Here is a 144,179-nt window from a genome sequence, read left to right on the forward strand (position 1 = left end):
ATTGTCTTTTTCTAACTGTAAAATATCATCTACAGACCATAACTCCTCTGTAAAATACCCCACCAAAAATATAATGTAGACATATATTAATATATTGTCACTATTTTTACATGTATATAAGCATATTTAATATACATACAGAGGCTTATACTAAAAAGGGGCTCTACAGCTATTTTCTTCTGCAACTACTTGTTACACTTCATTGCATATGAAAATGGTTTTGGTGCTGGCAAAAATAAATACTGTTCCCACCATGTTCCTCCCAAAGAGCAGCAGCTGAATCCATACACGTACAGTGGCCAGAAGGCAAGGGTGAGTCCACAAGCAGGTGGTTTGGCTGCTAGAGGCCTGATTTGAGCAAGGGTCCATCAGGCAAAAATGCATTTTCAGCCACTTGTATGCCCTGGCACCAGCTTGCCAGACACCAAAGCCATGTTTCCAAGCACTTTCTGCCCTGTGGAATTCTCCAACATCAGGCCCTAAGAAGAACTGATGGAAAGAATAGTTCGGGTTTACACACCCAAAGAAGACTGAAGGAGTTGAATGTTATGGTATTGAGTACATGAAGACTCAATGGAATAGAAATATTTAGGCAGCAAATGAGGTGAAAACTTGCTGGCAGCAATGAAGAAGAGCTTGGCCATTTGGCCAAGTGATGTATGTGGTACCCTCAGCAGCTGCCAGGCAGAGGAAGGTAATAAGGAGGGTCTGGGACAAAATGAGAAAACAATGCCGTTTGGAGACAGATCCAAAGATGATCCTGACCAGCCTTTTTGACACTGTCAGTGCCTGCAAAGGAATCAGACTGCAGTGGGAGCCCAAAGCAGCAGCCCTAGGGGAGACCTGTACTTACCCCTGGATAAACCAATTTAGTTTCTGAAGATTGCACACAACCTGGAGCACAGACTCTGACGCTGCAATCAGGACTGTCTGTCTCCAAAATCCTGCAGCTGGAAGCCATGCTGAGCTTAAAACCAGTCAAGCAAGCTGTGCTAATCTCCACAGGTCAAGACAATATTACTACATAGAGGGGAGGAAAAAAAAAAAGACATACGATGGATTGCTTCATTTTTGGCAAACACATAGTGGACAGAAAAGATCACCTCAAGCACTGCTAGCTAAGGGGAACTGACAATCTGTCCACAGCCTGCTGCAAAGCACTCTGAAAAGCAAATGATATTATTAACTTTCAACAGGACACCATTATACAATTACAACACAGTTGCCAGAAACTACAGTATTAAATGGAAAAAGAAGTTCCAAGCTCTGAAAATTTGTCAAGAAGTCAGGGTTTATTGTGAAGAGTCTGTCCTGTGACAGGAGAAAGGAAACTTGATGCTGATGATTGAACCACCATCAATATTAATGAAGAAGAGAATATTTCTACAGTGCTCAGGAAAATAGTACCTTACCTTTACAGGATAAAAGATGGAAATACCTTCTCATTGCTACAGCAAGAAAAATCTCAACTGTCTAAATATATAAACCCTGAAGATCTGGTTATGACAATACAAAATTACATCTTACAAGGCTTCACCCTGCAAATACTTTCCTTCTAGAATGAACATTTCATTTGATTAAAATATAAGGAAGCACAAAAAAATCCCAACCAAAAATCAAAACAAAACCAAAAAAACCCACCACCATGCCACCACCACCACAAAAACCAAAAACAAACAAAAACAAACAAAAAAAAAAAAAAAAAAAAAAAAAAAAAACAAACAAAAAAAACAAACCCACAAACCGGCAAGTTTCATAACATGGGACCTGTATTAAATAATGAAGCAGCAACTGATAATGGATGTTAGGCTAAATTTAGATCTAAATAGATGTTAGATCTAAATTTAGAGTGGATCTACAATATAACAGATTTCTGGTAAAAAAAAGGTGTTTAATGCAAATAAGAGGATGGCTGTGATGCTGAAAGCTGGTATCAGAGCAGTTGGCTTTTTTTTGATATATAAGAGACAGATAAATCTTCATAGATAGGTCTACCAAAATCTTTGGTTCTAGGTCCCACCTCCACTTTTTGCAGCACAAGCCTACATCCTCTGGGGACACCAGGGACTTCAGGCAGCAGTCATGCCATGAGCTTGCCACTCAGAGGACTGTGCATTGGGAGATAACAGCCACCCTCAGTCTCAGGGCAGGAGGATGCCAAGTTCTGTCCTCATCCAGAAACTGCTCCCCCAAAAAGACCTCTGGCAGCAAGCAAAGCAGATTTAAAAAGTGCCTTGAGAGTGCTACAATAAACAGATAAGGCTGTTTGAGTTGCAAGCCCACGCAGACACCTGAAGCAACTTGCAAATTATGTGAACATCAATAGTAAAACCAGGTGCAATCTTGGGAGCTCAGATTGTATTGCAGCAGCCTGCAAAGTTTGGTTTAGCTGGGAAAAGATGGATGTGTTGTGGGGATCACCTCCCTCAGGAGCCTACCTACCATCCTTCAAAGCCCCAAGATAACAATTTTGTTTACACTTCACCTTCATATTGTGCAATGTTTTCTTCCTTGTAAGAAAAGAAAGGAGATAGGGCAAGGAGAGAAAAGAACTGAAAACATTCAGAGGCAGCACTGACATACTCCCTTGCCAAACCCCTCATGCAAAACCATCTGCAATATGATGAAAACGTTGCCTGACAGAGCTCAGGAGGCTCACAGGGAGCAAACTGCTGGTATCAGCACAATGCAGATAAATGGAGGAAAAGTCCATTGGAAGTACTGCTTAAACAGAGGAACAATAATGCAAGTTTATTTGGTAGCTGGTGGTCAGGCTTTCACCGAATATAGCTACGCTATGGGTGGCTTCTGAGAAGGAAATACTCCAAATACTATTGTAATCACTCTTTTTCTTTTTTGACAGAACTAGATGTATAAAGAAATAACAGAAATACATCCAAATAAGAACACAGCTATTGCACTCTGGATTATTTCCATACGAAGCCTGAATTTCAAACAGATGATGACCATTGTGTGACATGAACAAGAGAAAAAAATACTGAGTAACGGTCTCTGAAATGTAATTATTTTAAACAACCTATTTAAACCATAGCCAACACTTTAAATCCACATGTCCACATTTAAGAAAGTGGAAGCACGAAGAAGAAACTTGTGCTACTTGCGTGGCCCTGAATGCACTAGAGGCTGGTGGCACAGCCACATGCTCAGCACCTTCCCCCTCACTTTTCTGTTTTGAACTCTGCTGTGATCCAAACTCAGCTCAGGAACTTCCTGCAAATGCCTGATCTAAGTTTAAAAAAAGTCAAACTTGTCATCCGAAACAGTTTCTTCTTCTTAAGTCTTCAGCACATGGCACAGTTGCAGAGGGTGACATTTATAGCCCAGAGAAGCTTTTCTGGTAGAGCTGTACATCAGGAAATGAGTCCTGTTGTGTCATAGTAGAAAACCAAAGTACTTTTCAGAGGTTTTTCTTTAACCTTCACTTACAGGTTCAGAGCAGCACTGCTGTTTCTAAGTTAAAAGCAGGCCATGACACTTTATTCAAATCCTCTCCTCTTTCTTTTCGGCATTCTCAGTTTATTGGAAGTAATTGAAAACTTACTTGCCTACTTCAGCTGAATGACATTAAAGTTTAAGTCAATTCACCATCATTATTTTCATCCTTAAAATCAGAGTGAAAATGACATGAGTTCTGCAAATTTCTTATTTGGTTTTAAAACAAACAAGACTGAGAGTTAAAGCACAGTACTTGTATTTACCCTGATCTCCAAGACTGAAGTTCATCCCTATGTAGCAGCAGATTAGGGTTTTTTAAATCACAGGGAAATTCTTGCATTCCTAACCCTCAGCTGGAAAAAAAGAAAAAAAAAATCATAGATACTTTTAATTTACTTACCCAGTCAAGCGCAGGAGAGACCATTTATCAGCAGGGCAAATTAAAAACTGAAGCCACCTCTGGTCTTTAAATTAGGGCACTTGCTGTCTGTCAAAGTAAAAACTAAAAACCTAACAAAAATCATGCATAACTGTAGGGAAAATGTAAACCATTGTGCACTGAATCAAAATGTGGTGCCAGTGGCAGGTTAGGTTTACATGGGCTGCAAATATTTCAGTGACAGCTAGAAAGTTGTTTGATAGAAGTATGCAAGATTTGCTTTCTCATTCTTTGTATTCCTCAGCTTTTGGAAAGGCCCCAAAGCCTGCTTTGGGGAGGTGTAATTCCATGCTTCCCCCTGCATTTTAGGCCAGCTATGACAAAGTTTGACAGGACTGCTGATTATTACTGCTAACCCTAAAAGTCCCTAAAATTTCAGATCACAGAATTTACAGCAGTATTAGGCCAAGAAAAGAGCTTTTCATTTCTTTCCTATGATTTAGCAGCTGCCTGTGGCCTTGCACAGTTGTACTCATAGTAACTGATGCTTCTGGCTTTAAGAAGAAATAAGGAGGGTGCCAAAAAGTGGTCCAATACAAACACTTCAAATCTGTTTAAAACAATTGTTTAATGGTTTTCTCTAAGACTTAATCCCTTGCTGCTACACAAAAGATTTTGCTTGCAGTGCCCAGAAGTTTTCTGAAAGGTTTTCATTACATAGAGGAAAAAAAAAAAAAAATAAAAGACTGAACAACTTGGGAGAAACTCAAAATTCAGCTCAAGAGTGAGGAGGTTGCCATAGAAAGAGATGTAGTTTTGGCTGGCCAGTGTTCCCAGATTTTAAGTCAGCTTTTCATAGGTTCTTCTATTTCAACAAAAGCCTTGCTGACAGCCTCTGTCCAGATCCCAGGTACCCTTCACAGCACGGAACCAAAGAAGCAGCTGTTGGGTTTCTTGTTTTTACACCTTTAAAACATGGCCAAAAAATAATATGGAATTTATATGCCACATGGAACCAATCCTGGTACCAACCAATTTTACCTATGCCATGGCTTTAAGCTGCCACTTTGGAAAGGGCTGTGCCTTACAGGTAGGTGCAACAAAATCCATTCGTGCCAAGAGCAGTCAGGGGACCCAAGGCGATGTGTGTCACTTGAGGAAGGTGGCAAGGATAGCAGGAGCTGAGTGGCCAGTGGCAGCCACAGCAGCCCACGCTTTAGCTGTGCCTGCCACAGTGATTCAGTCAGCAAGGAAGTCAAATGAGGCCATGGACAGCAATTGTCAGGGCTCAGACTCCAGATGCAAAACACTTTTGCAACAGGAAGGGAAAGCAGAGAGGAAATAAAGTCTATGAGATACACACAGCGTAGGGAAGGTTCTGAAACTTGGGGCAGTCTTTTGTACCCGGTTTGAGTTCATAAAGAGAAAGGTGTGTGCTCTGATTTGGTGAGGGAAAAGCCACACAAAGTGACTGTAACAGTGGAAATGGCAGGAGGCACAACTGCAAGAATAATTACAACCCAGGAAAGCACAGAACAACCTAAGAGGAGCAAGACATCACACCTGCCTGTCTCCTGCTCTGCTCCAGCATTACATCTCAGATGTAACCACAGAGTTACATTTTTTACCTTCAGGAACAGGGTGAAGGGGAAAAACAAAGTGAAAATACATGGTGCAGTATTAACAAAATAGAGAATAGACCACCAAAAAGGCAAAAGTGAGCTCATTTAGCTGTCATCATCACAATATTTTGCCAATTCTTTTGCAAAATTATGTATTCTTCCTTAAGGGCAAAGATTTCAAAACTCTCAGCCATCTCAACACCAAAAGTGTTAGTTTGTTTGTTGAGTTTTTTTCCTTTTAAAAATTGCTTTATGTATTTTTTTTTCCTATGAACTAGATACTCATACTGAGAGTTGCAGAATCCTGACTAGCAGGACTTTCCACACAATTCATCAGAGACATTTAAGTCTAAACACATTATCTTAAGACTTTCTGCTTCCCCATACCTGCACCCTCACTTTTCATGAAAAGGGAATCCAACCAGATCCTTTGAATGTTAAGCAAGGCTTCCTTTTCTTTAAAAATAACCCTACTCTACACATGCACAGGAAAAGGGACAGGAAGACGAGCACAATCTTTTCAACGAGATGAGAAAGATGGCATTTGTGGGCTACCCCTTTTAGAATGAATATTGAACAGAGCATGGAGCAACTGCACTATTGTGCTTTACTGTTGTGCCCTGTCATCAAAATTCCAGTCCTGGAGCTGCTGGTGCTGCTTTGACCCTTAGAAACACACTGGCCCAGCCTCAGCATGCCCACCTCTTCCAGGATATCCAGAAATCCCTCCTGTGAAGCAGACACAAGTGATGCCATGCAAGTGACAAAGAGTCAGGATGAGAAAAATCTTCAGAGGGAGCCTCTTCAGTTCACAATGTTTCATGTTCATTTCCAGTTGTCATCACATCTTAATAGACCTCTTGTCTCTCAATAACCTGTCTCTGTGGCTACCACAAGACTGGGGAGTCTAAGTCTCTGGGCTGTGCTCTGCAGCCCAAAGCAGAAGTTCCCTGTGCATCTGCTATAAAACATGTCACTGAGCTGGTAGTTCCTCATAGAGGTGACAGGCATCAGTAACCTGTCTGTAAGAAACACGTGAGCTTGAGCCCGGCCACTTATTTCAGAGAAAGGATTATAAAATAATGGTTTAAGTTTGGCTCAATATTGTGAAGACATCTTTTTTTTCCACTGGGTATCAGATACACATTTTGGCTCTCCTAACTTTAAGAAAAATAATTTGTTTTTTTCCTAGGACTCAGCTATATGGATCTATTGTAAGTTACTTAAACCAACAGAATGATTCCTGGGAAAGCACAGCTTACCTCTGTGCTGACCCAAAACATTTCTCATTTGCAGTGGTTGCAGAGACAGCAAAAAGTAGTTAAGAAGATACAGCACACTGGACTTTAAAAGAGAAAATTCCTGCTTTCAGTAAGTGAAGAAGCATTATACATTAATCTTTCAGGAAATCAAAGAAGCACTGTAGTTCATTGAGGCTTTTTTTACTATCCCCATAACAGCCCAAACTTGAAACGTAATATTGCAACCAGCAGTGCTGCTGCTTTTTTGTCTTGTTTTTTTTTCTTCCATTTTTGTGTGCCAGTGAGCAACAAATCTGTTCCTACCCCATTACCCTTTAATCTGAACAATATCAGGTAGAATATGAGCTTCTACTTATGCTCTCCTTGATTATATACAGCTGTATTAAATCTATTTTAGCTAGTTAACATTCCTAGTCCAGGCACGTCCTAAAAAAATTGAGCTGAACTTTACAGTCATCAAGCTACATCCACAGGATGCAGGAACAATCACTTCATTAGCCTTTTGCAACAGCTTAGCTTTCAATAAGCTTCATGCTCTGAATAATCAAGACAGTCAGAAGTCAAAGCTCACTTCATCGGTTTAAAAGAAAACAACATAGAAAAGTTTGCATACAATGAGATTACCTCTAACTTGGTTTCTTCAAGCTGCAGTTTGCATCTTGGTTGCACATATACCACAATTCTTTGTTTCTAGTATCCATGATGGGAAAAGTAACTCTTCCTCTCCTTATATTTGGGGTACAATTGTGCCTAGCATCATCTAAGTTCCCTCTTAGCCACAAATTGTAAGGATTCTCATGGAATGGGAAAGGAGACAGGCAAATGAGCAAAGACATGTGGATTAATTCCACTTGTGGGTTTTAAACCACTCTATTTTCAAAATAAATATGTATGGAACCACCTATGGTGCTAATGTGAAGTGCCCAACACATCAACAGCTGCTTGTCAGGGGTTGCTTCTCACAAACACCTCACTGACATGTCAGCCCCAGGTCCTCGCAGCACCTGCTTGAGAAGGAGCAGGAAGAACAGCGTAAAAACCCAGCCATGATATAACTGCAGTGAAGAACACAACAAAGGTGGAGGACACTGAGGTGGCTGGTCCCTAGCTTTACTATAATACTTTACAGCTAATACTATAGACAACATTAGGTGGGTTAATGAAACTAAAGAAATTCACACCATTAACTAAAGCAAAACTGTCCATGGTAATACTTTCAAGTACAGCCTTGGTGGTGCAGGGTTTAATATAAAAAACCAGGCACCTTTATGTAACAATTAGAGTGGATGGACCTCAGATGACTACAGGAAGAAATTTACAATGAACTACCTCACTTCACATCTCAAAAAAAGCTTGGATAAAGGTTGGTGCAGGGCAGAGGAGTTGTTATCTCTACATGCTATTACCTTCTCTGTGTTTCTGGTAGAATTTGTGCTTCTGACATCTCCAGACAAGTTCCATCAGAGGATGCATAGGACTCATATAATTTCCTTATGGAGATGTAATACCGTGGAATGTTAACACAGCACAGTGTGACAATATACAGAAAATCCAAAACCCACAAAAAACCCCCACAAAATGAAACCAAAACTCCTTACATTAATGATATCTGCAAAGCAGGACAAACCACAGCCTCCTCCAATTCCTACTGCTCTAATCAGCAATATGAAGGACTGTTAGAGCAACCCACTAAAAATCATAAATATCTATAGGTGGTACAATTGTTTCTGCTGTTGAGAGAGTATTTTGCAGGGCAGAAGAGATGTTTGATCCCAAGAGTTGTCTCACATCCATGCCTGGAATAAAACACTGGAGAACTCTTTGGCACAGTGTTCCACAGCTCTCCAAAAAGAGGTCTGGGAGAGGGGACAACAGCACTGAACAACTTTGGGAGAGTGATAAAGGCATTCCCAACTAACACTAGACTTCACACCAAACCACACTGCCATCATTGCTATGGCTCTAGTTCTGTCATCTCTTTGAAAAATGAAGGAACCTTGTACATCAGCCTTTCCAGTCCTACAGCCAGAATCACATCTAATGGATGGCTAAATTTCCCATGCATCACTGACAGGATGAGAACAATTATTGTGTCTTGTTGATGTCCAAGTCAAACACACAATTAATGGGCAGACTCAAATAACCCTATGTCTGGAAGAAAGTCCATTACATATTCCTCTGATATTTCCCACACAAGATACAGTGACTTGAACTGGAATACTCAGAGTATGCAGTAAATGAGTCAGAAGTAAATCTGAGGCTCAGAGCACCAAGACAGCAGTGGTCATCTGCTTCTACACCAAAACACAAGGGCTTGCTGTGCTGTGGATATTACACCAGCTGGTTATGTTGTGCTGTCAAATGCACCATGCCAAAGGCCTGTTTACTGTCCAGAATACACTGACCTGTCCATGATGTCCACATTGGTGGTAGCACCATGCTGCCAGAGGCAGAGAGGTGCTCTCAGACAGGCGGCTTCCAAAACCAACCACAGAGCAGACCAGGTGTGCTGAACTGCAGTGACCCAGGAGCTCTAAAATGCCAATGGCTGAGCATTATTGAAGAGTCATCTCCAGTCATTGGCCTGGCAAAGGCAAAAAACCTCCTCTATGCTGACCAAGTGCTGAGGGGTGGGAATTTTGGGAACCTGAAGGAAACAATTTAACAATGTCAGTGATCATGTAAGATCACTCTAGATTTGTCATAAATCTGACCTCAGGAACCAACAGAGGTAATGGATTATACTTAAATGGCTTCTGAAGGCTGCATAAGGCTGGAAGAGCATTGATCCAATTGGACTGAAGTGTCCAGGAACAAAGCATATCTTAGGAGACTGACCTTTACCCGTTCTACCACTCTACCCGGGAGACCCAGCCCTGGCAAGTCCATAGCCAGAAAAAACCCAGACCTTATGGATCTGGTTTCTAAAAAAGCCATGACTCAGAAGATATAATTTCTTCCAAGTTACATTCCAGCACTGTTGCATAGGGTTGAAATGCATTTTTTCAAGGCAAAAGTACAACACAGAAAAGTGAAAACGGGCACATGATGCCTTGTGGCAGCCTAGAGTTGTGGAAAGGAATGAGAACAAAGAAGTGTTTCCTCACACCAGGGACCTGACTGAGCAGGGATGAGGTAGCACTGGCCAATTTCTGTACCAAACAAGACAGGCAGGGCTAAGCATGCCTACAACATTTAACAAAGTTGTGCAACGGGCTCTCGATGTAGACTGGGTGTACATGCTCCTGCCGTCGGGTTCAACTTCAGTTGTAATTGAAGTAGTTTAATGTGCTTTGTCTGAACTACTTCACATAAATACACACATATGCACAATCTGTAATTGAATAATTCTCTGTTTTCATTCAGTAATTCACATTCAAGATCACGAAAACCCAGGCCAGAGTAGAATAATGATGGCTTTGACTACAAAGCGTAATTCTGAGCGGTACTACATTCAAGTATGGGTAATACAGTTGGTTCCTGTGGTTTTCAGCATCTGGGAATGTGAGAGAGGATTTTGGGGTTTGAGATTTGTTTCCAGTTCATTCACCATGTAAGTACAGCCACATTTAAATGGAACTATATGTGCAACTTGATCTCACTGCCTCAAGCATACAGTTCTTTCATCATTTCACAGAGGGAGAGGTTCTTTACTCTGGGTAATGGAAATGACACTTTCCACTCCCAGCACTTCCCTGACTCAAAAGAGTACAGGAGAAAGCACAAGCAAAGGATCATTGCCATTCAACAAGCCATCACTTACTGTATTACAGTGACAGCTCTATAGTGACAGCTGTTATATCCCAAGATCCTGGAACACTTACCACCAGAACTGGTCATTTGAGCTATGTCTATCTAACTGGCCTAAACTGAAAATGCTATTTTGCTTATCTGGTTAGCTACCTGAAAACATTTTCAGACCACAAAGATCCACTAGAGACTCAGATACCCTGATTTAATCAATTCATGAACATCAAAACCAGGAGAGAAAACAGCAGCTAGAAAATTCTTCCTGTTTTCACTGAACATGAAACAAGGTTTTTGCTCTGAAACAATCCAGATCTCCTCATCGGGCAGCCAAGGCAACTACAAAACGTACTCGCAAGTTCTTTGGTCTGAATATTTCCAATGCTTAAGCTGCCACAGCAATAAAGGCTGGGCTTCTTTCCCACTTCCTGTGGACTGGACAGGGACCCAACAGTTTTTCTTGGACCACTTCACAGGATAGGTGCCTCTCTTTGCCAAAGTTAAGTTTGTAGGAAAGGCATATTTGTAGAATTTAGAGGAAGCAGTGGTGAAGTCTCTTGAAACACTGGTTTAACCTCTGTTTAATTGCAGTTCATTCTCAGTATATGAACTATACACAACTGGTTGTAGTCCCAGAAGCAGGAAAACGACAGAGCAGACAGTATCTGCAAAGTAAAGATTTATGATTACCTTTGAAATGCACAGTGAAAGGCACAGAAAAGTTGAAGGAAAGGAAATTTTAACTAGGTACTGGTGGGCAGGTGGGGAACTCTTCACCACGGGAGGTGTCAGACACAGACAGGTTGGCCAGAAGGTTGTATCCTTCAAGACATGGAGGAGCTGACTGGGCGAGGTCCTGAGCAACTTGATCTAACTTTGAAGTCAGCCCTCCTTTTGCAAAGGTTTAGACCAGATCACCTGCCAAGGTCTGTTCCAACCTAAGAGAAAAGCAAAAGTGGGAACATTCAAAATGTGTGACTGAATCAGTATCATTAAGTACTGAGGAAGAAATCTCAAGTTATTTAAGACAGCAAAATAACCAACCCTACATGACTAAACAGCACACATGGAAAGAAAGCAAAAATCTTTAAATTCGACTTAATGCAAAATGGAACAAAATACTCCTGTACAATAAGATAAATATTCAGAAGACTAAAATGCCACTGAGGATCACTTCCTCAAAACATCTACTTAATGCACTATTGGAATGCCTAACAGAAATAATGCACATCTCTAAGGCAATACATATGTTCTCATACCTATCCTAAAAACTACAATCCAACCTTTGGGGGAAAAAAAAATTTTAAAAAAAAAAATACTCGGAGAAAGGTGATGAAAATGAGACAACACTTAACAAGAGGTGAGACCAAAAGACTTGCTTTTCTGGAGAATGTAACAATAGAAAACATCAGAGTTATCAGAACTCCTAATGACATCCATCCACTGAAAGAAAGAAATAAGATACATTTTAAACTGAAGGAAGTTCTACGTGTCTTACAATTCCAGGGGTGAAAAAACCAGTCATGATCGTTTCAGAGGTAGGTTACTGTCTGTGCCCTGAACCAATGCTACAACAATTACTTGGTTTGTTGCCAGAAATAGCAGTTTGCTTTCATCTCAGAATTCAATTCTGATATGGAGCAGCATCACCAAGTTGAATGGCCTGGCAAAGTAAGGATTAGCTGACACTGCATGAAATGCAAGCAAAATGCTACAAAAACATCCTCCAAGATTCACAAAGAAAATAAGTGAACAACGTAGTGAATTAGTTGTCACGTCAATGTCGTAATTTCTAGTCTTTAGATAACTTACTAGTTATGTGCCAGTTTTGTTCTCTGCACTAGAAACTTACTACATAAAAGTACTATTTTGTTCAAAGTAGCGAACACTATGCTCACCACTCTCACATATCACAACTCTGCTTAGCTGAACAATTCTCAATCATCAGTGGTTAGTCTAAGATTCAAACCTGAGAACTATTTCCTTTAAAATGACTGTAAGAAATGCTATAAGAGAACTGAGAGCAAACAGCACTCTTACACTGTGCAAGTTTTAAACTTTTAAAATTCCTTTCTTACCCTAAATCTCTACTGTTTGCAATTTAGTTCAAATTAGATACAAGGCTCCTAAAGCTACCAAAAATTGACTCTGTAGCAAGCATTTTCCTACATTTCTTCATTTGAAAGCATGAAGGAGCAGTTAACGTAGTGAAGGAAAGCTTTGAGTTACTATTTCTTAGCTAATCTTCTGAAGCACATTTGCATCTGCTTACTTACCTTGAAGGAGAAATATAGCAGAATAAATCTGCCAGTTTTGTTCATCTCTCTGAACGTGCTACATTACTTGAACAAATACAAGCAAGAATTAAAAAGGATCACCTTAATTTTTTTTTCTAACTTGTAACAGAGATTCTCTCTTTTGCTTACAGTACATATCTCAGATGAGAACCATTATGATAAAATGAAAAGCGACTGCCAAGCCCCTTTGAATGCAACTACCAAAAAATAACACTACTAAAATACAACTTAATACTGATAAAACAAACTGACAGTTTGAGACAACAGTCAAAATCATATGTATACACAGATAACTTTTGTGACTTTCAGTATCTGAAGAGACTCAAGATGACCTAATCAGTCCTGGCACAGAGTAGTTATCTAAAGTTTGTATCATAATGTGTAATTTACTTCAACTCAGTTAAAAGACACTGGTGTTTCTCAATAAATGTCTTCAGACAGGCAAATGAAAAGAGATGGAGAACAGAACACTGCCTTTAGAGCACGCATAGGAAATTTATGCTAAATACACTGAGCCCAGGACAGACAAAGGACAAGAGAGCTTACCAATTATCTTCAAAATATAGCTACTGATTTTTTTTTCACTACTACGCAACTATTTGCTATCAAGGTCAAATAAGACAGCAGTAGTTGTTTTTTTCCCCCTCCTACATGTTATCTTAACAGCAATAAATGCTGAGGAACTAAAATGGGATTTCTACTGGAAAATATTCATACATCTCATAACACAGGTGTGTTACACAATAAGGAAAAGGCAATGCTTTGGGTTTTTTCAAAACGGGTTAAATAAATATACATACAGAGGTTCTTAAAATTCTATCTGAAGACTCAAGTACAAGAAAACAGATTAGATGGAAAGGAATTAAGTATGCCTGTAACTGGTAGAGCTAACTAATATTCCTACTCAAAGCTGGTATATAGAAGCACTACGCTTGTAAGTGGAGGACCACTGCGGGGTGACTACAGCTGAGCAGAGTTCTAAGGAAGCTGACTTTCAGTAGGGAGCTCTGGTGATATGAGCTTCTGTGGTAAGAGAAGCTCTAAGTCTGTGTGGGAAGCTGCTCTGTGGCCGTGTTTGAAAACTGCTTAATATGACAGAATACTGGAAATGCACATCGGTGCAGGGATTTTTTGCAGAAGTCCTGTGTGGTCCACCAACACAGCACAGCTGCTGGGCACACGCCATGGAGACATGGACAGGATAAACACAGTCCACTGCCCCAAACCAGCCACAGTCACCCACCATGGGACTGGCTGAGCTGAAGGGTTTGGAGCCAAAGACCTCGGGGCTGCAGCCACTCCTGGGTCTGCTGCTTCCCCTTCTCATACTCAGAAGATAAGAAATGGCAACGTATAGGCGGGAAATCTGATTGCTCCTTCAGCTTGCTGACAACTTGATACATGCATTTTAAGTTGTACAATTATTTGTACTGCAGTTTTATGTGATCAACATGTAAAATGATTTGTTGAATGAAGAAGGGTAGAATCACAGTAACACTGAAGGCCTGCTTGTAAGTTTAGTTACCTCCCAAACCACGGCACTTCAGTTTTGTTAACAGGATATCACAGCAGGGATCACAGAAGTTGAAAATACAACGTGAAAATGTGTTTTGTGTGTTCAGTGATGTGCTGTGTGCATATAAAATCTAAAACAAATTAGGAAATTTTTAAAACTTACAGGACTTTCACACTGCATTTCTGATGCTCCTGCTTCTCACTCCATGAAAGCTTACCCAACTCTGATTTAGAGCCTCTTTGCTGGAAATGTTTTTAAAAGGATATTTTGTGTAAGGGAAATTGTTTCTGAAGTAAAATATACCACATTCCTAGGCACCACCACACACATGCCCTAAAAAATGCTAGTTTTCTAAGACTGAAAAAAAAGAGATGAGACTGTTACCCACCTTGTCCTCTTCATTGACCATAAGAAAGGAATAAGTGTCTTCTCACATTTCTCACATAACCATTAAGATGGACATTTTCCTTTTTTTTAAGTCATCTTGGCACACTTCAATATATTTCTTATAAATAACTTTTATAAACCCACGTCAATTTCATAAGATTTGCAGGGCTATCCAAACAAAGGGGTCAACAGAAGATAGCTAGATATTTGGATATTTTGTCTATTATTAAACCCACATTGTCTCATCCTATGTATTTTTAAACTAGCAGTGTAATAGTGCAATTTGTTAACCTTTCCCCTGCTTTCTGTATGAATACTCCTGCGTAATGCTGCAGAAATAATGGAGATAACACTGACAACAGCAACTTGGGATAATAAATCTAAAATGGCCTTAACAGCCAAATATAATTTCACACAACTTTTGCATGAGTCTAGGTTTAATTTGCTTTACAGGACAGTTGGCCAAACAATGACATTTATCATAAAAATATCCTCTCCATTAAACAAATCTCATTTTTCTTTCCAAAAGAAAATTCAATGTATACTCTGAGCACTCAGTGGCTCATTTTCAAGATCAGCCCACACAGATTTTTCTTAACAAAACAAAGCAATTCAGTTAAAAAATGCAGACCAATGTAATGACATAGTCATATTGCTTTTGGCTATGTTAACTTTAAAAACCATGCCAATTTCACTATTTTTCTTTAGGTTTTATTAGAAAAAAAGCAGCAGATCAACATTACAATTCAGAGTCTAATCTAAATATGCACTTGACAATGAAGCACATCTGAATATGAAGTGAAAAAGGATTCCAGAAAACCTTCAGTTTTGCCAATCTTCTTTTACTCAAATCATCTTTTCTTCTGGCCTTCTGATGACTGAAATCAAACAAGGAACAAAAGATTTATTGCTATGAAAACAAAATTGTAGTACAGTAGTACAAGTCTTGGGTGCTAAAGCATACGGAAGTTAACTTAATTTCAAAGTGTACTTAAATCTTTTGTTTGGCCATGAAAGTCCATAAACTGACTGACCCAAGTATAAATTGAAATGGCAGGTCTGAGAAAAAAAAAAAAGTTAGACAGCATGTTAACCTCCAGTTTTCAGACAGTAATAAAAAGATACAATTCCAACAGCCAAAAAATTAAAAGAAAAGTGGATCTGACATTCAAGAGCTCAGTTTATTCTTATGCTCATTTTGTTTGCGCCCCAAATAATTTTAGACTCACCAGGAGAAAAAAAAAAGTATTTATGGACTATCACACAATTGAAAAGAGAAACAATCGCCTTTTGACCTGGTTATTTTCCCCCACTGAGGTATAAAATCTACATATAAATTTGATACTTCACTATAACAAATTGTACTTTTCATAGTTCTGATTTAGTTTCATTAAACCCTGTTTACTTTTTGCTTTTAAACCACAGAATTCTTATGTCATGATACTGAATCTGGTTTCCAGCTCTCTCTTTCATTTATTTGTGGACCTATATTTAGTAGTCTGGTTACCACTTCTAACCAGAAAAGAAAGAATTCTTGAAACTTTCTTCATTACAACAGCACTTTCAGCAGAGGTTACTGATGTGCAAGCAAACTAAAACGATATGTAGCTCTTCAGAGAGACTATTTCATTGATTATGTTTCCACTGTCCAAAGGTTCTCTAAATTATTTGCTGGAAGAAACTCTTTCGATCTTGTAAACATCAGTGGGCACAGTTTCACTGCTATGTGTGGTAGTTTCACATCCTCATACAGGAAGGCTGGTTCACAGATAGTGAGAAGCTGCAGGAGTTCTAACAGCTGAGGAACTGTGGACTCTGCCGAGCAGAAGTTTCTTCTGTTGCTACTTAACAGCGTAGCCAAAGTATCAGCCGAGGTAGCCCAGTCAATCTTTGCTTCTCTTCAGAACCTCTCAGAATATTTCTGGAAGGGTGACGTTGCGGAGCAGCCACTGCTGGGAGCGGCTGCCAGTGCAGTCTCTGATGCTGGGTACCTGGCTGTCCTCTTCAGTGGCTTTGTCCAGGCACTGGTTACTGTTCACATGCAACAGGGTTAATTTCTTCAAGACAAAATAAAAAGAAATTAGCTTTATCAAAATCACCAGGCTTAAGGTAACCAAAAAATTTCTAGTTGGCATCAAAACTTCTCCATGGTAAGTAGGAACTAGACAAGACCCTGTGGTTACTGACTGCAGATCCCAATCCTAAAAAACACTTACATATGCTATATGACACTATAAACACTAAAAGCAATGCTTTATGAAAAAGAAAACAGTCTTAACTTCTAAATAATGTTCTTTGTCAAGCAACATCCACCATTCTTTAAATAAGGCTATTCAGCTAGGGATCTTTGAAGAGTTAGAAATTACAGGTTGGTAAGATATACAGCTTCAGTTATTATTATAATAGTAGCTTTTATCAGATCAGAATGAACACACTGAATATGTTTTCAAAAGGACTTTTTTTTTCCTCAGCTGGGCACACAATACTGACCTTACACTATGTTCTTTCAGCAGTCTTTGGGTTCTTTTTTAAAAGTATGCACTTTTATTAGAAGTATGTGCAACTTCACACAAGCATATATCTGTTTGCAATACCTACTAATCTCACTTATGCAATCTTTGGTAAACCACTTCGCCAACACCTCAGCACTATCCTCACAGAGAAGAGATCTCAGAATCTGCATTTCCTGCCACTGTACTACAGATACTCCTCAGCACACCAGCTTGCCTAAGATACCACAGGCATTACTACCTGTATTTCTTGTCTCATTTAGCAGCTTGGCCAGGACACTGGAACGACTGAAAAGTCGTGGCCTTATGTGCACAAGCAGCAAAGGGTAACAAAAATAAAAAATCGAATTCAAAAATCTGAGCATGTCAATCTCCTGCACTCATAGAGGTGCTGAGGAATGAAGGAGGGAGTTGAACAGAGGCAGAAAAGAGAAAAAAAACAAACCAGAAAATATTTTAAAAATCTATGTGGGTGGGAGTTCTTTTAAGTGCCCTATAACTTTTTTTTGTGTTTTATTACCCAGCTTTCAGTTATGTTCTGAGGATTATGCCTAGATTTTCTACTGACAAAATAAAGGGAGAAAACGCATATAATGAAATTTACGGCTGAGGATCAACATTGAGGAAGTCTGTGACAATCACTGCAAGACAGATTATTGCAAATAAGTGTCTAAAGATGCATTTTGCTTATAACCGCTAAGGTAGAAAGCTTATAAAAAGCACTTGCTCTTTGGTAAATCACTGTAGGTAGTAATATTATTCATATTATTTGCATAAATCAGGTAAACTAACTACATTAAAACCAAGAATGAATGGTTCTCAAGACTAATTTAATCCTGCAAGTTTTCAGCTTTTTTCAGTGTCCTATCAACAGTTGCCAGCAATGTGCAGAAATCCTAGCAGAGATCCATTGTCTTCCACATTAACTGCTATCCTCACCACAAAATCTTCATTCACACATATTTGCACTTAGTCTAACAGGTTGCAGGCTTTGTTAACACCTCTGCTGCTCGAGTATATAGCAAGTGTATTTAGTCAGAAATAACCACCACTTTGCTATTTAATTAGTGAAATGATTTTTTAGTAGTTAAATATCTTAAAGTTCTTTTTAAAAATAGTCATTGCAAATACTGGCAAGATTCTTCATCCACAAATTGTCTCACAACTGTCTTTTGTAATAACTGATTTTAAATTAACAAGCTTGAAGACTGCTTTTTTTCTAACTATCCATGAAGTCAGAGTTCTTGACTGCATTACTCAATCACAAAATCATTTCTAGAGCTTGAAAATCGAATTAATGATAAATTGATCAATGGACAATGATTTCTAGATCTGGCAGTTCAACATATGAACTTCAAAGTAAATTTGAATATTATGTAGGAGAAAGAGCATGATTTAAATAAAAGTGTTTTAACCACCTATACCTTAGACATAACATGATTAGAAATGTAAAATCATCTTTATAAGTTTACAATTCTCATTTTTTAATTAGACAAGTATTTCCTTTTAACTTTGTGCAAGACAAGACTCCAAGTGCTAAATTTGTCACCACATCATTACTCCCATCTATTATTCATCCAACAGATACCTGGAATACTCCAGGTATCTCCATTTTTGACCTGATTCTAACACAAGACTACATTGTCAGACAATATTTCTCCAGAGGGTCCCAAAGCATATGCAAACCATTCTTCCAAAAGCTCCCCCAAAACTCACCAGGTAATTAAATCAACACAGATGTTCCCTGTGTGACTACACAGTGAATTAGTAACAGAGGGAATATGACCCTGACTTTGTTTCATGTTTTGTCTGTCCGATAGTGGTCCCACACTGGAATATGTTGCTTTGCAGACTCATGTAAAAGCCCAAGTTGTCCCATTTTACAGTCAAAAGTCATTAGAAGGCTTACCACTGGATCATATTCCCAAAGCTGATTTCCTTTTAGATGGTGGCACTTGAGCATCGTTACTGGGCCGTTAAGTTTGGATACATCTAAACACAAATCGTCTGTTCGAATTTCTTTGTTGGCAGTATATGAGAAAACCTAGACAGAAAAAGAATGAGAGGAACTGAAAAAAGAACTGCTTCAACCAAGAGATTCCCGGAGTGAGGGGAAAGGGAAACATTTGTGCATTTCTTCGTTTATTCCCACTACTTTTTTTTTCTTTTGCTTTCTGTTCTCTTCATAATAGTGAGGCATGGGAAGATTTTTTTAATTTGTTTTTTTGGGAATCAAGTATAAACACAATCACAAGCTCTTCAGTCAAAACAGACTTTTTTGAACTGAAGATTGCTTGCTGTGAAGGAACAGGAGAATCTCCAAATACAGGTAATCTCTCTTTATATGAAAACAATTAAAGAATCATTAAGCAACAAGAACAAAAAAACAGATGAAAAATAAATCCCACAAGTTACACCCAGAATAGGATATATTAAAAATATATTTCAGGCACAGGCATGTTTCTTTTCTTTTCTTTTTTTTCCTTTTTTTTTTTTTTTTTTTAAGGTAACAATGCCAATCAGGAGTTCTAACCAGAATGCATTTCCAAAGAATCTACAGGAGGTGAAGTCTAGCTCACAGCAGTATTTTCCTCTCATGATTTGTTTTTGACTTTAAAGTTGATCTAAAATGTATTGCAATCAGGCCTGAAAAACATACAAGCAGAAACCACCACCAAATCTTCTCATGCATTTCCTCTTACAGTCACTTTCTTTAATGAGGGTTTCCTAAGAATATTTTGAATATAACTACTGAAAACATCCAAGAATTATCCCTATGAGTAGTAGTACCTCAAATAATTCAATACATTAAGAAAATTCCTTTTTAAAAATTGTCACCTGATTGCCACCCATTCCATGGCAGTTAAAGATTCCAACTTTCTCATTTTCTTTTCTTGCCATGTTATCCAGACATTGATTTGTCTCCACATTTCTTATCTAGGAGGGAAAAAGAGCACATCACCAAAGGCTGATATTTTGAGAAGAGAATTAGGTCCACATCAAACCACAGTGGAACCAGTTCTCTCCATACACCAGAGGTTATGTGAAATAAATGACTCATATTAGCAATGAAGCATCACTGTACAAGACTCAAACTCTCAAGCAAATGTTCAAGCTACCAGGTTACAGAACCATGATTGTTTTTGCTTTCTTTGGGGGATCCTTCCATCCTGGGGACATTTTTTGCTCAAACACTCAGCCACAACAGAATGGACACAATTGAGTCTGAAGCCCAAAATCTTCAAAAGTATGAATCCCTATATCACTATATAGTAAGCAGGCATGAATATCAAGTCTCTTGATAGTCATGAAGAAGCACATTCTGCTGAAATATTTCTTTTAAAATCAACAGTAGAAAATCATTCTACAGAAAACTTGATATTTAGTTCAACATGAGTTGTAGAAGAGAGGGTGCCTACTTATTTAGGACAGAATCATCTGTACTATTTCTGCAGTTAAAAAGGTTGAAGAAGAAAGAGAAATGCCCAGCAAGGCTTAGGGGTCACTAGAATTTGCTGGCAACTGGTGAGGGTTCTGGGGTTAAAGTTCAGAACAGCTTTTAGGCAAAGACCTTGCCTGACCTAGTACAGCTTTCAAGCAAAACTTCACTCGTACTCTATGCAGAGAACGTAATACAGAAAGTTATGCACAACTACATTTCTGAAGCAATATTTCTAAAGCCATTTATGAGACAATTTGTAATGTAGCAGAAAAAAAGGAAAACATTCAAATTACAGTACTGTATCCCAAAGTTCATCTGTCTGCCCCACTGAGAAGCTAGATTTGTCATTCTACATCTGATAGAAACACAGCTGCAAGATACTTGGACTTTGCTGGAGACAACTTGCTTACACTACTCAGTTCAAAGCACACTTACTGCACAATGTACTTTACATAAGGAAGATGAATATGAAAGATAAAATCATACCTCTCCCAGAGAAAAGTAATGGCGTGGAATTTGGGAATCAGGATAAACATTCTCCAGGTACCAGGAGAAAGGCTTGCACTGGAGCTTGCGCCTCAGCCCAAGTCGTGATGATATGTCCCCATAATCAACTTTAGTAACTCCTGAAAAAGAAAGGAAGTTGTATTCAATTGCTGCCAATAAAAATAATTTAATTCCACTTCATAAGAAAACCCATCAGTATAATTTACTACTTCCCTGAAAGGCTTTCTCTTTAAAAATTCACCTCTATACAAAGGAGTTTTTTGCTTAGTATAGCATTATGTTGTTTATACTCAGAGAGAACAAGACCTGTCTGTCAAGACCTGTGACTTCTTTTTCCACAACAGATAGAATTGCTACATCTGGGCTGTGCATGACAATTTCTTACCTGTGGTTTGTGGAACAATTTGAATGTAGCTACTTACTAAGTTAATAGAGGAGAAAGGCTGAAACCTTTTTTAGCCACTAATGCCATTCTATCCCCAGTGGTAACTGGAGTGCATATCTATGTAGCATAACACAGCAGTCTCCTTCCATGGAGCAAGGAGAATTCCAATTTAATTTATTTCTGTAAGCCAGGTACCACCTGCTGGACTCTTCATCATCTATCTAACTGCACAAAAAAGCAGGCAGAAAGCAGCTTTCATACAGAGCACTAAACCTTAAATAATTCAGCATTTTGTTCAATATAACCGCAGCGTTTGCAGGAAGTATGTTCACCATTATGACTGTTATCATTTTTTGTGGTAGTTTGCTTGCCTTTTTATTCCTTTGCTCCTCATTTATCAAAGTGCTCCTTCTTCCTGTATCTTCCTACTTCTTTATGGTTGCTTTAATTCCTTCTGAAAATTAATTTGTGCAAGTCCCATCTGCAGATGGCTTGAGGATGATGTGCATGAACAGCAGATATTTTTGCTTCACCCAAATTCAGCACTATTTTATTTAATATTCCAATAATAATAATTCATAATAGTAGGATAATTTCTACTTTTCAAGCATCATGTCTTTTCTCTATTTCCCACACCACACTCTATATCACACAGGTCAAATGCAGTATGCTACCAAAAAACCCAATCCAAAGAAAAAGAACAAAAACTGGTCCCAGCAATTTAAATTCCCCAACAGACTACAAATATGGCTCAGCTGGCCACCACACTACTGATCTCCAGCTGCACACATTTTTCAGAAATCTCTCCACTTGGAGGACTACGAGTTACCTCTAAAATTCTTGACCTTGGAAAGAGTTTGAGACATTTCTAAGCTGGCACACCGTGTATTAAATGGACTTGCCAGCAGATGGTGTCTTTCTACTCAATTGAGACAGATAATTGGACCAAACTTTAGCTGTCTGTAAATGGCAATGAAAAACACAATCTCAATATTTCAGAAAGAAAAAATGTTAGACAGGTTTTAAGGCTTTTTTTTTATTTTTTTAATTAAGGACTTTATTTTAACAAATATATTGGAAAACTATACTGATAAGGGAATGAAAACAAAAGAAATATTGTTTGTATAGAATCCCAGAAAACTTCTGTCTGGGCTTTCAAGTCACAAAAGAAATTCCAGAACCAAGAAATACAAGACAAATTTAAACAAACAAACAAACAAAACCCACTGACAAACCAACCCAGCCACAGAAAGCTGTTCTATTTTCTTGTAATGCAAATATTTACTTTCATGAAAAGCAATTTTCTGTCAAAAGCTAATTTAAGAACAGAAAGGTTCTGACCACAGCTAAGTGCTGGATTCTTCATTTTTCAGTGATGAAAAAGCAGCTGATGGATGAAGCAGATATCATGTCACTCTCACAACAACCTTACAACACTCAAAACATACTCAGGTTGCTTCACTGAGTTCCCAAAAACAGCACTGTTAATGCTTTATCACATCACTGAATGGCAATAAGAATTAAAGTCACAGCCATAAATAATTAAATGTAAAGTGAGACTTAATAGCACACAAGAACACTGTTTCTTAAAGTAGTTTTAAATGTCAGCACACACACAAAAATGCCAGCTGATTTTACTCTGTTACACTGTATGCCATTAAACCATTTTTATTCAGAAAGGTATTTTTAAAAAATCCTCTCTGTAGTCAGGTCTGCACCAAACCATACACAAAGACTACAGGGAGCAGCAGGTTAGCAGGTGGACTGAAGAGCAGAACAGGTAAGAGCTGCCTTAGGGGTGTCCTCTAGTAAGGCTGAATTGTTCTGTTTCCAAGATTTCTGGTACCTTATTGATAGTACCTTGAGTATTTCAATTCAGTGCAGTGCCAGTTACTTATGGGGAATTTCTTTTGTGGGGGAAAAAGAATGGAAGAAAACAAGGAAACCTGCAGCAAAGTATAAAGTATACCAAAAATTAGGTACAGGTTTAGATCATTATTTCCTCCACAGATCAGTAAAATTTATATGTATACCTACAACAGTGACATACATATAAACCTCTAGGGGTTTTGGACATTTTTTCAAAGGCCCAGCTAAAAACAAAACAAAACAAAAACCAAACTGCAGAAATAAATTAGATCAGATTTCCTCCAAGGATGCAATTAAGCCACATTCCAAAGGTATGTGCATCGTGAGGATTGACAGTCATGTCCACTTATTTTTTCAAACTTTTGGTCAATTAAAAAAATAACCAAAAAACAAACCCCAAAAAAGGAAAGAGTCATATAACCACAGAAAGGTTTGGGTTATAAGGAACTTCAGGATCATCTCATTCCAACCCCTCTGCCATGGACAGGGACAGTCCTCTGTACCAGGCTGCTCAAAGGTGCGCCTAACATGACCTTGAACATTTTCAGGGATGGGGCATCCACATCACACAAATCAGAAATAGTATTTAATAAACATTGCTTCTATTGCCTTTATTTGACCATAACTATATTTTTCTTCAATCTCCCTGCCCCCAACCTTAATTACATTTAAAAGTTTGGCCTCCCTGATGATTCTATTTGTCATACAGCTTGCTGTTAGCTGTGGGACAATCACATGCTTTTTTTTCCATACACATGCTTAAAGACATACTCAAAATATAAATACTAGTAATACAAAAAACATCTATTTTAAATCATCCAGCCACACCAGCACCAGCCATGGTGCCAAAGTTCTGCCATCCTCAAAATTTTAGGAGCTGAAGATTTCCTTGCTCAAGTTTAATGTGTGGCAATATATTTATGCTAAACTCCTTTGAAGAAAAATAGCATGTTGTTATCATCATGATTATAAATTGCTCAGTCATTTTCAAAAGCAAGGTATGCAAACTATTTCATCTAAATCTAGCCTTCTGATAAAAATAATATAACTTGTTTTTATTTAGTATTATGAAACTCAATAAGCAATAATAATTTAAAACCAATTTGAGTAACTACATTCTTTGCATTCCCAATTAATGCTAATAGGGACTAGTAGCTGAACAGAAAAGCACATGGAAACATTTAGTATGTTCTTTGAACACAGGCTTAGCTACGCTGCAACATGTGGACTCAGTCCCTCCTCTGTCCTCCCTATCAACCACAAACAATGTTTTCCATTTCCAGGTTCTACATAGTGCACCTTGACTTACTGTGCCTGGCTAGAGACCAGGGCATGCCGTGATTAGGTATGAGGCCCATGGATCCAGTTTTCAGGATAACTCACCCCTGTCTCTGTCTAGATGATCCCTGCTTAGGTAATTTCACAGTGCTGTCTTTTCAGGCTTTCTGCCTGCCCACTTAGTCCCAGGGCAAAACACCTTTTGGGTATATACCAAAAAATATCTCAAAATATACCCTTTGGGGCAAAGCTGACCAGCCTAATGCTTGGCAGCTGCTGCCAAAGGGGCAGCTTTCCCTTGCTCACCTTCAGGTTCCTGCTGTACCTCCTGTGCTGGTTTCTAACTTAACCCCAGAGAGCCAGCCCACAGGAGAAATAACCCTGACAAATCCAGTAAGTCATGGAAGCAGTTGATGCAGGTGAAGGATCAGCAGGTGAGGGGAGGTGAAGCCCCATTACCTGACATGAAAAGCAAGGCACTCCCTTCACAGCAAGCTGTGATGGTGAGACAGGCATCACCAGCTTATGAGGCCTCCTCATCTTGGGCAATACTGTCCTAATCTTTTAGCCTGGAGAAACTGATGAACGACCAGCACTAGAAATAAAGAAGTGGCAGAGTCCAGAGAAAGAATGAGTGGAGTCAGGAAACAGATTATTCACATGCTGGATTTGTTTTCTGAAAGCCAAAGGGAAAATGGTCTGGGAAACAGAGCCCTGGTGGAACATAGGACTGTGAGGAAAGCTAGCTGCTAATGAGAAAGGCCAGCAGCTAGTGCCTCTGCTGCTGGGGAGGAGAGCTGCTGCCTGCAAAGAGACAGGCTTGATTCTGGCTGAGCAACAGCTGCAACAAGTTCCTGTCCAACCTCCATCTGTACCTAACCACTCCCAAGCAGAGGGATGGCTTCTCAAATGTACACAAGCTTAAAACAGACAAGTAGCAGTTTCCACTAGGCTATACTTAAAAAAGAAGCAAAGGATTACAGGCTTACTTTTCAAGAGGGCAGCTTTCCATTTAACTACATTACATCAATAGTAAAAATCTCTTGAGTTCCTATCATTCAAGCAGCAAGGCTTTTTTTCCCAGACAACACAGATTACATGAAGTGGGAAAGCTACCTGAGAATCTTACATTTGCTTCCCTGGATGAATCCCTCTGTGATTCACTATCTGAGGGGAACAGAAAGAAAATATAAAAGAGGAAACAAGTATCTTGTTAGCTAGGCTCAGTGATGCTTGTCAGTATATTATCTCCTTCAAAATCCAATTTTTTGCATCCATATCAACCAGTGAGAAAAATCCTGGGCGCACAGAGGATTGCTTGCTTTCCTCATTCATCTGCATCCAAGGCTTGCAAACCAGCATCAGCCTAAGAATCCTCACCTCGCTCCTTGCAAGGACTCGTAGCACTGCCACAGTAATACCGAAAGTACACATTTGTATAGTAAACAGTTTCACAGGCTGCACACTGTGTTCTGCCTGAGGATTACTACACCAGCATTCTGTAAGAACTATACATTTAATTTTTTATCTTAGAAGGATATCTAGAAAAGCTCAGTGAGCCAAGCTAGCAGAGATTCACTGAGTTCCTAAACAACTAATGCCCCCAAGAGACTTACTGAAACCTGTACTGATGCTAGTTGTTGTCAATGGGTAAAATCACAGTCTGCAACACCCAGCTAAGATTGGAGATAACAGAATTACAAGAATAAGGTGTTTGTGAACTTCCCAAAACACTAGTCCTTGAGCCCTTGTTAGTTAATATCTACTGGCTCTCACAACTTATGTGGATTTGGGGGGTGAGAGGCATGAGTGGCTCTGAGTACATTTGTGTGTTCATTTTCTGAACAACAGATTTTCATCAGAGCTAAAGAATGACCCACACTATTGGGTATTCTCCCTGCAGCCCCAGGCAACAAATCAATTTCAGAATAACCCAACTTATTCAGATACAATATTATCCTATTCTCGAGACACTTGAAAATGCTGGCATGGAACTTCAGTGCATGGTCAATACGGTCATGGGGACACAAACGAGAGCGTGTGACAGGCGGCAGGTGCAGATGCTCTAAGAGCAGCTTGGCTGGAGCACATCTCTATCCAACAATCACTCAGCCCATTAGCATAAAAATTATGTAGACATGCATCTTTTTAAAGGAAACAAAAATATACAATGCAGTTGTAGATGATTGTTTAAGTTACTTTTCACCATTTCAGAATTTTTAGTGTCTTTGGAGAATGCATGCTTATTCTACAATGCTATGAAAGTCCTACCAAAAAAACTCCAATCCTACAAAATTCACAGAGTGTAACTCCTTCTGTAGCTTATGTTTACTGCACAAAATGGAAGGAATATAGAGGTGATATAAAAAGTAACAGAGCCTTATCATGGCTTATCAGTAATTAACATTTTAAAAAAAAATTGGTTATTTTTTATAATTACATCTTCCTGCAACTTTGTACATTTTAAAATCTAGCTTGACATGGATGCATAACAGTAATCTTTACCAAAAAAGGCTGCACCTATTTATATACAACTTTTCTGAATATTTATAGATGTTCATATTTGAATTCATAATGCTGTATTAATTACACAACAGGGCAATAACAATAAGCTGTTACCTTCTGATTTCACCTAAAAAAGCTTTGAATAATAGAAAGACTTCTTTTTAATTAAAAGTCTTAGACAGTCTCATTTGACTAAAGCATTCTTTTAAGACAAAACCACCATAAATCTGCACTGTCAGTTGCTCTCACAAGCGTCTGTAAAACCCATAATCTAAAATTTGACACTGTTCAGACTCATATTACATTGCATTACAGCTTTTAAATGTCAATAGTAATGCAGGTTTAATAAGCAGGTCATAAGGAAATAATAGCTTTAAAGAAATTTCTTTGGAAAAGCAGATGTGGCATATAAAACTACCACTTAGTACCTAAAGTCTAATGTCTCGAGTATTTAGAAAGGTTGGCTGTCACTACCTGAAGTTTCTCTTTTTACATAACAATAAAAATAACCTGTAGTTGAAAGTAATAACTCAGTATTTCCCATGCTTCCTTTCTTCTCCTGAATTTTTTGCAGAAAATCTGAGTTCACGGGAAATTTTCGCTCATATTTTACATCCTCTTGTTTTGCTAACATCCACATAAAGAAACATAATAAATATCATCATAGTCAACTATACTGGAAACTTGCCCCTATACTCTAGATAGTGAAGTACAAATTCCATCAAGATAGAAGATATTCACTTTTGCCACTCCTACTTCTGGGTTTCACTTAAAACATTTCTGATGTATCCAATGTGGAATGCCTAAAACATGGAAGCCTGAGTCCAAAATTCAGCACATTCTGATATGACTAAGGATGGTTAATTTTCAGCACTACAGCTGAGCTCTTTGATGTTCCACTGAGCTTCAATTCTATTGCACAGGAAGCTCATTCATAAATCATGTTCATGTTAAAAAGCAAACAACAAAAAAAACCCCTTCAGGGCATATCTCTGGCTAACAAAATTATTTTTCAATTAAGACTTTACTTTTTGTACACCTAAAGTGAGTTCTGTCTTAGCAAACTTCAAAGTAATAACATATAAATATATTATTTCCCAGTAGTAATATTTTAATTCTTAATAAGTATTTCTCATAACCAAAGACCTGCTCACCTGGGGAAATAATGTAGAAAAAGTTTTTGAATTCATCCATCCAGACTTCTGCAAGACGCCTGTTATTTTTGTTGATTATCTGCCCTGTACCTCCTGGGAAAGTGTACGGTGTTGCTTTTCTGAACACGTGCCCAACATGTGAACAAGTTACAATTTCCAAAGTGCCACCACATTGCCAGATCTGGAAGCGATAGAACAATTATTGCATAGTTACAAGTTGTTAAAAAAAGTTCCAAAATATTAATCACTTGCTTCTGTTCCAAGGTGGGGAAACAACATTAGCTGAGGTCTAGAACAAATCCATACTGTATGGAAAAGAGCTGTATATTTTTTCCTGCTCAACAGCTAAAGAGGCACACAAGCCCAAGCAAGGCAGCATATGAAAATATTTCAGCCTCCACAGCAATACCTCATCAGCCAGAGATTACTTTAAAGAACTGGGTAAGCTGACCACAAAGGAAGGAAAGGGCTCTCATGAATCACAGGAACTAACAGGTGTCTAAAATAGTTCATTATAAAACGGAATCTCCACGTAAAAAACCCCATACATTTCCCAAGTCTCTGAAAATACTTTCAGTTTTATCTTGGACCTTAAAAAATGGCAGATTCAGAAAGCTGAAGTGCTTCAGAAGAATCTTCACTATTTACTTTTTGCTGACAAGAAAAATGAAATGAAATGGTGCTATTTGGTAGGAACAAAAATGAGAATAACACAGGTTAGGTCCAAAACCAAATGAACACATGAAATCATGAAGTCAGTAAAGAGCAAGAAGAGAGGGTTTGTAACAGAGGTGCTCACATTCCATTGACACATTTAACAATGCACTGATGACATCACCCTTAACTGATGCTCCCCCAACAGGTTTTCTACCTGAATTCCTTTTAACACACAAACACTCATTCTTCAGAATAACCATCTTAATCTTTTAATCACAAAGCTCCACCAACAATTCATCATGCACTTTTTACTGACAGACAGTCTTTGTGTATCTCTGCTGGAGGAACTTAATAGGGCAGGGAAGGGCCAGCTGCAACAGAATAGGATAATGGTGCAGGTGGAAGATCTGTGTTTTACAGAAATCCAGATGCACTGTTCTGATTAATTCATTAATGATTAATAGAGCACTGCAGAGTTTTACCTACCCTGAAGGAAATTTCTAAGTTTTCTCCACCCCAAATGTCCATTCCAGCATCATATGTTCCAATTTCCTGAAAGTAATCTCTGTCTATTGAAAAAAGGCCTCCTGCCATTGTAGGTGTCCTGAGGGAAGAAAAAAAACAAAAAAACCCCCCACATCAGTCACTATAAAAACATTCTTAGATAGATTTCACACTTACACTGACAAAATAGCTGTTTATTTCCCAAGTTTCTAACATACTCCTTCTCAGTAAGCTTCCCTTCAAACTCTGTTACCATTGATGTACTTGCTGGCTCAAATTTTTCCGGAGATGGAATTTAGTAGTGGCAGTTCTCCTTATTTTCTCACTTCAACCTGGTGTCTAGATAAACAGTCCCTAGAAATCTGCTGTCATTCCTGAGAAGGACTTCTGGCTCCAATGCTTGTAAACTCATAAAAAAGAAACCAGTTTCATACAGGAAAATTATACTTCAGGCTACTGCTCTTGAAACAGTTTTGGGAGGCCATTAAGCAGCCTGCTTGCTTTCACTTTTATTGCTTCATACAAGAAAATTGTACAGTCAGGGTTACATCCAGATTTTCCTTACAGATTCTTTATTGGTATACAAAAAAAAAAATAAAACTCTGCTAGTAGTTTCTCAGAGTTTTAAAAATGTCTCCCAAATTTAAACTTTTTTTAGATAACAAATATACAATAAGTAAATCACATGTTAGGTCTATGACATAACTTTGTACTTCAATTAATTACTTTTAGCTTATCTGATTTTATATCACTAGCTACTTTCCTGAATGTTTAGGACTTTTTCTGAAAGACACATAAAATACAAGCTAGGTGACGAGTTAACTAAAAACTCCTATGTCTTTTCCCCCACTAAAAGGAAACGGGGAAGAGAGAATTACAATTAGCCATATCCTGAGAAGACCTCTTAATTTCTTGAACTAAAGACAAAGAAAAACCAGCAAAGACCAGATCCTGAGCTTTACTGTAAGTAAATAATTCCCAATTTTCAGAAAAGTAAGGACAGAAAATGTACATTTCCAACTGTTAAAAGGTACACATTACCCCCAAACTATCTTTCTCATTACCTTTCTCATAAACCTACATGACATCCAAGTATAAATTCACCTCCCATCCCTCCTTTTAAGACTTAAGGTTTGCATATAAATGCACATACACAAATATACATGCATACACTAAAAAAAAAATCAATGCATAGTTACAAAATACAGTTTACTTTGTTATGGTAAAAGATAAAAATGAGGTTCAATTTAAAAAAAAAAAAAAAAGCTTTGTTAAAAACGTATGTATCATTATAAGTGCTATCTGAAACCTAGCAATTCTGCAGTAATTAGCAAAAATAAATGAAAAAATATTTCCAAAGTGACAAAGTGACTGATTCCTTTATTGCTACCAAAAGTTACCAACAACTGATCCATGCAAGAACTTTTATGTTGTTCCTTCAACCAGGCAAAAAAGATGCTACAATGTTTGACTACGTACTTAACAACATTAAGTACTTACTTTCAAGTTGATCATAAAAAGCAAATATCAGATAAAGATTTTAAACCAATTTAATAATTTTTCTTTACCTAACAGGGAGGGTTCGGTCTCCTTTCCGTCGATCCATCTCTCTCTGAGGAACAGGGTACCAACGAAAATTCAACTTCCAGTTGAAGCCACCATAGGTCATGTCAGAGCCTGCCATATATTCAAAGGTGTCATCACTGATTACATCAATGATGGGACACACTACTGTCCTCCTAGGAAAAGGAAAGAAGCAAAATTATTAGATTTTAAATTAGTAAAATCTATTAATCAAAAGGGTAAAGATGCTTTTTTTAAAATATTGTTTTTAACACATACAGTTGAAATTTTTATAATACCATCTCTTAATAACATTATTCAATAAATTATTAACAGGAAACTTACTAAAATTCTGTCCCACTAATTGTAAATCTGATACAATTTTGGCAATGGTAGATTTTTTTTAAAATCATATTTGCATTATTATCAGTAATAAATGTTCATCCCTCTGCAAACAGAAATAATGATCCCAACTTTCTTATTACTACATAGTGATTAGATAGAATACAAGAGGTTCTTGTATCTAGTTGGTCAAAGTAACTTGCGTATTTTGAAATTAAAACTTGGATATTAACTCTGGGTAAGTATTTTTATTCATCCTCAGGACTAGGAGATGATAGTAAATGTTAACAATGTACAACTACTGCATCATAGTCGATACAAAGTGGCCTTGTTGTCCCTTGCCCTGAGATTATTAATACTTATATTCACAGAAACCAATTCTAATTATCTTAAAGACACTTTAGTAACTATGCTCAAAGCAGGCTCCCTCTCATGGGAAGTTCTGCAAAAAGATTCAGAGGTTGCTTGCAACTGAATTCAAAGGACTTAAGATATTTGCACAAATTGTAACAATATGTATTGTAGTCTCACAAAACCTGATTAATGATAACAGTTTACTTTGTCTTTACACAGTACTAAACAAAGATTCTTCATTATTTGTGGCTTATTCATCATGTAACAATATTTTGTAACATCAAATTGTAAGTGTGATTTTTATCTATAACAATAAAAAACTAAGGATCTTTAGCACCGTAATTTATTCTATTTAATATGTTGTCTACTAACAGACTAGCGGACAACTGCAGCTACTGTTCAGATGTATGAATATTTTATAAAGCAGACAATTCTCTCCCTTTTGTCCCCAATACAATTCCCATCGTGCATATAAGTGTAGATCAGCATGATTCCAGTAATTGTTCTAACTTTAGAAAATACATCCCAGAAGACAAAGATACAGCCCAGATTTCCGCAATCAAAACCATTATGTGATAAAGAAATCAAAATGAGAGCCTGAAAACAGCTCTTGTTCACAATGTTGGTGCTACATGAATCAGGACTTGATTCCTTTCTCAAGAATATCATCCCAAATTCATGAAGTGATAGGCCAAGCTACAGACCAAAGACCTCAATTTCCCCTAATTCCTCAATTTCATTAATTGCTCCCACTATTTAATGCATTATTCCATGCATCCCAATATAAACTTCACTTGAAACAGAATTTTACTTTTAAAAGTTTAACTAAATTAGCCTTTTATCCTTATACCAACGAGAATTTATTCAGCTCTTCAGAAAGTAGATATTTGCTTGTAGGCTATTTTGTAATACTTAGACAATTCCTTAAAAACTGAAAAAACCCAACATGGGTGAATGGATGGATAATTACCTGTCAGCTTTGATCCTTGCCAGCAGAGGTTCAAGCCAGCCTACTGTACATTCACAATGAGCATCTAGGAAGGTGATGACTTGGCCTTTAGAAGCAGCAGCCCCCTTTAATCTCGCTCTAATCAATCCAGAACGCTGTTCCATTCGGATCACGTGAACAGGTACTTTTAATTTTTTCACATAACTCTCCAGTGGTCTTTTCAAGAAGTCTGTAAAGAATGATCAGAATAATCAAAACTTTGTTACGTAGCTCAGCTTCTTTTTTTTCAATGAAGAGTCTTGAATTAAGACACATTTCCCCTGTTCTTGTCTATCCTTTTTCTACTTTCTCGGCTAGTTTCCTCTACACTTCACAATACTCTTTTCCACATCTCCCAAGTGATTCACTCAATAGCACAGAAAGTTCTTCCTCCTATTTCTTCAATATGGAACACACAAAAAGGAAGAGAGGGTAGAACGCTTACACAAAACTCAGATGGGATTCTCAAGTTTTTACCGCAGAAAAGATGTGATATTATTTTCAAAAACACGCACAAGTGCTCTTGGACATAACACTTCTCTGCCAAGGAAATATAGATATGGTTTGGCTAGCTGAATACAATGAATTGCCTCCTACAGCACTGCAACTTACAGATAATTTCTTTGTGAGAAGTTTAAAGCACAATCAAACTGATTTTTCAAATGTGCCTTCTCTAGGGTTTTCTGGCTAATGTTTTTTCTATTAGATTATCACTATGACACCTAAAAGAAAAAAAAGATAATAAGTTATACATAAATGAGAATCTGTAACACCAAAAAATTCCAACATAGCATGAACTATAAAGAAAAAGTTATTTAAAATACAACAGCCAATTACCATACACTTAGAGACTCAAAATTACTTGCACTGCAAAGAGCTGTTGAGTTGTGATGATTGATATCAAAGGAAGAACAAAGAGATGAGGGAGAATGCAATGGACAGTCACAGAGACAGACTTCTGCAGTAACTTGCAGTTTCTAAATGTGTAAAAAAGGCAAAATAGTCTTCTTGCACAGCTATGGAATATTAGATTGCACACTCAAAGCACATGGGAGCTGAAAGTTGTACAACAGTGCATGGGCCTGTGGTCAGATTTCACATGAGGTAGAAGGTAACTCACACAAAAATAAGTGTGACACTGAAGGGGTGATGAGGGGAAGCTTGGTATGAACTTTTAGTGACTCTTTTGTAAACCTCAAGAGGCATGGCTGACTTGAAGGTGATTACCATTCCTTATCACTTCTCCAGATGAACGAGTTCTAATTGCCTTCTCACTTTTTTCTGTGCATTGTTAGACTGCCACTAGAACCCACAGAAATAAGTTCTGACATGTCTTAAAAGCTAAACTGTGCTAAAAGTACGGAAGAGTTTGACACATCTAAATATTTGTCTCCAGAGAAACTCAAAGCAAGTTAATTCTTATTTTGCATATGCAGAGAGACTCAAATTAATACATGTTTCTTAGTACAAACCAAGTGTACATGTCTGAACATTTTGCAAGGCTTTTGGGGTTGAGCACAGAGATCATGACTGAGTTTGTAGCAAATAGTCTCATCTCTTTACAGTGTAGCTTTCCAAAGCCACTAATTTACTAGTATCACTAGCCACTAAATTGCTAGTATCATGGCAATATTTATAGCTTTAATGTACACATGATATACACAGAGAGACTGTGCAGCATTTCTCTCTATGCTCACCATCTGACGAGCAAGTCACACAAATCAACATGCTTCTCTGCACATTTCAGGTGTAGTACTGATAAGCTTTTAAAGTAGTTTCATCCACTTTAAACTTAAATGAATGAATATGGGCTGTGACATTGGTTCTTGAATGTAGTTACATTAACAGGATGGTAAAATTCTGGCAGGAGGAAGAGAGAAAAATTACAAAAATACAACTGCAGCCAGTCAAGAAACACAATCTTACATTACAGAAAGTCATGCTCAGTGTATTTCATATGAAAATCTTGAGCTTACCTACATTTTCTTGGTAAAGTATTTAAAATTTCAATTTATCAAGTACTTTTAACTTTTTTTTCTCTAAGAAAGAATCAGAGATGTGCACAGTGTTTTCACTAAGTGAGAAAAAGGTTAAGAACAGTCCTTCTCTCATGTTTAAACATATCCATAAGAGCATTCTTATGAACTATCACTTTGTTCAAAGCTTCAGAAGGAATTATTTCCAGAAACAAAACATCGTGACAGAACTCCAGTAACTGTGTCCTTAAAATACCACTAGAGCTTCAGCAAAATATGCAGAAATGATTAAGCTTGATATCTCACCCCTATAAAAGCATAGGAAATAATTCAGGCATCAAGATTTCTGAAGTTCCTTTGCTATGAGCAGTCAGGGTAAAATGCTCAAATCTAAGCAGCTATTTTCCCTCCAGAACACCTTCTCTAAGAGCAATCTTACACATCCCTTACAAATTGCTCCCTTTGTTCCAGTAGCAGGAATCTAGCTATTTTGATTAGTCATGCAGCCAGAAACTAGTAACAGTTTCTTATAAGGTAAGACTTGATTTTTTCCCTTAATTTTTTTTCCCTTAAAGAAAAAAATGAATATTTAAATAGTCTTTTAATGAATGCAATACATTTTGGCCTACAAGAAACATCAGGATAAAGCCATGGAGATTATTTTTTTATACAAACCTACTGGTCATACTAAATTCTATATTGAACACTGAGATGTGAAGCTTTATGTGTTACAGAGTCAGCTGCTTATAAGAGACCCAGGATTAGAGCTGACTAATTTTTCAGCATTGCTTCATACACTTCCGACAGAGTGAGGTTTGATAATATTTTTTAAAAATCCAAACATCTCCACAATACTTCTGATTTGGAACAATAAGAATTCGTGTCGCTTCACAGGTGTAGCTATAACTCTTTGTGGTGGATATTCTTTTCAAGCCTTCTGTCTATCAAAAGGGTGTACAGTTTTACCAAGGACTGAGCATCTTCTGTGGAAGTAGCAGAACTAAGGAAACCAAAAAAGCAAATATATTCCGTTCAAGTCAACTAAGGGCACCAGCTGAAAAATACCTTGCCAATTCTACTACCAAGTTACACTGAAATAAATATAAATGAAAAATTAAGTTTCAAACTTTTTTAAAATTTAACTACAATAAAATACAGGTTAATAATATTTATAAAAATGCAAACTTTTTAAAACAAGTATGAATATTTTTTTAAGTATTGTTGGCAGGATTTAGTTGCAGTCACATTGCTTTGACCTGTATCTCTGTGGCTAAGTAATGTGGATGTAGTGTGTCCTGATGCAATCTGCCTACCACACTTGGGTGCTGACCTAGTTTGAGGTACCAGCTAATGGTGATTTCTCCTGTTAACTGTTTTGAACAGGAAAAGTAAAGATCAATACTTAAAACCTAAAGTTGCAGTTCCAATCAGTAACTAGAGAACGATGTTACAGATACAGTCTTGTTTCTCCAATGCTTTCCTTTTGGGTATAAAAAAAATGCATGCTATTATGCAAATTCATTATTCTAAGAGCATGACACTAGCAGGTACAAAGTGTGCTTCAGGCAGACTGAATGCTTACTTTATCCCAATTAAAATGACTCTGATGTTAGAATTCAATATACAATAATACTCAGGCTGAACATTGTCTTTTTCTGGAAAAGTATGCTGTTTTAATTCAACACAAACAGAATACTTAAGCAGCAAACACAAACCCTTCACATCTTCAGGCATCGTACCCTTCTGTTTTGTTTAATGTAAAAGCATGCTTGATGGAACCAAAACAAGTTCTTGGAAAACAGAACAAAAAAAAAAAAAACCCTCTAAATAATTGTTGAAAGTAACAACAAATAAAAGATGCCTAAGTGATCTGAAATGAAGATGGCAGGCTCCAAAATGAAATACTGGAACAGGTTCAGTAACACCACCAAAGAAAGTATGATATGCTCTCTAAGCCTGGAATTAAGTTAATTTGTTTTTATTACCAAACCCAGAAACAGAAAATTTATCTAGAGAAAGCCACACACTTTTTTAAGTGGACTATAATTCTATGATTCATAGTGAGGACACTTATTGCTATGTTGAAATTGATTTTTTCTAAAACAGAAATTGAAGAGGCAAAACATAAGTAATATGATGTCTACATATTCTAATATTAGCTAGCTCTTTATTTCTAGGTCATACTGAAAGCTGACTTGTCTCAAATAATAATTAGCACTGATTTGAATTAATTCCAAGAACTGTTTTGATAAATAAAATGTAAAATTTTTACATAAAGGTTAAAAAATTACAATAAACTAAGAAGGATAATTACAAATTACCTACAAGTGCAAAAAGCAAAAATTTGATGTTGTGCCTTTGTAAAAAACCAAAAGTCAATCATGCCTCTCATTTAATCTTGAACACGTTTCTGTGGCACTTTGCATAGGCATTTCTCCTCTGCTGCCAGAATGTAATTGTATTTATGCTTCTATTCTTTCTTCCAAATTGCAGTGGAATTAGCTGAAGCACTTAGAGTTGATGCCTTAAGTTTTAACTTTCATATTTTCCAGATTCTGTACTGCATTAGTATATAACTCTGAACTTCATATAAAGTGTTAGCAAGTCCTCTTCACAGTTTAGTCAGACAAAACAATCCTTTTCCAACCTGAGAACCAAGGATACTGTTGCAGCTTTAGGCTCAAGAAGTATAAACAACAGAAAATTGAGGAGAGCAATCTGTGAGGATGGGACTTTATAACCTGAAGCTGTAATTGGACAATTAACTCCAATATGTAAATGGACTAAAATTCATAAAAGTGTGAAAATCTGTGACCTTTTGTCCTTCTTGGGTATAGCCCTGGTCAGGCTCTTGTACTGCCCAAGGTGAACCCTTTGAAAGTGTTTTAAATAAATACCTATTTTATTCTTGTAACATTGTCTGGCCTCTGTTCCAGGAAGCCTCTCTAGGCATCAGAGTTCAGTAAAAAAGGAAAGGCAAAAGCAAGTGAGAGTGCCTAAGAGAGGAAAGGAGCAGAGGACAAGTGCAAACACAACCCAAGTGCTTCCTCAGGAAAGCAGAGCGGTGAGAGTGCAGTTCACTGATGGATCTGTCCTCAGCTACTCTGCAGGCAGCCATGCTCCACACCAAGCCAACCTGGGGCAGGCTAGCTAGGACACGCCAGGCATCATGCACACACACATAACCTGAGGGAGCAACTCAGCATATTTGCTACCACCTTAGTGCTGGAGCAAAAATCCATGTCTAATGGTCTTCAGCTACAAAAACTCCTGTTACCCAGTTCCTAACTATCCTAAAACCTCTCATTAGCCACTGCTACCCATGTACCATAGGGATACTTGGGGCAAATCCAGCACCTCTCTTTATACACATAGATCTTGTCATCTGGACAACAGTCAGACATCTTACTCTGAAGCTGGAATTGCCATAGGCAGCAAAACATGAATTTTGCATCACTGGAATGAGAAGTGACAGGCTGAGATGTCAGCAGGCTGTAAAACCCTTTGATGTCTGACACATGGGAATTCCTTCTGATACAGGCAACAGCCTACAACTGGTCACTGTCAAGACTTTTTTTCTAGTGGCCTACTAGCCATTGGTTCTAGTAGAAAACTTTCAAAATCAAAATGGAGGGGAAAAAAAGGTGGATCAATATAAAAATATAGATGTGTTTTATTTAGTAAACCTGTACTCTCCTCTCCCCTCCATTTGCCAACACAAGGAAAAAAAAGTACCTCATAACCCACACCATCAAGAAATATTAAGCAAAGAACAAGCCAAATATCAACTATTAACCAAAATTAAATGTTGATTATTATATAGAATATTATTTTTATTTCTAATATGCTGCAATTTAAAAATACTATGAACACTAAAATCTAAACAATATTATTATATTTTACAAAAAAATCAGCTTCAAGTTTTGCTTATTACACATGGCAAGTTTCATTCTGTAGCATGGGCTTTTCATCTGGAGCACTATTTATTAAGAAATGGAACCTCTTGCAGCACAGAAACTGAATTTTAACTTCCCATAAACTGAATAACCAAAATTGATCCCTCTGAACACCAAGCCTAATGGACAGTAAATTTAAATGCGTGCAACAGAGTCCCCTTTGCTATTACTCACCATGTGATTCAAGTATTAAGCACCCTCAAGCTGTACGAATGTGCTAAAATTCCAAATGCAAAACACTAAAACTGTAACAGAATAAACCCCCAAGCAAACACAAACTCCACGCTGTCAACGGAAGAGCAAACAGACAGATGAAGTTACATCATATTTCAGTGCAGAATGATCCATCTGTATTTCAAAATGGGCACTGTCTCCCCCTGCCCCAGGTACTGTGTTGTGCTAAGGAAGGCTAAGCCCACATCAAATCAGCTTCAGTTTTTGAAATTGTCTTGGGTTATGTAACCAAAAAAAATGTTTATTCTATTCCATCTGTTAAAACCAGTTGGGGAGGTGTAACTCCAGGGGAAGTATCTCCCCTTATCTCTTGTAACTCCAGGGGGAAGTGGGGCAGTTGCCTTCTTATAATGGGCCAGCTGTTAAAACTAGGTAGGGCATTGTTCCTTATCTCCTTCGACCCTCTGGGGCGGGGCAGATATCTTTTGGTAATGGGCCATTAAGGTTCACTAATGACATGACACATTACATCATCCCATTGTGAGATGCTCCACCCAGTGGGGGGAGCCAAACTGTTCCTACCTACCTAAAAACTGAGATGTAAGGACACCAGATTGTGGTTTTCCACTGGATTTCCAAAGGAAAACTGGACCCATCTCGCCATCACTAGACCCTTTCTACAAGGACCATCTCTACTCCAACAGAACTACATCTGCCACTCCAGAAGGGCTTACTTTGGACTGCTTCCAACACTCTGACCAACCGGGCGTCAGGTTGTATTTCTGACTCTGTCAGGGCTTCGAGAATTTTCTGTTTGTTTTGTTTGCTTGTTTTTTGTACTACTACATTTGTATTCTTAATATTTCTAGCAAAGAACTGTTATTCCTATTCCCAAATCTTTGCCTGAAAAGCCTTTAATTGCAAAATTTGGAAGGGGCGGGGGGGACGGTTTACATTTTCCATTCCCAGGGAAACTCCAGCTTTCCCTGGCAGATATCTGCCTTGCCAAACCAAGACATGAATATAAAGAGCAGCAAGCTAAGGTTTGAGGTTATCCTTACCTCTCTCACTGGCGTCATCGACGAGGACGATCTCCTCCAGCATGTGCCGCGGGGAGCGGTTGATGACGCTGTGCACGGTCCGCAGCAGCGTGCTCCAGGCCTCGTTGTGAAACACAATGACAACGCTCGTCGTGGGAAGGTTGTCTGCATACACCTTCGTTTTACACCTATGAGCCAAATTAGAGCAGGTGTTTGTAAAGGTCAAGACTTCAGTTAGAGCTCCAAGTGTGAGGTTTCTCTCTTGAGTTGATCGCTACTAACATCTCTGATATATTAATTTTATGCAGAGTGTGACAAAGGAGCACGCGGTGCACATTTTATACATGCTCAAAGTGCTGTAAAGTTCATCAAATTAAAAGAGAATTGTATTAACTTTCCAAAGTTAGCATAGAAAATCATAGGTTTAGCTCTCGTAACAGCATATATAGGGCATTTATGTAAACTATGACATACACTTGAAGTAACCCCAAATTGCAGCCAAAATTTTTACATTCTGCAAAGCTATTTTAAAACAAATGTTTTCGTTAACTTCTAGAAAAATCAATACACTGTACACAAAGTACTGATCACAATTCTGAAAAAATTCCAATTCTGCTCTAAAATATAACCACACAAACATAAGTGTTCTCTGCACAGATCTGCTCCTCCTGCACATTTAAAAATGACACAGTTACTTATGTAAGTTTTGATGTTATTAATCCTTTAAGAATCAAAATTAAAGAGATATATGCAGATCTCAAACAAAAGGAAAACTCTGAGGTGGAAAAAGAAATATATTCAATGGAGCTCCGTTCCAACAAAAAAGCTTTTATTAGATCTCAAATTGTTGAGTCAGTTCACTGTAATGTAACCTGATCTAAATGCTACAAAAATACATTAACGAGTATTCATGACTATCATCCTAACAGCAGCACTGTCCAAGGGCTTGAGAAGCACAGACTGCATATCCTCTACCCTAAATAGACAAAAGCAATGCTCAAGGAACAGCCTGCCAATACAACAGGATCACGGTGTCAGCATCCAATTCCATGCCAAACAGTGACACCAGGAATGTCAGCCAGAACTAGGCTCCCAACATCAATATTTTATTTGCTGGATAACTCATTTAGCCAGAGCTCTTCTCGGAGCAGCTCTCGCAGCAAACCAGCATTTTGGCTCTGAGGTGGTGACAAAAGCCCACCGTGCACAGACATCTCAGAAAGCATCAGTAAGTCCAGGTGCAAATAAAGAAATACCTGGAAGGGCTTCTGTGAAATCATTTCTGAGAATTGAAGCAGTTGGATGAAGTACTATCTGCCTTCAATATTATACCTACTTATTATACAACCATGCCAAATTTAATTATTCATCACACTGAACTGAACATCATAAAATCTTTATGGAAAGCTCCCATATATCCCTATGTTATCCTGATTTATTTCACACGTAAAAAACCAAAACAAAACAAAAAAACAACTTGCAAAGCATGCCAACTGAAAAAGCTACTTCTTTGGTATCCCTTGAAAAATAAAATAGCTTTTCACAAAAACACTATGAATTTCAGATAAAAAATTCAATCATAAGCCAAATAATTTTATCCCCATGTTTGCCACTTTTTCAGTGTACTTTGCTACTTTAAGACAAAAATGTTTTATTCCTCCTGCTGCACTGCTCCCTAGACCAGAAAAAAAGTCTCTGATTGTAGACCTTCAACTACAATAGTAATACAAATTCACCAATCACTTCTCTACTTTTTGGAAGAATATTTGTAAAAAGTCGAGAGAAGCCTGTTAGCAATTCTCTATGAAAAGCAGTAACAATGTGTCATTCAGCAGGAATATCATGCTGGGATAGCCACAGGATCTACTATTGTGGTATGAAATCTCTCATCTTCAGCCTTGCCTTTTATCATGGTTTTACAGAAGATTTTATTTTACTGAGCTCAAATCAATTAAGTGGTATAAACGTCAGCCAGGTGATCAGGGACTACAATGTTTATACAGCATTACACTGTCTTAGAGTATAAATATATCAAAACATTTGAGATCTGTCATTGAGGGAGAACTTTTTAGCGCTAACAGGAAGGCTTACAGGAATATTTTGTGGACTGCCCTCCCCACTGCAAGGCATTCCTCCTGCTCTGTCCTGCAGAAGGTGAATCTCCACTTTGCCATAATGAAACATGTCTATTCTCACCCCCAGAGATCGGCCCTTCCTGGGCTAACAGCTTAGGAGTGACCCTACACTGGCACTTGGTTGTTGGCTGGGTTTAACCCATAACACTTGCTTACCAATATGTAAAAAACTGGTTAAAAAACCCCACAAAAATATGTTACTGCCATGTGTAACACAGGGGTGGTTTCATAAGAAAACTGGCTTGACATTTTTGAATGCTATTCTTTATAAAATGTTTGGTATGAAATTATTCGGGAAAGAGTCACTGATGCAGGCAAGACAGATGAAAAGATTGAAAGTATGAGATCTGTTTTTTAGTATTTCTTTTACCTGCCCTTCTATACATATCTTTTAGCTCTATCTGTACAAATTGCTATGAATACATACAAATAAAACCTCCTGTTTTTAATTTTGAAAACACTGGTAACTCTGTCCCCCCAGAAATATATTGCTGCAGAACATAAGACAAATAAAATAGAACACTTGATGCCTGTGATTAGACATTAGCCTTCTAAGGAAAGCTCATGTTTTATTCTATTAACAAACATTTAAATTAAGAATTCTTTTTGTCTTTCATTTGAAAACAAATTACCCTAGAAAGGAGTACTATAGAATTTAAAATAAAGCATTAGCTTCAACCAAGTTATGCAACATTAGAAGCAGAATAAAACCATGAGGGGTATGACACACAGGCTATGAATTAAGGACAATTTGAATTTTAATGAGCTACTAATACATTATGTTCCTTTTGTTGGATCATGCCTCAAACAGTTTTAAAATTGAGTGCATAACATTAGGAAGGCATACCATCTCCAGTAATTTAATGAAGACTCCACACAGCAGCTGAGTGTCTACTCCTCATGGAATGCATCATCCATTCCTCAATCAACAGCATTCACTATGCAAACTCTCAGCTATGTGACTCCATATATTATTTAGATTGAGGAAACTCCCTAAGAAGATCACATATTTAAAAAAAAAAAAAAAACCAAAACAAAACACATAGACTTCTGTCCTATTACCTAAAGACACAGAAAAAGAACAGGCCAGATTGCTAAAATACAATCAGAGTGATGAAAAAAGAAAAAGGGGAAGTTTAGAGTGACAGCTTCTGTCTTCCTAAGTCCTTGTGATGGGTGATAAAGCCCTGCGAAACTGGAGATGGCTGAACATCTGCCTGCCTACAGGCAGGTGTGCATGGATTCCTTGCATGTGTGGCTTTTACTTTCCTTATAAGTTTTTTCACTTTTACTCTTCTGATTTTCTCCCCCAGCCCACTGTCAGGGCAGTGACCAAATGGCTGCATGGGGCTTAGTTGTCAGCTGCGGTCAAACCACAACAGAAATAAAGTGGAAAATTACATAGGAAATAGAATTAAAATTATCAAATATTTTTAATGCCCCATCAAAATCAGGTGTGAGGCATGACTCTGCTCTGACTTCTGTAAGATGTCCACAGTTACTCTTCACAGAATTTATCTTTTTGCAATGTTGCATCATATATTTAGAATATTGAGTATTGCATTCTGGTCTGGGGCCTTTAACATGAGAAGAACACACACTTGTTGGAGCAAGTCCAGAGGAAAGCCACAAAGATGATCTGAGGGCACCTCTCCTATGCAGACAGGCTGAGAGAGCTGGGGTTGTTCAGCCTAGAGAAGAGAAAGCTCTGGAGAGACTTTATAGCACCATCAGGACCTAAAGGGGGGACAAGTCAACTGGAGAGGGACTTTTTATAAGGGTCTGTAATGACATGACAAGGGAGAATGGCTTTGAAATAGGGCTAGTTTAGATTAGATAATAGGAATAAATCCTTTACTGTGAGGGTGATGAGACACTGGAACAGGTTGTCCAGGTTGTGGGTGACCCTGCAAGTGTTCACACCCAGACTGGATGGGACTTTTAGCAACTTGGTCTAGGAGAAAGTGTCTCTGTCCACAGCAGCGGGGCTGGAACTAGATGAGCTTTAAGGGTCTTTCCAACCCAAACTATACCATTCCATGATTCTATGATACTGTGATTCTATGGAAATAGTTTGTAGTTCATTACAACTACATAGTTAGTCCACACTTCCCCAAGAACACCCCCTAAGGGCAGTGTAACAAGTCAGAATATTTTATAACTTGAAATCAAGTTTAATGGACTAAAAGCAAAGAAAGGTGGACAGATCCTAGCATTTATCTATAATACTGCTAAAGAAAAACAATGACAACAAAATAAATACATGTTGTTGTCCCTTACACCTGTACCCAGAATTTCAAAGTTTTAAATCCATTAGAAAAGCCTTTTAAATGAAAGTCTAAAAGCTACTTTGAGTTTTGTTTTGCTTGTAAGTTGAATCTCTCACAGAAGCTCTGCAGGTTTTACATGGGGAGAGGTCCAGAAAAAAAACTGAGAGAATTTTATTCAAGAGATTAAGTATAACCACTTGGAAACTACCTGATGCTACTTCAAATGCATCTGAAGAGCCTCCGAATAAACTGCTTTCCTACATTCTCTTTCAGCTCAAAGTACAAATAGTCCACAGGAGACATTACAAAAATAACCAGAAGAGACAAGCAAGGCAATTATGTCCAAATAAAATTAAGCCATTAAATCTCAGTTTAATTGTTGCTTCAGCACAAACTTGCAGGCAAAGAAGACGTTTCATTTTGTACTTTCTACAACATCACAATCATACACACTCAAGCCTTCTCCACATCTGACAGAACTGGAAGCCTCTCTTCTCTCACACCAGTGAAGGAACAAGGGAACAAATGTACTTTGCCACTGCAAAGGAAAAAGAAATTTACCAGATGATCCTACAAGATGCTTCAATTGAATTTATCAGAAGGTGAAATTCTTCTGATACCTATTTGATCTCCTCAGTGTCCAACTCAGAGATAAAAAAGCTACCCACCCTAGCCACAACCAGGCATGCAGAGACTCCAGAAACTTGGGACATTACCTGTGCTGTCCTCATGCTGCCTCTGTCAGTTTACTGTTGGGTCTTTGACAAACATTTCAAATATTACGTTAGAAAAACCTTGAAACTGTGCAGCCATCTTATTACAGAATAGCACTTGGCATTTTATCAATATTATAAAATTGCATTCATGGATCAATTTACTTACAATTATTCCTGAAACCCAAGATTGAGTGCTACATGTGTAATGTTGGCAAATCTTGAAAGACATATATTTACAATGTTAGTAGTGATCTCTGCACACCCCTCAAAGGCATGCTAAATCATTTCTGAAAGTGAAAAACAAGGATTTACTATTTGGATAGCTCTTAAATACCTGTTCTTAGGCCAAAAATTCACACCCCAAAGAAAGCTATAAGCAAGGAAGAGGTCTTGTAGGAAATAATACTTATGCAGTGAAACACAATGAGGAAAACCTTTTTCACTGAGGCAAAACACAAAATAAATTCTAGGTCATTTCTAGAAAGATGAGGCCATAATTATAATCTGCATTAGAAATAAATGCTAAATTTCTGAAATACTAAAGGGCAAATTTCTACCCCTTCTGATGATGCCAACATGTTATTCTCCACAGGGAGAAATGAGAGAACAAGATACACACTGGATTTTTTTTTTTTTTTTTTTTTAATTTTAAATATGGATTGTTCAAAACAAGGCCACTGATACTTACCTAGTCATGAAAATTAACAGAGTCAGACACTACCTGAGCCATGATTTGCTCTACTTGTTTCCTGTTTTAATCCCATATTCCACCAGCCTTTCAGAGAAACAAGTCATGAGCAATAATTTACAACGGCTCAAAAACATTAACAGCAGTAAAACATGTATGCAATCCTTGTTTTCTAGCCCAGTGCACACAGCCCAGAGCACTCTGATAAAGGACAGAGATGGAACACAAGTAAAAGTGTCTCCTGTGCACTGAGCAGCTCAGTTGGGAAATCCCAGTGGAGCTCAGATTGGTGCTTGTACGTGCAGTACAATAACACAGTGCCAATGCGTTTTTGAAAGCTGAACTAGCAACAGATTGGGGCAGGAAGGGAAGCATGTTTAGTCATCTTACAAATTTAGTACAATCTTTTATCTTGCATACTACAAACAACAGTTATAAATAAAAACTGCAGTTATAAATAAACTGCATCTCAGGACTTAAATTTGACAATGACACATAGGAATAATCCAAGTCTTGCTGAAAATCAGGTTAGAGTTGAAGTATTGAGGAAATACTACACGGCACAGCCTCTGTAATAAATTTGTTTAATATTACTGATGCAGTACAAACAACACACATTTCAGTATTAAAATATATTGAGAGTCTCTGGAATGTAAGCCTCAGTATCCTTTGACTTGAAAATACACATTTATTTTCCTTTGAGGTTACAAAAGTTAATTCCAGATCGATGAAAAACAAAATCAGAAAATCTGAACTTCCCTCATGAAACCCCAGGTTTAATTACTGATATCTGATGAATATCACTGCAGCACTATAAAATGTCAGTATTCCATTGCTTACCTGTTCACATGCCTTAAGTTATAGCCTGCAATAAAGTTAAGGTAACAGAGCTGAGGCAGAGCCATGCCCAACAAAAAAACACCTCTACTTAAATCACAAGTGAAAAGAAATTTTGAAATAAGACTGAGAGTCACCCCAAAGCTGCTGAGACTGACCTACATTTCCATCAAGGGAGAACGCCCTGTAGCAGGGTGTCAGAGAAAATATCAAAACACTACATCAAGAACCACCAGGACTCAAGTTACAGGGTGTTATTTTGGTAAACACTGACTTAGCCTTTCCTGGATCACAGAATATGCTGAGTTGGAAGGGATGCACAAAAATGATCAAGTATAAGCAGCAGCCTCATAATATCATTTAAGAAGGGGTGCTAAAGAATCTGCTTTTTACATAAACTTTAAGAACACTCCAAGCTCCTAAATTGAAGACATTCAAGCTGGATAAAGATTCAATTTTCATACAGAAGCAATACAGCTAAAAGGACTAAAAGCAAGTCTTCTGAGAGATATGGGATCACTGGCTGCTGTAACATGCCAAACCGCATTTCACTACTCAGACTTTGCACACACCCACAGCTTTACCTTGCAACTGAACAAAGAGAAGACACTACAGATAAGGTTGCAACAACACTTCACACTACCCTGAATCTGCTTCTTCCAATCAAATTAGAACAATTTGTTTTAGAAAGAGGTCTTCTCTTCTATAATTCATATCACAGCTCAATTAATCTTTCTGAACAGGATCCCTGAATGCAGGCAAATCCCTTATCCTTATTTAAACATTTCAACGCAGCCTGCTTAATATCTGCCTTCAATAGCATTACATAATTTACCTGACATCAAGAGTATGAAATTTTCCTTTCTTCTGATCTCAAAGATTTGGATATAAGAAAGGTCGCATTATCTCATGAGTCAAGTAGAAATCTTCTTAAACCCTGAAAACAAAATCCAAAATGGTTCTTAAAACCATTGTGGTTACAGAATTCAAGCAGAATTTCACAAAAATAATAGTAGCTGCAATTGTCTATTTTCCTTATCCTGAAAGTGATCACAGAAAAGCATCTCTTGACAGAAGCAAAACCAATTCTGTCCTCAGAGACTGAAATTGAACCTTAAGATCTTTAGACCAATTATTTTCCATACCTAACCTAACACTCTGAATAAATTTCAGGATACAGCAGCTCATCCAAAATGGATAAGCATGAATAAGAAGACTGTAACTAAGAACAAGACTGCCAAGTGTTTGTGCACATATACATCTGGGTATACACACACACATACATATCTCTGTGTGTGTATAGTGTAACCCCACCCCTACGCCCCTCAAAAAAACCAGTTTACAGGAAGTAAGCTGATTTTTAATGTTATTTTTCCCCTCTAAGCTTTCTGTAGGGAAAAGGTTTATAGGGAATTTCTTTCAGCTAACTCACTAAATCAATGTGAACAAGAACAATTCCAAACATTGATTCTACAAGGGGCCTGTAACAAGCTATAGGCACCACAAAAGTCAGATGAAAAAACATTCCTGCTTGAAAGAACAGTAAAGTCTTTAATACCTCACATGCTTTCAGACTTCCATGACATTGCTGAAAGTTACATTGCTGGTGATGAGATCAGCACATTTTCTTTACAGATGCCAGGTTAATTAACAGCCTGGATTTCTAGCTTGAGTCAAAATCTCATGAGTCTTCCACCACCTATGTTGACAACTTTGCTCTTTCTTTATTGTCTTTACAATACTATGACCTGAGCTAAATGAATACCCAAAGTTCACAAAGTATATCATAATTTATGAAGCTATTTAAATCCCTATGACCTTATATGGATTTTAATACTCAGGTTCTGTAAGAAAGCTTTTCTCCCTACCATATTTCACATAATCCAGTGTGACTGTGGGCTGCTGCCAAAAGCAATAAATCCACCTTTCACCATTACAGTTTTGTCCCATCTCCTCCTTTCCACCAGATCTGGCAGTCACATGACTGCTGTGTGTGTTGCTTCAGTTTGCTGAATTAACAAACTATAATTATTTCCATTTTTTTGGTGTCCATCCAGTCAGCCAACATCCAGGCCACACAATCATCAGATTAGTATCAACAGAAGTGATGAAGAAACTTCTTTCATCTGCAGTCCACATTTATACCGAATTATATGAAGTATAAAACTACCTCTTAGCTATTCTCATGAATTAACTAAGTAGAGAGCACACTTTCACAAGGCTCATATAGAAGCAAATACCTTGAGTGCTGTCTTTTAAAAAACCCATGAAATATCACATTAGAGTTCCAAGAGCATGTTCTTGTATGTGTGCCTTCATTTGTTTTACTACAAATAGTTCTACTCAAGCTATTTTCCTCATATTGAGATTGTGTTAATGTTATGGATGCGTCATATTTTGATTCAACTATAGCATCTTAAAGTATAGAGCAAATAAATTTGCTTTGGAAAGTTAAAAATCCAAATTCCAGTATTCTCACATGCATATTTCATACTTAAAATCAACATATGAAAACCAGATTGTGGTAACTGGAAAACATTATATTGTATCATCTAATTAACAGTGCCTAAATCTTAATTCTGTTCTTTCTAATCAAAGATATGACAGAATCAGTCAGAACTACTATTTAACTAGATTTACTCAGAAAGAAGATCAGCATAATTGCCATAAACTCCAAAATATACATGTAGCTAAGAAGAACGGCATTTAACCTGGAAAATTGCGTACTTCCTCCCAATTGTGGAAGTAAGTTTGGCAGCAGGAACTGAGCAGGGTAGTTTGATCCAGAAAAAAAACCTTTCAATAATAACAATATGACAACATGAATCTGCCAGTTAAACATAAAGATCTCAGAGATATGCACCTTTCTTTTTTCCATGAAGTGGCTGAAGTTGTAATTTGCATTGATTTAAACACAGTTGACTCAAAATCTGTAGGGTCAGCCGGCTAAAAACTGATTACACCTTAACATGATTTATAGTAGTCAAAATGCCAGCACATCTACCTTCCTGAGTACAGACAGCTTGAGAAAATGAGAGTTAAAAGATCCCAGACTCTATGCAGAACTAACTGAGGTATAATAAGATGCCTGATACCCTTAGTTCTGGCAAAATCATACCAACTAGAAAAAAGGAAAAAGAAGATCTTTTATGCCAAATTGTATAGAATCTAGAGCCTCGGAGGAAGGGTTGCTAAGGGATCAGCAAGCAGCACGGATAGTCCTGCTTGCTGCAGGTCTACTTGGGGAAGCCCATTACTTTTCCAAGAAATATCAACCTGCAAAATATGACACCCTGCTAGCACTGCATCACAAGCTCCAGTGGGGACCAGAGCCTACATGAACACAAAATCATTCTGTCGCAGCTATGCCTTCATTGTTTGAAGACTTGATTGCTTGTGCCTGAAAAAAAAAAAGTGTTTTAAGCAGCTCTTTTCAAGTGAAAAAACCCCAGAATTTGGTTTAAACTCTCACAACAGGGAACAAATGTCTGCTTAAAAGTTTTATATATTCCACAAATCGTTAACTAATGAGTTCAGGCTGGAAAGCTCAGCCTTAGAGCACAATACTCATTCTTCATTTTGCAAAGCAGTTTCTGAAGTCACCTCCAACAGCAGTGAGAGCCAAACCAAGTCATACAACATGTGCAAATTTCATGCTTCCAACTCCCCTACTTTTCAGCCTGAACACCAACCTAAGGCACACAGGCACAGCTAAACACTTTACTCACTGGCACCTATTTTATTCATTGCCTCCCTCATCTTCAGCAAAATCAAAGCAAGACTCCAGTGTTCCTGATCATCCATCTTTTACTCTTTGCTGTCATGTCAAGCCCACAGCTGCATATTTTCCTGGCAACTGTGAATCAACTCCCACTTCGATGATTGATTCACAGGCTAGAATAAGACATGCTTGCAAGAATAATTCTATTAACAACTTAAAACCACTCTGGTATGCACAGCTGCTTCTTCCCCTGCAACAGCTTTCCTCCAGAGTTTGTAGCCTTGTCCATTATATTAGTTTGTTACACTCACATGTCCCAGTACAGATTCAGGGAAGTATCCAGGCTAAAAAAATTTCTTCTGGTTTAGAGTTTTCTGTTGAGCAAATCACACTCAGCTGGGATAAAGAGAAGTAGAACAAAGTTCCCAGTTACAGACACAAAGTGACCAGCAATTCAGGTACACATCAATGATTTTATAGGTGTCTGTATGCATCTATAATATTGTGCCAAATAATAAAAATAGATATAAACCTGTAAATACAACTGGGGCACACCTAGCAGAAAAGAGATTCCAACTTCTGTAGATGTTGCACTGAGGAATTCCCTTAGCTGGAGAAGTGCTGAGAAGTTATTAAAGAAGCTCACATTTTCGTTCTTCTAGTAAGGGAACAAAATTTCTTGGCCAAAACAGAAACAGGATGCCCAGAGTGGATCATCTGCAGAGAATAACCTATGAGCACTCCAGGACCAACACACTTGTCTTTGCACAGGGGATAGGGGTTTGGCAGAACTAGAAATTAATGACGGATAAAGCAGTCTACTTCAAAAACTGCTCTCCAGCTGACATGTCATGCCATTCCCATTAAATACATGTGGCAAATTGGTCCTGGCACTCCTAATTCCACCAGCTTTCCGATGATTAACCGCCAGGCAAAACCTCTGCAGGCTTCTGTACTTCAGAAAAATTGACATGCTGGAGAATTAGAGGACTTGAAATAATCACTTCTTCCGGCCACACCACATTAAAGGAAGCAACCCACAAAACTTGTGAAGAAAATAATTACATGGTTGAACAGCTAAGCGTGTCTTTGAACATATCCTGCTTTTTCAAAACCTTGATTGAAAGTGCTACTGGCAGCTGTGCTGTAGGCACATAAATGTGGTAAGGAATGATTAAAAATTACCCATTCTCCTTCTCCACAAACTATTTCCATATTACCAGGGACATAGACAGAATAAGTTATAACAGAAGTAATTCCACTAATGCAGCACAGAGTGTTTCTGACTTTGGAGTATTTTGACTAATCAGATAAATAGTTGCATCAGACATACAGACAACACCAGAGTATACTTGTAGTATTCACAATTCTAAAAATGGTTACGGTGTTCTGGAAGAGTAATACTGATCTGCACATACAGATTAAGATACCCTTGCACTGTAAACAGAGTATTGTTCTCAAATTTGCTAGAAAAATGTTAACATAGTCCATGACTTCTTAATTAGCATGACCTTATAAAATACACAGTAGAAAGATGACAAATGGAAGAGATTTTTGAGAAGTGTTTTTCTCTCAAAAACTACTAAAAATGCATACACACACAAATGTTAAAATTTTGGCAGGAATTTACAAGAACAGAAAAATCCAACTCTGTCCTGAGAATATAAACCTAAAATTTTATACCAGGATTCCACTTTCACACACAGAGTATAGTGAGAGTATTGTATCCAGGAAAAATGGAAAAGAGAAGCAAAATGCAACATTACAAAACTTATAGCACACGTCTCACTGTGAAACACAATAACTGCAGGACAAAGTCAAATGTGAAAGACAGAAATTTCTACTTTGCTAAACTGGATTTTGAAATTGCAATTTCAATTGCCTGCACATTTGGGTGATGCCTAGGTAATAATTTTTTAATAGTTTATAAACATTCCTTTTTCTTTTTTTGTCTAATTCAAAGTCTAGACATCACAAAGCTTACAATTAAGTCAACTTTTTAAATCCTCAAATGTGTGTTTTTATATTTGAAAATCGATTAAAAGCCTACATTATTTCAATCTTAGAAATCATATTTTAAAAAATATGCCTCTATTATTAAGAACACCAGCAATGCATCAAGAACACCAGCACTACCAGGAACTCACAGAATCACTTTCATCACAACAGATGAAAGCACCTACAAACCAGTTCTTTATCACTCATTAAAAATGAAAAGCATCAAGAGTTTCATCTCACTCTGCTAATATTATCTTCTGAGGTAGGAGATAAAAACAAATTCATCCAGAAACATCGTTATGTGTACAGCAGCAAAGCAGAGCTTCTAAAGAAATTAGGTTTCTATAGTGTATAACTCTCGCAAGAGAATGTAGATGATCAGGAAAAATTTATTTCATAAATTTTATTCAATCTGAATGTCCTTTTCATAAAGAAGAGGGGTTGAGGTGGGGGGAGCCATCAGCTAACCTGTCAGAGTAGTCCCAGGAGAGTAAAGCAATCTTATTTTTTGTTACAACAAGACTACAATTTTCTTTTTAATTACTTATGACTCAAATAGCTCTGAAAGGATCAATATTCTAGAGGCAAGATCAAAACCAAACCAGATGGGTATTAGAAAACATTATAATGCAATCTAAATGAAGCTTTGCACATTTCATTAGGTAAGAAAATTTTTGAAGTATTTCTCTCATCACTCAATCTCTTTTATTTTATATAATGCAAAATTTTAGTTTGCCTCATTACAAGCAGTGCATGAATTTTTCAAACAAGTGATTTTTTCCTGAAATGCCAATGCTTAAGTTAACTTTCCTTCAACCAAATTAATTTCTATTCCCTGAACAGGCTTCATACTTGTAATCAGATTCAAAGTTAAATAACACTGAAGAAAACTGGTTTCTTCTGGTCCATTTTGTTTTACAAATAATTATCTTATATATAGAAAATTCTCGAACTGTTTTCTTGAACAGAAATATCTTAGAGACCTGTTGTTTTGAATTAGTCTTTGCACATTCTTCATTTAAAGATAGTACATTTTTAATACAACAAAGTACTTACCCTTCTAACCTGACGTCAGGTAAAGATCTGTTGAGTGCAATCATTTCACTAGCCATTAAATTAAATTGATTTATTTTAAACATTTCTTTCATTTTCTCTTGCTCTTCTTTTGGAATGACCACAGGCTTCCCCATCTCTCCAGGTCCTTCATGTGGTTTTTGTATGGGTTCTGGAACTTAGGGGGAAAAAAAAAAAGTTACTAACTCATTTTAAGCTTTTTTTTGTTTGCTTATACATTAATTTACACTGTAGGAGTGCTCACATATAGAACAGTCCTAAACCCGCTAGGTTTTGAAAGTGAAAACCAATCTTCACATTTGGGAGTTTGACAGAAATAGTTAAGTACTTTTCTTGCACACCACAATTCACATAAAAAACCAATAAGGATTTATTTCTATTCCCCATTACATCATAATTGACTTTATAAAGTTCCTGTAAAGGAAAATTCAACTTTTCCAAGAAAGTCTGAATGTGCAAGAAAAATCTGGGATATAAATGAGGGGAGACCTCATCACAGCCTACAGCTTCCTCATGAGGGGAAGAGGAGGGGCAGGCACTGCTCTCTGCTCTGTGGGGACCAGCGACAGGACCTGAGGGAATGGCCTGAAGCTGAGTCGGGGGAGGTTTAGGTTGGATATTAGTAAAAGGTTCTTCACCCACAGGGTGGCTGGGCACTGGAATGGGCTCTCCCGGGGAGTGGTCAGCTTGGCAGAGTTCAATAAGTGTTTGGACAGTGCTCTCAGGCACAAGGTGTGACTCTTGGGAGGTGGACCCAATTATTCTGATGGGGCCCTTCCAACTCAGCTTATTCTGTGACTCTGTGATAAATGATGTTCCAGAACAGTAAAGGTCCTATTCAAGTAAAAGTATAGCTTTACATTTATTTCCACATTTTTTATTTTGACAGAATGACATTGGCAGCAATGTATTTTCAAAACAATTTGTCTTGTTTGTACTAATGTTATTTTTATGCAACAAAATTACATTTTGAAGTTTAACATTAATACTCAAAGCAGTAACACTACACATCTTAAACCCAGTGAAATCTTAAATATCAAGTATCTGATCAAACTGAAGAGGAAGAATGTGAGAAAAGGATTTCAGATTCCTGAATTATTTAGGGTTTTAAACCAAATATATTAAAAAAAAATCAGAGCAGTTTTTAAAAAGCTACACTTCTCTTTACAAGTACTGTTCACTCTTCTCCAGAACAGAAATGCTCAAATACTGTATGTAAGGTATATTACAGCTTTACAAATTCAGTGAAAACTTTAATTTTAAAAAATAGCAATTAAAGATCCAAACAGAGGAACAGGACGTATTTTAAAATAAAAACACCAAATCCCCAAGAAACGAGCCTAGCTTCAAATTATCTTTAATTGGCGTCTAGGATAGCACAGTGTAATTAAACCTAAGGCAGAGAGTAAACAGCCATGTAAAGAATAAAAAGAAAATTTAAAAGAAAAGGCCTGAGCCTTCCATCCTTGCTGAAACACTAAGACTGAAACTTTCATTACTAATAAATGAGTCTTTTTCCTGGTCTGCATTTACTGTTAACTGGTAACAAGCACAACGTGTTCCTAGAGAAGCTTTCATTTTCAAGTACCTGAAGCCATTGCACTAACTGCATTCACACAGAGAAAATCCTCCCATCACAAGGCTGCTTCCTTTTTACCAGGCTCTCCTCGATGGCCAGTTGAGCTATAAAACTCTAGGAGCTGCCAGCCAGCCACCCATCCACTGAAAATTGATGGGGTGAGTGTGTTTGAACAAACCCTGAACAGATGGGCGGAGGTGCTCCTTTCAGCCACGGGCTAAGCTGAGCAAGCAGTTTGCTTTGCATCTTTGCCTCTTCACAAGTTATGGTTGGAACCTGCCTCAAAACTTGCTGACTTGCAATTGCATAACCTTTTAAACTAGAATTTGTGCCTTCTGGGAGGTAATTAATTTAAAATTATGGTATACAATAAAGTAATTATTTGGGCTTAATTTTATACATTCAGCTTGGTATTATTATGTGGGCTATCACAACAATTTTTCTTAAGTGTATAGCAATGAGTACATCGGTTCACTTAGAAAATTATTAAACAATGGGTGTTCCACATACTCAAAACAATTTAAAAAACCCTATCAGAATATAGTTATATGCAGCGTGTTTTTCAGAATTCTCAAGAGTGAATGTCTTATCCTACCAAATTATCTATTTGGAAGAAAAAAAAAAAAAAAAAAAAGCCCCTGTTTCATTTACACTTCCAGTTCTTTCTTAACTTTCACTAAACCAGTTAAACTAAACAGCTCAGTCAGCTAAAAGCTCATCTCTCACATTTGCAGATCTTCCTGTTGAGGGTTTAACACATCAGTGATTTGGATACTGGTGTACAAATTCCACAAATTCACCAGTTGAATTTTTAAATTTCATTAATAAATACATACTGCTTGATTACACATTTTGCCTCAGTACTCCGTTCTCCTTGCAGAAAAGTCCAGCAACAACTAACTAGATCCAGGTATTATGTGCAACTCACTAAATGCAGACAGTCAAGCTGAGGTGCAAGCAGGGCAATGACTTTCCAAGAAAAGTTAACCATCTTCTCTCAAGTTCTGAGAAACATCTTCTCTTGGGTTTTTTTAATGGTTATCTGTTCTCCCACAAAAACACATAGTTTGCACATAAATACAAACCAATAACGTTCTCCCAAAATGACTAATAAACGCACTGTTAAGTATTCAAACCACACCGTCCTTTTGTCAGTTAAATACAAAAAAAAAAAAATTCCTTTGAAGGACTATATGTACTGACGGCAGTCTTTTAACAAACAGCAATTTAATTTATAGCTACAAGTTTCAGAACTAAATGAATGACTGAATCACCACCTGATTAAATAAGAAATCTAGTAATGTATTTCCAGATATTTCTTATTTGTATCGGTAAACCATTAGTTTCAAAGAAGGTTTGATCTCTTCCAGATATTCATTAAAAAAATCAGGAACTCTTTATGTCTGTGGACTACAAATTACTTTTTACCAGACAATATGCCTGATGAAAACCAGATATTTCAATATCTAAGCCTATCTCAAGCCAGAAAAAAGGGGTGAATTCTTCTGGTGAGATTTCTTTAGAGCCCACCTAAAATGACCAACGCAAATCCAGTCACCTTTAGAGGTATCACCATAATTAAAAGAAAGCTGTTTGGACAGGCGAAAGTTCGGAGCAGTTCTGCCTCTTACACACACCTCGACCTTAACAGAACAAGACTGATTTATGATAAATGGTTCACATTTTCAATAATTAAATCTTGAATTTGCTTGCTTTTCTTCTCAGGATTTTTTCATGCTGATAAGATTATTCAGAACCAAGAAACAATTGAAAGATTCCATCTTTACCAGAGCTCAAAATTCAAAATGCGAGGTCTTGATTGGCAATTGACAAAAATGGCTTGTCCTAGTTTAACTTTGTCATTGCTCCAGGAAGAGTGTAATCGCAAGGAGCTGAGATTTCATGACCCTTGCAATTTACCACTCCTAATTCTGAAAGATTCCCCAGCACCCAGGGCTTCTGATCATTACATAAGCAGAATACACCTTGAGGTAGGAAAAAAAAAGGAAAAGAGGATGAATCTGAAAGTTTATTTAGAAACAAGTGCCAAAGCTTGGTTTTTTGCAATCAGACTTTTAAGAAGCCTGTAACTTGGGGTACAGAATGACTCATTTAATCTTCATTTATCCTCAGAGATGACATACAGGGTTCTTACAGAAATAAGACAGAGCTACGCAAAAATGCCTTTATTACTTTATTAGTAAAAGTACGGCAATACCCAGGCATATTTTGTTTACAAGAATGGTCCCGAATTGTACTGTTAGAGGACAGCTTGAACCGTCTCTTTAAGTCTGGAACTTGTTTACATTTATTAAGTAAGGTCTATTCCAGGCTGTGAAATCTAAATTGTAATGCCAATCCCCATATGAAAACAATAATGTTCAAATAACTATCCTATGAATTTTAGATTTGCAAAAAAATACTATATAACATGGATGATGCTTACTAAGGCTAAGTGATTTTCTTTCCTATTCATAGCAACATTTAAACTTACAGCAACAGCCTTCCACAGACAATGATTAATTACTCCTTGTGAATTTTACTGGATAATCATCGGGAACTACAATAAGGGAACCAGCACGCAGAAGATGTGGCAATAGGAAGAACATGTGTGGCATTTTGGATAAGGGCTGTGCACCATCCATGTCAGAGCAGGTGAGGCAACCTCAGAGCTGAGAACTGGGAGAGAGCTTCTCCCAGTTTTCTCCCAACCCCTCTGGGGTGGTCATGGCAGGGAGAAGAAAGAGCAGCAGTATCAGTCAGCACAAGCACAGGCTCCCTGCAGCTCATGGATTGCTGGAAACAACACTTGGGTATTCTGATCCCAGCTCCCCAGGTTACCTCCTGAAGCTACTGCAGATGTCTTCTGCCATGGTGAAGGTGGTGGGCAAAAGCTTAAGTCCACAGCCAAATCATCCCACACAACCAGAGTCACTAGATTCCAACTATCCCTCCCTCTGGTATAATCTTAGTTACTCAGTCTTGTATTCATGAGACCCCATGCCAGGCCCCCTTTTCCCAAGGCATCTCCACCTCAGTTGTCTTCCCATACAGCCAGTGGCCTGTCCCTTTTCTACCTCACCTTTTGTCCCCTCAACTCCACACGTGTGTCATTTCAACTCACAGCTCTCAATCTCTGTCACAGCAGACACCAAGATTTTTACCTCACTCATTTTACAGTTCCCCATACCCATGTACACTGAGTTTTCCACAGCTGCACATTGTTTTATTATTCCTTATTTTGAGCAATTTTAAAAATATTACAGCAATATAACTAAAATCCAATATTAGACAGGTTACCTGACGTTCCTGATTTAAGATGGTGGTATCTTATGCCATCAATACCAAGGAGAAAGACTTTTCCCAAAGGCAATTTTGGCTATGGCTCTTGCCTGATTCCATAAAAAGAAAAACCTATCATTTTCTGTATTTTCTATGGAAAATATCCTTCTAACTTCATGAGAGCCCAAACTGTCCAAAGTTGTCCCCAAAATCCTTTCCTCCTGAAATAGCTAAAGACTGATTTTTCCAACTAGACAAGCACAACTTAAATTCTTCAGAAAACTTACTCCTGTGTTGAGTAAGTTCATTAAATGCCATGGAATTCTTCCATGAATTACAAAGAGAAGCTATATACCAAAATGACATGAACAAGAGGCTATTAAATTCAGAACACCAGCATAATTTATGCTGAATCAAGAAAACTAATTCAATTATGGAAATTAAAAACAGAGGAAAAAGTGAAGTGAAAAAGCAAATTTTGATAAAAGCTTCACAGACAAAATAGCCTCAATGTTATCTGAAAAGACTCCAGGCACTCTGAGCAGGAGTAAATCCACTACAGATTCCAAGTCAGTAAACTACTGGAACAAGTAAAAATATCTATGAGCAGGCATGCAGCTTGGTTAAAAGGAAATGTCACAGGGTCAGCCAAGGTTTCTAGCAGACCTATTCCTGTGTGTACCTACTACAAATCAAATGTTTAAAAACAAAACACCAAGAAAATGTACAAAACTATACACGAGGGTTTGCTTGGGTAGCTTTTCATTTGTTTGTTTTTTTACCAGCCAACTATAACAAGATATCAAGAATTTTAACACACACATAGGTTTGGGTAAAGGTCAGAATGAAGACTGTACTCAACTAAGTAAAATTAGTCTTGCATAGGGCAAGTCATAATACTAATCTGTCAAAACTGAAGACTTTCCCTCACCTGAAGGTTCCCCCAATGACTTAATGTGTAAAGTCATCTGAAATTTCAACATTATCAATATATCACACTAAGTTGATAGATATTGACTTCACCTGCTGTTTGCTGGCATAAGTTATCTGCTTTATGGGAAGCCAAAAAGTGGATCTATTCCTGCATAACAACACATCAGTCATTGTCTTATCATATAAGAATTTCCAAACTTCTGGGAAAAAAAAAATAAGGACAAAAAAAGACTGAGTTCCTGTAGCAGACATGCTTTCTACATTAATTTTCTTGCTACTTTCTGGTAACTGAAAAAGGAACTCAAAAAATGCAATGCAAGCAATGGACAACTTAAGTTAGTTCTGCAAAATTCAGGGGGATTAGAATCCCTTAAAAAAGTTCACATGCAGTCGTGAAAACAGCAGTCCAGAGGTGCTGAGCTCAGAAATTCTACATTCTATATAGGGCTCTCTGAGGGGATTTATTGGCACGTTTTCATCACAGGGAAAGAAAACAAGTAAACCAAATCTGACATTTCCTAAGTATCTCCCCAGTGTCATTCTGTAACAGAGCAACATTATTCTTAAAATACTTCTGAAAATTTCCCAGGAAAGTGAAGCCTCATACCAGATTCAACACGTGAAAAAGTTTTTGTGATGGAAAGCTATAAACTAGAGCGCAATTAACTGATTGGACTTAACAATTAGCATCACTGAATAGGTTTCCAAGATCAGCAGTGAAACACAGACACAGCTTTTTCAGTGGGAGAGACACCAAACTACAAAATTAGATGTTTCACAAACAAACTGGAGGCGGCAGCTGCCTGCAGTTCTAAATGCATGTGCTGAGACATTGCAGGGATGAGAAATCTCCCTGCACCAATCCCTTCTCCCATGTGATCAACTATGCTGACTTCCTAAAAATAAAGCTGGCAACATCAATAGTAGTGCTGTCAAAAAAACCCAAAACAAAACAAGTCCACACTCAGCTCATCCAATTGGTACTCAGAAAACTGAGTTGGTAATAACAAAACTGAGCTTATCTGAAAACCCTTAATACTGAATAATACAGGTCGCACTTAAAAGTTATGTACATAAGCATGTGTACATATTTGTCACTTTTACATCCAAGTTCATTCTATCATCATAAATAATAGATACATTACAATATTTATTGTGCCTTATTGCTATAGTCTTCGCCCAAATGTTGGGTTAGGTGAGTGGTGGGGCAGGGGTGTCTTTCAGTTTGGCTGGTTGAAGTCTTTTTTTGCAGAGGCAGGCAGACAAGTGAGCTTGGCTATTGGTTTGTTTTGTTTTACTAGCAGGTCTAATGAAGTTAATAGTGCCTTTGCTCCCTCATTCATGGAAAATTAAAACATGCTTTAGACTGCATTAACATGGCTTACATTTCTGCACTTCTTGTTGCATAGTTTTTTAGGGTAATTTCATACACAATAGTGCTTAAAATTCTGTATCTTAAGTATTTTAAGTCTGCAACATACATCTCGGGCAACACAGTTACTCAAAGAAACATGGAACATTCTGTGACACCTGAATGCTGACACAATGCCACATTGTTGAGGAAAAAAAAAAACCAATCTTTAAAAAGTGCAATTTTAAAGGAGCATAATTTAAAGAATAAACGCATAATAAAGCATAAATTTAAAGAATGTAAGAAAACTTACCATCTCCAGCTGGCAGGCCTCGTTCCTTTTTCTCATCACATTTATTGCATTCACTGAAGTACAGCAATAGAAACATATCCAGAAGGACCCAAACCAAAGAGGTGGCAAGGACCACCTTGCAATATGCAAATTTTTTCATGGCACTTTAAGTCAAATACAAAAATAAAAAAGTATAAATAAAAATATCAACAGGTTTTTCTTTAATCCAGTTTGAGAGACCACGTTCTATATCTGAAAAAAAAAAAAGAAAAAAGAAAAAAGTCACAAAATTTACCTGAGGACAGACGCTACAAGCAGAAATTTAAACTCCATTTTAAAGGCAACAATTTAGTTACCTTATGATGTGTGCAAAATGAATGCCCTATGCATTTCAGTGAGATAAGGGAAGGGGGTCAATTATAGCAATTATAGCAGCATTATTCCAGTCCTTTATTCTGTTAACATTCATCACCTGAAATGTTAAAATGAGTGACCAAAACAGAATCCTCTGCTGAGCCACTGGAAAAGAAGGCAGGCACATCTAATGACATTAGAAGAAACTTTCTGGATCCTCTGGAAACCAGGACAACCTAAATGAATGAAAACCAGGAACATCTCACCAAGTAGAATATCAATCTCTACTGTGTGAATCCCATGGCTAATGTTTCTCATGCTTCTCCCATGGAGCACATGCTGACATTCTGAGCCCAGCACTAGGAATACGCTGGTCTCCAAATGCCAGGATTTTACACAGGATCTAATGGCATCTTACACATTCATCATTAAGACAAATGCTTTACTTTCAGCAAACCAAAAATAAACATCCCTTTTGGTAAAATTAAACAGCAGGCAGGGTTAACAAAGTACCCATAAGCCACCATGATCATTTACTAGGTATTCAAAGCTGAAGTTAGTAATTCTGACATTTGAACTGCTTTTATTAGCTTAATGTTTGATTATAGAGCAAAGCCTTATGCATTTCTCAAAGAGTATACATTACAATTTTAGAACACCAGCCCTTGAAATTCTCTTTTGCCCTACTCAAATTACAAATTTTGTTACAAAGACTGTATATTTCCACGACTGGTAGGGCAAAATTAAGAACAGCTTTGAGCTTCCTCACACTAAAATATGGAGGGGTTTAATTTTTTTTTTTTTTTTTTTAACCACTACTGACATATTTCAGCTCAAAGTACTCCTGAAATGTTTGCCAGTCGGAACAGCATACCAGTTAAAACCAGAATTGTAGACACTCTTCACATAGAAAAAAAAAGGAAAAAAATAAGGAGACTTCAAAGACATGCTAGGATTTTACAAATTGCATACACTAAGTTTTTCTTACATGCTTTCAACAAAAACTGAAGAATCTATTGAAAGGGAACTTCAATTACAATCCTTTGTGCTGGTTTGGACTGAGGTAGAGTTCATTTCTTTCACTGCAACCAGCAGAGGACATGTTTTGGATTTGTGCTGGAAACAGCATTGATAATTCAGGGATGTTTCTGTCAGTGCTGATCAGTGCTCACACAGAGTTGAGGCCTTTTCTGCTCTCATCCCCACCCCAGCAGAGAGGAGGCTGCGGGTGCACAAGAGGCTTGGAGAGGACACAGCAGGGACAGCTGACCTCAACTGACTCAAATTCCATACCATATGGAATCACATAAAGCTCAGCATATAATGTTGGGGCAAGGAAAAAAGAGGAGGGCATGTTTGGAGTGATGGCTTTTGTCTTCCCTAGCCATCATTACATGTGATGGAGCCCTGCTTTCCTGGGACTGGCTGAACATCTGCTTGTCCATGGGAAATAGTGGATGAACCCCTTATTTTCTTTTACTTGTGTAGCTTTTGCTTTAACTCAACTCATTGTTCATTTTTATTCCTCCCATTCTCTCCTCCATCCCATCGGAGAGGTGGGAATCAGTGAGTGGCTGTTGCATGGGATGCCAGCTGAGATTAAAGTACATCAGCTGTGATCATGCAAAAACCTCATTAAAAGCCTGCAATGTTAAGACTACACTTCCTTTAGTATTTCACTGCTATAATTTGACCCTTGATTCCCCCCACCCTTCTTAAGGGAAAACACCATGACATCCCTTTTCTAAATACAGCTTATTTCTTCTTATTGGCAGCAGACACAGATACATTCCTATCTCCCTGCACTCCTTTACATAGAAGTCACACAGGTTTGGATGGCACAGCAACATAGGAGCCTGTGGCATTCCCCTTGTAGAAGGCTAGAAGGGTGTACAACCCTTTTCTCCCTGCATAGATGCACATCAAATGCCAAGAAGGAATTTTTGTTTGGGATCTCAGCTTGCATCTATATAGTTTTGGTCTACAGGGATGATTGTATGAAATTAAGAAGTGTAAAAGCATCTGTAACTAACAACTTGATGATAAAATAGCAGATAAAATTAGCACAATGAAACATTAAGTGACATATGAAAAAATCCCAGAGGTTGTTTGGTTTGGGGTTTTTCATTGGGGTTTTTTGGTCTTTTTTTTTTTTTTTTAAATAGACAGGAGGATGGACCAGAACTCTGGATCTTGGGAGTTGTTCTATGTACTACTGTAAAACCATCAGCAGCAGTGAAAGAAAAATAAATTTGTTACAGCTTACTATGTAAAAACCAGAAACCAAACCATCACTATTCCATTACACAGTATCTGCTTTCTCATCTTGAGTGCTGTGTGAAAATCCAGTCTTGTCATTTCAAAAAGGATATAGAAGAATTAGAAGGAACAAGTGAGAAGTGCAAAAGGATGAACACAACAAAGAACAGCTTCATTATAAGATGAAAGTAGCATTTTTCTTGGCTGGAAAAGATGTAACCTAAATCAAGTGGCAGGTTTATAAAATCAAAAGCTGTATTTAGATGGTAAATAGAGATTGACTGTTGCCTTTTACTTCTTCTTCTTGTATTGGCAGAAATCAAGTAAATTTAGCAGCAAGAGGTTAAAACCTAGAAAAGGAATGTATTCCCTCCAGTAGTCATCCAGGAGAACTGCCTGCCACCATCCCCTGCCAGTGCTGCAAGTTTACCAGCTTGCAGCTGCTATTAAATTCCAAGTCCTCATCCTTACTTCGGGCAGTCCCTGACTGTGAACTTCAAGTCACTGCATTCCAGGTGAGCAGAGCAAGGAAGTATCATTCCAGTTTCCCCTATTCTCTGCCCTAGATATGCATATCAACCACGGGCAGAAACAAATACTGTATACAGATGATATTTGTCTGACATAGTGTGTGACTGCCCCTAAACTCTTCATACAATAGGTTTCTTTTCGTCCAAACTGGGACACCATAGATATGATTTGGCAAAGAATCAAGTCACACCACCACCCTGCCTGTACTTAAAGAACACAAATGCTAATAAAATACATGTTTTAAAAGAAAACTCCACCTATTCTTTTAATTTCACACTTCTTGAAGTTCAGACTTGTGAGACAATAGGCTGTAAAACAGAGTAAAACACACAGCAGTACAGTGCTTTGGGGTCCTCAAACTAGCAAGACACCAGGAGAACCACAGTCTAGACTTGCTGTCCATAAAAATATCAACTATATCAAGTGCTTTAGAATGCATAGCCTGGTGTTATATCTGCCTCTAACACAAGAAAATTCCTCTGTCAGTTCAGTGATATGTCAAAAAGACACTTGGTGAACCCTCTGAATCCTTTGAGGGTTCAGGGAATTGATGAAAAGACAGTGGTGCAAAAGTCCAACAAACACAGTTTTCCATGGATAAGGCCCTTCCCTGTACCTTTAGATGAAGGCTCTCATTCCCTTGGGCACTCTACTATCTCATGAATTGCACTGCATTTCTACCACTGCTTTTATGACAGCATTCCCCCTGTCTGCTTCCCCAGCACAACAGTGAAGCAGAGTGGCCCATAAACTCTGATGAAGCAACTCCCCTTAGCATATCAGAGCTGTGACCCTGAGCTCTGGGAAGAGGGCTCTGCCATCCAGGGCTTGAGTTGTGGTCTTGGTTCCTCCCTCTGCTACTGGAGGAGTGGTGATGGCAGCCTCAGCCATGGGAGGAATGCTCTACCTGAGTGCTGCTTCTTCAGTGGAAGAGGCTATGGAGCAAAGTGAGGAAGGATGAACAGCAGGTGGATGCATCTCCACAGAGACCTTGAAGTGCCATGAGTATTGAACCCCATGACGCAAAAATAGAAGAGACAGCTAAGCATTGCACTCAAAGGATAAGTGGATGGAGACTCCCAAGATGGGGAGTGAGAAAGATAAATCCAGAGAATTAGCAACTTGTGGCAACAGAAAGAAAGCCTGCAGATGTGCCCTTCCAGAACAATTATACTGCCTGGGATGCTGCTGAAAGACTGATGTTACACCTGAGTTACATTTCCTGAGCAGATGAGGAGGTTCTCAGATAATCCAGGAGTATAAGTTAGGAGAGAGCAAAAGCAGCAAGAAGAATGGCACCTTAAGGATAGCAAAGAAAAAAAAAAAAAGGGTCAGGATAATGCAGATCCAGTGCTCAGCATGGCAAAGGCTAAGATACTCAGCGCCTTTCTCATCTCTTTGTTATTGGAGCAGAGCACACAGACTGGGTCAGGGATGTCTTAAACCACTTGGACATGTGCAACTCCATGGCACCACAAAGGCAGCATCTGAGAGTGCTGAAGGAGCAGGCTGATCTTACTGCAGGGCCATTCTCTATCATCTCTGAAATGTCAGAAATGGTGATCCAGAGTTTTCCAATCCTCAAGATTAGGAAAATAGTTATCACCAAGTAGGAAAGGAGAATCTGGAGAACCATCTGCTAAGTCAGTTTCATTTCAGTCCTTGCAAAGACTATGTAAAAAATCTTACATACCAACACACAAAACCAAAATCAAATCAATAAACAACCAACAAAATAAAGCAAACCCAGTCCCAACCAGATCACCACAACACAAAAACCAAAAGGGGAACAGGCAGTACAGATACACCAAAGCCATAGCATACTTGAACAATTTGGTAATTCAATTCAAGGAGAGCATTGGTTTGGTGAACAAAGGAAGAGAAGGAATGATGTTTGTGTTAACTTCCACAGGGACTATGACAGTCTTTCAGAGTACTTTTTCAGAAGTTAATGAGATTTAATCTAAAAAAGCAGGCTATCAGGGGGGTGCACTGCTAGCTGGACCACCAGGCTTTATGGGTTCTGACCAGCCATAAAAAGTCCAGCTGGCAGACAACCACCTGTGGCAGCTGTCTGAGGCCAAAACCGGAGCTGATATTCGTCAGTGTCTTTACTGAGAAGCTGGGGGATAGGACTGAAAGCATGCCCAGCAAGGTTGCTGGTGACACCCAGCTGGGCTGGAGCATGCAGACAATACTCTGAAACAACATGCAGGAATGGATCTGGGTGGCCAATTCAAGGGACATTCAAAGGCTAGAAAAACAGGCAGGTTAAAACCTCAAAAATTCAGTAACTAAAAGTAAAGATTCCTGTTCTTAAAGGCTGTGTTGGATGAGGCCCTGAGCAACTAGATCTAGCTGGTGGCATCCTTGCCTATGGCAGGGGCTTGGAACTAGAATATGACCTTTGAAGTTCCTTTCAACCCAAACCATTTTAAGATTCTACGATTATTATCTATATAGGCTGGGTACTACCATGCTAGGAAGCTGCTGTGCAAGAAAAAACCTTTGGACCCTAAGAGCCAATTCAAAATTAATCAGTAGTGTGTTCTTATGGCAAAGAAAGTCAACTGCATCTATAAATCAGCCTAGCAACCACAGAAATAATCCCCAAATGCATAGGCTTAATAATTGCATTTACCTACGGAGTAATGTAATAGAATTGAAGATTTTTGCAAAACCAAGTATTTTTCATTCCTTCAAAATACTGGATTATAGATTATAAAATTTTTATACTATGGAAGAAAAAGAAATGTTAAAAACACCTAGGAAATGGAAGGAACAAAGGCTGTACTTTATCAAGAATGAAGTGAAAAGAGGAAAAATGGGTACATTCAAGCCTTGTTACTTCTGAAGGTCAAGTGAATTTTTCTTCCCTGTGACAAAATCCATAATACATTTGACACTATAGAAAAAGGTCATCTTTAAAATTACTGTTCATATAAAGAGCATTGTTTCACTTAACAACTTCTTTTACAAATATAGTTGGCATAGGAAAGGAAGTTTACTCTTTTCCAGTATAGCATACAAATACTCAGTCATTTTTAATTTTGGATCAACTTTATCTCTGTTTATACTAGTGATCAGTCTTCAATATGATTTTGTAGCAGACTTGATAAAAGAAGTTCATTGCCATTATTCAGCTAAATCAGGATTCTACACCAAGTGTAGCACGTAGCCAGACAAAGCTGATACAAACTTTGTTTTTCAGAATTTCAGATATGAATAAATAGAAGCTGGTGCAAAATAAGGGCTCATCAAAATCCTGACACATTTGCTATGCTTAAGCTATTACTATCAGTTTAAACCAAATGGAAAATTATTAACTGAACAGCATCTAAAGAAAGATTGATGGCCTACACAAAACTGAATTTTCAGCTTCTCAGTCTACTTAGTAATGAGGGAGAAAAACTGGCATACTCTAAAAGGTAACATATTAGGCATGCATATGGATTTTTGAGCAAACTTCTAAAAAATGGAGCCAAAGCAAATTGTTGGGAGCATTGTTTACAACTGTATCTGAACTATTGATGAGGCCAACGCCATTGGTTATGTCCATATTTGAAAACCGAAGGGATGCCAACACTACAAACAGGTTCAGAGCTACTTTTACTACAGGGCTAATTGTGTTTTGTTTTGTTATTTTTTTCTTTTTTTACGGATTCTGGCTCTAAATTGGTTCTAGTGCTTGTTTGCAGAGATCTCATTACCATCAGAAGATCAGTAAACAGGTCAGTTTGAGGATAAACAAAGCACTACCTTTCAATGCTATGAAAGCAAGTGATAAAAAAGCATTTAAATTAGGTCAGCACACCACCTGTGGAAAACAGGTTATTCCTCATGTTTTTCACAGTAACACAAACACATCCAGTAAATTTCAACAGGCAAAATAATACTAAAGAGTTTGAGGACGCCAGTACTCCTCAGAAGTTAATAGAAGAATATTTCATAGGGCCATGCTCATTTGATGGATTTTTAAAGGTTTTAGTATTCATCTGTTCAGTACAATTCAGCAAATAAGTTCTGAGGAGGTGATGAGAGAGAGCAGATCATACTAGGCTGAACAGTATGAAAACAATTCATTAAAAGGAAACTTGAACTTCAGAAAAATCTGAGAAATGTAGGTCAGTAAAATAAGTATCTATTCTTCTTGCTACGTGTAGGAAGACTATACTTTCAATCCATTAGAAGCAATTATTTAATTGACCATTTGAAAAAAATACAAATTATGTTTCTAAAAATGCTGGGCCTTGGAATAAAGGCAGAATAACAAATATAGAAGTAGCTGACTACAGTTGAAAAACAAGGATGAATTTCATACCCAAAGGCAGAAGCCTTTGGTTCATACTTCCTTTCCTACAAATTAATAGAATGCATCATTACACTTAGAAAAGTAGAAGCTCTTGTTAGGTTAAAATCTCTCATCACATAGAAAAGCAATACCAAAAATGGAGCAACAGTTATGCACTCCAGCTAAAATTTTGTCAAACTGTTTACAACTGTATGGAACTATGAGACTGTGTACTTGAACTTCTGATCCTCCCTATTTAGAATCACAGAATACTTCAGGTTGGAAGGGAGCTTGTTACCCAAGTAGTCTTTATTTAACTTCTAAACTTTTATGATTAGTTCTAAACGTTTCTACATAGTAAGGAAATAACATTTCTGAATTGGCTTTTAAAAAGTTTGGCTTTCAAAACAAGTTCTTTCAGTTAATGCAAGAAAGTTAATTGAAAATACAATGCTATTTTGGTACCTAGAGTTTTCAGAAACAACTATAGTCACTGAACTTCTGAAAACAGTTTATAATTTCGCAAATCAGTGCTTAATGGTTTCTCAAATGAATTTGTAAACTTGCCAAATTCCCTCAATACAGCATTTTTGAGAATGGAACAAAAGATTATTTACACAACTGCTCGAATGAAAACCTTTGAAATCACTTAAATTACACTTTTTCCCAGTCATAGTCAGACCTCTTTAGATTAGCCTTAAGAAAGCCCTGTCTTGCTTGCAGGAAGAAACTGCAGTGGGCAAGGTTTCAAAGGACCAGATGAACAATATCTTAATCAAATAATAAAAGTTCAAACCAATTCAATGCACAGATTTTGGATTAACATTCTTTTTTCACAGCAATTTTTACTATGCAAGAAAAGGAATAAATGGATCCAGGAGGGAGTTGAAATATTCCCTATCAGAATATCACTGTAAATATTGCAAGAGCTCAAGAGGATAGCTAAAATTTGGAAATTAAGAACACAATAAAAGTACAAAGACTACTGCTGTCATATAACCAGCTGAGATTCACTAGATGTCTATTCTATGACTTTGAAGTAGATTTCAAATGTCTGAGCCAACAACTTCATTTCTCTCTTGTTCTACAGATTGCATAAAAATTATCTAAAACCAGACATCTCATTGAGGGATTCTTCATACATTCCCATTCTCTCAACTGCTCTAAAATTTAAAATATACTTCAATTATGTCCAGTGAGAATCAGAATACAGTACTTAATATTGCCAATCCAGTAACAAAAAAAAACCAACAAAAAAAAAAAAAAAAAAAAAAAAAAAAAAAAAACCAAAAAAAAAAACAAAAAAAAAACAACTATACATCTGTTTAGAGAACTGCTTCAAATATCTGGAGTACACCATTAGCCCAGGTTAACTGCAACACATAAGGAAATGATTACACAGATATATATATAAATATAAAACATATATTTATAACACTCTGCAGCAAAGAGAAGTAGGTGTTTGCATGGGCATTAAGTTACTGGTTCTAACAGTCCTGGCAGGTAAGTTCAAAACACTGCTATTCAAATCTTTTTCCTCTTAGACTGAACAGCAGAATTGCCTCTCATGACAGGTGCAGAATAGGCAATCCTTTTTGGAAAGCAGATTTGTAAGCTGAAAGACAGTTCTTTCTTTTCCTAAAACAACTGCAATCTTAAATTGGGTTACTGACACCTCAGATGCTGACAGAGAGCAAACATTCTTCTTCCAAGCCATAGCTATTACATGTGCACACTCTGGGAGGGCTACTGAGGGTGCTTGACCAAGAGAAACAGCCAGCTGGAGAATAAAGGCAGTATTTTCATCACTGAGTATCAGAGGCAGCATGAAGACAATGAGCAATTCATGAGTGAAAAGCTTTTGTTGTTAACAGCAGCAAGAGATGTCTTAAACACTGAGCTCATAAACCCTTGACATGCAGTAAGTAATGGCTGAAGATGCATCAGTAAGACCTATTTGAGCCTTCTGCTACCCTTCACAGCAGCCTAGAAGGCTGAAGTGGACTAGAACCACTGGAATAGTTTTTCTTTTTGAAAGATTCACAGATGGTGACCCAGCACTTGGCTTTTTCAGCACAGCAACACTCCTGCCGATCAGCAGCCCAGAACTATAAACTGACTCGTCTTTAATAACTCCCTGGAGAGCTGGATTAGCTGGTCTTTCAACCCCAACACTACAGGACTTCTAGAGAAAAATTGAGGTCACGTCAGCACAGGTGTTCTAGGTGAGGACCTCCATTTCCTCAAGAAAAACAATTTGTCATGTGAGGTACAGACTGAGCAAGTTTACCATTACTCAGAAGAAACAGCTTAAAAACTAAGTAATTTTAGGCTCCCTAGTGGATCTAAATGGTCTTTTAAGAAATTAAAAGCTGAACTACCCCAAATTTATATTGCAGTGGAGTAGTGTGTCACAGCAGCAGAGATTAGGTTGTTGGTACACTATTTGCTGTCTGCAAGGAAAAGCTGTAAACACCTCCACATTTTAGGTATTCAGTCTTGTGACAGGATGTAACACAACATGAAGGCTTCTAGCCAAAAGCAGCATCACCTGGTCTTACAAGGCATAGGTTGCTAAGAAACAAAGCATGCAAGTTGTCAAGAATTTCTAATAATCAAGAACTCATAAATTTCCAAAAGTTATTTTAAATAACTTGGCAGGTGCAAGATGAGCTGCAAGTAGAACAGGCTACCTGATAGAACTTCTTTTAAAAAGTTAAAATTCTTTCTGAAAAAAATTAAATTTAATATTGTGAGCAAGCTTCTTTATGAAATCATATGCACTGGATTAGATGATGTGGAAGTAAAACCACAGTGAGCTGTTTCATATTTTCAATACTCATATTTTCCATCTTCCTTTACAACATTTCTGCATGGTTCAGAAAATCAAATTGACTTCCAAAATGTTTGAAAAGTTCTATATTAAAATCTCCAACAGCAAACTGGTAAAACCGAATTTATCATCTGAAACTGAAATAAATGGATACTATCCTTATCAATAGGTTGCTCTTCAAACAAATGTGTCAAATATTGGAATTTTCTGCAGATTATAGTCTCTTCAGTCTGCACACGTCAACACTCAAAAGTCAGGTGGCATTTGCTTTTGCAGCATTTTGAGGAAGTAAGCAAACTCCTCTTGAAAACACAAAAGGGCTTCAGATTTACTCCCTATTCTGCTATTAAGTTAGAAGACAAGAAAACTAGAAACTCAGATGTCAGTACGAAAGAATTACAAACTTCAAGGAGAAATCTTCCACTACTTAAAGGTCAGGTGAATTCACCATCACAAAACCAGCTACATAATTTTCATAGACAAAAGTCTATGCAGGCTCTGAACAATCAAGTGAATAAATCTTACACATGACACCCTTGACACCTTCCTTGTATGTTGTAAGAAATCATTAAGTGTTTCAAGCTAGGTCGCAAATGTTCAAAAATATCAAGTCTCCATAAAGGTTCTGATTATTTTTTAGGTATGTATCAAAGCCACAAGCTAGAGTGGAATAAAATCTTTCATTAATTCTTCAAACACTTTTAAAGATGGCAGAAAATTATACAGGCAAATGGCCATCATTAAGGATGAATCACTAATGGGCATGAATTTGATTTAAAGAAAAGCAGAGTCAGCTAATTAGAGAAAAAATATTATAGGGGAGATATTTGGAAACATTGGGTAAATTGCAGTCAATAGATTCAATCATCCTTATGTAAGTGCAGAAACCTCTAATCCTGAAAACTTCCTACTGTATATTAAAAATCCAGCAGAGAAAATTGAAGAAATACCAAATAACTTTGAAGAACACTTATTCTCTGCCTTCAGTATATGTGGAAAATATTCAAAATAGTGTTTTAGAAGAAAAGCTTTGAAAAAAGCACAGGTAAATAAAAATTCTTCATACATGCTGGGACTATAGGGTGTTTATCATAAAGAAGCTGGCTGAATTCTGCCTGGAGTAACAGCAGAACTTGCTGAAAAATGAAATACAGGCAGATATCATAAAAACTGCTGAAAGGATAACGTGACTAATCGTGAAGACTTAGAAGAATTAGGATATATAATCTGAAAATATACAGGTGACAATCACTTAACACACAGTGGGTTCTACTACTGCAAGTAAAATGAAGAATGATATTGCAAATAGAATGATGAATGGCAAAGAATTCAAACAAGCTAACAAGTTTTATTTCCCATTCCTTTAAAAGGTGCACTGCAGATAGTTTAAGATAAAAATCAAAAAGTACCACACCTTATCATGTCTAGGGAAACACCCAAATTCAAACCAAAATAAGTCAGCAGTTTTGCAGAGCTAAACACTTTTTGAAATACAGAGAAAACATCAGATCTCCATCTACACAGGTCTAATAAAAAAAAAAAAACCCAAAACAAACCAAAACCCCAAACAAACAAAAAACAGAAAAACCAACCAAACAAACAAAAAAATCAGAATATATGCATGTTTCTCTTTCTCTAGAAAGAAAAGACTGATTGGATACGGAGAGAAAAAAGAAAAGCTAGCATTGTCAAATTTTGGAATATATGGAATTTTTACAATGTCTCTTCCAAAAATTTTTTGCTCTTTTGCTTTATATCCACAGGCAAATAAAAAGTCTACCTAGAGAGGAAAAAGGCTGTATTTATAGAGAAAGGCCATATAGCTTTTAAGAATGCTTTCCTGGATCAGCCTGTTTTCACATCACAAAGCTCTGTGCTCAGCAGGTAACTTCTGCTGCTACCGACTGTTTCGTGCTTAATTAACGCACACAGTATTGCAATAAAGAGAAGGTTTTTCATATTCCTCCTTCCCTTTTCCCCTCAGACTCACTTGTTTTAGATGCAGTTTTTCTTAATTCTGTCTTTCCAGAGATCATTGACAACACAAATTTGAGAAATTCCACACTTTTAAGTACTCTGTTTCAATTGTTAATCCTTGCAAATGTACACATGGTACAAAAAGAACAACCACGAGATTTTCTTCAGTCATGAGGCTCATAAATTTTTCCATATAAAGTTTATTCCTAAAGTAGGCAATATCCATATTTTGGGTTCTACACTGAAGAGGTGAACAAGAAAATAACTCTCAGATAAAAAACAAAAGGCAGAATAATTAATGCAGGGCTCTGGAAATCTTTTAGAACTTGAAAACATTCTCAAGATTGGACAAGGAAAGAAGAAACTGATATAGAAGAAACATTGATATAGCAATGGCTCCTCTTCAGGACTAGAGTCCAGCATCTATGTCCATGGGCCACCTTGGTCTTCAGCACTGGTACTGGTATCTCCACAGGAACTGAGCTTAAACTCTAGAGTTCAGACTTCAGGTGAGCTACAGAAGTTTATATGCTGACCTGTGATGCCTGACATCACAAGAGAATTCACAGAGGTGTCAGTACTGCCCATTTTGAACAAGGGCTTGCAAAGGCTGCTTTCACACTGAGACATTCTCACCACAGAGTTCTACCCTCCCTTTCCTTTTCAGTGCCTTTTCCCCTTTGCTATTCAAGCAAGCAAACTATCCCTAACTCTGAAAGGGAGCAGCTATGACCAATTCAGGTCCCTGCAGGGCAGATGCCCCCTCCTACTCCATTGCTCTTACATCTGCACCTCCTAGTTTGCTACCATACCAACAAAAATTAATGAAACAGGGAGTGTAGAGACAGGATGGAAAACAATCTGCTACTGCTGAGCTCAGGACTGTACAAGAGGAGGAGAAAGTGGCAGAAGAACCCACCCAACCAGGAAATATAAAGCAGCCCATATGATTCAAAAAGCCTGGGGCACACAGTATCCACCCATCCATTAAATATGTTTCTGTAGCTGTAAAAGTAGACAAATATGGGCCAAATCACAGAGATCTTAATTGATCATACACAGACTTCTTCCCAGCTTTCAACTTCATTGTAAATATAAAAAAATTACATTCAAGTTCACATTTGGTCAAAAGCAGCACCATGGAAAAGATAAATTGTGTTCTACAGAAACAAAAGTCCTGTTTTGTTAATAACTTTAAAAATCTGCATTTAAAAAAAAAAAACAACAACAAAAAAAAACCGATTTTGCTTTAAGTTCAATTATGTGAGTAAACGTTAGAAAAACAAAAATCAATAAGCATTAAAACAAACAGTTTTCACTTAGGCCATGGAAATTATTTAGACAAGGTCATTTTCAAAAGAAAAAGCTGTATTTTCATTATTCTGTAATAAATGCTTTTCAAATGTTGTTGGATTTTATTAAATATTTATTTTTGTTTATTAAATATTTCTTAGAAAGAAAAATGGCAGATTTGCTCAGACATTAAATTTCAAGACTATACTCTTAAAGCTAGTGATTCCAAAACATGTTTTTCATCTGGCTTAACTTGTAAATTTTTATCCTAGTTTGACAAATTTAAATAAAACAGCCATATCAAGATATAGAAAATGCATATGTAAGGTAAAAAAAGAAAACAAAAATTAGAATTTTTTATTTGTTGTCCTGTACAGCAGTCCAGAGAGATCTGAAGGGTGTGATATGCAATTTGAGACAGAAAGATTATTTTGTGGAAGAGTTCACTTGTTTCCTCAGTTCTCTAAGTGTGATGATAACGATTTTCTGCATAGTTGCATAGGGGAAACAATCAGCAGAACATTCAGTATGGCAGGTATGCATCAGACTCCAGTGAATTACTTAAATTTCTTCAAATACTTTGGTGCTTACTACTTTGCTTTTTTTGTTTTTTTTTTTTTTCCCCAGAAGCTGTCAGGCACTTCATGAAAAAACAGCTAGTGTATTTAATTTGACATCAAATTATTTTTGAAGGTATAAAGCTTGTAGCAACTTGAGCTTTTTTACAATTCAAAATTAATTCCTGACCAGAAGCCAAGAGACAAACAGGTCACCATAAAAAAGGTCAATCTGTCAGAAAATATTAAGAAAGGAATATGATGGAACTGTTTTGGAAATTCAACTATATATTAATTGAAAATCATGGAATTTGAGAAATAAAATCACTGTTAAAATTTAAATTAAATCATAGATCAGATGTTTTTAAAACATCTTCTAAAATTCTGTGTTCCAAGATATTTAGAATTACTCTTCAACACTTTTTCTGAAAGATTTTCATCTTCTCTGAAGCTCTAGAATCTTTACAAGAAGAGAGAGATTCCTTAGAAGCCAGCCCATGGTTAAAGATTTATCAGCACACTATTACTGTGTAAGTAGGTGCTACTCCAACATGCCAGCCCTTCTGCTCTGCCAGCAAAAATCTACACAGCAATGAAGAAACTTAATCAGAGAACTGACACACTGAAAAATAACCAAGAACAATTGTGTTTATTCAGCCACATGAGTCTCAGTGCAGATTCAGACCTATCAGGTATTCTCCCCAAAAGAAGTTATTTCTACTCGAATCTGTGATCTCATTAAACTCAACATTAGTCAGCAACCACAAAAGAGGTGATTGGGCAACCATGAAAAAAATCAGTGAAGATATCACTTGAGTGGCCAAAAGAAGTAAACCCAGAAGTAAAAAAATTGCCCTACTTTTTTTTTTAACCCTAGGTTTTTTTCTTAGCAGCCTCTACTACCGAAGAGAATTAGATAGTAATTTTGGATATACTTTTTCCTCTCCTCTAAACTGATAGTTGCTCCAATTATACCTTTGAAGGACTGAATTTAAGACTACATGTTAGATCTTTTGAAGTTGACTGGAAAAGTACTCACTCAAACATGAAACACACTTTTCTCATTTTAGCATGCTGAACCTGAACTTCAGAATTGGATTCATAGAGTCCTTCAGAACTCAGTCTGTGAAAACTAATCTGTGAAAACTGCTAACAGGTTTCAGAAAAGAAAATAATCAGGATGAAAAATTAGAACAAAATGTCAATATCAATGAGTCCAAGTGCAGGACACCATTTAACACACTAAATACAACTGCACTGGTTAAACTTTTCTGCAGAAACAGAAGGAAACAGACCTGTCATACCACATCTTTGCCTGTCCATCCCATTAAACTTTGGTTTCCATCTCGCTTCAATCAAGTTTAAAAAAAGCGTAGGAGAGGCACACTCAGAGGAGGATTCGTGAGTACTCAGTTGTTAAACACCTCACTGCACAGCCAATGACTACACAGTGGTAGTTTAATAAATCATCTTTTGTTTGACAAGGATGCTTTAAGGGTACTGTGTTTGTTGTAGAAACACTGAAAATAAAACTCAGGCTTTCTTAGGTCATCTGGATGAAAAGTTGATCTGAATTCCAGTTCACTGGACTACATAACTCTTTTTCAAGATATATTGAGAGGGTAAAGGTGAATTTAGGAAAAGTAATAATGAGGTCCTTTATCCACTTGGATACTATGTTTCCCAATACTCAGAGAGAACCACGGTCTCTCTGAGAGGTCTGCACTAATATCTAAAGGGATGTTTATGGAAACCTGTTTAATAGCTGCAAACAACTGAACTGGTCCAACAGGATGCTGAAGGAACAGTAAAATATGGAATATATATGTGGAGTATTGACCCTGGCTGCATTCCAGGTGCCCACCAAAGTCACTGTCCCATCCCTCCTGAGCTGGACAGGGGAAAGAAAATATAACAAAGGGTTTGTGAGTCAAGATAAGGGCAGGGAGAAATCTCTCACTATTATAGGCAAAACAGACTCAAGATGGGGAAACCAGTTCAGTTTATTACCAATCAAATCAGGGTAGGATGAGAAATAAAACCAAATCTTAAAAAAACTTTCCTCCCACCCATCTTCCCAGGCTCAACTTCACTCCCAGTTTTCTCAACCTTCTCGTGCCCCTAGCAGCACAGGGGAACAGGGAATGAGGGTTATAGTCAGTTCATCACATCCTGGCTCTGCCTCTCCTTCCTCCACAGAGGGAGGATTACTCACACTTCTCCCCTGCTCCCACAGGAAGCAGCCCTGGACAAACTTCTCCAATCTGAGTCCTTCCCATGAGCTGCAGTTTCATGAACTGCTCCAGGATGGGTCTCTTCCATAGGGTGCAGTCTTTCAGGAACACACTGGTCTAGCATGGGTTTCCTATACATTACCCCAGCCACTCACTGTAAGTGATGGTCGCAGCCTTGGCCAGTGGCAGGTCCCTCTGGGAGACGGCTGTCACTGGTTCCATTGGACACAGGGGAAGTTTCTAGCAGCTTCTCAGAGAAGACACCTCTAACTAAGTCACCAGCAAAACTTTTGCCACACAAACCCAGTGCACACATGCAGTCACCAGGTGCTTCCTGTGCTCTGAAACACACCCAAAGCAGACAGACCTCACCAAAGCATTAACAACTCCTGGAACACATTTTGTACTCACCTCCTCTGCAGGTTTACAGCCATCTGGATGGTCCACTAGCACTGGTGGAGAAATCCCAACACATTGCTGTAGAGCACCTGTGGCAGGAACCATGGAGCAACAGACTGGCCTAGGCCATTCTGACATGAACGAAGAAGGACGAGAGGTATTCCAACAGCAAGGTCTTCAGGCCGTCCTAGAGGAAAAACAGAAATTCAGATAAGTTCCTGGCTCAGTTCTGGCAGAGCTTGAGGTGGAAGGGGAGGAAAGTTTCCCACTTAAGATTTCAAAATCTAAAATCCCATGCAAGGGAGAAGGAGTCAAAGACTGTTTCTAAAAAGAGGCAGTGAACTGTGCTTGTGAGGAAAACAACATATGCAGGGAAGAGTGGAGAGGTGGAACAAGTCATCAACATTTTTTAGCCTTCCAGATGATATGATTTAAGTGGGAGGACTGCCTGTCCTCCCAAATAAGCTGTTATCTATTTTTGAGTTCTATATATGTCGTCCTCTATCCAATCATGAATACTTAGCACAACAAACTATGAATTGTTCTCAACAAGGCAAGAAAACAGCCTCCTCAAAAAACAGCACACATTCACATGAGCAGCTCCCCAGATGATCACTCTTTTGGACTGAATCTTCCTATACATATTCTAGTTTATAGATGTAGAGGTTTTTACATTCTTTCATCTCTCGCCCACAAGTTAAACATTAGCATTTATAATGACAGCTTTTGGAAAAAAAAAGGTGTTATTACAGTAACATAGACTTGACGCTTAAGAAGCAACGTTTTTTCACTTACAGAAAAAAAAAAGTGACACCTGAAAAATGATGCCTGAGCCTTTCCAAGTCTTATGCGTTGAAACTTTAGCAATACTGAATGAATTCCTTCAAATGTCTGCCTTTGCCCAGTTAATACAGCAATGTCTGAAGGAAATTCTAAACAGCTGAAAAGTAAAGAATGTGTCTTAACATTCAAGAGAGATTTGTTCAATTTTTAATGCAATTGAAATTTGTCTACACTTTGGTAATATTTGCCATATATTATTCAAGCTTGTATCTTGCACTTGCCGTATTATATCCAAACCTACTAAGTTACTCAGGTTTCTTGTTCTGCCTGTTTAAACTGTTACCTCTAGGTATCTGTCCAGATAAAAACTTTGTACAAGGGATAAAAAAAAAAAGATGCTGATACTATGGTAACATGACAGTATGGAGGAACTATATGGTAAGGAAAGCTCAAATTGGCAGTGATACAAAAGGTGTTTGTCAACCACCCAATTATTAATTATTACCCCAATACTGAAGCAGATACAGTAAAAGTTTCCCTTTTTTTGCATATCGAAGTGGAAGTGGAAAATGTCTTAGCTTCAAGTCTGATTATTAATAGTACTGAATAAGATCTCCTCAAAATGATACCAATTTTTACCAAATCTGAAAAAAATAGGGAAGTTTCAAAGAGACAGAAAAATACAATCCAAGACATATCCAGCAGGAAGCCTAACATGTATCATATTTGTTTCTTTTCTGAACATGTTAATATAAGAGATCATGACATAATTCTGAAGAGACCCAACCTCCTTTACCAAAGCAAAGCACTTTTCTTCACTAAAACTGAGGTGCCTTACAGAGGTGGGAGCAGAACATGATCCATTTTTACCGATGGGTAAACAGGTGATTTATTGGCCAACTGGCTGGCAAGTCCGGGAGCAAATTTTCTTCTATCTGCTCTAAAGTTTAAACTGAAGTATCTCTCTCTACATCTGTCTGGTTAGATGAAAATCTTACTGTAGTGGTTTTGCAAATTTATATATTTCTTCAAAGGATCCTAAGATTCAGGCTCTTTGTTCAGTCCTGTCCATACACTGACTAGAAATAGTCTTTATAAAACACAAAACCAAAAGCCAAACAGTGAGAGGAGGACACACAGGGAATGGCCCATGTTGCCATTAGTAAGCAAGTCACAGCTACCAAGGGCAGATGTTCACTTATTTGTAGTGAGCTTCCACACACTTAAAAGCTTATGATTTCCCTTGATCTTTTCTTTGGGTTACAAAAATGTCAATTCAATCATTCCTTCTGCAGATAGCACCTTTTCTAAATCATCAGTCATTACACTCCTGAGGCAAATTAAGTCTGCCTACATCTTTCTTGAAAGTACAATGGCCAAAACAGATACAGTACTTAAATTTCACAATATAGAACAAAGCAAAAGGTTCAACTCCACATTCTCCAGATTATACCACCAATTAGTCATGCCAATACATACACACAGCTCTTCTTTGTCAACCATACTACAGTGTCGGGTCTCATTTTATAATCCATGGTGAGGAACGGAGTGGCAGGAGGACCTTAACAGATGTTCTACATATTTTATTTTGACCTAAATTTAAAGCATTCCACTTATTCTTCTAAATCAAATTCTATTCTCCTAGGCCACCTTTCCAACATTTAAGATTTTTGTGAATTGCCATCCCACCTTTGTGTAACCGCATTTATTCCCAAACACATCTTGCCCTTAGATTTCATAACCATATGCTAATTAGCCAGTATGAACAAGAACAGTTAGCTGAAACAATCATACAAAACCCCATACAATGTGCTTTCCTTGCTGAAAGAGAACTACTGAAAAACCCCTGGCTACTGTTAACCTAATGAGTTTACACACATCCTAAAATAGCTTTTTTTATCTAGGCCATATTTCCTTAGTTTGCTCTGTAACAGTATCAAATGTGGCTTTCTCCACTCCACAAGTTTCCTGCTATACAGGATATTACATTGCCTTGATTATGCATTTCTGATCTTCACAGAATCATAGAAGGGTTTGGACTGGAAGGAACCTTAAAGACCATCCAATTCCAACACCCCACCACAGGCAGGGACACCTTCCACCAGAACAGGTTGCTGAAAGCCCCATCCAATCTGGCCTTGAATACTTTCAGGAACTGGGCATCCATAGCATCTCTGGGCATGCCTCACCACCCTCACAATAAAGTTCTTTTTATATCTAATCTGTATCTACCCTCTTACAATTTAAAGCCATTACCCACTCTCCTATAATTATCTGTCCTTGTAAAAAGTCCCTCCCCAGCTCTCTTTTAGGTACTGGAAGGTCTAAGGTCTCCCTGGAGCCCTCTCTTCTCCAGGCAGAACAGCCTCAAATCTCTCAGCCTCAGGAGATGTGCTCCAGCCCTCTGATCATCTTGCTGTCCCTGCTCTGGACTCCAGCAGGTGCAGATGCTTTCTTTGCTGGAGGCTCAGAGCTGGACTCTGCACTGCAGTGGGGTCTCTCACCAGAGCAGAGCAGAGCAGAGGGGCAGAATCCCCCATCCCCTTGCCCTGCTGCCCATGGTGCTTTGGATGCAGCCCAGGGCATGGCCCTCCTTCTGGGCTGTGAGTGCACATTGCTGGGTCATGGTGAGCTTCTCATCCATCAACACAGCCACTCCCCACATATCCAGTATTTGTATCCCAGGCCAATTCCCCACCTCCTCATCTCCTGCTTATATGCTGGGCATGATGTTCTGTGGGATGGAATATCCCTTTGGCCAGTTTGGGTCAGCTGAACTGGCCTTGCTGCCTCCCAGCTTTTTGCACACCCCCTCACTGTCGAGAACGTGAGGCACTAAGAATTCTTTGCCTTGGAGTAAGTCCTACTTAGCATCAACAAAAACATCAGTGTGTTATCAACATAATTCTCATACTGAATCCAAAACACAACTCTGTACCAACTACTAAGAAGAAAATTAATTCTATCACAGCCAAAACCAGGACATCACTTAAAAATGAAGAAAGGTTTATTTGAAACTTATTTAAACCTAAAAAAATTTTAGCCAGTCAATCTAATATGCTGACCAGATTCACAGCCACAATGTTTGTAGAGTGCAAAATATAGCTGTCTCGTATTAAAGCAAGTGGCTATACAGAATAATGTCAATATTTGCATTTTTATTATGCAGAGAATTTCATTCTGATACATTTAATGTTAAAAACAGCAACAATCATGCAGAGCTATCTATGCCCAATGTAATAGCTATCCCTACTTGTCACACCTCTCTTACCACTTTCACCTTAAATATAATACAGATTGACTGTGTAATTTTTAGCCATGCATTACCTTTCTAGTCTGTGCAGTCAATTTCTTTTGTATTCAGTGAAACACCTCCACACACACACAAAATCATGTACATGCCATAAAATATGGAGTCAATCCCATTGCATCAAACTTTTCTTCTACCAGCTCAATACAGTGGTGTGACCCCCCACAAGGTCAGAAAAACCAGTGCAAGAGACTGAACAGAAAAGCATTAAATTATTAGGGTGCCATTAAACTCTGGAGAAAAAAGATTTTTAACACTGAGAAAACCACATCACCTTCCTGTTATTCCTGAAGTGACTAAAAATACATAAAAACCCCAGAGTGCACAAAAAACCCCCCACAGTTTTGTTCCATAAGTCTCCATGGCTTTATCTTATACAGAAAGACAGCAAGGGAAAAAAAAATTATTTGAGTAAATCTTTCTTAATGGAGACAATCCAAAGAGTGTTTTTTCCTGCATGCAATTTGTCTGGGAAAAAAAAAAAAAAAGATTCATAGGCATCATTTATAATAGAATCAGCAAAACCATAAAGACAGGTATTATGTTTAACAGCTGTTAAGTACACACTGCTATCATATTATCTCCCCTAAACTTAGGAAAAAACCGTCAAGGTAACAGTTGCTTTGATCAGACTGACATCTAAAGTGTATGTCATTACTTTTCTTGGCCTCCACTAACAGATTGTTCACCAACCAAGCAATGATTCTGGCACACACAGCCATGCAAACAATGCAGCAGCACCTTCCTGTCATAGGCCTCCTGCTGCCCATGGGCACAGGGACTCAAGGCAGCACCAGCCAACACAAGCAGTGCATGAAAGGGACCAAGAGGGATTGAACCCACAGAAGTATTTTGAAGTAAATATGATTTTTAGAAGTCAAGTGTAAAATGCATCCCAATCTGTACCCCCAAAACAAGACTACTGAAATGCTTATTTTCATGTTGTTTGAAAGTACTACACTGCTGGAAAGGACCAGAAAAAAAAATACAAGACAGTCTACTGCTCTCACCAGTGAAGTGTAAACTGTCATATTCAGCATCATTACTAAATCCCTTTGGACTATAAGAAATAGCTTTTTCATAATTCAAACTACCTACACAGAATTGTTCAACTTACCAAAAAACAAACAAATAAATAATAATAATAAGCTATTTTTAATAACCTCACAACTGCTCTCCAGAAAGACAAAACCCCAAATTATTCACAAATCAAGAGAAGCATTGCAGGTTTGTAAAGGTGATAGAAATCTTTCTTAACTATCATGATTCAAAAACATTAATAAAGCAATCAGCAAAACCAGTTTATTTTGATAGCATTAACTTACATCAGCTTTAAGTAGGAGCACAGAGCATCAATCCAGGCATGCTTGCCTCCAGTGGGACTATCAACAAAGAGCTGTGTGTTGACTGCTGTGAGCTGGCAGACACCCTCTGCACCTTCTCTTCAGCCACCAGGAAACACTACCCTCATTGTTTCACAAGTATGCAAAGCAACCAGCGCTGGTGTGTATGGAGGATGTGAGCCACAGTGAAAAATGCATTAGACACCTCTCAGCTCCTTCAGCTGACAAAACATTCACTATGAAGGAATCCAGGAGTCAAAAAAAAAAAAAAAAAAAAAAAAAAAAGTTTGTGTCAACTGAAGTTTTTTGTTTGTGTTGTTTGTTTACAAAGAGTGGGTAGTGTAGTTTTCCAGTAATGTTTCCATTGTAATAGGCTATGAAAACAGAAAGATTGAGCTGTACTTTGCTCTAAAAACTCCATGTGTTTGTCCAATTTCAACTCCAGCCTTGTCCTCTCCCCCCTTGCTGGGAGGAGCTCAGGTGGGACCAGCAGCAGATGCACATCCCCAACACTACAGACAACACATTTCCTGTGTAAAAGACACTGACTTTGGACCTCAACAGCAACTCTTCACCACAAGTCACATGAAGCTCAGGAGGCACCTGATGGTTATCACTCACTCTAACAGATCAAGTCATCTTCCCCAAAAAAACATGAGTATGGCAACAGCCTTAGACCAAGCAGCAGCACCCAGGCAGAATCATCAGCCCCTCCAGGGTACAAACCAGCAGCAACCCCAGCTACCCATAAGTGTGTGCATGTGCATAGCCACGTACACAATGTGAATTTCTCCACTTGGTTTTTATAAATGTGGCTTAGTTTCCATTTTCAGAATACTGCTCTTTGCTAGGAAAAGTGTACACAATATTAACATTGGGAAATTTGTTAATGAGGGTCCCTTCAGCTGAGAAGGATGGGGCTTTAACATTTTCTAGTCTTCCCTAACTTAGAAGAAAAGACTAAATGTTTCCAGACCTACTGAGTAAAAACATCCTATTTAATAATGAATGCAAAATAGCTAAATACATAACTACATTAAAATCAGTGACAGCTGCCCTCATAAATTTTACATCCTGTAAAATTGCATGCCTTATGATCAATGATTTTTTTTCAACAGCACACAGAGGGCTTCAGGAGAGTTGCCTGCTTTATTCTAGGTTTAATATTCAAATGAATAATCTGTAACCTCCCTTTCTCTGATCTGATACAGAACACTCAGATAGTAGTAAAGCTTACAGGTGTGGAGGGTATGGGAGAACAGAGTTTAGGAAAAAAATAGTTATTCCCATACCCATTTTATTAATTTCCACTGATAATTACAAATGGAACTACAGAGTGAAATAACTACAAATATTTCCCATTACCTCAGAGATGATTACCTCGGGATGCAAAGTTACAGACACTCAAGTATACAGTTTTAATGGTGCTTAAAAGACCACAACCTTTGCCTTCCATGGGTCAAGAAATCAGTTTGCAAGTCTTAACAACTGTGGAATAATAAAGTTACAGCAACTCTATCCTATGTGCAGAGAAAGGGAACTACAGAATTGCTCTACATCTACTCAAAGGCTTAGATTTTTTGAGTTCACACACAGAGAGCATTATAGCAGGAATGATAGCACATTACTTAGAGTGAGAAAAGTGGGAGGGGGAGGTAACTAAGCAAGATTCTAAGAATTGCCATTCACAAGAGGCAGTACTTGAAATAAATCAACCAGTAAGTTTGCAAAAGCAAATGTCACATTTACACAATGCTTCTCAACATTTACAAGGGGCATCAATGATATTAATATTTTCTCACAAAGATAATAAACAAAGTGCTAAGTGATAGAAAATCCCCAAAGTAAAACCACTGCTCCACACATATAATTATGTCTCTTTGGACACTGAGAAATCATTTCTTGCAGCACTCTGGCATGAGACAGACCACTATCTATTCAGCTCTACAGCTTCATTGCAAAAGAAATATAAATATTAGAGTTCTAAATTAAATCATTTGTGGCTGTGTACAGAGCTAAAAAGGCTGTTTATATATTTACCAACTTAGGAACCAAATGAAACTATAAAAAACTCCTCACAAATCTAACAGGAAGTAGTTTCTTGCACTATGTAATTAGCACTTGTTAATCAAAGAGGAAAATGAGAAAATTGTATTTTTGTGCACAAGCTTTTACTAAGTCTTATATTATCACACATTACAATATTAGCCCCCAGTAAGTAATGGAAATCTTAAAAACAGCTGTTTAAGAGGTGAACAAGCATACCATAACTCCAAAGTCCAAAATAACACATTGCTAATTAGGAGGACTTTAACTCGGGGAACAGTTACGTTTACAGTGCACATAAGTAAACCTCTAGAAAAAAAGTTACCCTAGGGCACAGAAGTAATACAGACAACCTCTCCTAGGAAAATAAAGTCTGGCCTAGGAACTCAGTCCTTTGAAAATATTAATGTTCTATTTAAAAACAAAATTTTGTGGTGAGGCAAATAAATAGTGCAGAGGGAATGGTTTTCTGCCTTCTGCCAGATTTAAAGCTTTTCAGTAAGACTGTCTGTCAGTGTCAACAGGAGAAAACATACCCAAACCAACAAACTGCTTGGCTGAGCATATGTCTTCATGCACAAATACTAACCCTCCCACAGAAATTCTAGTTTCGGATATATGCATCTGCCTCCAGGCAAAGCTCTGCTGCTTGCAACAGTATCTGAAATTTGGCTGAGCTGAGAAATGACTATCATTTCTCACTTGCAAGAGTAGCAAGATCTCTTGAAACAACAGCAACAAAATATTCCATTCTTCTAAGTAAAATAAAGCAGGCAAACTTTTTCTGGCTTCAGGTGAGATAATGGTCCCTAATTCAGGAAGTTTTGTTTACCATGGAGGAACACAGGAAACATTACGTTATCAAGGTTCCAAAACAATGGATTCAGTTAGTAATACAGATCCCAATTTTTTTCTTGTCCCTTTTTTGTAAAGTCAGTAACTACTTTCAGGTAGTCGAAACAGAATCCTGAGAGCCATTAACACTGTCAAAACAAGGATGAGGAAACTGCGACAATAACCCAATGAATTAGCTTTTCTAAAAAAAGCACTGCTGTTTTAATGCAGCCTTTGGCAATGCAGCAATCCAGCCCACAGTTTTCCAAATCATGCTGCAAACCTTCAGGTTTCTTCCTAGAAATATCCCATTTAATTTGATTTACTAATTGCTGAGTCAGTCAGCTGTTTGCAGCATCTTTCTTTGTACAAGCACAAGCCCAAAAGATACTTCAGTATGCAAGGAAAAAGGTATGCAGTCTACATATACATCATGCTTAAAATAAGTGAAGAAAAAAGTCAAGAATGCTGAAAATCAGCACTGCAGCTCAAGGACTGCATAATAACACCCCTAGTCCCTGAGCATTTGCTCTATCCCCACTCTCCTTTCTGACAACATCACAGCTGAGTACAGATTAGAGCTAATTCAGCACAGAAATATACTGCAATCGAGAAATTTTTGCAATCTATTTCACAATGCTTGCCTAAGGAAGGGAAAGAATGCCCAGGAAAAGACTTTACTCCAGCATTGGGGCAGACACGTAAAGCTAGCAACCTCATTCTTAAATTTTGAGAGTTGCCACTGTTCTCACACTAAATCTCAACAAGCCTATTATGTGGTAATTATATCTTCTATTTTCTCCAATTCTGTAGTGCTTTTCAGTTATTCTGTATCAGTTTTCCAGCTCAATTTTACCAGCTCTTTAGCAGCTGGGCCACAAACATTGTTAATTACATCATAACACCATGAGGAAAAGATTATTAATCTGATATTTGGCAGAATGCTTCAGGGAATGAGAAACTTTCATTACTGGAAATCTCCATCAGTTATTCAGATATGAATTTGACCCTGAATGAAGTGAAAAATCTAGCATTTTCAATAACTGGAAGGACACGAGTTGCTTCCCTAAACACCTGACTGATTCAGGGTTGAGGAATAATTCTTGCTCGAATATTCCAGAAAGAGATGAAATGGGAATCTCCTGTATAGAGGCTTCAATATGGTGTACATCAAAAAGCTAGGTACCAATATGAAAACATGTAGAGTGTTTGTTCCTAATCAGCTCCTAAAAATAAGATTACTTAAGATAAAATAGTGCAACAAGTAGGCTAGGCACCTGCTATGCTGAAGAAAAAAACCAGGATGTTGAGAACTATAATTTACAGAAGAATAAAATCAGAACTTTTTATTTTATAAGTGGGTCTGCTATGCTATAGAACATTTCAGCAAGCAACAAAATGAAAGAAGACGCCTTTTAAAAATACAATTGAATGAAAAGCAATGAAAGTTTTATCATTTTGTTCAGTCAACACCGAATTAGTTTTATTCTTTTAGACACATGGGAAAAATTTTGGAAGCACTATACTGTCTTAAACCACTTATCCCAAAATGTTTAACTTGTCATGCAGCAAAGCAAGCAAGGACATCTCAACACTTCTGCCAACCTCATGACAGACCAAAACAAAGCCTCCCAACTCATTCAGCTCTCAGCTCAACTGTTTGACAAAGTTACATGCCTTGCAAATGACTCCTCAACATTGGCTCAGGTGGAAAGTATCAACTAACTTTTTTGTACAGGTTAGGAAATGTACTATGTTATTTAAAGACTCAAACTCAACTCATCACTAGTAACTAAACTAAAGAAAGCAGTGCCAGCTCAAACAGCATTTCTAAAACCTTCCTCTGTAACTGAAAACCTCAGCCTTGCAAATTCCTCCCTGTGAGGCTCCCACCAAAACAGAAGACCATTATTTGTCAAAATACATGAGCTGGGTTTCCATGATGATAGATGAACATTTAGTTTCAAAATACTTGCAATATAAAATTAAGAAGAACCAACTTATAAGTAGTAGTAGTTCAAGTGCTTCATCAGCTTCAGAAGAATAGCAAATGCTGAGAATGGGTATTTGCTTTGCAAGCTGAAGTGTCCTACAGAGCAAGAATGCTCAAATCAGTGATTTGTCAGCACTGCTCTTAGATTTGTAGTAAAAACTGATGCACACTTCCAGAAAGCAAGTTCTAAATAAACTCTAAATAAAAATACGATGACTTAAATATGATCCTTTCAGCAAAGGCCTTATCAGCCTTCCATATTAATGGAAAAATTACATACAGAATGGAAAATTAAATTTGATTTTCCAAACCATAATGACATTCTGCTTATTCATCAAGAATGAATACGGCAAAAATGTTCGTAAAAGACTTACAGTTCAGTGCTATCTTCAGCACATGAATGTAAAAGAAAATTACAAGTATTTAAAGAACACATACATCTAACTTCTTATATATGGTCCACGGTTTGGAATACCACGTAACTTTTAGCTCAAGAAACATCATGTCTCATCCAAATATATATACTGTCTTTCCCTCCTCCCCAACAATTATTCCAGCACACTCAGGACTATATTGGCATGCCCTAAGCTGTAAATAAAGGATATAAAACAGAGAATGTGCCTATTCTATATTTTACTGGAGCATATAAACTCATCCCAGATCTTGCGAAGATCCCACTGGTATTTCCTGGAAACTAAATCCTATGTCAAGAGTAAATTTTGCCCTTCTCAGAGCCAAGAGGGAAGAAGGTCAAACTAATTTTTTCCTATGTGAAATTGGCTAGACAGGCAAACCACACTAGTCAAAACTTTTACCTGTCAATAGGTAAATTGTCCCTAGTCAACATTTCCACATTCCATACTCAGCTCTGGATTTGCTCTCTCTTTTACTAATTACCTTGCTATACCTCCAAGACATCACTATTTGACAAAAGAAATACTGAAATATTATTTAGCCATTGGAATATTTTGCTATCTTCTAGAGCAACACATTTTGTTCTCTCTTGCCAACTTTTGTGTTCCCTTTTCCTACAGGTTTTATGTTGGACAGTACCTGTCTGCCTTTATTTTGAGCCTCTGATGAACACCTGCCAAAGCCTCTAATTCTGACCCAGCACAAACTACTTTTATCTGCTAAAAGATGCTTGGTAGCATCACTCATGCCATCCAATCCCAATTCTCCTCAATCTCAAATATTTGCTCTCTGAGGCAATCTACTTCTGCAATAGTTTTCCACAAAGCAATGTCTCATTATCAGATTTTGGGTTATTTTTTTAAAGCAGAAGCCTAGCCTTTAACTGTTTACAAGTTACAAACTTACTGAAATAATTCCAAGCTGAGGAGACAACAGTACAGTTTTCCAATATCATGACCCACTGATTTACTTACAATGCTTTGAAAAGTATGTCAGTGACTCATGAACATCACAGAATGACAGGAAATTTGAATGCAGCAGGATGTTTTATATTATATTTTGATTTTTTTTTTTTTTTTTTTTTTTTTTGGTTAACATGCAGGGTAATCCCTGTTAGAAAGACCAAGATAAACATATAATTCAGATACCATTACCAAGAGATTGAAAAATAGTTACAATGCATCTTAAGACAACCTATACTTTTCCTTAGGATTTAGTAATATCAAGGCTTGAAGTATCCAACTCCTGTCATGATTACAGTGGCTTGTGCCAAGAAACTTGTTATTATATATGACATGTACAAAAAGCAGATAATTCAGGTAAAAACTGGAACGGAAGTATAGGCAACAGCAATGTTAAAAATATGTCCATTCTTGCACTAAAATTTCACTTTATTAACAGTCAAGTCTTTAAAATCATATCAGCTACTAGCATTCATTCAGAAAAATCAAGAATATTGTTTATATTGTTATTTGCATTATTAGAAGTCTTTCTAAATAGTTGCTTTGATGGTACAGTGTAGAAAACATGTCCACCAAAGAAACAAGGTCATAACTAAATATCCAATAACTGAATTTGAAAGTTCCTTTATTAAATTTTTGAACTTCAGAAAGTTTTTTTATTAACGTTCTCATACCACTCTTCTGTGCAAGCTTAGAAAGAAATCTCAGTTTTCTCAATAAGAGTAAGGTACCCGGTTTAATTTTAGTGCAGGACATATTAGCACAAAGACAGTAAATTAAGATTCTTTTCCTCATGCAATTCAGAAAGCAAACAACCAGGGTTATCACTCTCCTTAATTAGATGAGCTTACATACTTTACATGTATGAACAATACATTAATCTTCTCATCTAGTCTATAGTCTGCTCTCCCATGCTCCTCTTTGGTTTTCCAACAGAGGAACAGGAGATGTCATACTTACAAAGCAGTCACTTTATCAGCTAATTGTCTCTTCTACAAGCAGCTTTCAATTATTCCCATTAAAAAAAAAGATACAAAAATAACTCCTTCCATAAATTCAGAGCAAACAGTTTCTCAGCAAACTGCGGAAACTTTGTTTCAGGAGAAGAAACATGACCAACTATTACTTAATGTAAGCAGAGTGGTTTGACTTTTACCACTATGCCCTTCTAATAAACTACCCTGTAGCAGCAGCAGGATACTTTTTTATAATTTAAAAGGACCAGCTGCAGTACCAGCCACAGCACACTGGAGGGAAGAAAAAAAACAAAACAAAACAAAACAAAACAAAACAAAAAAAAAAAAAAAAAAAAAAAAAACAAAAAAAAAAAAAAAAAAAAAACCCTGACAGAATGTTGATGCTTAGAAATAAATTATGGTCTATCTGCAAACAGATCTTGCTAAAACAATTTATCCTGCCTTGTGGAAAGCAGAACTTTTGGGTTAATCTCCCACAAATGACAACAACCTCAGCACCTTCCTTGCCCCCAACAAGCCCTGCTTTATTCCTCCACCTCCAAAATGTCCATTCCCTTCACAATACTATGACATTTTCCCTATGTCTCTTAATTACCAAATCATCAAGGGGTATCAGATGCCAGGGTTTGTTCCAAGGTTCAGGTATTCCATCTGGCCAGTCAAAAGCAAGGCTCACTGCTGAATTGGCAGGCTAAAAAAGAACAGGTAATTCTTGAGTTCCCTTTCTTCAATTTTCTCCAAAATTGCATCAATTTAATATCTTGGGGATTTTTGCCCATCAAGTATTGCTAAAAGCTATCTACAATTGGAGTAGGAGGGTGTGGGGGCACAGGATAAGAATGAGGGAGTGCTGAGGGTGAATAGAGCAGGAGATCAAACTGTCTCGAAAAGGCAACTCTTCTTCTCCAGCCAAAATGATTTTTGTTGCCTGACTGGGGCAATCTTTAAGTAAAAACACTATTAGCTTTTACAAAAAGGACTACCACACATCAACATCACCACATTTGACAATCAGAAACCAGAGAGCCAAACTGTGGGCAGGGAACAGAATCCCAGCCAGTGGTGGTACACCCAGGGAAATGCCCCTCCCACCACTTAAGTCTGGACATTTGATGCATACATAAGCAGGCAAAGCCAAAAGTTTTCAAGTTTTGTATATTCACTTTTGTGTATTAATGTTTCATCCTTAACTTTCCTCTCTCTTGAAAGAGCAATGTAAAAAAAATTCTGTATCTTAAGCTTTCTTTTTGAAGCTGAATAGAAAAAAATATTTCCTCCACAAACCTTCATTTACAGTGGATACAAAGTTTTTCAGACATATGCACGGTTTTAACACAGAAGTGTTTTAAAATTTCCCTAGTCTACACACAGTTGACTTCATAAGCTTTGAGGCTTTTCATTTATGTTCCTCCATAAACATTCAAGTTTTATAAATATTTTTGGCTTTTTACTCCTCCATCTGAAACAAATCCCTTCTGGAAAAGGAAGATAATGCTTTAACAAGTATGCATAAGACTTGCTAAACTCCAGTTCCACTACCACCAAAAAAGCTAAACTCCTTTCCTCAAAACCTAAGACTTGGATATGGAAATTTTAAACACAGTGTTTTTTATTTGGGCTATTGTGATGATTTCCTTTTCAATAAGCCTGACCATAACTAGACTTTAATCTACTTCAAATACACCAGTCTTCAATTTGCTTTTAAAGCCTTGTCTCTCTTCCCTGACATATCCTAGTTTACCTTTTATGTAACAGTTTAATAAATTGTTAAAACAAAGAAACTCATTAAGTTATTCAAACTACATTGAAGTATCTTCAGTAAATTAAGTTATGTCAATAAATGACATGAAAAGGAAAATACAAGACTTTACATCTTTTCTGGATACTCTCCAAGCACCAGCACAGTAAAATGAACATTCACAGTTAGCTGACTTTGAGGTAATTGCCTTTTTTTTTTTTTTTACATTTAAATACTTGAGTTACACTAAAAGTGATGATTTTCTGGAAAACACTGAACTTCACTTTCAGACAGACAGATCTCTAAGACATGTGAAACCATATATCAAAAACCTCAAATTACTAGCAATTTATATTATTTTGACTTCCTTTGGATACATTTCTCCACTCTCATTCTTGAATCATTACCACATTCTTCTGAATAAAATTAATGGTACACCCAACCACTCATCGCATACCCAGACAAATGGAAGAAATAGAGAAATCACAAATCATGGAAACTTCAGGTGGTGTGCTACAACAGTAATTGATATAAGCTGTTTTAAACTAACAATTAGCCAGCATTTTACAAATGACAGATAAAGAAGCAAACAGTCTCTTAGAATAATGAGAAATTCCTTTTGGGTTTGCTCCATAGAAATACACCACGCAGCTCATCCCTGCCGAAGGAAGCAGTAGTGAATCATAATCTCATTCGCCTCTGCAGTAAAAGATGGTTTGGTTGTTATCAAATATTTTTACAGTCACAGTGTTGAAAATTTAGCTGTGAAGATTGCAAGGTCAAACATTTGATTTGGAAATAAGTGTCTGATGTGCATGGTGTTTAACTCTTCTGCACAGAGGTGGTCATAAAGGAAGTCTGTTCACCTTAAAAATCACTCCATTGTGGACTCCTTGATGAAAAATGCTGTTGATCCAAACTAGCAGATTAGTGCAAACTAGTGACCACAACTCACTGCTATTCGAATTTACTGCAAGTAACATGAGGTATGCTATAAAAAACAAGTAGAAGGCATTGTTTTCCTGGTAGAAGCCAAGATGTCTTATGAAGTTTTCTATAGAGAGGAAAATGTGGTTAAAAAACGAGTCCTTAGATGCCTTTCAAGTATACATAACACAAAATATAGAGAAACCATTGTTTCAAGCTCTTAGAAGCTCCTACTGTGTTTGGGAAAGCACAATTTAGGGGAAAGAATGAATAGTCATAATAGTCTAAAACTGCATTAGAAAGCTTTGATATGATCCAAAGCAAGAAAATTACATATTGTTGTACTTTCATGAATCAGATCCCAGCTGAGATTGGATCAAATTGGTTTCTTGCACACAGCAGATTTCAAGCATTAACTGCTTGCAGAAGAGTGATTAGTTTTCCTGGACATGGAAAGACAGAATAAAAGATGTGATTTGACAGTCCTGCAAGACCCAAAAGCAACTAAAAGAAAGAAACATGACGAAGAAAGGAAAGAAAATAAATAATGTCTAGTAACAAGGGGGTTGGCTTAATGGTTTTTATAGGGTTTCTTTTTTCAAAGATTTAACAAATTCAATACACAAGATTACTTTGTTTCCTGTGGGCATTGGTTACCGTAATTTTTTTTTAATTAACTACTGCAGGTATAAAGATTTTATGATTTAGAACTGCAGCATAAAATTAGATACAGAATCTGGCAAGTATATTTTGCTAGAGAAAAAAAGTTTTGTGCTGAGTCTGCATACATAGCGTATTAATTGTTTTAAAATGTTTTAACCAGCTCTGGTTGCTCACTTCCCTCCTAGAATTCTTCATGGTTTTTAAACACTCTTTTTCATTTGATGATATGACACTATGGCAGAATAATGTGAATAATATTATGAAATAGCATTTGAATTTGTAATAGCAAGAAAAAAAAAAAAAAAAGACTGCACCACACGCCTTTCAAATATCCAAGTTAACATTTTCTTCAGATACTTAAATGTGGTACATCAGAGCATCTTTCAACTGTTTTCAACTGCACTTTTGCAAGAGTTGATGGATTGCTTAATATTTTCTGCAGGAGTCTGTTAGTGTTAATGGACAATCATAGTACCAATGCCTTTCTTTAACATATTGTAGTATTTTAACTACCAACACACAACTTTAGACTTGACAAAATGCAGTTCCCAGCAATTCAATGAATTTATTCACAGCCAAACACCAAATACAAAGTTTAGAGTGCACAAAACCTATAATGAACTTCAGCTATAGTAAGAATAATTTTAAGCTCTCATCACATCAGTTGTTTTGAAGGTTAGATCATTAGTCATTTACTTCTGGAACTCTGTGTAACCTAAGCTGCCCTTAAGGATGATGCTGATCTATACAATTTTAAATTATTTTATTTCAGTGTTCATAAAACCTGTAATACCATACATAAAACCAATTTGATGCTGAAAAAAACCCCAAACCACCAACTAAAACATTTTTGATGAGTATGTCACCTAACATAGCAGCTGCTGCCCCACTCTGTTCTGTTTTACCAGGGAACATGACAAAGAAGGAAGAATTCCCGAGCATCCTTTATGCCACACTGAGGTTCATTTCAGTGCCCAATTAAACCACATTAGAAGATGAAGGAAAGGGACCACTGAACAGCTTGTTGCTCACAGACCACATTTCCAAAAGGTTACCAGGCTGTTCTTCTCAGAGGACAGATAATCAGATTAAAGCTAAGTCTGAAGCAAATGTATGTTTAACTTACTGGACTTTCCTATCTTATCTGTAATCCTGCTTATACACACACAGCACTAGAGCAAGGAACAAGTCTCAGTAAGAATCTAAAGGCCTTTCAAAGACTCTAAGAAGGTACAAAGATTGTATTTTTGATCTGCATTAAGGCTCATGGAGGTGGTACTGTGCTTTCCTACCCCCTAAAATTATTGAAAAACTTCATATTTTTCATGCCATTTCTGAGACTTTCAGTTCACAAAAAACCCCCAAAACCTCAAAATCAAATATTTAGGAACATTAGCCTCAAAAAGTTCTTCAACTTCATAATAATTCTTTACAGACAGAGGGCCTTAAGGGATGAGCGTCTTTTTTTCTTCAAATATGTATTTCAAATAAATGTATTTTAATCATAGCAGCTCTCCTGCATGTTAGGAAGCTAAATATTTGTACAATGTCTACACATTCACACTATCTTCAGAATTTGAAAACAAAACAAGTTTACCAAACTATTATTAATTTAATAATAGTTTGCCAAGCTATTATGAATTTAATAATGCCTAGCTTTCTAAAACTTCTGATCAGCAAGTCCTGAAGAAAAAAGTGCAAGAGTAAATTGGAAAAAGGGTGAACAAAGTTACACACTGCTAGCAGGAGCGGGGGTTTTCTTGGCTATTCTAAGAAATAGCCAAGAGCTGTTATTCAAGTATCTCTTTGGGACAGGGCTGTTCTGGTGTGCTGTATTCAACTGTTTTTCAAAGATAAAAACAGCAGATACTTGATTCATTCACATGACACTACAGACAGTAGCCTTTAAAACCACAAAGTCATCTAAAAAAAACCAAGTTATGTGAAAATGCATACTTAATTTCTTTATGGCAAATTCACAAACTGGACATCCAAATTAATATTCCAATTTGGAGAGACAGAAATAATTGCTAATAAAAGTATTGTCTGGAAACTATAGTTAAAGCTGAATTTTGCACCTAAAATTAGGTTTCAGTTTCTGTGTTTGAAAAGTGTATCAATCCCAATTACCCTAAGTACATAACAAACTGAAAATTAAATAAATCCATTAGTTTAATTTTAACCTAAATGAGTCCTTAAAGATACTTTAAAAGTGCTCCATCAGTGAATGTTCTCAATTGAATGTATTAAACGCAGAAACATAATGAACAGGATATGCACATAAGAGCTTGGGCTGTACTTAATGCTAAATTATTCATAGTGGTAATCAAACTGATGAATGTCACCGAGTGAAAAGACAACTCGGATCAATCTTATTTTTTCGCCCACCACTAATATGCATTTGGGGGCCATCAGAAGATTTGGAAGGCTATTGTATATGTAGTTTGTTTTCTCTGCTTTTTTAAAAAAAGTTAAGAACTGACCTCATGAAATTACATCTACTTGGACTGGGGTGAGAGGCAGCTTTATGCTTCATCTTAGTCCTTGCTCACCCTGGCCATGGCAGTTACTCTCATTTTTGAACACTGTTGTGGAGACATCCAGGCAAGGGAGGCGACTGTCCTGCTCTTGGGCAGCTTCACCTTGAACACTGTGCGCAGTTTTGGGCACTATAATGCAATAAAGACATTTAACTATGAGAGAATAGCCAAAGAAGGACAGCAAAGGTGATGAAGGGCCTTGAGGGGAAGTTGAATGAGGAGCAGCTGAGGTCACTTGGTCTGTTCAGCCTGGAGGAGACAGAGGGGAGATCTCATTGCAGTTAAAATTTCCTTGTGAGGGGAAGAGGAGGGGCAGACACTGATCTCTGCTCTGTGGTGACCAGTGACAGAACCTGAGGGAGTGGCTTGAAGTTGTGTCAGGGAAGGTCTGGGTTGGAGATGAGGACAAGGTTCTTCATAGAGAGAGTGGTCAGGCACTGCAGGTGGCTGGGCCCCCCAGAGGAATGGTCAACCAGCCTGACAAGGTTCTAGAAGCATTGTTTGGACAATGGTCTCAGGCACATGGTGTGACTCTTGGGGATGGTCCCGTGCAGGGGCACTAGTTGGACTTGAAGATCATTGTGGGCCCTTCCCAACTCAGCATATTCTGTAATTTAGACCAATAATATATACCTCTTTGTCTTTATCGACATCCATGGTCATTTGATAATTTTTTCATCGTTTCTCAGCCAGCCATTCAGGTACTTTCAAATATATATATATATATATACTGACAACTGATTCCAACCTGCTACCAGTATTCCCACCCCCTGGTTTGCTCCTCACAGACATTTGAAAAACAAATGAAAAGCTCCAAAACAAACCAAACAAATACTTAAAAAAAAAAAAAAAATAAAAAAGGCACCACCGAAATTTGTTTCCTTTTCCCTGGAAGAATTCTGCCATTATCACCTTCTCTCTAATTGTCAGCATAATTCTGGTTATCATTTACAATTTGCACTGAAGCACTGCTAGCATACTGAGTGTAGGCTTAAAAGGCATGAAAAAGAGTAAGACAACAATGACCTGTGGCTATGGAAAAGCAAACAGATTGGGATTCAAGTTCTTCAGGTTCTGTTGGCCTTTGTCATGTGGTGCCTGTAAAATCAGACCAGTATTCCTGCCTCCTGTCAAACTGCTTATCGAGAGAGATGTATGCACTCTGTTATTTTCATCATTCCTGTGGATGACAGGAAGCACCAGCTGAAACTCTGGAGTCTATTCTAATACACTGTAAAAATAAAAAGCCAGAGAACATGACATACCCTCTTGCAAATTTTCACAAGCAAACTTAGATGCTGAATATCATTCTGACTCAATTGTTCCACATAACCAGGATGACAAATTTTGTTGTATGACTTCATTTACACATCAGGAACCCTGTCACAGGAAGATATACTGGAACTCAACATGAAAACAGTACTGCATCCCATTACAAAGAAACACTTGTACAAAAAACACTAAGAGTTCATCTACAGTAAGAAATCTCATTTAAAAAAATATAATTCCTAGAGATTCTACCACTTGCACAGTTTAACCAATATTAGTATAAGTGAAAACAAAGTAAATTTTTCCAAAAAAATTACAATATTACACAGGCTTGAAATTTACAAGACAAAGTCTTAGAAAGCAAGATGAGAATTAAGGAACAAAAGAGCAGTTCACACATTCTGCCTCCAAAGGATGCTAATGTTCTTTCAGCTAGACAGCAAAACATTGAACTGGCTTATCTTTTGGCTAAGTTTTCTAAAAGAGTAACGTTTCTGAAAGTTGATACCAGCATGGCACAAGAAAAGAAAAAAAAAAAGGTACAAAAACACTTCCCTCCTTAACCAAGAATGAATTTCACAGCAGCTTTACATGAGCCAGTCCCAGAGTCTGAATGTCCATAGCAGCAAACTGCTGCTGCTTTATACTGTTCTTCTCTAGCAGCACTTTCTCACAGGAGAACAAACACAAATGTCTTGAGGACCATCAGATTACAGAGAATAGCAACACAACACAAGCAGTGTTCAAATTCCTACCTGTATATTTCTCTTAAGTGATAGCCTGACAGTAGAAGAGAAACTCATGAGTCGAAACTATCAATAAGAGTTGCTGTGGTCATTAAACAGGCACCATTACAAAGCTCTTACTCTTGGGAATAACTTTTTAATTCCAAAGAAATGAAACTGACCACTCCAATACCAAAATAAAATACTTCATGGGAAAAAAAAAGAACTGTTCGAAGTCAATTCATAATGAAGTTCCACATCATGGTTACCTACCACTTAAAGAGAAGAGAAAGGAAAAAACAAAACCAAACAAAAAGTTGTTGCAGGGTTTTTTAATGACTGAAAATAAAGCTCTGGATCACAAAAACAAGGTTGGTAAATGGTATCAAAAGACAGTTTAGGCTTGCCAAGGGTACCTTTTCTTAACTAACCAAGTCTCCAAACACATTTACTTCAGTGACAACTGAGGTTATGAGCTAAACACACCTTTTCCATGCTGACTGTTCAGTTCCACTGGTCAAAGACAGGAAGAACCAGATCTACTTTTCCTGCAAGGAACTACAAACCATCACTCAGTAGCATGCATAGTGCAGGGCTTTAGAATTCAAGCTAGTTCTCTTTTGTGGGTTATAAAAAGACCTTTATGTGGACCCAATGGCAAGAATGCCTCCATGAGTTGGGAGTTACTACAACAGCATGTGCATGAGATAACGTATGCGGCGCTCAAAGTCACAAGCTTCCAATTTAGCCAAAAGTAAATGCCCCTAAAGAACCTTCATATTTCATACTGCAAAGCCATATTTAAGTAATCAAAAAGTGAATAATAGAGCAGTTAGGCAGCTCTTTAATACATTAGCTAAAAGTATATCAATTCCATTGATTTTTACGATGGGCTGATTTCACATAATGGATTAAGCTCTCTAGAAAGACTGTAAAGGGGAAAAAATGCTTTGCCAGAATTAGTGGAAGATGGTGTCAAAGTGCTTTTATGACAAGCATGCAGTTAAAACATTTTATTTGGGGATGCTAAATTTAGAGTACTTCTGTCAGGAATAGACCTGGTGCTAACAGTTGAGTAAAAGCCATGATTTCAACACTGCAGATATATTTTCAAGATTTTAGTTATATTTTCCTTTAAGTATTTTATTCCTAGCTAAGAAACAGCAAGTTTGAACAAGGAATATGTAATCATAGTTCAACATGGCAGAAGTTTAACAGCAGGATGCTCCAAGGATCCATAAAGCTAGCAACATTTAAAGGCACTAATTAATGAGCTGAAAAAGAAAGTGGAAAAGGTAATAGTTATACAGGTTAGTCAAGCACGTAAGTCCAAAAATGTAACCAACTTGATGTTAATCAACCATAATGTACAGGTAATACACTGGCAGATAAAAGTCAATGTTAATAAATGCAGAAGTGTCACCGAAAGTTAAATAATTACTAGTATGGTCAGCAACCTTCTAAATTAAGTAGGCCTAGTACAAACAAGAGGATTACAAGCATCCCTGTGGAACTCAGGGAAGATCTCTGCTCAATATGAGAACATTGCTGCTGATAATTAAAAGTATCAAGATTCAAAAGCAAGCACTAGCAAAATTGCCTTCATGTAAAACTAGTGGTTCATTCTTAATGACGACCTGAAAAAGGCTGTTGCAGCTTTAGATTAGGTAAAGAATTAGAAATCCAACAGAAAGGTTCAGAAGACGAAGCATGAAAAAACAGTTATAAGAAGACTAAATGTAAACAGAAAGGAAATAATTTACACCTCAAAAATTAAGATGCTGCTCAGTGAAAGTAGGAGGCATACAGTCCAGAGATACTCTTTTTTGATACAATGCATAATTGAATATTCACTTACGTCTAGTTCATCTTTATAATAATGAATCTGCCAATATACAAAGGAGGACAGAAAAAGTTGACTGGGATTAAGAACATCCCATATAATGATCCAAGCCTGCTTCTATTAAGTACCATAACAGAAGTATCCAACATCTGCCTTCTCTAACACTTCTTATATCTGTCATGAGTTATTCATCCAGATGAACTCCAGAAAAACCCCAGTGTCACAATTTCAATACTAAAATCAACATGTTGACCCTTCGAAGGAGGAGGGAAGCACCAAAACCACTTCCTTCCAAACAAACCTTAAAAATCAAAGGGCAACACTGGAATGCAAATGATGCACTATAACTAGGCCTGAAGGACAGCAGCACATACTTCCACATTTTGGTTATAATTTAAGACAGAGAAAAGAACTCCAAAATCCTTAATGAAGTGATGAGATAAGTATGAAACAGCACCATTTTAAACAGCACCACTACTACTATTAAAAGGTATTTTAATGCATCTTACACACAAAAAGAATTTTGTTTGAATTTGTAGGCTATTTCTTTTCTTCGTAAGCAGGGACAACTGATCCAGCTCAGCTTGAATCTAGAGATGGTCCCTGCACTTCCATAAGAAAACATTTAAAGACACAGGCTGGGGAAGACTGCAGAGCCAAAGACCATTTTGGTCCTGTGAATCAAACTTTTGTGCTATGTGGACAGTCTGACACCATATGCTGTGAAATGGAAAAAAAAAATCACTGGAAATATAAAATGTAAAATCTGTCAAGAACCTCTTGTCTCTTTAACAAAACATGATGCAAATTGCATTCAAAGGATTTAAATATTTGGAAGTACTTTATTTTTAGATGAGTGTCCCTGCAGCTACTTTTTGTTCTCAGACCAAAGACAAAGATTACACTCCTTCTGTGATAAAGAAAAAAAATTTAACAAGTTTACAGCTCACCTATAGGTTATCGACACATATGCAACAATGAAAGGACAGCAGGATACTATTTCACTAAAGCCGCAATTTGGCATTGAAATTTGTTCTAAATTACCTGCATTCTTTTTCTGTATAGCTTATTCCTGAACTCATTTGAACAAATTCACTTTGAGATGATGAGGGGGGAGGAATAAATCTTTGTATAAAAGTGAAACAGTACCACCTCACCACTAGGCTAAGAAATGACTGTCACATGGTGTTTGCAAGGCATTTCCACGACTTTCCTGAGTGTCTTTGAACTGCCCTATTCCTCTAAGAACAATGTACATGAGGAATAAGACATACTTATTCATGCAACTTACAATTCTGAACAGACAGACACCATCCAGTAACAGTCCATGTCCTGTCCTTATCACCTTCAGAGGTGACTTGTGTGTGGTGTCCTTGCCAGGTAACATTTGTATCATTTTTCTGAGGATGACCACGCTGCCACAATCTCCCTACTGACAATAACTGCCTCAGGTTTACATTCCTGTTTCACGGATAAGCCCGAGAAAATGCAGCAAACAAATTTAATGTGCCAGCAATAGCACTTATCAGAAGGCCAGCATCACAGGAGGACACAGACACACAATTCCGAGTCACAGAAAACGATGGAGCTGGCCCTGGAAAGTGAAGTGCTTTCTTCAAGATAAGTAATTCTTTGTATTTGCAAGAAAAACGAGTTCTGTGATGTTCCGAGCGTTCAGGGTAACGTGATTTTCAATGTCTTAGCAAAAGAACGAAGCCGAGAGCAGCAAGGTATAACAATACACGGTTAGTTACATGGTTTTGGTTTGCACAGCTGTTGGCTACCTTCGTTTACACTTCATGTAGTGCCCACATCATTAATATAAACCGAAGAGGCTGTTTCACCCCTGTTCATCGCCAAAGTTACTTCTCTCAGCAGCTGCCGCACAAAAATCGGTTTCTATTTCAGTATCTCACGCTCTAAGTTCATGAGGCGGCAGGTTCCAGAATCTACTAAAAACAAGTGGGACCTAAAGAAACTTGCCCATGCCTAATAATAATACAAGGGAGGGCGGAGGCAGAGGGGGCAGAAGACACGCACTTCTGCTTTCCTGGAGTGGAAGGAGGCAGTGACCCTCTGTGAGTTAGAGCGGCCAAGTCACATGAAAATCAACTTCCATTAGGCAACCGACTAGAACGAGAGAGCAGCCCCGACCCTTTGCAGCTTCATGAATTAAAATGCAATAAAATAAGGCCGATCCGGAGCCCATCAGATAAGCTAAACTCTAAAATATTAGTCACATGTTACGTAATAAACATCGACTGAAGGAACTTGATGTGACAGCGGTGCGGAGGTAGAGCCGAGATGCTGCCCCGGTGCTGCCCCCGCGCACACACGGGCACACACACACACAAGGCGCACACACACACAAGGCACACACACGGGCACACACACACACGCAGCAGTTCCCGAGCCCTGGGAGCAGCACCAGGACGTCCCCAGCCCCACGGCCGCCTCTCCCCTGCCCCGGGCACGGCCGGAAGGCAGGCGGGCTGTGTGTCCCCGTCCCCGGGCGGCTCCGCGGCGGGGTCACCCCGCTCGGGGGAAGCGGCGGCTCTCCCGCAGACGGCCGGGGAGGGAAGAAACCCGGCGCTGCCCGAACTTGGCGCTTCCCTTCCCCCGAGCCCAGCGCGGCCGGAGCGGGCGGGGGAAGCGGAACCCGAGCCCGCACTCACCTCGGCCCTCCTCTGCCGCTGCCGGGCGGACGCCGGGGCGAGGCGAGGGGCGCCGCCAGCCCCGCCTGTCACCGGGCGCCCGAGCCAGAGAGTCCCGCGGGGTAAATCCTCCGGGCGGCGGGGACGGGGACGGGGACGGGGACGAGCCGCGCTCCGCCCGCTGGTGGCGGCGGCCGCTCCTCGCACCGAGTTGAGGCGCGGCCGCGGCGCTGCCGCTGTGGCCACGGGGAGCCGGATCCTCCGCTCGCCGCCTCGGCCCCGCTCCTCCTGCGGCCGCCGGGAGCCGCGCTCCGGGCCAGCGGCGCGGGCGGTCACACGGAGCCCCCCGGAGGAGCCGCCGCCTCCCTGGGCGCCTCGGAGCCCGCAGCCGCAGCCCCCCGGCGGCGCCCGCCCCGCATGCCCCGCTCCCGCCGCTCCCGCTGCCGCTGCTGCCGCCGGCGGCGCCCCCGCCCGCTCTCCCGCGCAGCGCCGCTGCCGCCCCGGCCCCGCTCAGCGCCGCGTCTCCATCGCCGGCGGCGGCGGCGGCTGTGCCGAGAGGCGGGATCGGGAAAGGGGCGGCACCGCCCCGCGCGGCCCCGCTCCGCCCCGCCGCTGCCCCGGATGTGCGGGGGGCGCCTGCCGGGGATGTGCTGCCCGGGGCGGGGATGTGCTGCCCGGGGCGGGGATGTGGTACCCGGGGCGGGGATGGCGGTACCCGGGGCGGGGATGTGGTACCCGGGGCGGGGGTCGCTGTCGCGGGCGGGAACCGCCGCCCACCCCGGGGCCGCAAAGCCGGCGGGCGCTGTGCCCTCGGTGCCCGTCTGTGCCGGGCGGGGCGGCCGCCGGCTCTGGCGGGTTCTGGTGCAGCACATACCGGCCCGGGGGTCCCTGGCGGGGTGCGGGGTGCGGTGCCCGGGCGGGGGCGGCTCTCCGCAGCCTTTGTAGCCGGCCAGCGGGCGGAGTGTTTTCCTGTGTCATCCCTGCTGCGCTGGCACCTGCTGCACCCGGGCTAAGCGTGTGCTTTAACAGCAGATCCGGGCGGTGAGGGCGAGCGGGAGCGGCGTGGCACCGGCTCGTCCTTTCCGTGCCTTGTATTGGGGGTCAGCAGCAGCTCCCAGCTCCTCGCTGGGCCACGAGTGGCTTTGGTACAGCTGTGTGCCGTCAGCGTGGGGCCCCAGCAGCGATTTTGAGACGCACGGCTGAAATAAATGTTGTGTTGGATCATTAGGCTGCAACAAGGCTCTTCTCAGCAGCGGCCCCTGGGCAGGGAAGCGTCAAAATGTTACGTGTGCCCCAGGAGCACGTTTGTGATCCGAGATTATTCAATACAACTAGAAAATTACTTCACACACACAGAGCAAGATATATTCTGACATTTGAATTCTGTGAAGTGTTTTATCTTCTCCCTAATCTTAAATTCAGCTTTCTAAAGTTTATAGATCAAAGTTTGTATGTCCCCTTTAGAAAGTCTAACTTGCAAAGTTTCTCTGAAGAAAATGTTGGGTTTCCTTGACAAGTGAACCTTAAGTCTCTGAAATGATGTATAACTTTAAAGAGGTATTTGTTTACAGAATCCAAAAACCATGCTGTGCTCATTATAAACATTTTTAACAAGTTCCTTGGCAGAATTTTTCTGGCAACTTTCTTGGCAGAACCCTGTCCTGGGGTGACTTTATGATGCTTGTATCCCCAGTTGTCTGTTCTGTTTATGCTGAATATTAACATCTTTAAGACTGCTTCTGTGAGTGAAGGGAGTTCTATTCAAAATGGAACTTCAACAGAGAAAGGAAAAAAAAAGTGTGCAGACAAAGTCAGGTGAATGCTGAACACGTCATACTGATGCCTCATAATTTTCTGCGGAGTTTTGCTGGTGCTTCCACTTATTTCTCTCTTCAAAGACCTTTCAGTTCAGCCACTGACTAGTTCTAGCCCTTTATCCACAACACACTTGAAGTTGCCCCATGGTGTTTTCATTTTATTTAACCCTCAAAGTTATTTTTAAATTTTTTTTTGCAACATCTGCAGGTGCTACTTGCTCTTGCTGCCCTCCAGAGTAACTTAGACCTTTTTTAAGTCACTTAGGTCTTCCATCCATTCATTTGGGATGCTTTTTCTTCAGACAAAACCAGTGAGTTCATAATCCTCATGTACCCACACAGATCTATGGAGGATGAGTACTTAGTTTGCGAGGCAGCTTACAGGACTCTGTTTCTCCGTATATTGTGATGTTTATTGTGAAGCTATTTCTGGCCCACCCTCTTTAAGCAGTAGAATGCAGGCAGCAGCACAGTGATTGCACTTGAAGTCCATCTGCCTTTTCTCTGTTCACTGGGGAAGAGTCAAAAGTGCAGGATGGATTCCTGAGAAGACCAGGGTGCACTGAGGATTAGACTAAAAGAGGTCTAATACTGACTGAAATAGTTTGAAAATAATTTTTTTTAAATGGAAAATGCCTAAAGGTGTAGTCAGGTGACAGAGCAAACATTCCTGTGAAAATACCAAGGTAGCCAATGCATAAACAGTAGGACAAGGAGGCATTCTTTGCCCAGTGGAGGGCTCTCACATATGTTCACCTTCCGTGAGCTGAATGGGGTTCCTTGTGTGCTTAAACAACTTGAATGTTTGAGCTTTGCTGTATTGCTCAGCTGATACATCCACCAGGGAGTCTGTGCTCTGTGACAGGTACCTTCCTTGTGAGAGGTAATGTACACAGGAGCTGTCAAGCTGCCTTCATTTAGCATTTATAGGCTGGGCACTAAATATATGTGTGCTTGTACAGAGACAGATAATACAAGAAGTAGCAGGTTTTCCCATGGGGGGGGGGGGAAATAAAGTGTGTTTTAAATTAACACTATTTTTTTATGATCTATTGTATGCAAACAGATTAACACTTGTTCTGTTATGATTGATGATGCCATAGGATGTATCCTAAGTTCCTCTGGTGGAATGTCTTTATGACACCTCAATTATCTATTCTATTGCATTGCAGCCAAGTCCAGGAAGCTCACTCAGCAAAAATGCTATTAATTTTATGAAAAGAAAGTCAATGTGAGATGTCTAGATACAGCCAGAAACACTTTAAAAAGTGACATGAATTTACTAAACATGTAAATAAAAAGATGTAATTTTGAAGTAAGTGAACATTCAAAAATGTAGTCTATAATATAAGCTTATGGCACTTGTATTTAGAGAATTATACTGAGACTCAAGTTTATGGATTGTGGAGCACTACTAAGTCAACTCTATAAAATTACTATTGGAGGGATCTTTTACAACATGTACATCTTTAAGTCATGAGAACAAATGAATACTTTTTAAAAATCTTTGTGATGGTTTGTAATTATAGTCGATGTTAGCCTTTTGATTTCATGAGCCTCTCAAATGCCTCTAACATGCATACTGCAGAATTGCCTGGAGGGAAGCAAGAAAAAACTGACTATTTTTCTTACTTTGGTTACATGTTTGGCCCAAGCTGTGCCACTCCTCTGATGTGCCCAGAACCCCACAAAATACCAGGTCTAAGGAAAACAGTAGAGGAGCTATCCTCCTATGTAATTTGTACTACACCAGGCTCTAACGGGCACAATTCCCTGCACAGGTCTCCATCCTTTATCTGCAGCCCACCTACAGCTGCAGGGGGGTGAATTGACCATGACAAATGCCAAAGGTGCCAGATGAGGGACTGGAGTTCAGGCTATCTACAAGGTAAATGGAAGCATCAGTGACCAGACCCCACAGGCAAGGCACTTGTAACTATAATTCATATCAGCAGCACAACTTAGTGTCCTGAGGACAACAGCCAAGAGTAGCCTTGCCAAAGAATCCTCACAGAACCAGGACTAAAATACTCCCCAGCTGAAGGAGGTTGCAATGCCAGGGTTTGGCGGTTTGCTGCATCTGAGGCAGCATCCCATTTGAACTGAATGCAAACAGGCAGTACCTTAGTGGAGGTCATTTTGCACTCATTCAGTATTTAGATGATACTTAGAAACCTTAGAAATAAAAAGTATACTTAGCTGCCAGATACAATCTGCTTTGTCAAAAGGAAGAAATATGGAAATACTGTCTTCACATCAAATTTGGGGAAGTGTTTGTCTCACCAGAGCTAATTACCAATGAGGAAATTGGCATTTATTGTTGACATTGTTGCAAAGGGTGTCATAAACTAACTTTATTACACCAAAAGTTGAACTGTATTTGCATTATTTCCAGCGCGTTGTCTTTGCTTTACAAGCTGTCTGAAATAGCTGTTCTTGGAAGGTCTCCAACAAAGCATTCTCTTTGGGGCTACTAACTGCAAATAAGATTAAAGTTTAATATGTCTGGTAATCAGTTTTCTTTTAAAGAGTGCAATCTGATTTCTTATGGTCATTTGGGATCCCACATATCCTCATCTCCTCTGTTTTTCAACTTGCTGCTTTCAATAACCTAAAAAAGGCAATTTGCCAACAGATGTCCTTTCACCACTTTTCCTGAAATGGAGCACCATCTGAGAGGCAGTCATACACAGCTTCTAATCCAGAATCCCAGGCTTCTGTCTTTTCCATCTTCTAAATGTAACTTTTTTTTTTTTTTTCCTCTCCCTTTCAGCCTGAGCAAGAACAAAGTGCTTTATGCCCTCCATTTGTTCCCATGACATGCAGTGAATAAAGGTGGGTAAATCTCCTTTGCTCAAAACCAAACAACAGGAGGAGGTAATCTCTGTACTCCTCACTCACATCACTGATTTGCTCCAAAAGAACTGTGGCTGTATTGAGTGGATTTTTCTTAATATCAATTAAAACATCTTTTGGGACAAATAGCAAAAAGAGAGAGCACCACAATAACGTGCCTGTCTTTCGTGAACTCAGTCCTACCTCCCAGCTGGATCTGATCTCACCCGACTTTTAAAGATGGAAGGAGGGAGCAGCTGAGATCTGTGCTGACACCCAGAGGGAGGGTAGGAACACTGTCTCACCTCCCATCGTGAGGAGTATAAAGATCCCAGCATTCTCACTTCCCATGAATGCTCCTGAGCCCATGAATGCACAGCCCTTGTCTGCTTTACTCCTTTTCTGGGAAGGACTAGAGAGAGAACAGGTTTCCTTCACAGAATTCCTTCCCCTACATTGGACTAGGATACTGTCCTGTACTAAGGCCAGAAAAACAGTGAGACTGGACCTGCAAAACTGGACTGAGTAAACCTAGCCCTCAAGATATCATGTGGGTTTGACAGCCTAGTAATTATTAAATCATATGGCATCACGTGCAAGTTGCACAGCAGCCACGAGGCACTCCTGACATCAATGCGGTAATTCTGTACCACAGAAGGGTCAGGAGTTGCAGGAGACCATGGATCTTTAAGGAAAGCTTTTGATAAAAGAGCATACTGGTGTTGACTTCTGCAATTTATTTTTTTTTTTTTTTTTTACTATTCCTACAACTCTTCTTGACTGGTATTATACCTTTCCTATTGGGCCTGCTGGAGAAAACCACCAGAGGATAGCATCTTCAGACTGTTAGTTCCTCATTGGAGGATAGTTTCTCACATCCCTGTCCTTAATTTTTATTTTTTTTATAAACTCTCCTATTGAACAAGTTGCCCATGGAGGTTGTGGAGTATTCCTTACTGGAGATATTCAAGAACTATCTGGACACAATCCCATGCTGTGTGCTCTAGAATGACTCTTCCTGAGCAGGGAGGTTGAACCAGACAACTCACTGTGATCTCTTCCAAGCAAACCCATTCCATGCTGAAAACAAGCCTTCAGATAACATCAGAGCACATCGGTATATTCCTCAGTTTGGTTGTCAGGGGTCCAAGAGGATTTAAACCAAGTTTCCCAAAGTAGGAGGTTGTTTCTAGATATAAACACTTCAAAGAATGTAAATACTAGTTTTCAAAACATTGTTAAAAGGTTTTGGCAGGTATGAAAGTGCTTCCATTTCCATCGACATTAAACCTGGAACATTTTCATCACTCTTACACAGACTGTTGTTATTCCATATGTGATAATTTGTTTTGATATTTATCTTAAAGTTCTGTAACAGGAAAAAAGGTGAGTCCTGTTTTTCTAGGACATTTCTGTCACAGCAATGTTTCAATATATTACAAAGCACTCAATGCACAGCTACAAAATGTGGATGTTCAAAAGAGAAAAAAAAATCCCAAACTATTAGATTTCATTCAAATACATATGCAAACAAAAGGACTGAAGATTTATCACAAACAGCTTCAGCCTTTACAAAGTGGTCCCATTCTGGAAGAAATATGAATGTGCTTTTTCCCAAGAAAAATAGAGGCAGCCTGAGGGCAACATAAAGGTATAGTAAACTTCTAAAGGATGAAGTCTCTATTTTATTTTTTACCACAATAACTTTATGTTATGGATAAACAAAGACAAGATATAATTTTATGCAGCCATTTGAAAATTCATACACCCACCTAAAGAAACTTTTCAGGAGCAGCCTTAAAAAACAACAGTAAAACTAGCAACTAATCCATTTGCCTGATACACTGTCTCATCTAGAGGACAGTAAGGTCTATCTAACACCACCAGTTCTCCCTGCAGAAGGGATCCCAGTGTTCTTTTTTCAGCAGGATGTTTTTGTCACTGACTTAAAAATAATAAGTGATTAAAATGGGAGCAGATACTAAATGTTTTCACATAAAAGCCTGTCACAGATTTCCAAATGCTTCCATCTATCCTTCACTATTTACCATCGCTGTTCACACAGCGGGTCAGCAGTGTAATTTTTTGCCAAAAGTGAAACAAGGCAATTTTGCAGGGAATGCTGGAGGCCACTTGGAAACCAACTGCTTGAAGGAGAAGGTACCTTCTGAAAAGTGGCATCCGAGGCTTCAGCTTTGTACCTCGATGGCTCCTTTAATAAACAGGCTCTGTTTATCACCTACAGAAAAGCAAAGGAGAGGAAATGGGCTTCCCACAGACAGGTCTGCAAGGCGAAGTTACCGTCTGCTTCACACATCATAGATTAGGCAGAATAAAAAGGCTGAATTCATCAGTGTAGAGATACATTGCATCATTAAATTATGCCTTCAGTGACAACTGAATAGTCCATTTGCCTTCAGCAGCTTTCTAGTGAAGGCAATGATTGGAACTTAATAAACAGTTGTGTTAGGAAAACACTATTTGTTATATGTATGGCTTGTTAAGCACAAGCAGCAGAAGAAAGCAGGAACATTTCTTCTTTTTGTTACAAGCATCAAAAGAAATTACTGGCAGATAAAGGAACTGGACAGATGTGATAAAAATACACTACTCACAACTCACTTTTCAGGTAGAAAAAGCCTTTAAGATGTATTTGGTAAGTTTTCTATTAGTCTGGTACTCCTAAAGTGTGCATTGAGTAGCATTCCAACATGTTATTTTCTGTAAAGTACTCCACCCCTAATCTTGATTCCAATTTGATTTCTCAACTGGGTTTTTAAAATTATTAATACCCACAGCAATTCAATTATTTCATTACATTTACCATTTACCTAAATGGCATTGCAAGTGAGCTACATCTGCACCAATGGATGGTTTGGGACAGACCAAAGGTATGTCTAACTTCATATCCTCTCTCTGACATCGCTCAAAATGAGTACCCTGGAAAAGATTAAACAGGCCACTACAAACATGTGGTGACACCTCCCCAACTTCCAGCTGAACTTGAGTTTCTTTCCTCTTTTCAATACAGAGGTGATTTGCAGTTCACTCATTTTCTTCAACTCATCGGAGTCTGAAGAGGCAATAACCCTGAAGACGATCCTTAGCTAGGTGTGTCCTGAAGGACATGCCTAATTGAAATGTACTGACAATATGCAGTTGCTACAGGTGAGCTTTGTAGACAAGCAAGCTACTGGCAAAAGGCAAATATCACCTCTATGCCTTAATTCAGTTTCTCCATTATGATCATTCCTAGATCATGGGAATTCATGGTCTGGGAATTCATGATCTAGGAATTCAATTCAAACCTCTCTTCAGTAGGGGTTTGATTTCTGGAAACGGGGGATGAGATCTATGTGGGTCAAATAATTTATCCAAAGTATAAAGATGCTTTTCTGTATAACCAAGAAATAACCCATTATTCAGATTTCTTTGTTAACAATTTTCAAGAATTAGGAAGATGTATAAATTTTTACTGCTCTCTTCTTATTATTAAATCCTTTAACCCCACAATTTCAAAGTATATACAAGTATAAAATATTTGGCTCAGGATATGTTTAAGTGATAAGGGCATTCTAACATGTTTCCTTCTGTCTTGCTGCATAGCAATGATCTTTGATCTTGGTACATTCACTGCCTCCCTTCCAGACTTGCACTGATTTTAGACAAGATGGATGAAAATCCCTCCACCTGGAGCTATTTTAATGCTTACTGCCCAATTCTTAAATCCTGTACAGGAACAGAGTGCACTGTGGCTGAACACAAGCCCAGGATGGAGGGATTAGAGAAAAAAAAAAAAAATGCAGCACCTCAAGGCAGTACTTGGCAGCTGCTGTTTCAGCCCTAGAGCTACAGCAGCTGCCACAGCCAAAGCAGCAATGCTTGGCACAGACAAAATAAAGAAGGTTTGCCTGATGTGCTTCTTCCCACCTTGTGGCTTGCCTGCATTTTTTAACTCATCCTTTACATGATGCGAATAGTTCTACCTGGGCAGTAGACTTGTGGATCCAAGAGAAAGGATATGTTTTCATTCCTATTACACAATACAGCCACAGAAACCTCCCCTATATTCCCCCTAGATAAATATTATGCTAAATTAAAAATAAACCACATTCTGTTCATAAATTTTATATTAAATAATTATATAACTTATACATTAAAATTATATTTCAGAAATCCTAGAGGTGGACAGTAATAAAGAGCCTTTCCTCAAATGTAACAAACATGGAGACTGTGCAAGCACTGAGCTTTACTTTTAGGAAATGGTGAGAAAAAGATTGAGCATATAGTCTAGAATCAACAGAGCAACATTAATGTATTTAATTCTATATGAATCTATTTTCATACCTTTCTTTTCATCCAGTCTTTTCCAGAAAAAGGTTTCACTCTCCAGAGTGCCATTTCCAAGATAGCTTCCCATAATGCAAGAGAGAAAAGTCTATGAGCTTTCCAGTATAATAAGTGAGTAGCAGATGTGTGTGAGCACAGCTCAGTAAGTAGGTATTTCCAGAGAGCTTAGATAAAGTGCCTAATATGATGCTCAAATATCACAAGTCCCAGTGGGATAGTGGAACTTGCTATGGAAAAGAGACAATGGAACAAAGTCAAAGACAGTGCAGGAATATGATCTTTCCTTTTTGGACCGTATCAAAATCCAACAACCTTTGTGTGAACTCGTCAGTCTGATGCAGTCAACAGAATGATGCAGCATGGGCTGTGGCCATGGAAGGTAAAATAGTACCTGCTCAGGGTTATTAACTGCACTGCAGTGGTCCTCTATTAATGGGGTTAGTCATCAGAGCCGGGAGTAAGCACAATATTGTAATTCCTAAAGTACGGTTTAAAGTTGCACCTTTGCACCTAAACAAAGTCTAGCTTTTTGCTACTCATCTGAATGCACACAAGATCTGAGTTTTATTAAATATCGGGAGCATTGACATTGGTGAGTGCAGGTACCAGGTAAGTAAATATGCCCACCCCTCATGCTTTTAACCTGAGGTTCTCATAGCTTTTGCAGATGCAACTGCCTCAGTCCCTTCCTTTTAGACAGACAGCTACACTTGCACCAAGGCTAGGAGACACCACACTGAATCCTAACTACACTGCACATGACCCTGTAATGCAGGATGCAACCCTGTGACCTCCTTCCCCGCTTCTCAGGAGGCAACCTGGGGTCTTGCCTCAGGCTGCAAAGCAAATCAATGACATAGTGCCAAAAGGATTCAAGGTCTCACCCTGCCTCCCCTTCCTGGGCTACGTTATTAAGTCATGCTTCTGTTTTGTTACAAGCATCTCACTTTTCATTAAAATGTATCACTGTGTAGCAGTTTTAACAATAAAACTTACTTTATGATTTTAAGTATCCTTTTTTGGATAAAGAAAAACATTTTCTTCTAAAATACACTCCCATCTTGCAATATAAGTGTTAAATCTCTAGCTGAAAGACTATTTATGGTCTGCATAGCTTTTCTTTCAGGGTATGACATCATTCTCGGCACATGCATAGTGCAGAACACGTAAATTATTCTTCTTGAACATTCCTTTCATTGCTCTCAGATTGTTAAACATCACCCAGTGGCAAATTTGTAACTGATATCTCTTGTCTGAAATTGATTTGCATGCTTATTTCTTTTGTTAACTCACTGGGGTCTTTTACCTTTTGTGTCTACAACAGAACTAAGGATGTAAATATTTTAGGATTGAGAGAATAAATTACTCTAGCCTATTTGCCATCTTCTAAACCTGTATTTATTCTTAAAAAAATGACTGTTTTATTGCAAACAATACTCTTTCACACAGTTACACATCCTCTGGTATTACCTCAGATGCAAAATTTTCTACCCAACCCTTGATGTAGGACTTCAGCCTCATGTGCAGCCAACTCCTGCTCATGGCCACTCTCCTTGACTTTGCAAAGGAGTGACCTTTGGAATTTAACACTGTTTTGTTCATTCAGAATCACTACTCCAACTATCTGAACATTATCAGGATGATCTGAGGCCTCTGAAAGCAAAAGGTTTAATCAGAGCCCCTCATTCAGTCTTTGGAAGTATTCTTCAGACAGACAATTGATAAAAAAGGCTTAAAATTGATTTCTTGCAGGACCTGTGAGTGGCTGCTGCGGAGAATAGGGAGATGGCACAGATAGGAGTCCCATGAGGGAAAACCACTTTAACCTGAAGAACACTGGAATTCCCAAAAGCTGAATGGTGATGAAACCAATTAGCTGAAAACATAGGCAGTGTTTTGATATTTTTGCTATTGCCTTTTCTTCATGGCTTTTGGAGCTGTTTTTCTCTTATCTTTCCAGTAGGAAAGCCAGCACCTGCAGCTTGCTGCTGTCTGTCAGGTAAGCAAGTGGCCAGTAGTACCCTTTTGTTATGGTGGATCAGGCCCTTAATCTGAACAGTACTGTCTGTAATGAATCAAAAAATCTCCAAAGCATTCTCCTGTATATGGCACAGTTATTTGCTTCCATGTAAAACACACTTTTTAGGCACAAGTGCTGTGCTGCTTCTTAGATCAAAACAGTGATGAACTCCTGGTCACATATTCAAACAGAGCAGGAAATCCTCCCTTTCCAACTTTCTTTCACCTATGCTGTCAGTCAACCAGGCTTTCTATTTTTATGAAATGGGTAGATTTGCCTCCCCTCATGTGTCCAGTAAAAGCAACCTACTCTAGTGGAAGGTGTCTCTGCCCTTGGCAGGGGTCGGAACTGGCTGATCTTTAAGGTCCCTTCCAAACCAGGGACTGTATTTTTTTCATTTAGGTTCTCACAGTTGATCACCTTGCTACCAAACAACACACACTGACCTTCTGAGCAGTGCCTTTATTAGGATTGTTGTTCTAGATACAGTTCCCTATTCAAATTCAAACAAATTTTTGGACATACACAGATACAGAGGTAAAGAATGAAAATGGACAAAACTGATTATTTTTCTATTTGAAAACAAGTTTTCCTGCTGTTCTAGACAGATGGAGAGGAAAAAATATAGTATTTAATGAGATGGGACATATTGTACTTCTTGACAGCACTGCTGAGCCAGAATACCATTTTTTAACATGAAAACCAATGCAGTAAATAATATGCCTTTCAAATACAAATTTAAAGTAAAAGCCAATACACAAACCAACTCCTCTCACCTAATTTCCTCATAACATAATTGTCTATATTTTTACTTATTACTGCTCCCTCTTCCTCCCATTTCCTACCCCACTCTTTTTTCTCAAAAGAGAAGATAACAGATGCTAGCAGAGTAACCCTCAAGATAAAAATACCTAAGAAACCATACACAATTTCCCATGCATTCTTCCAAAGCATGCTCCTAAAGGAGTGTGGTGATGCACTTGCAGCCTCATCACCAAGCTCTGGTCAGTGTGGGACATAGTTTTACACTGCTAGAATAGAAATGCTGCTCTAACTGTATCAAAAAGCTTACAAAGTTTACAAAGCTTACAAAAAGCTTACAGAGTTTATAAACTTGCAAAGTTTTAGAAATTCTCTGCTGGCAAGGTTAAATTACCCCGTGCTCTGAAAGCAAAGATTGAAACCATCTGGGAAGAAAAAAAAATGAGGTGTCAAATGAGTTTGTGCTTTACATACAGCTTATTAATAAATATATGGTCAGACCACAACAATTCTACTGAGCCAACCCAGATTGTGGAAAACTTATTTTATGCATGTGATTCAGGAAACATAAAGAAAAGAAGGCTCGTCCAGGGCTGGAAGAATGTTGTTAGTGGGAATGGAGTTCAAGGGACTCTGATGGGTAAATGCAGGTATCTTTGGCTGCCAGCATCAGGGTTAACAAAATGTGGGACCTTCTACACTTACTCCCAGCTGCACAGAAGCTGAAGTTACCTTGACTATCAATGTTCACCAGTAGTTGGGAATCTTACTTTCCAAGGTCTACAGTCTTTCCTCTCTCAAAAGCCACAAAGACAGCAAAATGAGATGGCTCCTGGAGCAGCACTCAAAAACACAGCTTTTGAAATTTCAGAAAGCCAACTCAAATTCTTTAAATGTAATTTTGGAATAATTCTAATTTAATTGTTGTGTTTTGCCTCAGAGTTTCTGAGCCTATGTGTTTCAATTAACATTTTCAAGCCAAAACCTAAAAGCATTTTGCTGTAAGTAACAGTAGAAGCTAATGTAAAACCTAATGAAGATTGTTCTTACTCTTGAATAAGGCACAAAGGAAAATAAGAGCCCCAAAGAATTTACCGTCTAAGGGCTCATTAAATTCAGTGGGACTACTTCCAAGACTAAATGAACACTTCTGGGCTGAGTATTTGTGAGATCAGTTTCATATTGCAGACGTAAGATACAAAAATTTCCCCTTGAGACTGGGAGAATAATTATGCATAACAGGAGGCATGTACTCACTCTACTCTATAGGAAAGCTTTAATGATAATAGGAAAGCCCTCTGTTGTCTTCTTATACACACTCGCTCATACCTCTACATCTGTGAATAAAGATGTTTTATCTTTTTTTAAATACATAATTGTGTCTGGGTATGCTACTTCCAATCACATAACATTGAAGCCTCTCTCTTATATATATTTATATTTATTCAAATCCAATCTACCACTGCTCTATGTCATATAATGTAGTAAGAATTCATAAGCTGAGAGAGCAAGGGGACAGTTAGAAACAGTCTTTCATACAATTGCAACTTCATTCTCCTAAGACATCAGAGCTCCCACTTCCAGTTTTAGAGAAATATCAACTCCTTTAGTACCTGCAGTAACTCCTCTTTCTGCAGGAATTCTGGCTCTTGCTATGGTCAATGGACAGTTTTCCTGTTTCCAAGAGAATCAGACCAGGCCCTGCTCCATCCAAACAGAAATCACACAGAGAAGACTATGGTGTCCCTGCTGATGCAGGAGTTATATACTTTAGATACTTCATGATCACCAATAAAGAAAGAAAGAAAAAAAAAACAAAACAAAACAAAACAAAACAAAACAAAAAAAAGAAAACAAAAAAAAAAAAAAAAAAAAAAAAAAAAAAAAAAAAAAAAAAACTTCAAACAACACAAAAACCCAAATGCCACCCAACCAAGCTTATTTCTTCTATGTATTGTTTCAGATGTAGCAAAATTCCCTTTTTTCAACCTCAGGTATAAATTTAAACAATCAGAATCACACGAAAGTGGGAAGTGGATATTGACCACTGCTTTGAGACTAGTCAAGTAAACATTCTGGCAAAATTTAAGAATTTAAACTTTAAAATTACAAGGGATTATGATCTGCAAGAAAACCCTTACATTTTGTCAGGCTGTTTAAACCAGTTCCTGGTATTCATACTAAGCTCCTACCAGGTCGGGCATTTTGTTTGAACAAAAATTTGGGATTTATGCTAACATTCCTGAAATACAACGGATTTGTATCTTTTTAATCAGGATATTGAAAAATGCCTACCTGCCTACAAAACCATCATTGCTATATCAGTTTAAATCACATCACATATTGCTCTCATTTAATCAAAAGCCAGTCTTCTTAAGTCGGTAAAAGGAAGTGGCTTATTGGCATTAGCTAACACTAACATTAAACAAATAAAAATAAATTTATAGCTCATTCAAAGAATAAGGCAAGAGTGGAAAGGAAAAAAAAATTAGTTGGAGTAGACACTTTGCTCAAAGAAACAAAGAAAATACCATCAATTTTCAACAAGCGTTGGCAGAGCACACACTTAGAAAATCACTTAAGATTTCATCGAGGCAAAAGCAAGATAGCATCAATATTTTAGATTCTGTAACATCTGTTTACAGTCAAGAATTTTTTCTGAAGTACTATAAATTGGCAATTGTTTATGTACAGTAATGGACTCAATTACTCCTACCCCAGATTATGCAATAAGCATATTCAGTAACTGAGATAATTAAGCAACACATATATACTCTGAGCTACAGCACAGCCTTGCCAGCATTAATTCTGCCAAATCAGAAGACATGCACACATGGCAATGTCATTTATTCACACTTCATTTTTCAGTACCTCACCCTTCGCTGTTCGCTTCTGTAATGCCAATGTACTGTTGCCTTCCAAACAATTTAAATTATGGTCTGACCACATGCAGTTTGCAGAAATTAATGTGTGACCTTCAACACTACACAGAAACACATACATGCTAGAAAACAAGGTTATGTAGCATTAGGAAAACCACTAGGCAAACTTATGCACATTATAAAAGTCAATACACCAACCAAAATTTTAAGACACCTTTTGATTGCACAGAGATGTTTGTGTTACATCCTTACAGTACAGAAATGGGTTTTTTTGGTTTTTTTTAAAGTGTCCCTCAAAGTCTCAGTTTAACCTCCATAAATTGTCTCTAGACTTGAAATCTGTCAGAAATATTCCCCTATTAATTTCTTTTTTTTTTTTTTGTAGGCTAAACACTTATGTTGGTGATAGATACCTTTAAAGGTCTAAACCTCCTTCAATTTACTACATCCCTGGCAGAAGAAAAATGCTTCACATCACCAAACTCACACTGTCTAACATCTCTTAGAACTTACTAATTAGGAGAGACTGAACGTCACTGCAGATTAATGCACCTCCTTTCAGTATGAGCACCTGAATTGAATCTAATCTGCACAAAAGTGACTAAAAATCAATCTAATCTGACAGTTGTGAAATTATTAAGTATAATTGTATGCATTCTCAGATTCTTAGCTGGAGAAGACAAATTCCTTGAAACACTTCAAGAGAAGAATTTAAATATTTGTAGGATTTGGGGTTTTTGTTGGGGTTTGTTTGTTTGTTTAGGTTTTTTTAAAATAATAATAATAAAAAACATGCAGACAACATTTGCAATCATAAAAGATGAAAGGTTATCAAGACAATATCTTCTGTTCATATCAGCCCTCAATATTTGCTACAGGAAACAACACATTCCCATGCCAGAAGTGTGCTGGAGGAAGGAAGGAATTGGGGGAAGGGAAAAACCTTGAAAAGTACTCAGATGCATCATTTCTAATTACCTGAAAATATGCATTACATTTTTAATGATGGGCTCTTTTCCATTAAAGGGACAGAGATCTTAGCTTGCTCATATAATGACATAATCAGCAACATTTCTTGTTGGCAAAGGGCTGTATATATCCAGCCTAATACAGGCAAGTAAACTCAGCCTTTTTACCAAATCCAGAGCAATGGGCGTGACCAGTAGAGCATAACTCTGATTTGATGCTACTTTTTCTTCTTCCTCCCTCAGTTTGCTGAGCGATATTCAACTACAAATTAGAAAATATAAAAGACAATACATCTATTTTTGTCAATAATCTCAGCAATATAACAACACCAAACAGTACTGAGAAAAAAAAAGGAGTTTGTTTCAATAGGCATGATTAGTACTGAAAAGATTTAAATTGTTTTGCAAATTTTTTTTGTACAACACAACAGAGTCAACAGCACTCAGTTAACAATAATCTTCATCAAAATCTTTCTTCAAGCAGTAAAATACATCCATTTATAATGCCAGTATCAAAAAAAAAAAATCAAGACAGAAATGATTAAACCATTGTATTATGAGCATTAAAAAGCACAGAAAGACCATGTGTGAGAACTTGGAACGTGACAGTGTGACTAAACCAACAAATTTGTATTTGGTGAAGAGAACAGTTTCTCATGTCTAAGATAATCACATTGTTTGCTACTAGTGTCTTAATTTTATTCCCAAATGCACATGGGTAGTGGAAATCCAGATGATACAATCTACCAGGGTTTCCAGAAGGCTTAAGGAAGCTAAAGATCTACCAAAAAAATAATGAAGGCTCTTGCACAGATGAAGAATTCTTCAAAAATAGAAGAAAATCACCTACAAGAGTTAAAGACGTAAACAGTCCTCACAGAAATCTATCCTGGGACTTGTGCTGCTCATTGTAATTACAAGAAAGCCACAAAAGGAGATGTAGCAAGGTGGCAAAAGTTGCTGATGCCATTTCATTATTTAAGGTGGTAAAGGTGAGGGCTTATTATGAAGAGCCACATACAGACCTTATATGACTTAGAAATTCATATAATCCAGTACAGGAAATTAGCTAGAGACAAATGTTTAAAGACACACAGGAGAATAAAGCTTTCCAAATTTCAAATATACAATGAGTTGAAGAGTATTACTCAGGAAGAAGGGCCTTGAGGTTAGGACAGCAGATTATGGAAACATAAGTATAGTGCTCAACAACAACATCACAAAAAGAAGAAAAATAAAAATCACTTATTTGAAAATGAACTGAGACTAAAGCAAAAAACATCTCTTTGCTATCTATATACAGTGACTGCATCTTAACTTCTACATGACTTTTGTGCCCTCCATCTGAAAGGATGTAGAGCTCAAAATGTTCCAAAGAGGGCAACAAGGAAAATCCAAGCATCATCTACTACACATTAAATAGCTATGTAAACTAGAACTTTTGAATTAAGACACAAAATTGTTTAAGAATGTATAAGGTCTTTAGCTGCAACAGAGAGCTGCAATGTCTGTCTAAAAGAATGAGAGCCAAGAAACTCCAAATTAAGCTAAAAGGGGGGGTCAGGTTCAAAACCAAGAGAAAGGTTTTCACACAGGTGATGGAGCTGCAAGAGCTTCTGGTTGTGGAATACCATGAGCACCAGAAGCTCAGACTTGTTCAAGGGGCACCAGATAAATTCAGGGAACTGGAATCTAACAAAAGCTACTAAAACCACAGAAACCATCTACAAAAAAAGTATCATCCTGTGTAGTCGCCCTGTTGGTACAGTATTCCCTGCACATCTGCATTCAGCTCCCACTGGGATGGTGCTCTGGGTTAAACAGTCTGACCCCATCCAGCCAGCCTCACATTCTCACCGCTCTGTGTGAAAGCACATGCCCTTAACGAATAACCACGGAACTGACAGAATCACAGAAAACAGAACTGCAAAAATTCTTGAGAGGTCATCTAATCTACTCTCCTGTCTCTGGGCAGAATCAGTTGTGCATGATCTCTTGTGGCAGATGTCTAACCTGTTTTTCAAAACCTTCAAAAGCAAGCTATTCTAGTGTGAAGCAGCCTTCTCTGAAAAAAAGCTCTTTGTAATACAACTGAATCTTCCTTGCTGCAAAGTTAATCTCTTTATTTCTTCATTGTTACAGACACAGAGAGAGATGGTCCCTTCCCTTCTGCAATGGCCTTTCATATCCTTGGATTTATCTACCAAAACCTAGAAAGAAAACCCAAACCCCCTAAAATCGTTGTCACCTTATCAGTGAAAGAAAAAAATAATCAAGCATTGTTCCTTGCAAATACCAAAATTCCTCTACATGTTCCCACTTGAGGGCATCACAGAAAGTAACAAAACAGATTCTTCTAGTAGGGACACTTATTAAAAAAAAAAAAAAAAAGAACAACAAAACAAAAAGACATCCCCCCAACAACAACAAAACCCCACCAAACTCAAATAAAACCTACAAACACAAAAATGTGTGAAGTCTGTTTAGTATATAAAGAATGGCCTATAGCATGTAATAAATTGAGTTAATCTACAACAAGCAGAGAGAACAGCTCTTCCTTTCCAGCAGGAATCTCCCCCAGTCTCCTTCTCCTTATGTCACACAGATAACCCAAATTCTCCATCACTCTTCACAGACTGCATTCCCTAGACCTCAGAAGATCCTCTTCTTCTCTTCAAGATAGGAAAGATTTGGAGAGAGCCCAGAGGTGCAGTGCCCAAAGCTCCATTCAAATTGAGCCTAACCAAAGCTTTGACAAGCGGAGGGAATACTGCGTGTGCCTCGCAGGCTTCCTGCCTGCGTGACGTGTGTGTTTCAGGGCACTGCAATCCCGCTGATTCATAGCCAGCTCATAAATCACCCAGGCTCTGCAATGCCTTCTACTGCAATTGTTATCCACTCATTTTTACCCAAGCCCATGATTTATGTAGTTTTAATAATTTTCATTTTTTTTCTTTCACACAGAACAGTTTCCATTAAAGAAGAGACAATCTTTTTAGGAATTTTAGTTTTGCACTGAGACTAAGTAGTTTCAATTTGCTTCTTTTGGTCACTTCACATGAACTGTAAGGATTTCCCAAGATCAAAAGGTGAGACTTTTAAAATCATTGGCTGTAGAAATTTAAGTGCAAATTTGTGCTTGTCTGTGCTGATGTCTTTATATATAGATAGATTTTAAAAACAACCAAAAAAAAAAGAGGAGCCCAGGAACGTTTTCTCTGAGTTCTAATCTTATGCTCCAACTGGGCTTCTCTTGGGTATCTGCACATTTAATTAGGGCTTCTTTGTCCATCCAATCATCTGGTTTGCACAGCAGCAATTCAGAGCAGACATTGGGTGCAGTCTGAGTAGTTCAGCACACACCAGAACAGCTCATCTAGCACTTGAAGTCCTAGCCTAGCATTTAGGAAAAAAACAAGTGAGACTGACAAACAACCACCAAAGTAAAGATGTCATCAAGCAGACTTTAGTTGGATCCTGCACCTTCATTGTTTGAGATTTTTTCTTGCATTGAGAATTAATAGTGAGAAAAGCAAGTAACACCCACATATTGCCCACTAACAGTTAGAGACACTGTTGGCATTATTGACTTACTGCAATTTGTATCCCAATTGCAATAAAAATACCACAGGCTTAATGCACAGACAAATGCAACATTACTATAGAATTAAGAGTGCTCTAGCACCAGAAGACTTGTTGTTACAAGCAAAGACATATGAGCTAATCCCTCTGAGCAATTTTCTCAGTGATTTCAACCCCTGTTCTGGTAATGAATTCAATGGGACATTTTTATTTTTGGGAATTTATTCCTTAGAATTATTAATAAATTAATTATATAACCATGCTCAGTCCCCAGATTGCCTGCAAACTAATAGCCATCCCACCAAGATTTTATGTTCATAAATCAGATTACTTATTCAGCTAATCCACATATTTTTCAGTCTACAAACCCACAGCATTTTCAAGGTGGTTACTACATTAAAGATTATGCAAATGAGTATCATGACATTTTTATCTTTCTCAGCTGAGCATTTCGGAAATCAAGAAGTTGTTCACATGAATAATTGCAGAAAACATTCATCAGACTCTGAATGCAAACTAAATAGGGAAATTCTTAACCCATTTTCACTTTAAAAAAAAAAGATTAAATTTAATATGATAAACTAATTCATAGATCTTTTGAGACAGTACCTAAATATACAAAATACTGCATAATAATTAATTATGTGAGATATACAGAATACAGGATTCCATTAACTTGCACAATGGCCAGTTTCTTCCTCTTATACTGTATGCAAACAGATTTATGTTTAAAATCAAAGTCAGATATTACATGTAATTTTTTTTCACCAGCACAAAACTCTATTTTACTATAGAGAAATCTGTATTTAACAAAATCTTTTGGATTGCTTCACAGTATGATGGTAAAACCTGCCAGGCAGAGCATGAATAGAATTTTCATCAGTAGTCCACACTTTGAGTAACACAGATAAGTAGCCAGTGTGCTACCAACATAACTTTACTCAAGTTAGTAGCAAAAATTCAAGTAAAGTACAACTAAACGGCAAACAGAACAGCACTTTCACTCTTACTACTCATTGCTGATGTGTTGAAATTGTCCCATTTTAAAATAGACTTTGAAAAGGAGAGGCTACTAGGAAAATGACAAAAGGCATTTCTAAAGACCCTGCTTCTCTTTTTGTGTTACTAGGAATATAGAAATGGCTTCAGGAACATTGCATTGTATGTTAGATATTTGATGTGTGCAGTAAAAAGGCCTTTAATATTACCAAAGTAGTCTCCTTAATCCACAGTTCAAACACCTATTTTAAAGGCATTTGGCATTATATTTAAACAAAGCTAGTGCAGTGCCTGCAGCTGCAAATTGCAGGGAACAAATGCAAATCACAAGAGTTCACACTGCAGGCTCTGAAAAGTCATCAAAACCTCCAAGCACTTTTAAAGAATAAGGTACAAAACACCACCAAGACCCCACAAGCTACCCTGCAGGAACCTATTGCTTTTTACCTGACAGAGCAGTGGATACAAGGACTTCAATTCTTCTTTTTTCCAGAGCCTCTATGAAAATTCAAATGACACCCAGTAGACACATAAACAACCAAAACGGCAAAAAAACCCCAACCAGTTGTTTTTGTTTTTAATACAACTTGAGTCTTTTTGAAGAGTTAAAACCTTACTAATTGTAGCACAAATTGCACCTGTGCAAGGCTGCTAAAAATGGCTAATTTAACAGAAAACTTGTCTGAGCATGTTGGATACTGTTGCCAGGAAATTGTAATAGTACAAATCACTATGTAACCATCACTAGGAGCTATTTCTTAACTGCAACAGCTTCCTATCTTCATTTCAACCTACCTTCCAGTAAAAGGTTATCCCCACTTCGTATGTTCAAAAAACACCCCAAAAAAACCCAGGGAGAGTTTATGTAAGAATTCTAAACTCTTCATTCTAATCCAGTGATATACAGAGGGATTATACATATTCTATGGCATCATTTTAGCTACCTGACAGTCTTACAAACTGCAATATAGCCAATGAGTAAAGCCACAATATAGTTTTTAATCCACCCATTTTTTCTGCAGTACAGAAGTAAGAATAATAGAAATGTTGAAAGCTAAACAGCCAGGAAGGATGTAAGTTGGGTACTGAGAGAGATTAAGTTCAAAACTTGAAATAAAATAAATACACTGTTACAGATACTAGCCTTTTCCTTTTGATGGAGCGGAAGAATACCCATGAAAGCATCCAGCACATTTCCTCCCAAGCAGCCTAAATGTGTCAGTCAGAAGGCCTCCCACCACAAGCAGCCACTCCACTGGGCCAGCTCACCGGTAGGAAGAGAGCTGGCACAGCTCTCCCCTTGCTTGGGGCTGGGGCAGGGAGCAGCTCTGACTCACACAGCTCCTGGGGACCTTGCTCTCTGCACTCTGCTTATCCTAACTCACGCTAAAGATATTTCTGCTGACTTTCCAAACATTTTTTTTTTCTTCCAGCTCTTTCTTTCTCCATGAAAAAAAGATTGAATCTTAAATCATGAGGCATCCACCACCCTTCATATGACTCAAAAAGCTTCACGCTGTACTAATCCCCTGTGCATGATAAGAAAACTATCATGGTCAATTTTCATTCAGCCAAAGGGTAAAAAACCGAAAACCCAAACCAAACCAACCCACCCACACCAAAAAAAACCACCCACCTCACAAATCCAGGATAGGAGTCTGAGATTTTCATCCCTAATTCAGGAGATTCCTGCATTTTGCCCCAAATATTAATAAAAAAAGGAGGGCTTTCCAGCCCCCTAAGACTATTACAAACAGGCAGGTTGGTGACTGTTCACATCAAAAAACATGCAAAGTTGTTGCTGAGCTGTATTTAATTTTCTTATTAGCAAGGTAGCATATAAAAATATACCTTGCAGTAGCAGTAAGGCAAATGTATTTAACTCAAGCCAGGTTCAAAATTAACAGCAGGAAGAGCCTTGTTACACCAAGCCAGGTTAGGAATTGCAATCTGGACTTGTTCAAATCAGCCCTTATCTGTATGACAAAGTGACTGCTTATTTGTGTACACAAACCCAGAAAGATACATATAAGATTTATTCAAAAGAAAAATACCTCTTCATTTTCAGCAAGGCTGGCTGTAGACAGCCACTCAAAGGAGTGGGGAGAATGTACCATGCAACTCCACAGCCCCTCTCTTATCCCTGATCCTATTACTCATCCCCCACAGACACCATCAATGTTTACATTGCCATTGCTCCTATATCTCTATGAGTTATGGGTGTTCCAGGATGGTAAGTGAGGTGGATTGGGAAGTGGCTGAACAGCAGATCCCAGAGGGTTGTAATCAGTGGCATAGAGTCCAGTTGAAGTCCTGTCATTTGTGGTGTCCCCCAGGGTTCAGCACTGGGCCCAGTATTGTTTAACTTGTTCATCAATTACTCAGACGAAGGGGCAGAGGCCTCCTCAGCAAGTTCCCTGATGACATAAAACTGGGAGGAGTGGCTGGTACCCCAGGGATGTGCAGCCCTTCAGAGGGACCTCGACAGGGTGCAGAGATGGGCAGAGAGGACCCTTCTGAAATTCAACAAAGGCAAGTGCAGAGTCCCACACCTGTGGAGGAATAACCCCAGGCACCAGCACAGGCTGGGGGTGACCTGCTGGAAAGCAGCTCTGTGGAGAAGGACTTGGGGGGTCCTGGTGGACAACAAGCTGGCCATGAGTGAGCTCTCCACGAGCCATGGGCAAGAAAGCAAATAAGATCCTGAGGTGCACATTAGGAAGAGCATTGCCAGCAGGTGGAGGGAAGTGATCCTGCCCCTCTACTCAGCCCTGGTGTGGCTGCCTCTGGAGTGCTGTGTCCAGTTCTAGGCTCCTCAGTACAAGAGAAACATGGACCTCCTGGAGCAGGTCAACATCCCTCTTATGAGGAAAGGCTGAGGGAACTTGGCCTGTCCATCCTTGAGAAGAGATAACTGAGAGAAGACCTCATAAATGTCTGTCAGTATCTGACGGGAGGGTGGCAAGAGGATGGCTCCAGGCTCTGCTCAGTGGTGCTGAGCAATAGGACAAGAGGTAACAGTGAGAAAATTATGCACAGGAAGTTCTACCTGAATATGAGGAAGAATTTCTTTACTGTGAAGGTGACCAAGCACTGGAACAGGGTGCCCAGAGGGTGTGGAGTCTCCCTCACTGGAAATACTCAAGAAGTGTCTGGACACAATCCTGTGCCATGTTCTGGGATGACCCTGCTTGAGCAGGGAGGCTGGACCAGATGACCCACTGTGGTCCCTTCAGCCTGAGCCATTCTATGATTTTGTAAAGCATTTGGTACTGCGTAAAATTGGTTGTACTCAATATTGCTGCAATACACACAGGCCTTGTGATTTTTTAGTGAACCAATTGATAAAAATGGGTACAGATAAGAAAATGCCTGGCTAAGCACTATTTAAAAACTTCCACTGATGCAGCACGTTAAGTCTCTGCATGATTCACTTGCATTAAAGATGCTCTTCTCAGTAAAAACGTCCCTGTGATAAGGTGTGCTTCCTATTTAATTGGGCATGCCTGGGAGCTGAGCACACAGCATGTGCGTGGGAAAGGGATGGGACCCAGCCCTGGGAACAAGAAAAGGCTGACTAAGACAAGAACAACGTTTTGAGCACACAGCAAAGCAGATCTGGCTTTATCAAGGGACACAACTCCGCTGTGAGTCCCAGTGCCCCTGCTAATTCCACACTCAGGTCACCATTCTGAGCATGCTGTCAACTGAAGCAAGAAGAAACACAAACTGCAGAGCACACACAAGCCTGAAACACTCACTAAGGGCAAATGCAATCCAGTTTACCAGTTGGCTCTGTGGTGCTGCTGGCAGCCTGTGTGCTCAGACAGAAAGACAGCTACTACAGTTGGGAAGGAGAATATGAAACTTGGATGTTTGTACAAGGCCCTGCTTATGCCCCCAGAAAGCAAATCTTGTCCTGCTTTTCTGCTGGATACACAGGTGCCTGGAACTCAGCCTGGAAGTTCAGACTTTTGTCTTCAACTCTCTTTCAGGCCACCTTCAAAGTTTTTGTTTTACACAGCACTGCCTGGCACCCCTACTGTGCCCAAGCTCAGCCCTCATTACAGCACCATCTATAAACGTGACCTAATTTTCATGCCTGAATATCAACTTCTTGGAGCTCTGCCTCTCCGCAAGGCATGTGCTGGGACAAGATCTCATGCAGCTGCAGCTGGAAGCCCAGCAGACTGGCACTGCACAGAAGTAGCACAAACAAACGTGGCAATAAGTTGACCAGCATGTTGAATGCAAACAAAAAGCTCAGAAGTTTTCTCAGCCACTAAGCAGTTTAAGAACTGTGCAAGATCACCTCATCACCAACCAGTTCTCTGGGGCATGGTGTGAAACAGCACAGACTGTGAAAACAGCACAGGACTGCAAAAAAATTTCAGAGCACAGTCCAAATCCCCTCAAATCTGTTCTGGTATGTTTCTCAAGTGCAAAATTATTCCAGATTCCAAGAAGAGGAATAATCACTGGACCAGGCCACTAGCCACACCAAAACACTGTAGAAGAAACCAAATCTTTAGCAGTACAAATTACCCAGACAAGCAATCTGCATCGGCCAGCTGTAGTTAGTCTAACATTTTTAATGTTAACTGTAATAACTTGCATTTTGAAAGGTTACACAGTTAGAATCATAGAATTGTCAAGGTTGGAAGAGATCTTTAATATCATTAAGTCCAACTGTCAACCAGGCACCATCTCTGTAACTACTACACATCACAGCGCCAGATCCAAGCACTTCTTAAAAAGTCATCATCCACTCCAGGGATGATGAGTCCACCACCTCCTCGGAAAGCCTATTCCAACGCCTGACCACCCAAACTATGCATTTTTTCCTCCAACAGCTAATCTTGATCTCCCCTGCCTCATCTTCAGGCCGCTTCCTCCGGTCCTCTCTCTACAGTCCCGGTGGAAGAGACAGACCCCGCCTCACTAGAGCCTCTTTTCGAGGAGCTGTTGCAGCTCAGCGTGGCCGATCACAGAGCGCTGGTTCTGCTTGTCAGAGTTCATCACCTGAGAGCTGAGGGGAGCAGCCAAATCCCTCTCCAGATTTTATCGAGGCAACTGGAAAAACCCGGACACATCTGAGACTTGCACACCAATCTCATCGTATGAGGGCTTTCCACATAAATTTTCTCTGTCCTTACTCAGGCCTGAGACCCGCCCGAGGGCAGAGCACAGCGCTGTGTACATGGAGTACACGGAGCCCAGCGCTGGCCCGGGGCGGGGAGAGGGCCCCACGTCCCAAACCACAGCCAGTGTTCGGCCGCTCCCGCAGCTTTTGATTGTTCACCTCCCAAATTGAAAGGCCGCTGTGCTGTAAATTACTCAGACCCAGCGCCTTTCCCAATCCCGCTCGCCCTGTACGGCAGGAACTCCCACACCTCGATACACTTTGCACACGGGCTACCCCGGGCCGAGGCTGCCACCTCAGCCAGGCCCCTGAGCAGGGGTCCGCGACACCGCAGGGCAACGAGGAGGCGACAGAGCTGCTTCCTACGAGACCCGCCCGAGGCGCGGCGGCTCCGACCCCCAAAGCCCCACAAGCTGCACAAACACCGGCCCAGCCCCGCTCGCCCTCGGCCTCCCCGACCAGGCCCGGCCGGGGTGGCGGAGCCGCGCCGCCGCCACTGCGCATGCGCGTGGGCAGCGCCGCCACAGCTGCCGGGCCTGTTGGGGAGCGCTCCGGGCCGGGCGGAGCGGGGCGGCATGGCCAGCCTGGCCCCCGCCACCGCCGCCTCGTCTCCCGCCGGCGCCGCCTCCCGAAGCAAGAAGCGCCCGGCGAGCCCGGGCACCGGCGGCGGCGCCGCCAAGAAAAAGAAGGCGACGGCGCCTGGCGGCTCGCAGGTAATGGTGAGAGGGGGGGCGGCCGAGGCGCATGCGCGGAAGCGAGCTGCCTTTCCCCGCCCATTCCCGCCGGGCCGGGAGCGCGTCTTGCATCCTCCGCCCGCCGGCCTGTCCCTGCTCCCGGGACCCGCGGGGATCCCGGGGCACGCCGCCACCTCCTGCCCGCCTCCCCCGGCCCCCTGCCTCCTCCTCTCCCGTCCCGTCCCGCCCGTGGCCGCGCTGGAAGGGCCGAGCCCCTGCGGTGTCCCTGGGCCGGCTGGGTCCCTGCGAGGTCGGGACGCCTTCCTTCATCCCGCTGCAGCGTGGGCCTGGTGTCCTCCCCCCTCCATGTGCACAGCATGTGCTGTCATTCTCCCCACTCCCCCGGCCGGGAGTGCGGCCGGATGAGGCAAAGCTTAACTGGGATGGCGTAGAAGCTGTCTGTGACCACCGAGATGCCGTGTGTGGTGACACAAGTGTGTGGTGACACAAGTGTGACACTTCCTGACCAAGCCGCCCCGCAGCTCGCTGTCCCTGCGCTCGCCCCCAGCAGCAGCTCTGTACGGAGGGTGTGCCGGCCTCTGGCCCTGTGTGATGCTGCTTTAATGTGAAGCGGCTGAGCTGTCGCGGAGGAGGGACTAGTGCTGGACAGAGCACAATTCAGCAGCTGCTGGATCTGCTGGATGTGTGGAGTGCACATGGCCTTCTCTCAGCTGGAGCAAGTGGATAGAAGATCTACATCTGAAATGAAGATGTAACCGCAGAGCCTGAGTTTTGGGGTACAGGGTCGATCGGGGGGAAGAAGGGCTGTTAATGTCAGTTTGTCCTAAACTCCAATCCTCAATCTCAGCAGGTGGTGCAGCCTCTTTTTCTGCATTGTGTGACACCAGCACTCATCCCCAGTTGATGTCATCTGCCTCTTGATGATGAGGTGTAGATCACACCATTATAGAAATAAGCAATCATTCAAACCATTCTGTTTTTCGTCTGCCTCTTGATGATGAGGTGGCATCTCATGCTCCAAAATTAAGTCCTAGAAGATGTTCAGAGTCAGCATGTACATGACATCTCTATAGATTTTAGATGCTTTCATGTCTTGGATTACTTCTTCCAGAAAGATTTTGGTAGCTGCAGTGGTCAAAAGAGGGTTGGAAAAAATGGTGGGCTCCTTTCTTCCCCCTAGAAATGATTCCTCCTGGTAATATTTCATGAGCTGTAACAGTAGCATAGCTACAAAGTCTGCCCTAGTGCCAGTTAGGTTGCTTGTTTTCACATGAGCCACCGGATCAGGGGAGTGCTTATGCATTTTTTACCAATCTTCTCTCCAGGCAAATAAAAGCCATCGTGTACACACGAGAGCACAGACACAAACTCTTCCTCATTTAAATGATGCTCTTGTTTTCACCCTGTGGCAGTTACATTGTTTCTTTCCTGGTGGGCTTCTCCTGGGACAGGGAGCACATACCATAGTGCTTAATGTCACTAACAAACTGCACCACAACCATGAAAAATTACTGCCTGACATGATCATGTTTGACAACTTCTTCAAGGTGTGATAGAGATCATGGTCTGGATTTTCCAGTGTGGAGCAGTCTGCTCTGTGCATGTGTGTGTGTGTGTGTATGCAGATGTAAAGCATTATATATTGATATATCAGCTTAAATGTATATAAAATAATTTTTTGCTTGAAAAATCTTCCCCACACCCTTCAGCCTCTAAAACTGTTTTCCAAAGTTCACACCATACTTAAGCTTGTGGACAGCATCCAGTGTTATGAGACATTACTCAAACTGGGTTTCAGTAGTGTGTGATAAACAGTTTTTGTAATTCTTCTCACAAGTAATTTCAGTGGAGAAAGAAGTAATTTCTCAACACTACATCCAAGTCATCGTATGCGTTCATTGACTTCAGGAGGGCAGATCAATCCCACAAGGAGAAGAATAAAAATGCCTCAGAAAATATTTAACCTCAGGAATGGGACAAGAAACAGCTCATTCTGGCAGTCTCATTTGATGTTGCTGGCTCTGAAGCAGGCCAGTTCAAACAGAAATGAAATGGGGGCTCTGCATGTCTTGAGTAAAAAATGTTGATCATGCCATAGCTCAGCATTAAATGGTTTGTATTTTAAGTAAACTGCCATTATTTCCTTGGTTAACCAGCAAACTGCAGTAAGAGAATCCCTACTGGGAAGTTTAAAACTACCTGCAGGGGTCAACTTAGATCTGGGACCCCCTGTTGTATTAAGTAGTAACTTCTGCTGAGAACCTTGTGCTGGCCTATGTGAAAATACACTTCACATTGTGCCAACTGTGGACATCCCCACATCTCTGATTCCATCTTTGTGAAATGGAACAAAAAGTTGTTGTTAGTTCTGCAAATCACATACTTGAATTTTTCTCTCATGTGTTCTATGTCAAAAGCAGCTGTCACAATGCTCACCCTGAAGGACATGCTGGTAAAACTGTAAATTTCAAGAATGTGTTTATTTTTTCATATAACAAATTGGCTTAAGCATAGCAATGTAATCAACTAGTTGGAGTAAATGTGTATGTCCTACAATTATCACACAGCATATGGATTTTTATAAACCCGTTTTGATTTTGTTTCTCCAACCTGTGAATTGCTGCTTTCTCTAAGATACACCTTAGGAATGTTACCAAAAAACATTCTTCAACTTTTTTTTAGAGTGTTGTGCTAATGAACACCAAGGTCATGGGTTCAGTTCCCATATGGGCCATTCACTTGAGAGCTGGAATTGATGATCCTTGTCAGTCCCTTCCAACTCAGAGCATTCTGTGTGATTTGTGTGAGTTACCGACCCAAAGGTATTGAGTCATATTTGTTTTGGAAGCACATTGCTCACAGGGCTTGTCAGTCATGTCTACAGAAGGAGACACGTGTTTTTTGGACATAACGCCTCTTTACCAAACGTAATATTAAAAGTGAGTTTACAGGAAAGCGTGATTGCAAATGGGTTACTTCACTTTCATCAGCATTACACAATTATTCCTCCCATGCTGTTGTGCCATGGCAAAATACCTCAGTGTTTGCTGCAGCCATGTTGAGGGTTATTATGTATATTAAATGGTAAAATTAATGTCTCAAAACCAGTGCTGTGTAATGATTTACACAGCACCAATCCCTTGGATATCTCTGCCCACTGGTTCCCAGTAGCTGCCAGTTCAGCTCCATCCCTGGCTCTTGTGCAGACTTGTTTCCAGGTCTCCTGTCTCATTAATTATTGTCACTTAACCTGGGATAGAATCTTTGATACTGATCTTAAAATGCCACCAGTTGCTCTACCTTAATGTTCACACCATTATTTTTATAAATTATACTGCAGCAGAAGCTTTTAAAGGAGTATATTCTGGATCAAGATGTAAATAATAAAGTAAAATGCTTTTCTGTGACAGCTAACAATCTTTAAAGATAGAATTTACAGTAAGATAGGAGAGTGACTTGAAAAAAAATGTTCCTGATTTTATCATAGGAAAAATTAATTATTTAATATATCCTAAATAATATGGTAAACCTAAATTTGCTTACATTATTTGTGAAATAACTTCAGCCTTAAGCTGGTGAAGTATTAATATTGATTTTATCTATAATTATTATTATTGCAGCAGTACTACTGGTATGTCTACTTAATGCTTTCTGTGTTTCTCATTCTGTGTTTCTCATTCATTTCCATTAATCATTCTCATGATTAAAGGAAAAACTATATGACAATGTTAGAAAATAAAATCAAAATGGTTTAGTTGCTATCCTGTTAAATAAACTCCTCTAATGCACCATACAAAAATAAATGGAGTAACTGATACAATTTGAACTCCATTTTTATTTTGGATGTATCCATATTATGATGTTTTTATCTCATAAACTGAAGACCATCAGATTTCACAGTTCTGGTATCAGCTGTAAGCTCAACAAGTGGACCTAAATATATACCTGTTAACATAGTTACTGTTCTGTACTCAAAAGCTGCCCACTAAGGGCAGGGAGCTTATCCTACTATAGAAACAACACAGAATTTGACCCTAAACATCAGTAAACTCAATAAATTCTCCTGTTACACTATTTTACCAAGCCTAGCAAGCAGGAAACCATCAAATCAATTTAAAAATAACTTATTTTAAAGAGCCCATTTGATCTGGTTGTTGAAAATCGAGGTTAGGGTGAATGAGTTTAACTAGAGAATCAGCAAGTACCACTCCTGCTACTGAGCTGAGCTGCTGCTGTCACCATGTTCTGGGACAACCTCTTAGAGGATCTCCTTCAGTGCGGCACAGTATGACAACTTTCTGAGTGAAAATTAAAAACTACCTACTTACCACTTCAGACCTTCTTTACTGCAATCAGTGCAATACTAAATTTATTCTAATTATTTTAGTATTATTCCATATTGGACTTCCTGCTACAGAAAAGCATGATTCTCCTTTGTAGTTGGAGATTTAATAAACAAGTAGTGTTTCTCACCAATCCACCTGCCCTGAAAGACAGAAGGAACCTGACACAGCATACTAGTAGGGAGATACAAGAACATATCTATTTGCCACTTTATTAAAAAGCTATTATGTCATTATGCTCTAGACTACATTTTTTGTTTTAAAACATCTCTCATCCAGTAAGATTGTAACAGTAACTAAAAATACATGAGTTTGTCAGTGAAGCAGTTCCGGTCTAAAGCTACTGCTTGCCTGGAATGGTATCTTTAAAAGATATAGTGTGTTCCCACAGGATGTTGATTGTTGATTAAATTGATTTAAATGACACTTCCATTGGATAAAATATAGATACCATGATACATTGCAGGTGATTGCTAGTCACTGATAAAAACTGACAAGGTGAGCTCTTCAAGTTCAGCCACTTGCACAATTATACCAAACCCTACCCAAGAGTTTTGGCTCTTACAAAACTAGCAGCCAGTTCAAAACAAATTGTTGTGTCTTAACAAGAGTTTTAGCAGGTTGCATTTCAGCTGGCAGAGCTGTCCCACACATATAAACGTCCTCTGGCATCACAGTGCCTGTCACCAGACCACAGAGCACTGAAATCCCCCAGACCCGCAGTTCTCAGAATGAAGCTCTCTGAGGGTCACAGCTTGTATCTAATCCTTTCAGATTCAGCACTGCAAAGACACTTTCTGCAACAAAGCTGATAATGAATAGCTGGAATACTCTTCCCAGAATACATCTTATTTTCAGGCATTCCACTAAGGAGAAATGGGATTATCCTGAAGCACCAGTTTTTGTCACTTGCACATTTGAAGTTAAATCTGTTAAAGAACCAGAATCCCTCCAGTCCCTGATGGGGAAAAATGGTAATTAAAAGACAAAAAGCAGATTTTCTACAGAAATGTGGCAAAATTTATATGTGTTTTAAGCTTAGCTTTATTTTAAAAAGGGAAATGCTTTTATAGAGCAATCTAGGTTAAAATGGAAACTGTCAAAACAGAGCTAAGAATTAACTTTGCTTGACATTTATCAGATTTTAAAGGCTTCAGATGATCTGTAAGCATAAAAGTATGTGAATTTGTAAACCAGACTATGCCAGTCTCAGAGAATTACCTACCTCCCCCAACCAAATGTGAATAGATTTTAGTTTTAGAGTAAACACAGACGTGTTATGTTGTAGAAAGGGAAAAGCATATGTGTGTTGTCTTTTACTGTGGGCATCAGTATGCTGGTGTCTTGGGTTTTTTACCCTTCTTCACTGGTCCTAGCAGACAATTTTAATCTCTCCTTTAGCTAGCAGAAAATGGAGTCTTACTATGAGCACACCTAGTTTCAGGATTCGTAATAAACATGCAGGAAATTTAGGAGATTTAATAAAGATGGTTCACCATTTCTATCATAAGGAGATAAAATGGGATAGGTTATTTTTTGAAGGAGAAAGAGCAATCTAAAAGACCTCATACATGTACTTTAGCATGAAATTTTCTCTGAGAGGTAGTTCCCGTAAAAAGTGATCTTAGAATCCACTTAGTGCTGTAAAAGATTCAGATTAACAGATTAAAAGAAAATTTACAATAACTTAACTGTCTAGATTTTGCAGATTTAAAGAGGTGTTAGACTGTTTTTCACATTTTTCTGAAGTGCAATAATCGTGTTTGGTAGTAACTTCAATTCTTGCCGTAGCCAAGGCATTGATAGTTACATCAATTATATATATCTCCATTTATTCAATGTGTTCGTTTGGGATTAGAAAAGCTAATATAAATATTAATTTATTAGCCAGGGAGTGTTGTGAGCACATTTTTCAAAAATTCCAAGGAAATAGAATGGAGAGCTTGGCTGGTTATTTAAACCTGCAGGAAGCCATAAAAGCTGTGACACACAGTGTTGTGAGGTATGCCTGGCCCTGACACAAGAATTCATATCCATAAACAGCCTGTCTTGCCTCACTGCAAAACACACCTGCAACTTTAAGAGGCTCAGTTAGGCAAGTGGATTAGTTTCTCATTATTGGAGTCCCACTCTCCTCCTATCTCCTTCCCTCCTATCCACCTCCACAAGTCTCAGCTGCATGCTCCTGCTGCCTGCATCATGCCAGCTTTGGCTCCCCCCGGACCTGTTCCCACTGATAGAGGTCAGCAGTCAGGACTTGCCAAACATTCCCCTCTCCTGGAAGCTGCATTGCCTTCTGCTGCACTGGTGGGCTGGACTGATTCACAGGGAAGTCTAACAGCTGTGGGGTGTAGCACAAAGAAGAGGCATGACCAAGTGGCAAGGGAAACCATTACAAGCAGTCTACTTCATGAGCTTACATACTCTTAATTCCAGATTTCATTAGTTGTCTGTAACAGACTAAATGAAATGCTCGATCCAGTGTCTCTGCCTGCAGGAAGGCCTGGAAAGTAACAGCTTCAGCTGTCATATTGCTTGTCTGTCAGCCTCTAAGTCCCTCAGCTGATTCTACTAATTGTGAGATGCCACCAAAATAGGCCATCAAGAAATGTATACTAGTCCTAATTATACTTCTCCCTGAAGATTTAGACAACTCATTCTACTTGGGATTCAGAACCCTGAACATCTGCCTATTTGAAAGCAGGTATTAAATCCTTTCTTTCAAAAGTAGAAGCACACTTATGCACTGATACTTGCTTTTTAGATCATCTGTCCTTACAACTTCTCTAATCTGAAGTTAACTGAAGTTAACTGTTCCTGCCACCGCCTGAAGGGATTCAAACCCTCTTTTTCCCAAGCACACCCTAATGTCTGAGCTAAAAGCAGGTCTGGTGTGGGAGTGTGGAAAGGTGTTCTGCTCTGCAGTCAAAGATGGAGGTTTTCTCTCTGTTCCAAAGAGAACAAATCCATAGTTTGGTGATGAACATGGTTATCAGCATGGTCTGCTTTATGTATTTTAGGTCTTTATTTCTGTTACATCTTTTTTCTTACAATAATTTTAATACAAAATGCACAGTTCTGCAAACAGGGATCAGAAATAATTTCCTTTCTAAACTCTAGACAAAAAGTGAAACAGTCATGTCATCTAATAAGATGTGTTTATGTTGCAGTAAAAATGCAATACTGTTAATTCAAGAAACAAATTTGAAATGGATAGAAGGAAACTCTTTTGTAAGTAATACATATTTACACTGTAGCAGAGGCCATCATTTTGGGAGAGGTGAATATCTGTGGCTACATGTCTTACAGTTGTCCCAGGATGTAAGTACTGGTTGACTCAGGAAGAAAAAGTGTCTTTGCTGTTTAAAAGACCCTCCTGTGGATAAAGAGCATTTTTGAGAATTAAGAGAAAATTCTTTTTATAAAGCATCATAGGCCATTGCTGGAATTTACCACATGAAAAGAGACTCTTAGTAACATATTTGCCTTTTTAATCATTTATTAAACAGAGAAATATGATTTGTTGTGTATCATATGTCCTTAATTTTCAATGAACACACAAAATCCCATGCTTCTGTGTACAACCTTCCTAATACGTGTACTACATAAAATCTGATGTCATTTAAAAAAAATAGCTCATTTTGCAAACATCCACAGGCCTAGAGGTGAAACCTACACAGTTTTAAGCAACTTAGTTTTTTGAGTTTCTGCCCTTGGAGTGCTGACATCTTTGCAGCTTTACTTACCCCGGTGTTCATAAGGGCGCGGTGTGCTTATCATGACAGCCTTATTTATTGCTTCCTCAGATTTTTACTCTTCTGAGTTAGTGAAAGAACAAGAAGAAGGAAAAGCTGAGACACCTATGATAGTTTTTGCATAAATTAGACAAGGTTTACAGGTATGGCTAATGTCACTTAAGCAGTACAACTGGAAAACTCAAATTTCAGGCATTTAAGTCTTTTTTTTTCATATTTGAAAGTGAAACAGCAACTTCCCAAGCTAAATACAGAACTACTGCTTAGAATTTGATTAGATATGAATCAAGAAGACCAAATTTCAAGAAAAGATTGTTGGCATCTCAGAAGTATAAGGGAAGTTCATCCAGCAAGGGAGAAAGTATTTTGAAAACACTCGTCATTTAGGATAAAGGTGGAGTTAGTTAAAACCCTCTAGGAAACTCTGTGAAAGTCATGTGCCATAAAAAGTCTTTCTTTGAGTCTGTGGTATATTGGTATGCACTTCATCCAGAAGCTTGTTCTAATTTTCCAGATAAACAGGTACATTTAATAAAAGATGACTCCTCTGTCTAAAAACTTCGTTACATTTCTGCCCTGAAATCATCAGGACTACTGCAGCAAAATACTGCTGAATTGGAACATGCAGAAATTAGGGCAGTAATTAATGTGAGTTATATGACTGCTTATGACCAAAAGAGCTTTTTGTTACTAAACCCAGTATTTTCTATTTTGTAAGATATTGATTTCTAGCCAGGGAAACAGAGAGCTGCACAGAGAGTTGTGTAATCTCTGTGCCTGGAAGTGTTTGGGGCCTGCTGGGGCAAAGCCTCAAGAATCTACTCCAAGGTCAGTTTTGACCCTGCTTTGAGCAGGAGTTGAGCTGGTGACCTCCTGAGACCCCTTCCAGCCTCAGTGATTCAGTGTTACTGTGTCAACTTCCACATGTCTGGTTATGTGTCTAAGATGGGTGTGTCCTCTCCCTAAACAAACAGTCCTACACTCCTGTTATAGGCAGGTTCAAACATGAAAATTACCACAAAAATCAATGACAGCATTTAGACAGTATTAAGTCTCCCTATATTGTAACAATGGTTATGTTTTAGAAGAACTGCTCTTCCCTTGAAAGGACAGGACAATGGTCTGACAGTGAAATTAACTGTTAAAGTCAACAGACTGGAATAGAAGGCCATTTTCCCCTGATGTATGCACAGTGTGTTCAGGCTCCTCAAACCAAAGCAGTAGTCTGGAAAGACCTTATTATTTAAGTTGATTATCTTTATTTACATAGCATAGAACTAGAAGTGCTAATTTGAGTCTTACATTAATGACCTTGACTTTTCTCAAGTCAGAAATTCCATTTTCACCTGAATTTTTGTTAAACTTATTTGTTGCAGCCAGAATTGCCTTTTTTTACAGATACAGACTTGCCCTTTTTATCCTTGTTCTTTTTTTTATCTGTCCAAAAGGTATTTTTTTATTTACTGAATAATTCATTGTGGGAAATGTCTTAAAATAGGATCCTGTTAAACTCACCACAAAATGTTAATACTATGTTCCCTCTCACCTACAATTGCGGATGTGATACCAAAACTTCATTAATTCTAATGTAGCGGCAAGTCAGGTCTTTTAATAGTTCTGTTCTATTTCAAGCAGAAGAGGCAGTTAGAATAGAAGTTTATTTGAAAACACAGAACTGTCTGGCACTTTTCAGATCTGCTGCAGTTCCTCAATTTCAATATATGGTATCAGGGTGAAGTGCCACAGAACTTGCATAGCTGAGTAAACAACCACCTACTTGGACAAATGTTTCTGCAGAAATATGTCAGAAATTTGCCTTCAAATTAGCTCTACCACACAACTCTCTCTTTCCTTTTCCTCCTGAGCTGCCTCAAAATAGCCTACAAGAGATACTTATATTACCTTATTTTCATCTAAATTAGAACTTGCCATATGTTTATTTTGGCTCAGTTGCTAGAGTTTGGGGTGTTTTCTTTTTTTCCTTATCCAGTTAAATGCAGGTATCCATAGGATAATGCACCTACAGTTTTGCTGAGTACGAGAGACTGGTCTGCTATTCGAAGTTGGAGTGGTTGGTAGTGAGTTTACCAGATAAAGGAAAGTGAATGCAGTATTCAGGGCATGTGCAACCAGATTTTTTTTTGTCCCATAATATGAGACAAACAACAAAGATGACAGATTTAGCTTGAAGAATTTTAAAATCTAAGATATAGGTTTTTTTCTTGTCTTCTTTAAAAAACCTTTGGAGCATCTGATAAAATTACTGTTCTCTGATACATTATGCCTTTGATAACTTTTTGAAGGTTTGTGGAAAGAATGTTTTTATTCTCAGTTCCTGTAGCATTGCAAGGTTTCATAGATCAGTGTGCCTAATCTTTGTCTTTCTGACATGGTGTTTCAGTATGGCAGTCTTAAGTACCTGTGCACAAATGGAAAAACCTTCTAAGTAACTTCAGACTGCAATGCAGCACGGCAGAAGTGGTGTGGTTAGCAGAAATGAAATAAAATTAGAATTTTTATATACTTAAAGTGACAAGAAAGACAGAATCAAGTGCTAAAATGTGCAAAAAATAGGGAAAATGCAAAAGTAAAGTTTTGTTTTCTGTATTAGTTTACCTGGTAATCCATAACATTTTGAAGGTAAAATTTAACTCTTCTAATTCAGGTGTGTTTTTTCCTAAGTAAAATAGATAGAGTAGGAGCTCTGAAAGATACACCCCGTTTTCAGTTGAAACTATTTAATTGCCTTTCCTTGAAGAAATGTAGTTTTGTTTTTCTTTGTTACTCAGGTGTTCTTTCCCACCGGAATGGATAATATTCTTCAGAATAAACTACAATTAGGAAACTGGTGTTTTTTTGGTTTTTTTAAAATGAAATTACTTTCTGATCAGTCATAGGAGCCGATAACTTTTTGTTTTCTTTGTCCTTGATTCAGTCACATGTTGATGAATGGACTTGGATCCTTCTCCTGCCTTGGCTGAAGGCTGTCACCAGCACAGGGACTCTGGTGCGCTCCCTGGGCACAGCATTACAGTGGTAGCGGCACATGAGCATATTGTAATCCTCCACTCTTTTCTCCAGAAGTACTTTGACCTTAACTGTTCTGTATCAAATGATGTATTTTAAACTTTAAGATGCAGTTTAGCCAAAGTCCTTGACTGATTTTTTCTGCTGGAGAAAGGAACATACTGGCAGTTTTTTTATAAAAATTCAATTTTGATTTACTGTAGTCTTTTTTGCTAGTATGCTTCCATCCATTTTCAGTGTTAAAGCCCATCAATTTAGGAGACTTTTTTTATTTAGAGGGATCAAAATATTCTGTTAGCTGAGCTCACTTTTACCCTTGATGAAAGTATGACCCAACATGTGCTTTTGAATTCCAAATATACTGAATGTTTTAGCTCTAGGGCCACTTCAGCAATGCCACTCAGCTTATGCTTATTAATTTGTCCAAGTTACAGTTTTCTTAATAAAGAAAACTGTCAAACTTTATAAACAAGGAGTAGTCCCAATCCACCAAATGAAATCTAAAAGTGAGAGATCCCTTGCAATTATTTAAACCGAAGGGAGCTTTGTGGCAAATGCAAATTAAACCAAGCTTTTCTGGGATAGTGTGAAGCTATTCACAGTTGTGTCCCAATTACATTTTATTTGAGGCTCTTCCCCACAGGAAATAGTAGGGGTTTTTTTTTCCTTTAAATATCTGTAAGTTATAAAACTTTGCCTATCACAGTACTTAAAAGTCTTTAAATGGCAAAGCATGTCTGGCATTTGAAATCTCTTGAGAATAAATCCAAGCATTTTGCTGAGGCTTGTTCATCTTTTTCTGTGTTTCACTGTTTAATAATTTTGAAGAGAAGGAAGTGAACTTGAGTTTTTCTTGGTTTGTTGGGGTTTTTTTCTTTTTTTAAGTGAGCAGTACCATTATGAAAGGAGATCTTTTGTCATGAAATTGCTATGTCTTTTTCCCCCAGGTTTTTAAGAAATGCTTGAGAGGTGGGGAATGTAATTAAAATCTTATTCTCCCTTTGGTTGCATTTTTAATTTTGAATTCTAACCCTCACACATCATAATAGAGCTTTGCATTAGGGTGTTTTATACCTCTATCAAAGTGACTAAAGTAATTAGTATTTTATACATTTTGGTAAGTATTTTGTCACTGAAACCACCAGTGCAGGTGAATGATAATGGTTTGAAGCTCAGGCACTGACAGGACCCTAAATGAGAATGTCGCCTTTTAATCAAGAGCACTTGAGTCTATGGTATTGAAATGCCCTACAGAGAGCATAGGAAAGCCATCCATCACTTTGTGACAGTCCAATCTTTTAGTGCATGAGTAAAATTTTATTCAGCCTTTCTGAAGCAGTTGGAATGTGAGATGTTTAACTCGCCTCAGAGCAGGAGAAGTTCGAAAGCATATCAAGATTGCTATCTGGGCAGCTTATGTGTCTTTATGTATTATCTTTATTTATTTAAATTGGAATTGAAGCATTTTCCATGTCCTGCTTCAAACACCTTCCCCCATACTCTTGTATACCCAACAGCAGAGATTATATCTAAATTTTAGTCATATGTTTGGAGTTGATTTGCACAGTTGATTAACTCTTGATGCTCAGTGGAAATACTCAGCAAGTCAGAGGGAAAGAGCCACTGCTTTAGGAAAGGCAGGTTTTGGAAGTCTTGTACAGGTAAGTAGTTTGACACATGGCTCAGAAATTCTCTGGTAGTGATACATGTACTTGGAATTGTAAACTATTACTATAAATAGTCCAACAATCTCGTTTCAAGCTTTGTGTTGCTATGTTTGTTTTTAACACCCTCTTTCAGCTTTCTTTATAAGTGAAAAGAGCAGTAGCATCTGAGAACAATGTGGTAATTTAAGCAAAAATATTTTGTTGTCAGGTCTTTGGGATATTTACTTGTGATGTCAGTGGAAGCAGAAACCTATACCAGGACCCTTGTCTTTTAAGATGAGTTGACAGTGATAAAACCCACTGACTTAGATGGATTTACTCCCAATTTAAACTGTATATGCAAATGACTTGCCAACCTTAGCACCTGCATGAAATCAGGGACAGTAATCTGCACTGTACTTAATAGCTGGATACTACTCAGAATTTTGGATTTTTAAAATAAATCCAGTTTTTCAGTGCCCTGTGGAACAAAATTTGCTTTGAATGTGCAAGATTAGTTTTTTTGCGTTTTTTTCCTTCTTGGCATTTGAACATTTTTAAACTGAAGTATTTTTTGTCCTATGCCAAAATAAGATAAGACCTTCTATTAAGGGAAAATGTTCCTATAATACTACCATGTTCCCAAATGCTGAGAGAGAAAAGGCTGAGGAAATTGTACTGGGCTTTATTTTAGTGAATGGAAAGGAAGAGGGAACAATTTTTTCCTGCTGAATCCAAGAACTAGTAAAATGTAACCAGATGAGGAAGACATGTTTATGCGTCCTACTGAAAAAGTCTTTCCAGCAAACCCTTCTGTCACAGACGTGGATAGAGTTAATCTTGCTCTAGACAGTGCTGCTTCTTCACTCCTGCATTGTTACTGAGTCTTTAGTAAGTTTGCTTTCAGGAATATACCTTGGTTATAATCTTGGCAATGGGAAATTTTCTAACCATCATTTTAACTTGAGCTTAAACAGTCTGATTCTGACACCTTTCTCAGTGAATTATTCCCAGCAATCTAAAGAGCTGCATTTTTGTCTGCCAGAGGGTACGTGTTCAAGATTTAATGGCCCCTGTCATGTCATCATGCAAAGTTAAATGATTTAAATATTCAGAATGTGCAAGAGCCCAGGCCAGCCTTGTTATAGTGAAAGCTAATATATTAATCAAACAGCTTAATATATGTTCCAGTATGAGCAGTATTAGCTGGCACTCCGTTAAATAGCTGACATTCAGGATCTACTCCCAATTTTAAAAAGTCTGCTCATATAATCGCTGCTGTCATCTGGTGACATTTGTGCTCTGTTTCCACATGGCATTCTCACTCACTGTAATTGTCTGCTAGTGAAAATACAGGTATTATCCGTCGATTTTATAAATTACCATTTTCTTCCCTGGCTGTATGCCACAGCTCTGTCAGGATATCACAGAGCTTACACGGAAGCCAAGTAAGTTGTTACCAGTTGGATATTGCTGCTTTAAAAGTAACCTACTACAGGAATAATTAGACACGCACCATTATTGAAGCTGAGTTAAAGCAACATTGTAGTATTGTGATTATGAAAATCAGCTGCCAAAAGAAAGTAAAAGTAAATTAGACTATTTATTGAATTTCACACAGAAAGGTTGAAGACACGTGGGTTCCTCAGTAAACTGGGGCCAGACCCTCTAATTACTTCTTTTTCAATACTGACATACAACACCCTCATCATCACTATAAGACAAAGCCAGCATCTCAGAAATACTGAGTGCAGAAACAAAACCAAACCCCAACATGTGCAAGCACCTTCATCTACAATTCCTGTACTCAATATATTGTCACAACTAACAAATTAATGACTTGCAGAAAACAGGGAGAATCAATGTTTTCAGTATTGTTTTTGCATCGTTAAATTAGAAACTCCCTTTTCAGTTCTCACAGAATTTATTGCGGATTTAAGTTTTGATTTACCAACACACTGTTCAGTTACCTTCTGGTTTTAAATTTTGTTTTAGCATGTAAACAGTTAACATCTAGTGAAACTGACCACTGATGGTCATAGCATACCTTCAGTGATGTGCAAATCCATTTTTTTTCTAAGGCATGACATACATGTATGCGGTGACAGGATGCCCAAAATGCATGTATTTACATCTTTGACTTTATGTTTCATATTTTCATGGGTTTTTTATACATAGTAAAATCCTATTAGTCTAAAATAATAAAATAATGTTACAGAATATAATCCAAAAGTAAATAGGTAAAAAATTTTACTTTGGTATATCTCAGTTATTCTGATATATACTGATATTGCGCAGTTTTAATCCTTCCTGGGGAATTAAAAAAAAAAAAAAAAGAAATTATGAGTGTAAGCTAATAGTAAGCTAATTTTGCCTGGTATTTAGTCCCATTGCAGACACCCATCCCAAACCCCACAATGCTGATTCCACCTAGAAATAGCCAAAACAATTAGTTTCCATGGTCTACAAGTTTTGCTTCTCCTCTCTAAATAAAACCAGACAGATGGCTCAGTCTTTGGAAATCAAGTGAAAACATCTGCGGTAGGGAATTTGGAGCAAAATATATACAAAAAATTAATAGGTCTACCAAAACCTAGTACTGAAAGTAGCATGTGAATAGGCAGCCTCCAGTGTGTTTTCTCCCAGTACAGACAGTATATACAGCAGGGTCCAAACTAGGCTCATTCCTGGGGTTTGGCTTTACTTAAAAGAAACCAGTGTAAAGGTAGCAAAGCTTAGGTCTGGTCTCTTCCCCAGACTTGGCTGCTCCTAAAACAAACTTTTTAGGACTCCTCAGTGTTTGCTGCAGGTTTTCAGTCTCTCTAATTTTTGCTACCGAGTTCTCTGCTGTCTTCCTCCA

At 38.6% G+C, this 144,179-nt stretch overlaps 2 protein-coding genes across 4 annotated transcripts in view; one reads left to right on the top strand and one right to left on the bottom strand.

The window, feature by feature from the left end:
* Positions 1-15,085: 15,085 nt before the first annotated feature.
* Positions 15,086-102,619, bottom strand: GALNT1 (polypeptide N-acetylgalactosaminyltransferase 1). 2 transcript variants are annotated; one of them, XM_083868201.1, is made up of 13 exons: positions 102,517-102,619; positions 77,487-77,661; positions 60,768-60,998; positions 53,292-53,466; positions 39,892-40,058; positions 32,707-32,914; positions 31,046-31,216; positions 29,460-29,577; positions 28,317-28,497; positions 21,105-21,244; positions 20,015-20,113; positions 19,086-19,220; positions 15,086-16,723 (listed from the first exon to the last, which is right to left on the bottom strand). In XM_083868201.1, exons 3-13 carry the CDS (start codon positions 60,904-60,906, stop codon positions 16,577-16,579), a joined length of 1,680 nt encoding a protein of 559 aa, XP_083724327.1. In that variant the 5' UTR covers positions 60,907-60,998; positions 77,487-77,661; positions 102,517-102,619; the 3' UTR covers positions 15,086-16,576. The 2 variants fall into 2 exon arrangements, with proteins under 2 accessions (XP_083724327.1, XP_083724328.1); XM_083868202.1 differs by lacking the exons at positions 53,292-53,466; positions 60,768-60,998; positions 77,487-77,661; positions 102,517-102,619 and adding an exon at positions 47,352-47,436.
* Positions 102,620-128,400: 25,781 nt separating this feature from the next.
* The window catches only part of INO80C (INO80 complex subunit C), a 29,266-nt gene continuing 13,487 nt past the window's right edge, over positions 128,401-144,179 (top strand). For both annotated transcript variants that reach the window (XM_083870395.1, XM_083870396.1), the window contains exon 1: positions 128,401-128,566. In XM_083870395.1, the coding sequence (XP_083726521.1) occupies positions 128,429-128,566 (138 nt within the window). In that variant the 5' untranslated portion in view covers positions 128,401-128,428. The remainder of the gene's footprint in view (positions 128,567-144,179) is intronic.

This window comes from Zosterops lateralis, assembly GCF_965231275.1.
Source record: "Zosterops lateralis genome assembly, chromosome: 1".
NCBI classification, from domain to species: Eukaryota; Metazoa; Chordata; class Aves; order Passeriformes; family Zosteropidae; genus Zosterops; species Zosterops lateralis.

Coding starts and splice junctions, on each gene's coding strand:
- GALNT1 (XM_083868201.1), bottom strand. CDS start 60,906: ATGAAAAAATTTGCATATTGCAAGGTGGTCCTTGCCACCTCTTTGGTT. Junction 31,217..32,706: donor GCAAGGATCAAAGCTGACAG/GTAATTATCCAT, acceptor TCCTTTTCCTAG/GAGGACAGTAGTGTGTCCCA. Junction 28,498..29,459: donor ACTTAGAAATTTCCTTCAGG/GTAGGTAAAACT, acceptor TATCGCTTCCAG/ATCTGGCAATGTGGTGGCAC.